This window comes from Manacus vitellinus, unplaced genomic scaffold (assembly GCF_001715985.3).
Source record: "Manacus vitellinus isolate BGI_N305 unplaced genomic scaffold, ASM171598v3 scaffold_6_pilon, whole genome shotgun sequence".
Taxonomy (NCBI): domain Eukaryota; kingdom Metazoa; phylum Chordata; class Aves; order Passeriformes; family Pipridae; genus Manacus; species Manacus vitellinus.
Genome location: NW_021940750.1, coordinates 8,211,646 through 8,338,756, shown reverse-complemented (window position 1 = coordinate 8,338,756; position 127,111 = coordinate 8,211,646). Strand labels below are relative to the sequence as shown.

General features: G+C 41.5%; 1 protein-coding gene across 9 annotated transcripts; it reads left to right on the top strand.

Annotated features, from left to right (window-relative positions):
- Positions 1-9,336: 9,336 nt before the first annotated feature.
- On the top strand, positions 9,337-126,580 carry SMOC1 (SPARC related modular calcium binding 1). 9 transcript variants are annotated; one of them, XM_029964069.1, is made up of 14 exons: positions 9,337-9,384; positions 39,211-39,329; positions 46,761-46,873; positions 56,782-56,881; positions 59,332-59,379; positions 79,691-79,780; positions 85,524-85,604; positions 102,439-102,631; positions 103,534-103,616; positions 107,363-107,468; positions 117,817-118,064; positions 124,135-124,149; positions 124,344-124,394; positions 126,105-126,580. In XM_029964069.1, the coding sequence occupies exons 2-14, from the start codon at positions 39,260-39,262 to the stop codon at positions 126,119-126,121; spliced, it is 1,215 nt and encodes a 404-aa protein (XP_029819929.1). In that variant the 5' UTR covers positions 9,337-9,384; positions 39,211-39,259; the 3' UTR covers positions 126,122-126,580. The 9 variants fall into 9 exon arrangements, with proteins under 9 accessions (XP_029819929.1, XP_029819933.1, XP_029819930.1 ...); XM_029964073.1 differs by lacking the exon at positions 9,337-9,384 and having other exon boundaries at positions 39,184-39,329; positions 79,724-79,780; XM_029964070.1 differs by lacking the exon at positions 9,337-9,384 and having other exon boundaries at positions 39,184-39,329; positions 126,108-126,580.
- Positions 126,581-127,111: the final 531 nt, after the last annotated feature.

Below are 127,111 nucleotides of genomic sequence, written 5' to 3'. Positions count from 1 at the left end.
TCTTCCTGTGTGCCTCTTTCTCTTTGCTGGCATGAGATCTGGAGTTGTGTGGCAAGCCAGGTCTCGCTGTTTCCCCCTCCTTGATTCCAAAGTGATAGATGGGGAGCTTGACTGGGCTGGCTCATGCATCTCCTACTGTGTGGTGCATTTAAGCAGTATTCTTTCACAGCAGATTAAATAGATTGTGCCACTAAGCTCTGTATTCCTCCATCTGGACAATTAATTGTGACCTTTGTTTTTTCTAGTTCAGAGACAGATCTATGTAGGCCTCCTGCTTTTTGAGTATAACTCCTGACTATTATGAACTTGGTTCATTTATGGCAGAAAACTCTTGGTGGCAGTAATGACAAATACTAGCACAGAGAAATGGTGGGTGCTTGCAGAAGGAGCAGAATGTGACTGCAGCAGTCAAAAGCTGTCCTATGAATGGGCTTGGATTTCTGGAAGACTGGGGATCTGTACCCCCTCCAGTGACTGCAGAGGACTAAAAAGTGGGAGGGGAGGACAGGTAGTCACTATAACTTGCTTCCTAGTTTCATGCATGGAAACACGTCATATTGTCCCTTGAAAGGCATGGTGGGTGGGATCTTACAGTTCAGTGCTGTTGCAAAGGGAAGGTGGTAAATAATAAAATTGTGAAGATATCAAAAAATTCCAGTGTATAAATTGGAGTGCCACAGAACAATGGGAATTCCCTGCTGCAGCTGGTTACTAGTTGGAAGTAGTTGGAATACCAAATAAGAAAAAAGTGCTGAAAAGGCTTCTGCAGCTTTGTCATTCCTTGTGGAGGAGCAAGCAGCATTGCAGCTTGTGCCAAGGAGTGGCACAAGGAGTGTGTTCTGGTATGTGTTCACTGCAGCCCCACTTGGAGGGTTCCACAAAGCAGATGTCTTTACACATGCCCTACCAAAATTAAGGAGACTGTATTTTTTATGGTGGGAAGAAGTTATAAAAGCACATATGATAGAAATGTAAAGCAGAGGGCTTCACATCTAGAATAGAAGAGTGAAACTTAGGTTTTCAATGACTGAATTTTGGTTTTGGTTGAGCTTAATCAACACACTGCATTTCAAAGGTCTACATTGATAACAACTGAAGCACTTTAATGTTTTAGATTTCCTTACAGTTGGAGAGATTAATTTAATGAAGAAATAAGTACCCAAAGGCAAGCCTTTAGTAAAGCATCCCCAAATAGGACAGGTTTATTACTCTATGGCAAACAGCTTTTGGGTACAGATACTCTGTTCTGGTCAGGTGAGAGATGTTTTTAACCAAAGGGGAAGCTCTGATTGTATATAGAGCTATACTTTTATTTCTCCCTCTTCTTGCTCCTTTAATGTTAGCTGAATTCCTTGATATGTACCAAAGAAACTAATCTGGCTTGTTTTTTAAAACATTATGCAACTATGTTGAAGAACAAGATTAATTTTTGTGTAGAGAACTATTAAAACATTATGTTCCGATACTTTCATATTGGAACAGCAGGTCCTGTTCTAAACAGAAAAACGCTGTAGGATCTGACTTGTTCTATGTAGTTTTAGAGTTGGTGTTTTAACTGCTTGAGCTTCAGAGTTGGCTACAAGACTATTTCCACTCATGTAAATGAGCTGTGCCATTAATGAAAGATTTCTGGCCACCAAAAGCTTTGGTACAGAAAAAGAAACTGCTCGTGTGTTTTTGCTGGTGGTGGCAGCAAACTCTGTAGCTGGTGGAACACCTACAATGATAACCTCTTGGCCTAGTTTTCCAGTTTTTAGCACTAGTCATGTGCTAAGGTAATCTTCACAGTGAGGAGCAGATGTTGTCTTGGCTTCTTGCATTTCCAGATGGCCTGAAGCAATTGGTAAGATGACTGTAAACTCATTTCAGTAGTATAGTAGCTCTGAAATATTAATACTGCTATTTAAATATCTTAGATGTTCTTATCCTGCCATCTCAAACTAATTGCGACATTACTATGTCAAAAAAACCCCAAACAAATAAAACCCCATTTGTCTCTTACTTGGCTGCTGAATCCCAGTTCTTCTGGGGCTGGCACATCTGACAGTACAGTTAAGTGTTACACAATAAACTTTATGCTCACATTAAAAGCTAAACATGGAAGCAGTACAGGTGAAACTGAAGCTAATCCCTCAAGGCTGCTGTGCTGACTGTCACACTTAGTGTCCTGTGTGACTGTGTGATGGCTTCCCATCAGAGTCCCCCAGCAGCTGCCATGAAGTCTCTGGTGCTAATGCACCATCCAGGGACTTTGTGGCACAGCAAACCTTGAGTCAGGCTTGGTGTGCAGTGGGAGTAGTTTACTGCTTTGGTCTTCAAGTGATGTTCTGGGAGAGTAGCACCTGTTGTGACTTAAACTATGAAGCCTACTTTTTTGTTGTGTTACAAGCTTAAGTATTGACGTTGCATTGGTAGGACTTAAAGCTTCCTATGCTTGTTTGTGAGAAGCTCTTCTGTTTGTGAAGTTCTTGCCCCAACAGCGAAGGCTGCCACTGTTGTGAGTATATTGCCTCCACACTGGACCTTTCTGGATAAGGTGTGAAGTCACTGTGAGCTTTTTGCTTACACAGAGAAACTACCGGGATGTGATGAAAGTGGTATGTAATTGTCTCCCTCTTCTAACTGGCTCATGTGAGCAGTTACAGCTTGTGTTTGGCAGCTTTTGTGTGAGCCACGTGAAGCTTTCTGTGTGTGATGACTTTACTGCTTGTAAGTATGAGGATGAAGTATTCTGGCATCAAAATCCTGACTGAGAATACAACTCTGCCTTCCCCCCCCCTCTTGGGGTTGGGGGGAGCATTGTAGCTATAGGAGAATAAAAACAGGAAAATGTAGCTTAGTTACACCAGGCTGTAAAGTTTTCACTCAGAGCAGTGAGAACCAGATACCCTATAAAGGAGCTCTTTGTATTTGGCTTCATGTAGGCTATCAGCAGCTCTTCAGCCTGAGAGCAGTCAGCTTCCTCAGGATGAAGCCTTACCTTGAAATCAGGCTCCAGCCCCACTTCCTGGATGGTTTTTTCCTTATCACGGTAGCCTTCTGATGCAACTTAGGCTCCTGTTGGATGCTGCAGTAACAATGTATATAGCATTAGCAATGTTCATGAGCGTTAGAGAAGGGTCACCTGTTTGGTAAAGAAAACATTGCCTCCTATAGTGGGCCTGCCTATGCTATCTGACTAAAAGGCCTACATGCCAGAAGTGCAGTCCCTACAGCATCAGGAGTGGTGATGGAACAAACTGGCTTTGGCTTATGAAGGGATTCATTCTAGTCTGTGTGACACTTTCAGAGTAGTCTTAAGACTGGCCTGGGCCTGACTGTATGGTGCTAAGGTGCCAGCAGCAGCCTGGGGTAACACACTTGATGGAATAGTGTCCTGTCTCCCTCACTGGAGATATCCAAGAACTGTCTGGGCGCAATCCTGTGCAATGTGCTCTAGGATAACCCTGCCTGAGCAGAGAGGTTGGGCCAGATGGCCTCACCATCATCCCTTCCACTCTGTGATTCTGTCAGATTTTTCTGCTGTGCTTCTGTCCTCAGAGCAGTGGCCTAGAAGCCCCCATAAGATTCCAACTGCCTGCACTGTCAAACTCTTTGCTGGTGGTCTTCCAGCTGTAGCCTGCTCAGGAGGATATGCCTGCATGTTGGGTTTGTGCATTTTTGCCTCCCACTGGCTTGTGGCTGAGCCAGCTGCTTTTGAGGGCCCACTGACAGGTGTTTTCATTTGGAGTGGCACGTAGCTATGCAGTGGGGAACTGAGTGGTAGGTGCGAAATGAGAGCAAACTTAGGTGTACTTCCCCCCAAGGTCTGTGCCTAGAGATAGGAAAATAACACTAGCTACTGTAGGAACAGAGGCTGCCTCATTAAAGGTTGGCTCAGGGTTTTGGCATGTAGAGTCTGGCAACAAAGCCTAGACAAGCTACCCACCGGTGCTACTGGCAGACTCTTCCATGCAGGTGGAGGAAGTCATACAGAAACTTGTGTGCGTAGGCAGATAACTTGCTCTGCCATGGGCACCCAGACTCCCCTCCTGGGCTGGGGCTGGAGTTCTGAAGGAACAACTGCTGCCTCTGGATGAAGAAGATGGATGAGTGTTAGCAGGACAACAGTACCTGAGTAACTGCCACAGAGTACTTGTAGTACAGTGCTCAGTACTTGAGTATAGACCCAGACCATGTGCCAGTCTGTAAACTGCGTTGCCTTGCCTCATGCACTTTGACTTGGAATAGCTAAGGGAAAAGAAGCAGACTGTTTGCACACACCATTCTTTCTGTGCGAGGTATAGACTATCAAGATTCTATTCTATGAATCTATTGAGATTGGTTCTGTAAGCTACATGACAGCTCTTGTCGGTCTGAAGTTAAATTTGATTCACTGCTGTAAGAGCATTGGTGTAATATAATTTTTCTCTATTCTCAGTCTCATGGCAAAGTGAAAGAATGTAATTTCACCCTGTTCAGAGTGAAAGAAACCTGCTGTTTCCGTGCCACTGAGTTATTGATTAAAGCTGGGGTTGAGGGCTTTCCCATGGGAGAGCCTCTGATAGAAAGAATCTTAGTAAGTAGAAGGGAAGGTGTGTACAGATAAGAAAGATGGAAAAGTAGGACAGAGGAAATAACTTGCTTCTCTAAGGCTTTTCTTGGCCACTGGTCCAGTTAATGATAGTTGGAATTGTATCCAGAGGGAAGTGCTGATCCTCAAATAGGGAGGAGGGGTTCCAAACACTCAGTGGGCAGATTCTGTTTCAGAGTTTCTCTTGGCCACCAGTCCTCTGTTACCACTGCTTGGGTCATAGACTAGAAGGAATGTGGAAAATGTTGTCCATCCTTGTTCTCTTCCATGACAGAGATTAATCACTTAAGTTGCATAAGGAAGCAATACTCTACCTTCTGATTAAGGAAGTCCACTAGCTTAGCTGCTATGCTTAGGATTGTGATGCATGGAATAGTGCTTGTTCTATAATCTCAACCAAGTGTTCTGGAACTCAATGAGAACTTTTTCTTTGGTTGTATAGAGAACCTGAAATCATATGATCCTTCAGTTGTAATTCTAATGCATTAGGGTTTGACATTCCAGCAAATTAAAACAATCCAATACAGCCTTAATGTAAAGGTAACTATCTTGTGTTCTATGGCTTATCTTATGTTCTACCATGGTTTGCAGAAGCAGTAGTGTGACCACCTATGTTATGGAGGGAGAGTGAACCGGGAATCAAATAGATAAGGAAGCACCCTCACATGAAAACACCTGGTAAAGGCATGGTAAAGGTAGTGGCATCCTTTAAAATACAACATATGGGGACAGATGCCTAGGAAAGATGTCCAGATGTACACTATCTCTAAATCTTGCTTCTGTGTGTACCATATACGTTCTAGTCAGAAGCAGATAGAATGATAATCATTTGTTGCAGCATAGACTCCCTTGAGTAGCATGAAGATTAAAGAACCTACTCTAGCTGGTACATCAAACCATTTTCCTTCCCATTTCTTTGAAGAAGATTTACATGCAGTCTACACTTAGGCTTAAACAAATATGTGGTAGAATTAGGTGCAAGTTAAGAACTAAAAAGCCAGAAGCTCTTGGGTGTAATTTCCAAGTGGAGGATATTAAATGAGTCGGAGTTTGTGGATACTAGCCAGATAAAGGGGTTTTTGTCTGAGCCAAGAAGCAGCTTCTGATTTGGGTCTAGTTACCATGCAGAATGGTGATAACTCTCATTGGCTTCTGCCTGGAGTTTTGCATTTGGCTTATTCCTCTGCTCTTAAAAGTGAGCAGACAAGTGTTGCAAAAGTAGATAAGCTATGTACAAAAGTAGCTTTTAAAAATATGTATGCATCTGGAACACTAGAGGATTATCTACTCCAAGCTTATTAGGGAAATGTGAGCTTTAATGTGTACACTTCTCAGGCTTAGTGGAAGGAAAGTACTTCTAACATAGAAATCTGTAAGACTGGTATGTGTAAAATGAACGGAGGTGTTCATGCAATGACTTTTTTGCTACACTGGTTTTTTGCTACACAGTTCTAGAGATTAATTTGACTTATTTCCCTTTCTGTGTTTTAACCTAAAAGTATGTAGATCTAGAAGAACTTGATCCACCCTTTTAACTTAAAAACAATACCAGTATCTACTGCCAAGGCTTTGGAGTTCTGTCTGGTAAGGGATCGGGTGTAAATGCTGCCATGCCTTTCTGTTTCAGCAAACTGTAGCCAATTGGATTATCAATACTGCTGCTGGTGGTGTTATTTGCCCTCAATTAGCTGCAATCATCTGAAATATTCCTGAAAATTACGCAGATGCAGAAATCTGTCCTACTAGAGCTTTAACTTCTGAAAGCAGTTGCCATGGGATAGGATTTCTTAAATGCACTGCACACATGTAGGAGTCCAGGGATTTACTTCTTGACTGTAAGAGAATGGTGCTTCTGGCTGCTGTACCTAAAGGCCTCAGGTTATTCTGCTGTCCTGCAGCTTTGTGGGTAAAAATCCGAAGTGATGACAAAGCAATATTGATTAACTGGATAGGCAATACCTAATGGTGGAATAAGGTATTTCAGTGGTGACTGTGCTACCTGACATGTGTCTTATGCTTTCCATAAAGGGGGCAAACATTGAAGAATTTTGCTATGATTTTTTTTATCAGGGTTGCTACACCAACATTCCTCTGGCTTTGTCAGTGTCTGTGGGCTCTTTCCTTCTTTATTATTGCATAGGTACAGACAGTATTTCTAGGAACAGGAATCATACCCTTAGGTCCAGGGTTGAAAGTCAAAACTCTCTTCTATAGGCTTTAGCTTGTTAGGTGCTCTGTAGAGCCAGTGATGTTCTGCTTCACAGAGACAGGATGTTCTCTCTGTGTCAGTAACTGATCTTGCAACTACTTTACCTTCCCAGTTTAAACCTGAACTGTAGAAGGAGTAGTAGCTGCAATTTCTCATCATCATCATCATGGCTAGGCTTTGAGAATGAAGATTTGGGGAGGGCTCTATCCACATTTGTTACAAGCACGCTGGTGGCTAAAAAGGCCAATATGAGACAGGCACATCTGGTTGCAAAAGGCACAGCAGAAAGACTCCTTAGGTGGTATATTCTGCAAGACACGATTCTTTCTGCATTGTCTTTTCTCCTCGAGAGTGATCCTGCGTGCGTTCTCAAAGGAAGCAGCAGCGTTATAGATGGTGTGTCTCCAGACCTCCCAATTGGAGGCCAGAGTAGACCAGTTATGTTGATCAATATGGCCAAGGCTGAGATGTTGTTTCAGGGAGTCCTTGTATCTTCTCTTCGGGGCTCCTCTCATGCAGCAGCCGGTGGCAAGTTCACCTAAAGCAAGATCTTAGGGAGGCGGTGGTCCTTCATCCTTGAGATGTGCCCTGCCCAGCGCAGCTGTGTTCTCAGCAACATGGCCTCAATGCTAGTGACTGCTGCTTGTTCTAGAACAGATGTATTGGTCACATAATCTGACCAGTGGATGTTTAGGATTGTAGCTGCAGTTTCTACAGATTACAAAATGGACATAAACATACTTTGCTGTGTTAATATATTCATGATTGTTAAACTTGTTGTCTGGAAGTATGGGGAAGTATGTCAGCCCAGATTTTTTGTTTTGGGTGCTTCAGAAACTTCCAGGGTGCTGAGTGTTCTCTTCAGAGCAAACTCCAAAAGTACTTTATGCTCCAACTTGGTGGTGGTTTTCTTTTTCTAAATTAAAGACCTAAACTACTACCCTTCTTAAAACTTGCAGAGTTGTTAAAATCTAACTGTAGGAACTCCCCTTGAACTTCACAGCTCACCTATCTGTTATGTACATTCTGAAAAAAATAGGATTACATTTAATGTGGCTAATGGATCTTTAAATAACTAGGAAAGTTAAACTTCTGCCATATTGTCACTGGAATATGTGTCTCTTGAGGGCAAATAGGATGTAGAGTGAAAAGCAATCAGCGTGATAGTGTGGCTGCTAATGCTTTTCTTGTCTTCAACCTCAGTTGTCAGTGAGGCTATCTAAATTTCAGGATTTTTGCTGTGAACAGTAAGTACCTAAAGGAGTTCCAAACTAGCTGGATTGGGAACAGAAGTTGAGCTTTGCTTTACCACAAAAGTGCTTCTTCACCTGAAGCACTTTGGCAGCAGTATTGGAGCTGAAATTAGCTGTTGCTCATCAACATACTGCAGTGTATGTTTTGCAGATTTCTAATCTGGATATAAAAGCACCCATAGGACAAAGCACCTTAACTCATCTGCACTGTTTTGTAAAATCTGTTGGTGTGTAAACAGGTATAATGTGTAGCTGTTAGCTTTTATCCTAGGAGGATGAAGCTACCCTGGTTCGTATGTGTGGTTCTTGCATGAAAGTAATTTAAAAAAAGATCAGTCCCAACTTCCAAATGGAGTTTTGCCTGTAGAGTGAACTTCAGAAAAATGCAGTATGTCTTCTAGAACACTAGAATTTTTTGATGCTGAAACTGGAACTGAGTTGGAGGAAAAAAAAAAAGTCTACCACACTAAGTAAATTTAGGCATTCTTAAAACCTGTCCTTCAACATTTCTGGATCTGACCCTGTTGTATGACAAGTACACTTTGAGCCCAAAGATTTGAGACTCTGCTCTAGCTTGAATAGCTGGTGTCAGAAGTAAACTAACTTTTAAGTTTCCTGTTGGATCTCTAAGAATTTACCTAAAAATCTTCAAGTTTTACTTTGAGTTCTGCTGGTAAACAAAACCAAAAATGCTTCCACAATTGCTTCATGTAATCCAGGGACTTCTCCCTTTGTCCCCTGTTGAAGACCCAGAACAGACTGGAAGAGTTCAGTAGTAAAATCCCAGGCAATTTGACAAGAGAAGGATTTGATTTTACTTGAAACTTTAAAAAAAACCTCCACGGAACACTATGCTGCTGAGTGAATGATAGTCCCAAATAGAAAGTCTAACTTCAGTTTTCAGGAAGTTTTTCTCTGTAGCAAAGAATATTGAGTTACAAATGCATCTTTCCCCCCCACCATGTTTAAAAAAGGTAGGTATCTCATCACAGTAACTGTTCTTCCTGTTAAACTTGACACCTTCTTGGGTAAACCCATGCTGTGTTTTAGCTCGTTGTTGCTTTTCTTAAGAAAATTTCCACATCTGACCTTAAGTGGGAAGCCTCTACTGTAACTACTTTCAAGTTAACCTGCCCACTAATAGTGCCACCTTCAGAATAGCTATAAATTAAAAGCTTCTGACTAGCTTTTTCTTTATCTCTAGACTCCTGTCAAAATCTGCTTCATTCCCTCCAAGATATATACTCTCTGGGTGTGCCTTTGTTCAGACAGGACAACGGGAGTGGGAGAACAGTTCTGAACTTGGTAGTTTTTGCTGAACCCTGCATGAAGCCTTCCTCCTGGTAAAGGTGTGTCCAGTTTCAGTAATTCATGCTTTTCTTTGGAAATCATCAGGGCAAGTGAATAAAGTAAAACTGCACATATATATTCCGTCTGACATATTTTGCTTCAGTTTGTTCAGCATTGGTAAACATGTGTGGAAATATAACCAGCCTTTCAGGACGATGATTAAGTGCAGCATGTCAGAGCAAAAGCTAAAGATTACTTTCACTTCTCTTTCCTTGTCTTCACCTTGCATGAAACTGTGGAGAATACAGGCACTTGTATTCAGGAAGTGCCAGAAGGCTGATGATAGACATGATGAGGTCACCTCTGATTAAGAGGACAAAACAGGGTGTTATCTTTGGCTTGTCTCTGGTTAGTATTTATTAGAAAGCAAACCTAGGGATTACCACAAACAACCTAAGCCAAGGTTGTCAATTCTTCAGTGTATGGTAGACTGTTCATGCATATCCATGCATTTCCTAAGGCAACCAATTAGGATCAAATGAGAAGACATAATCTTGTTAAATCTCATGCCAGTGTTCAGATGGGTAGAACAATACTTACCTAAAACTGCTTTACTGGGACTTGCTAGTGGCTTTTGTTTCACTAACAGATGCTGATGTAAAAATACAAGATTCTCTTGGCATCTGTTTTGTTGTGAGGTGATTGACACCTTTTGTTTACACAAAGCATCTCAATGAAGTCACTACTGGATTCAACAAGATACTAACTGAAGACAGCATTTATAAATGCTGACACTGATGAAGCTATTTTAGTTAATGCCCTATACTAAATTGAAATCAGGATTTGATGGCTTTGAGTAGAGGAAACCTCTTAAAATCGGCAAGGGCCAAAGTTTGAGGAAGCATTTCTTACCCAGAGAGCAGGGAGTACTTTCTTCTACTTTCCCTAGCTCTGCCTTTTTTTTTTTTTCCCTGATAAAGCAGCTGCTGCAATATCTTTTGAATTGAAACTCCTGTCAAGCTGCTGTCCTGGTTTCTTATTGATCTTGAGCACTTGGCTAAAAACTTCAGATCCCTGAAGTGAAGGGAAAGCACCGAAAGTTTCCCCTTACTTTAGGGAGAGACATGCCTCTATCTTAGGTATTTTTTGGGGAGGAAGCTGGTGGTACCCAGTGTCATCTTGTTCTCAGTTGGTGGTTATTAGAATGTACAGCTGGCTCTTGGGAATCTCTCTAGATATATTATAGGGCAACATCTATGTTATATCTAGTGCTGTATGCAGGCTGCTCAGCTTGAACAGTTTTAGTTGGACCTACTGCTTTCAGACAGTGAGCTTGACTTTGTAGGAAGCTTCCCTTTAAGTGTGATTCCCCTTTGGGGAAAGTTTTTTTGGAAATAGAGTAAGATTATAAAGCCATTCCACTTTAAAGCTCAAATGGTGGTGATTCAACAGACACTACAAGCTATTAAAGAGGCAGTTGTGGAGGGCTGAATGAATATTGGGGAAGTGTCTGTCTCAGTTGAAGCTTGTATTCCACTTTGGTAATTGCAATATAAGCTCTTAGGCTAGAAAAGGGAATTAAAAAAAGCAGATGTTTCTTTATCAGTCCAGAAGGCCAACAGTTCTGGAAAGACAGGAGAGCTCAGAAACTGATTTGGTGTCAGACAATATGACAAAATTAAACAGAATTGTAATTTATCACTTGCATTCACTTAATTCCCTATTCCCTCTCTTGGTTGGTTTATTTGCTGGTTTATTCCCTTACGCCAGGGAAAGCTTCCTTTCTAGATTTCAGGCCATCCCTCTATTTCTTAAGTCTCACTTATGACAAGCAAACTAGCACTAAGTTATCCACAGGACCAAGCAACAAGGGCAGTTCTTGACTGGAGTGTGAGGTTTCTGCCTAGAATTTGCAAACTGCTTTTGTCCTTGCTTGTATGGTTGGTTGACCTTGCCCAGCTGCCAGACCCCTCCTCACTTTTTCCCCTGCTCCAGCATGGGTTTTTCTTATGGACTGCAATCTTCCAGAAAATATCTGTTCCATCATGGGTTCTCCATGGGCTGCAGCTTCCATCAGGAAATGTCCAACAGCTCTGCTGTGGCATCCCCTCCATGGGCTGCAGGGCAATACCTGCTCCTCCACGGTCTCTTTTGTGAGCTGCAGAGGAATCTCTACTTTGGTATCTGGAGCACCTCTTTCACTCATCTTGATCATACTGTGGCTTCTCAAGTCCTGCCCTGCTACCCACATCATGTGACATTTTGACTTCTAAGTATATTTTGGCATGTTTTTGCTCTGCAGTTGCTGTGCTGTGGAACCATGTGTCCAGCACAGGGCAGCCCCTAACTTCTCACAGAGACCGCCTTTGCACCATGCTGCTACCGTGTTTCCTTACTATGTAAGCACAATACAGGTGGTCAGACCGGGTTCTGTACTGTTAGTCAGTATTGCTTCTTCTGCAATGATGGCTTGAGTTGTAAATCTCCCAGCAGAGTCAACAATGGTTTTGCTATGCTTCTGTGGAAGTACCACCAACATGAAGTTCACGTCAGTCAAACTGATTGTACCTTGAAGTCGTTTCAGTACTTTTCAAGGCAGTGTGGATGTCTTACAGAGGTTGTGTATGGCTTTGCTGTGAAAGGTGCCAGTGCACCTCAGCAATATCAGAGAAGATATAGTGCAATATATATCCTGCTCTGTGATTTTAATTTTTTTACAATGTAGCCTCAAATTGACTGAGTACTTTCCAGTTCTGTTCCCATGTGAATGCAGATTTCAGTATTGATTGTGCTACTCTGTTTTTTCCATATGAGTACCCTTACTTTTGGAGTACTGCAGTTCTGTACAGTTTGTAAACAGCTGCTTTGCAGGCATATGTGTGATTTACAGGGAGTAAGCGACTTCCATAGTCAGGAAGGAGAAAGTTCTTTGGCGATTCTAGCTTCTACACACTTCTGGTGCTTCAGATCATGGCATATTGATGCAGGTTCTCTGGCAATGAGTTGAGTGCTAAATCCCACATGCATTCAAGCATCTAGAGGCTATTAATTTCTGTAGGTTCTGGCTCCATGAGGAGCCTCTAAAATTTTTGACATGACACTGCAGGGCTGTCACACCCGAACCTAGGGACTGCCTTTCTTCTTCCCCCTTTGGAAGGGGAAGAGAGCACACAGTTAATGATAAGCCATTACTGGTCTTGGTACTGAATAATTCTGAAAAAGGACTGTCAATTATTGTATCTCCTGGCAAGCTTTGACTCGGGAAACTTATAGGAGCACCTATATAACATCCAGATCTGATGGTCTGCATCCTTGTGTGTGGACAAGGTCCCAGGCTTTCATACCCTGGTGAAAATAAGTTTGGCTTCAGAGAAAAGCTACTGCTCAAATAATGAATTTGTCTACTTAAATATTCTATATGCTGACATATTGTGGAAGTTGAGCAATTTTTACAGTATCTGAGCTCTCATTATAATATTGCAGTTCCTGATAGCTAGCCTGTGCTGATTGTAGGGATGTACCATGCTGAAAATGAGCTGTATGTCAAAGATCAAAACTTGGCTTCTCTTAGGTCTTAAGGTTTTTTTACTGTTGCTTGAGGCTAAAATTTTCTCTGGTGTCTTTTAAATTCTGTCTTTAGCTAGACAGCAAGCGGCTAGTAATTTTGGTCACAAACTATCCCCAAACAGGATAGAAATATATCTTTTTAAGTTTCCAGAATCTGACAACTTCTCTAGCATTTTAATCTGAGGGTTTAGGTCTTTGCTAAATTGTTTCTCAAAGCCTCATGAAGGCTATGCCTCTGTAGCAATTCACAGGCGCTTATTGACCTTACACTTGAAAGCAGTAATAAAACTGTATTACTTTCCTTGCATTGCTTGCTTCCTTTTGGCAGGATTTTGTGGAAAGTACAAGCTTTAAGTAGAACATAGTAATTTTATAAAAAAAAAAAAGTCTATCCTAGCTGTAGAAGAATCACTGCTTGAGTTAAGATTGTTGGCATTTAAGGGCAACAGATGAGCTTAGTTTGGTCCTTGTGAACTATAACAGCCTCCTGTTTTCAGTCAGTTTTTCTGCCCACAAACAATCACTTATGCTGCGTCCATTCTGTGGTCTGTGTTTCCAGGCTCATGTCTGAGCGTGTTTTCTGATCCCTGGCTATGTGTTGATGTGTTGGTTTGGCCTACTGTGAGCCACAGCCAGACAACTCCTGTGGCTGGACTGACAAATTTTGTCTGCCAGTTGTATGGCTGGAACTGGACTTAGTCACTTGTGTTGGTGGTCAAGTCTGGATGAAGGACAGCTACTGAAGGCAGTATAGACAGCTCTAGCCTCCTGGTTGAAGTGCTGACATATTGTGGAAGTTGAACAGCTCTTAGTCTACAGGAGCTCTTATTTTGATACTGCAGTTCCTGATAGCCAGCCTGCCCTGTCTGTAGGGATGGATCATGATGAAAATGGGCTCTGTTTCTGCTAACTTAACACTTCTAGTTATCAGGCAACTTAACACACTTGGAAGTGCTTCAGCCCTTTCTCTTCTGCCACATACCAGTGAATTAAGTGAAGTTAAATTTTGAATTAGCTTCTAAAAGCACAGTAGTTAAAAAATCCATGGCTGCTTGCAACTGTCATCTTTTGGAGACTGGACACTCAGCTTAGTGACAGTAGGTGCATTTCTTCTATTTCAGAAGCCCTGTTGTGAAAGACTAGTTTATTAACTCATCCTACCATCCATATGCTTACATATCACTGGATCAGAGATGTTGGTTCAGTGATAGTGTCTGTTATTTAGCTCTGAGCAAGAGGCAATGGCATGACTTATGAACATTGTGTAGGCACACAATGTGCTGTAAATCCTAGAGCTGTGCTTAAGAGTGCCAGACAAGGTCTGGAAGTGCTACTTATGAACTTTAATGCTGTCCTGTTTTATAACCCCTGTGAAAAAAGGAGTTAAAGCTCTGAGGCTCTGCTGCAAATTAAAGATAAAACACTGCTTTCCTATATACTCGGGAGCTATACTAACTTAGTTATGCTTCCTACTCCCTGTTCAGAACTATCAGGAGTCCCTCCTTTTTTTTTTTTTTTTTTGTACTGTTCATAATGCAAAGTTCTTCATACTGTCTCCTTAGCAAAAGCAGAGCTTGTGTGTACTCACTGTACATTGATGGCTGAAAACAGGAACAAATCTTAATGTCTACTAAAATCACAGGAGACTCCTAGTCCCAGATTTGAGAGTTGCAGTCTTCTGGTATGATGTTCCAGCCAAGTGTTAACATGCATGAGAAATAACTTTACTTCCAAGGGAGTGTAAGACAAACTATTTCTTCAGCCTTTTAGAGTAGGCTAAGGTTTTGCATAGAACTTGGTTTTATTCCCCCCCACCTTGAATAGGGTCTATATCTCAAATCAATATTAGATTATTTCTTTGCTAATGTGAAATGAGGAAGATCAGTTCAATGTCAGACTAATTAAGGGAGTCTGGGCTAACTTTAGTTGAAAGCAAATGTCTCTACTGTTATCACATGCACACTTTGCAGGTGTCCTGTGCTGGCAGAGCTGTCTATCTACTAGACACCTAGTTTAGGTATAATTGAATACTGGATTTTTCTGTGCTATCTGCAAGAGTTCATCTGCTAAAAGAAAACTATACATCTCTCCAGAAGAGATCTGGGATGACTTGTATGTCCCAATCTTGGCATTATAATTAGTTTTCTCTGGCTGCTTGTTTGTAAGTATTCCCAGCACACCTAGTATAGTGGTTGATGGGTAGATCTAAATTGTTTGCATGTACTTTTGAATTCTGCAAGGATGCCTACCTTTGCTGACAACTGTAGAAGACACACCTGTGATCTGATGAGAGTATTGCCTGGACTTCATGGAGTGAGGCTGATGCCCCGCAGATGCTCTAAACTGGCATACCTGGTTGTGTTGTACTTCCACTTATTGAACTGCCCAATTGCAAGATGTGACCTCTGGAATAAAATGATTGTATCACACTGGTTATGACATTTCTGTGTAATGCCCTGGGTAAGCTGCTTTCAAAGCTGGTTTCAAGGGGAGCAGCACTTGAGGGGATGATGTGGCTCCTCAGAACACAGAACAGTTACCTGCACTTCACTAGAAACTGAATTTTCAAGAAGTTTTGGTGGATGGCTTTGACCCTACGTATACCCTGAAAGGTCTTTGTCCAAATAGGGCAAGGAAACTGTGCCCTCAAGTGTGAGTGTGATGAACTAGATTTAGCCTAGCTAGGGCATGCTATTAATTTAGGATTTTAAAATCTAATTCTCTCTGCTATTAAGTCCTATGGCCAAACTGTGCAAAGTGCTTGACAGCTACTTTTTATTCTCCATTATCAAATATTTAAGTACTTGCTTGAAATAGAACAGTGAGATGATTCAGGTGAGTGCAGGGCTTCTCTATTCATCTGTTGCTTGTTAAATCTGAATGCAGGATTGTCAGTTGCCTTTAGTTCTTGTTTAGGTTTGCAGCATATGAAAGTGGAAATCTGCCATGAGTGTCTGTAAGCACAGTATGTTAAAACATTGTCTGCAAGTGTGAACAAGGTACTTGATGGGAACGAGGGAAGTAGGCCTGGAATTAATTTGTAGCAATGTTGAACTTAGCCTGGAAGGGAAGAAGAGAGTACTGCTGTCTGTGGATGGGACAGAGAATGCTCAGAAATCCTTTCAGCTGTCTAAATTACCAAAAAAATTGAAATTAGATGGCAAAAGTTGAATAATGTAAGAAGTGGTGTGCAAGGGTGGAATTATGAGTTGATGTGATTTGTAGCTTGATTTGGTGAATTGGCTGATGTAAGCTAAAGGCTAAAATCTTGCATCGAGGCAGTTATGATAAGCATGGGATACTTTTCATTAGGCTCTAGGCATGAGCATCCAAGTGGTGATGTGATCCCTGTGGAGAGAAGACTTTGAATAGAGCAAGCTTGTACCAAAATCTGGGTTCCCTATAAAATGGAGGGCAAGGCCTGTCCCTTGTGTGGGATCCTGCCCTCTCGTGGCTCTGGCTGCACAGGAATGGCTGCCTTGTTACCTGGGGCACCTGCCTTGGCTGTGCTGCTCCACGGGAAGTGTGTGTGCTGGGCACGCAGCTATGTTCTAACACTGTGAGGAGAAACAGTGGAAAACATCCAGGAAATACTTCCTGACTGGAATTATTTAAATATTATGGAATGCCAAGCATTCCAGAAGTGGCATCTGGTACTTACACTTTTTTAGGCTGAGAATAAACCTTTGTGAGAGGACCCAGCTGTGGAAGAGTTGCAGCATTCCCTTCTGTAAGAGCCTGGGTTTTTGAGCAAAGAGTCAGATACTTGGATGATAAAATGGAAAGCTAACCAAGACAGACTTTCAGAATTGCACAATGCAGAACTGCATCAGCCCTGTGGTAAAACCTATTTTACTTCAAACCATATAGGTAAAATACACACCACTTTATTTACTGTGCAAGAGCCACGGAAGACTGTACATGCTTGGGAACTTGGAGCAGTTGCAGATCTGTATATGCGATTTAGCTACAGGTGCACCTCCTAACAGTTAGGTTAATCTACTAAAGGAATTGCTTAGCTTTGAATGCTGCTGCCTGTGTGTTCTCTAACACTGTTTCTCGTTCTCTTGAGGAGTAAAAACCTAGGATGCTCCGTGTTTGTGTGGCTATAGAAGGTTGAAAGGTGTTTGGTTGCATAATTAGATGTCTATAATTGCTTACTACCAAGAAGGAAAACTGACATATGCCTTGAGTTTCCAAGATCAAAACTGCTTGCAAGACTCTGCCTTTAAATCTAATCTTTACATTTACTGTGGCTTCTAATAACGTTCATTTAGTATGTTGTTGGTGAAAGTTAATTAGATGCTTTAATTCCACTTGAATAATCTGCCTGACCAGCAATATAATTAATTGACCGTTTGTGTCATTTAGAGGTGTATGCATTGCTGTGCAGCCTACTGATAAGGTGTCTCAGAGATGGCTTTCTTGCATGCTTAGTTATGAAGTGGTTTGAACTGGAAATTGAGTAATTACGTCTGGAAACAACTAAAAAGAGCAGTGGAAGCTGTAGTTAGACTATAGTAGTGAATGAACAAAGATTAGGTTATGCATCTGGCTTTTGAAGAGTCTCATCTGAGTGTGCTTGTGGATTGGAGAGTCTGTGTTCTGGTAATTTGTTCAGGTTGTTTTAAGTTGGACAACTCCTAAATAGTTTCAACACAGTAAAAAATTAGCCTAAAATGCAGTAAAACTTGTATTTTCTCTTTAGATTGTGTTCTTTGAAGTGGTGCTCCCCTATTTTGCTAGGGCTTTGTACCAAGAATTGAAAGATTTAAATACACTAGGTTTAATATCTTTACTATTCAATGAAGTAAGTCACAGGCTTGGTAAGAACTTTGTTTTAAGGATACCTTGTCCTATACTAATACAGTGGATGTATATTTGTCAAAATACTTGCCTGATGGCTGTTTTTTCAGTTCAGTGGTTTGTTTGCTTCAGTAGTGAAACAATAAAGCTGCTGGACAAACTCAGTGTGGTGTCTTTTTTTCCTATCAAGCCTGCTGCAGCTTTGTATTTCCTAGTTGCAAAGTATCTAAACTTACCTCGCCATGTAGTACTTCTGCACAGACAGAGTTAAGCAGATGATTACTGCTTCAGTTTGTACAATATGGGCTCGTCCAAATAAGAAATAGGTGAAGATAGAAACTAGTCAGGCTTCTGCTGAAGTTGAGAAACGGAATCATTATTTAGGAGGTAAGAAGACCCTTTAAGGCTCTAAACCACTCTTTCAGCAGATCTTTGCTCTAATAATTAAGTGTTGAATTGGACTCTTCAGTTTCTGATTTTTGTCATGGATATTACACTTGATTACAGTTGTGTTGCTGCGTTTATCCATTCAGTCCTGTTTGATACTGAACTTGGTGGACGTTCCTGTGCTGGGCTGGGAGGAGCAATATTGAGATGGCAAAACAGTTCCTAAAACAGGCATGCAACTCCTGTAGCTCTTTGAGCAGTTGGGTTGGGTGCATCTTCCAAAGCATACAGCTGTTGGTCTCCCACAAAGGTACGTCTGAGATTTGATATTTTTAACTCTGGGCTTGTCAGCATCTGAGTGGGTTTCTCTGTGAAAGGGAATGATGTTAACAGTAGTCCTACTCAATCTTCTCCTATCATAAGTCTACTAAACTGGATTGTCAGCAGCATGTATATTCTGCCACAAATTTGCAGAGTGGGAACAATCCAAAGGAATTGTTCAGAAAATTTTCAGAAAGAATCTATGCAAGCTGTGAGCCATCTTGAGAATTAAAGGCTGCATCAGACTGGGTACTACTTCTGTCTCATCTTGTCTGCTCCTTCTAAACTGAGAATTTGAAAGAGGTATCTGCCTTTTTGCATGTGATTCCCCATTGCTTGTTTTGGAGTGCCTCACCCTATTTCTGTTCCTAGTTAGGTGGATGAGTGTTTATTTTTTCTTTTACAGAGGAACTGTCATGTGTTTCTAGATTTAGAGCTGAGAGGAAGTGCCAATACTGCAACAGAAAACAAACTCATCCTTCACTGCCTCTCCCAGTGCTTTCTATCCCACAGGCTAGTTAGGTGATGAGAAGGGACAGTGCCTGGACCTTCTGTGTTGTGCTAACCGTAAAGGGTACTCCTCCGAGATCCTAAATGGTGCTTGGCTCTGCTGTAGTTGGGTTGGTGCCATGTTTACACTTAGTTTGCACCAAAGGTGGGGAAAGAGAAGGGAGGAATGTCAAGTATCTTCAGCTTGCTACAGGATATGATTAGGTAACTTAAGAGGATTTTCAAGTCTTTCAAACAATGAGTAAACATGTCAAATATGATGGAAAGTTCCAGAGTCTTACACAGATGCTCCAAGTCTTTGTCAAACTTGGAGCATCAGGATGGTGTTGAATTTCTACTGTTTTGACCAGTCTCCTTTGATGGGAAAGGTACCAGGTGGTGTTGGAGGGGGAAGCAGGCTGTTGCAGCACAATGAAACTTGCCCCTTTGCTACTGAGGATTAGTATCTTATGGTTTTGGGTAAGCTACTAATTAACTCATAACTTAGTTTTATAAGAAAATTTGGCATATTATTCTTAAACTGCATGGATCCAAGTCTCAAATTCCACTTAAATCTTGGGCTTAGATTATTATATATGTAAACTCTTTAAAAGCTCAACAGGTCAAGTAACTCCACAATAAGCCTGCATCATGTTCATTCAACTGGACTGACTCTAGCTTTGGTACCACCTTTTGCATGTTTCTACCTAACCTTTCCTTGACACATAAAAAATCTAGGACAGTACATAGTGGTAATCTGTCTTGTTCTTTGGTGCAATAGTCATGCAGTGGTATAAGAGAACAGTGATAGCTTAACTCTCTTCTTTTGATGGGTGTTCACTGTACTGTTTAGGTTAAAGCAGTAGCACTGCTTCATTCACTGCTGTCCAACATTATTCATCCATTTCCTATGCTAAATATTCAGGCTACATCAGCAAGTGCCTCCCTATAGTTCAAGCACTGCATGTAAGTGAAGCCACAGCTGTAATTGTTCAGAGGTAACAGGAAAGAGCTCTGACATATAAGGAGTTAACTGTAAACTACATCTGACCACAGTGATGCATTATTGTACTCTTTTTCTGGGATATGTTTTTAGTGAGTATCTATGAACATGACCAGAGGCTGGGGGACAATAGTTTTCCAGGCATTAAATGCCTGAAGAATGGTGGTAGCTTGTGCTCTCTTTTATCTTCTCTACTGTTTTGTGAATTCGAGTGAGTTACTGTCTCTAAAACTTTTCACCTAGAGTGGGATAATGCCTGCCTTGCAGGTATGTGTCAGAGCCTTTTTCCTAGTAAATATGCTGTAGTCCACAGATAAAAGAAGTCTTAGAAGTGCAAAACCTCTGAAGCTGCACAGCATGCTTATAATATATCCCCATTAAACAGCTGTTTGGCAATGTCTAATGCAATTTCCAGTTAATGAGGGATGTTTTAAACTGATTTTTTTTAACAAGTCTTCTTTATTTTGTACGAAGCAGCCAAGTGTGTATCCTGTTGCATTTGATGGGATCCTGATAATTTCTGTTCTTAAAAAAGACTGCAAATTATTCTTGCTCATGTGTTGCACAGTACCCAAGAGAATTCCTGCATGAAATCTCAAACAAGAGCAAGGAATGTCTGGGATGTTTTTGTGTCTGGCTTGGTAACTGCAGAGAAGAAACTCTTCCAATCTCATTCCTGCAGTCTGGTAAAACTTGGAATTGGATACACTAGATTTGTTTGTCCTCACTTCAAATTTAAGAGCAAGAATGTCATCAATAGGAAAAACTGCTCCTCCACAGAATCACAGAAGCATCTCATGCTTTCTAATACATCCAAACTTGATAAAGATGCTGATGTAAGCATGATCCTTTGTAATTCAGAGAGAAAAAATAAAGATTTTGGCCTGGACAGGCCGGAAACACATGGTGGGAAGGGTGAAGGCCAGTGTCTGTGAGAGAACTGGGGGATTAGTATCTAATGAAGCCACTGGCCATTAGGAAACGGTGTGCATGTCCTCAATCAAGACAGGCTTGAGGATGAGAAGAATGAGGAGGGGAGCATATCTGGTCCATAAGGTTTTGATTGCCTACAGACAGTCCCACCTTGGTGCCTTGAGGCTGCTTTGCAGCCTCTGAAATAGCAATGCCTTGGGATGGAAGCGTAGATGTCTCTGCCCTTTTCTTCTAGAGGGTGTTACTGAGAGCAGTATTTCCATTGCATCAGTATACAGCAATGCTTGTTCACTCAGAGGTGCTGATAACTCAAGGGACAGGCTAATATTGTAGAACTTGCCCTTCCTCTCAACACTGCTTCTGCATCCCAGAGCACCAGTGCAAGGAGTAGGTTTGCTGGGTAGCAAGAGATTACTTGGCTGTCCTGGGGACTGGATGCAGCTGTAGGCTGCCAGCTGAAGTTATCTAAGTTGTCTAAGAATGGCTGAGATGGCAGTAGTCTCTCACTGTTTTCTGTAATCCTCAGTTATTTTGAGCTACATATTTATAGACATTAAGTGCCAGAAATGGAATTCATGCTAATTGCTGTATTGATTTGCTGCAGAAGGACATTCTTGCTATGTTAGAATTCTTGGGAAAGGGAAGAAGGTAAGAGCTAGAAGAGCGATACTATCTGTGAACTGCCTTGGCACTAGATGTACTGTCTTCACTGCTTCTAAAACATCTCAGAAGAAAAAAGGCTTATTTTTGGCATTGTTTCCTCTTTATTGTAAAATGTAAGGAGCTAAAGGTTTAAAGACTATGGAGAAGGGCCTTGGACTGAAAGACTCAAGCAGATAGAGATCATTCTTGATAAACCATATTTGGGCTGGCTAGAGATGAGTTGTTAAAACAACCTTTGTGGCAGACATTGTTTGGAAAAACCTCATATAATCTCTGGAAAGATCTTCACAGTTGAATTCTGTGACTTTTGTGCTGGCCTTCCATTTGGTCCTTTCCTTTGCTATTCTGCCTGCTGTCCTTTAAAGTTCTGTCAGCATCTTTCCTGATGTTCAGTTTGGTTTTGCTGCAGGTTTTCTTTGCAGATGGTCCTGGTGTGCTATGTGGCTTTGCTGTTTGGTTTTTAATATTGCAACAAACCATTTCAGATAATTCTTAAACACATCATAATCTATTGATGCTGAAGTAAATTGAAAATTTCCTGTCGAAACCTGTATTTCGGATGTTTGAGTATTATTTATTTATTGAAAATTTTTGCAGATATCATACTTTCTCCTTAAATGCAGAGTTATAGCTCCTTCCTGACGTAGGGTAGGATACCAAGCTGATGCCTTGTATTATCACCATGTAAAACAATTCTCAGGACAGTAAAAAGTGACAGGATTTCTCAGGTGTTTCTGATTTATTAAAAGTAATTTCATTAAGACTAAATAACTTGTCTTTCTCAGGCAACATTTCTCCATTCACCTTGAGTTCTTACGGAGAGCTTAAGCTTAGTGAGCTGAAGAGATCAGTGGACTTGAACTTTCCTGGGAAAGCAACAGTAATAATCTTCTAACAAAAATTCTGTCTCTAAATTCACATTATACTGAGTTTCTGTGAGGATACTGTTTTCATTCTTTGGTTCAATCTCTTTCTGGTTCAAGCCAAGCCTCTTTTTATGAATACTTAATCACTGAAAGTATTACGCATCCTTTAGAGCATGCTAGTTCAGGGAACTGTCTTCAAGAAAAATGTTTGGGGTGTTATTAGGGTGATGTGATCTGGGGAGACCAGACACTCCAGCTTTGTTTTCTGCTCTTTAGCAATTCATTCAGTAACAGGTTTTTAAGGATCCATACTTATATTCTGGCACTTCCGAAGAAACTTCTTTCCACGCTCAGGAAAAATGCAGGTCCTGCTTCAAGGCTTTTTCATGGAAGTTACCATGTAGAAGTAGTCCGTTTGTTGATTGCAAACCCAGGGTTCATCTAATTTAAAGGACTTTCAGTGATTCTGTTTTTAAGAACAGTGCTGAGATGAAGATCTTTGCAGTAGCAGTCCTCACAGCCTGTAATAGAATCTACTTCTGGGTATGAGCTTGGAGAATGGTGAAATGAACAAGGGATATAAATCAATTGGAGGCAAATGCTGCTGTCAGCCTCTTTGCGTGCAAACTTCAGACTTTCCTCCCTTAAACCTTACTCACAGGTGTTCAGAGTCTGGCTCTGGTTTTACCTACTGAAGTGTTCCCTCCCTTTTACCTAGGGGTTAACAATGACTAAATTTCCTAGCAAACTTCTTAGAAAAAAGTTTGTGTTGGGCTCTGCTTACTAATGAGGAAATTCCAGTGAGGGGAGAGAGAGAGAGGGAAGAAGGAAGCTCCTTGGCAGAGACTTCACAGCCAGACTTGAGAATTGCAGTGAGTCCTAGTCCTGTGTGAGCCTTAACATACTTATGCTTTTAGCAGGCTCTGATGACCCACTGTGAAGGTAGCTGAATGCAGAGAGTGGAGTCTCTGCAGGATAACTTAATATTGTTTTCAAATGGTTTGTATTTTCTTAGGGATAATTTGAGTTTGCAGTTTGTCATGCTCTTCTCTGTTCTGCTTTGATTTTAGGTAATGTTAATGGCTAATGCTTTTTTGGTGCTGTCTTGATATCCAGGTGTAACTGTAGTGTGGTGCTTCTAAAAAGTATTTGCAAGAAACTAAGCTACTGGCTCGCTATCCTGTGGCCAACAACTGTTATCCAGGGGCTTGTTAGTAACAGGAAACTAGGATACACTTATCTTGCTCTGTCACTGAAAACTGATAGGAATAAAACATCAAATTTCAAGATACAAAATTTATCATCTGGCTTGATTGAGCAACAACAGGGCAGCACTAAACTGACTTATTTCTCTGTAGCCTGGAGTCAGAAGTCCTGTGAAGACAAAGGAATATGCTGGTAGTTGAGCTGTAACCAGTAACAGAGGATTGGGAATTGAAATAGCATCTGTTGATATAGCTGAATTACTGAGTATAATTAGGGAGTTTGAGAGTCTGGTTAATAACGTCCTCCTTCTACTTGAATTCTAAATGAGAAGATGGCTAGTGAAATTGTTCAGGTTTGTAACTAACTGGGAAGAGGGAAAAGACCTAGGAAGATGGACAAGTTCAGAATGGATGGGGAGGAGCTGGAACAGTGATGAAGGATGGAAATGAACCAGCAGCCTGGCATGTGAGAAGATGCCTGTTACAGGAGGGGGTAACAATATTTATATATGTAAGATGTTAATGTAATTGCTAGGGGAAAAATGTCAGAGTCAGTTACGGAGTCGTCTTTCTTTGTGAAAGAGCTGGCAAACTTCAGATGGGAGGAACAAAATGGCTCTTCCTGACTTTAATACTTTTCTCAAAGGTTTTAGAGTTTTCCAATTAGGCACTGAAAGAGAACAGATTAAATGTGTAGGACCTGTCTGAATCTTAAAAGGACTGGAATTAAAAAGGAGCAAAGACAAAGAGTGAGCAGGTAAGAATGAAAAAACTGGCAGTGTCTGGTTACAAGGAGACTTTACTGGAGAAATGTGTGGGGCAAACAGTCATGCCAAAATCAGGATTGACAAGGATAAGCAACCTGATTCAGATAGAATTAGGCTGGAATCTTTACTGGTGACCACTGGTGGCTACCGGTCCATGAAACCTCATAGCTAGGCCAGACATGCAGCCATTTATCGTGCACCTACTAAACCAGTTTTAGTTAAACTATCACACCAGTTTCTTGAAAACAGATATTTTCTCTTGGGTCACAGTTGACTTAGACTGACTTAGTATCTGCCTGGAGTCCTATGAGACAACGTGAAATAATTGTTTCCTAACTGTTCCCTCCCTATTTGTAAGACTGAGTTTCCTTAGATGTCTTAAAATAGATTACCCCTCTGATTATCTTTTGCCTCCTGATATAGACCAAAAAGCTTGTAAGAAGCGGGATGATATGTGATTTAGTATGTCAAGATTTTTTTTCAGGTGAAAGTAGGATTTAGCAATGTCTGCTAAGACAGCTAGTGCCTGGGATAACTCTTCAGCCTAGAAAAGGTTGCTGAACTCAGGGAAGGGAAGAGGAGGAAGGGCCTTTTGAACCAGAACAGGCTCCTCCTCAGCCAGAATCCCACTGAGAACTGATTGCCCTGGATGCTGCTGTCACTAGTCTTGCTAATATGATATAATATTATATAGTGCGTTTTTGGGTGTGCATGCCAACCACCATAGTCGAGGCCTTCATTGTTGCTATCTATCTACCTATTTTTAAACAGTCCTCAACTGGGGTCTGCAGCACTTTATAGTAACTAGAGCTCCCCTGAGGTTTACATTTGAGCAGGATGAGAGGGTTTAATTTACTGTTATTGTCTTGTTTGGATGAGGAAAAATGCATGCTGTAATTCTTGCATAGGTGGCTGCAGGTGGATGGGGAGAAGTGATTGGTGATGCTTCATCTGCCTTATTCCCTACCAAAGCATTAGCTTGCCTGCTGTTGCCTCAAGCAGTATAGTATCACATGAGCAGTAAGCAGCCTACTCTTCAGTTATGCTATTCAGTGATAAAAGAAGTCCTGCTTCCTCTGATTCTTTCTAGTGGTGTCACTTCTATCTGGGATCATTTTCTTATTGGCCATAGTCCAGGCTGCTTTAAAGTGGGCAGTATCCTCCAGTGAGAAGAGGAACCTCGATTACTTGGGTCAGAAAATTCCTTCAGATGAAATCAGCCCCAGTAGCCTCTTAAGCTATAGAAGGCATAAAGAAAGAAAACTGCTTAACCCTGAGAAGCTCACTCTGCTCGCTCTTCTAGATATGGTGGTGATATAAGTACTACTTACTCTTCATAGCCTGAATCAGTCACAAAGCTTTATGTGGAAGGTGCTTTCTGTCAACTAAAAATGTTAGTTTAGTCTTTGTCCACTGTGAAAAGTCTGACTAGTGAGCATGAGTATGTTTGTACTGAGGCCAGGTCTTAGACCAAATGGAAAAAGATCCAGAAAATCTGAGGAATCCAGATAAAGCCACAGATGTTTTGCCATATCTTTCTCAATAACATGCCCTGAAAAGGAAGATGAGAGACTGCAGTAGTCTTGCCAATTGTCCGTGTCAAACATTTATTGTGCAAAGGTCTTGTATTTGCTTACATTAAGACATGCCCTGCTCCCTTCAGGGAGGCAGACAGCAAAAATAGACTGATATGTATATTAGAAAGTTTTGAAGTTCTACTAGAGAGACACATAGAAATGGCAGCACAAAACTGACTGATCACTTCTAGAACCCCAGTGAGTGCAATTGGAGGAAAGCTATCCTGGAGATCGCTGTGTGAATTTGGACTAGAGATGGCTACTTGTATGGAAAGCTGTCAGTCCTAGACAGAACAGGTGGTGTATGAAGATACCAAAAAAAAATATCAAAGATAACCAAAGATATCATAGCTTTTAACTACAAGGGTCTTGGTGACAATGAAAGTTAACTTCACTTGTGTTTAAGGTGAAATACCATAGAACTGGGAATACTCTAAAGCTTATTTCCATGGAAAATAAGGAAAGCATGTCTGCTTCTAGCAATAAGAAAGCAGCATAAGTATTCTGCAGCTCCTCACCGAAAGTGTGAAAAATAGTTCAATGTAGCTGGAATTGCCCTTTCTGCAAGTTGAAAATAAACACACTAAAATAAACAGTTCTATAGTACAAAATGTTGTGAAAAAGCTGTCAACCTGAGAGAGTGAACAGCCTATGTGAAGATCAGTCACTAACACCTTTCTGCTTGGATGTGGGGGTTAAGTGTATGTATAACATAGTGGGGAGGAAGGGAAGAACTTTGATGGAAAAGGGATTTTTTTATCTTGCTGGGGAAGCTCATACCAGTAATCTGGGGCAGCATCAAGGTATATCTGTAAATGTTTCTTCTTTCAAAGACATCTCTGTCCTTGCTTCCCATTCTACATATTAAAAGTTGCAGATCTCATAGCAGCAACTTGACAGCTTAGAGATGTTCCCCCTTGTTATAAGAAAGACTTTGAAGAATTGTGTCCAGAGAAGGGCAACGAAGCTGGGGAGGGATCTAGAGCGCAAGTCTTATGAGGAGCAGCTGAGGGAGCTGGGTTTGTTTAGCCTGGAGAAAAGGAGGCTCAGATGAGACCTTATTGCTCTCTACAACTACTTGAAAGGAGGTTGTAGTGAGGTGGGGGTCAACCTCTTCTCCCACATAGCAAGAGACAGGACAAAAGGAAATGGCCTAAAGTTGCACCAGGGGAAGTTTTAGATTGGATATTGGGAAAAATTTATTCTCTGAAAGGGTTGTCAAGCATTGGAACAGGCTGCCCAAGAAAGTGGTTGAGTCACCATCCCTGGAGGCATTTAAAAGGTGCGTCAATGTGGCACTTAGGGACACGGTTTAGTGGTGGACTTGGCAGTGCTGGGTTAATGGTTGGACCTGATCTTAGAGGTCTTTTCCAAACTAAATTATTCTGTTCCATGTTTCCTTGTAGATCTCAGCAGGAGGAATTCTGCTGGGAATGTCATACAAACCACATCTGTTGCTTCAATACTTCTCACCTGTGTGAACAGATTTTCATGCTAAAACAGGTTTTCATGCTAGCGTATAGTAATATTGCTGGATAATTCAGCAACAGTGATAAAATGCAACATCTCACCCCCAAGATATTGGGAGGCACGTGAACTGTACTTGGATAGGCTAGAAAACCTTGCATGCTAACAACTTGCTATCAACTTGCTGGTTTGAAGTGGTGTTGCCTAGTTTGACTCTTTAGTGCAGTAGAGATGCTTGACCTGTTTGTTTTTTTTTTCTTCCAAGTTCAGCAATCAGCAGCTAGGTTACTGCTACAGTTTTGAAGAAAGACAAGTAACTACTGTAAACAAATCCTGTCTGCAGAAATGGAAAGTATATTTACTCTTCTGAATGTTGTGTGACAGCAGATGATGGCATTAGAGCTAACCATGGTGCCGCTAACAAGGACCCTTCGTTCTTGGCTCACACGAACAGCTTATCTTAGAACTGTCTCTGTAGCTATTCCAACTCATGAAGCAACCAATGCATGTGTCTTGTCTGTAATGGAAAGATTTTTGTCATATATTTAGATAGTCATATTAAGTGACTTTTTATGAGGTGGCAGCAGGAAAGAAAGAGTTAGTTTCATGCCAGCAGAACTGAAGTTTCTTTCCTGAGCCTTCTGTTTGCAGCAGCTTCCTTAATTTGTGATCCAGAAAGACTTTGGTGATGGGGAAAGCTTCTCTGCTACTGCCTGTGCTGTCCCTGAAGGCTATAATTGCCTGGCAGTTTAAGAAAGCACTGTCCAGCACTTACTTTGGACAGAGGACTAAACTCTGGAGGGTTACCCCTACAAAATGGAGGGAAGCATTTGTTTTAAATGTAAGTAGAAAGAGGACGTTGATATAAAAAGTTTATTTTTTTTCCGGCTTTTGAGAGTTTCACTTCTATTTTGTACATTCTTTCCTGATTCTTTCCTTCTTGGTCTAAATTCCCGACTGGCACATCTTTCTTGGTTAGAAGGACTGGGTTATTTGCTTCTGGATTTAAACTTTGCCTTGTATTTAATGTGTCTGTTTGGGTCACTGTGCAATCCACCAAGGTGGATTTGGTACTTGAAGCAGTGAGTCTTATGAAGCCAAACCTAGGATCCTTATGATGACAACAGCACCCTAATGGAGGGCTATTCAGAAGAGTCGCTGCTGGTCTGCTAAAGCGAGTGTTAAGATTTCTAAATGGTGTTTATGTATGTTATCATCTGACTTGTATAAAGTTGAGTCTCTGAAACTGTCTGCAGATCAGATGCATGTGATCTTCATGTCAAATAACTGCATGTATTGGTAGGCAGACATCACTACTGAAGTGATTTGTGGGGTACCTCATAGCTATTAACTGAAAAGTTAATATTCTTTTGCTAATGAGAAAGCGTCTTTATTGTTGCCTCTTAATCTATAAATTGGAAGTTCAGGGATAACACAACCTCTATGGTATTAGAAAAAACCCTTTCTTTTTAACAGCACTAGAATAATGTTACTAATAAATGTAAGACAGCTGCTACTTTCATGATATTTGAAACAGGATCTACTCTGTATTTCATGAGAGTACATGTTATGTTTAAACAAGATGAAATTCCAGTCTTTTTTTCAGTTTCACTGTCTCTGACGCTTCAGAGGAGTAACAGTAATAGCAGCAACCTTCCTTATAGCTGCTGGGGCCAGAACCCAACTCTGAACATCTCTCTGGAGATGGCAAGGTAGGCCTATAGAAGGAGACAAGTCAAGAAAGTTGTGTCCCCAGACAGAAGTAATAATAGTGCTTCAGAAACTTTGACACTGAAGTGTTGATGATAGAACATGTAAAGTCAAATTAAATGGGGAGAAGCTCCTGATGCAGCCATCTTCCTGAGAGTTACCTTTGGTTAATCATTATCTTTGGAGCATGTAGGGGTAAAAATATAGTTAAGGAAAGAAGACTGTTGAGTATTCTCAGTACCTCCTTTTTAATATCCCTTCTGCACAATGGAATTTGACTTTGCATTCATATAGTATGCATCTACTGATAGGCAACCAGCCCTTGCTGGGTTTTGAGCTAATGAGTTCAGCTGCTTCTAATATCTACTTCTTGGTTCTGCTGTTGGCCGCAGAAACACCAACCATAATGAAGGCTGGATGCGAGCTTCAGTTTCAATGCCTCTGTCAGCATTTTAGAGGAACTGATCTGAGGACTGAAACTTGCAGAGCTATGGAGTTATAATGTGCTGTATTCTCCATACTGGAAGATCTACAAGGAAAAAACATTTGTGATGTAAGAAGTGCCTTTGTACAATTTTATTTCCGTTTGAGCTAAAGATGTGGTGGCCAAACTGTGTTTGTAAACTATGTTCAATCATGTCTCTTTATGAGACACTCTCCTAGCAGAATAGAGCAGTTCCAGAGATGGTAGTCTTCTTCATGCACCTGCTTTGCTTACAGTAATAATGTCTAATAAAGGTAGCTGTGACCGAAGGGAGACATTGGTGGTGATGTAGACTAGAAAGTGGAGAAATGGTATCTGACTTGAGCTCAGCTGTAACTGTTGTGCTGTGTGTGCTTACATAACATGCTTTGTGTGCATGCTAAAGGGAATGGTACTTACCTAGGAGACAGTGTTCGGCTTACGAAGTTGTCTTTGGTAAGACTTGATACCCACTTGTTGCAGTGGGCAGTCTCTGGCATGTATAGGAAGTTTTGTCTTATTGTGAAGAATGGGTGATGGGGGGAGAAGATGTGGGTTTTATCTTGTCAGTTTGGGGTGTTTGGAAAGCTCGTCAACTGACTTGGAGACTCCATTTAAAGTAGGTGCCCAGCTCTTCAGCATAATGCTGTGGAAGTAAAGGGCAAAGTTCTTTGAGTTCTTGAAAGACAGCATGAGAATGTGCTTAAGAGAAGGAGGTCTGAATGAATTGATGTCAGGCAGTGATGACAAATTTTAGGGGGGTTGGATTTAATAGGAAGCCCTTTATACCTATCAGGCTACTGATGGAAAATCAACAGAATTTGTGCTTCATCAAACAGATTATTCATTTAAGAATGCTCCAGCAAAACTCGGTTGTTATCACACATGCTTGCAGTTTATGTGTATCCCCACAGCACATAGGGAAGACTCTTGTGAGGGCTTATAACAAGACTCTTCTGCCTTTTGGAACAAGGAAGCGTTATGCTGTTCATTACAGCATAGTGAACAGTATTACTGTAATGCTGGCAAACTTGCACTAGTAGAAGTTTTAAGACAAATTCAAGACAGGCTGCAGAAAAGTTCTAGTGGAATTATTAGGAAGAAACTAAATATAGGCAGAGGGGAAACTAAATATAGGTGGAAGGGAGCCTACAAGAAAGATGGAGAGAGACTATTTAAAAGAGCATGTAGAAGAGCCTGACAGGACAAGGGGGAATGCATCCAAACTGAGAACAGGTTTAGATTAGATATTAGGAAGAATTTCTTTACTGTGAGGATGGTGAAGCACTGAAACAGGTTACCCAGAGAAGTTGTGGATGCCCCATTCTGGAAGTGTTTAAGACCAAGTTGGGTGGGGCTTGGAGCAACTTGGTTTAGTGTAAGGTGTCCCTGCCCATGGCAGGGGAATGGGAACTAGAGGTTATTTAAGGTCCCTTTCAACTCAAACCATTCTATGATTACTGTGAATTATGCAGCCAGATCTAATTAGGTAAACTTCCATCTTCTAACACTTCAAAAGCTCAGAAGTGATGGCCCCACAGCTTGCCCATTGTATCTGCAGTACTCCGAGCTCTTGTAAATGGGGAAGAAGGTTTCCTAGGCTGACTGCGTAGCCAGTCCTACTAAAAGTAGTACAAGGGGGGCAATAGGGTCAAGAAAGTGCTATTTCATTGCTACTTTCTGTAAGTGACTAGACTTCCCATATCAGTGCACAGAACTGTACGAGCCCTGGAACTGACTTTTTGTGGTTTATACATTGGAGGGTAGAAAGTATGTATTTCAACCTCCTCCATGATTCAAGAGAATTGGGGCCAATAGTGTGCAATGGGTTAAAATGCAATGGTTTAAAGCATTTAGTGTGCTAGCACTTGTGTAAACACAGGGATGGCTATTTCTGGAAATCCTGCTTGAGATACTGTCCTTTGTTGAAATATACACCTGGTATTACTTCAACCCTTCTGCTTTTCTGAGAGCTTCATTTGAGAAAAACATATCCCATTACAATGGAATAGCTGACTTCTCACCTAATGACAGCACAAAGTTGTAATCCTGCTACATTTGCCAGGGGAGATCCACAGCCTCCACTGAGTAACCATAACCTCCACATACTGAAGTGGGGGTTATGGTTACTCAGAGATTACCTTGGCATAAATTACACAGAAGGATGTTTTTAGTTTGGCTTTTTGAGTTATGCTGAATAAGCACAGGACTCCTTAAACCAGATCATGTTATTAAACAATACAATTGACTTATGCCAAGATTCCACATTTTATATTGCATTGGGTCTGGCTGAGCTGGAGTTCATTTCCCCATATAACCCTCACAGTGCTGTGCTTTGCATTGGTAGCTAGAAGGGTGTTGATAACACACTGGTGTTTTGGCTCCTGCTGGGCACAGCATCAGCACTGCAACATTCCTTCCTCAATCGAGGGCAAGATCCTGGGAGGGGACACAGGTAAGCCAGCTGACCCAAACTGACCAAAGGGATATTCCATACCATATGATGTCAGCTTGGATATAAAAGCTAAGGCAAGGAGCAGGAAGGCAGGCATTCCTTGTCTCCAATGGCTGCCTGCTAAGGAACCAATATGTGTGCTGAAGCCTTGCTTCTCGGGAGTGGCTGTCTTGAATTCAACTAATGCAAATGAATCTAGAGTTTGCTGACTCTGCAGTGTGATCCCATATATTTGCCCAGCCTTTACCATCCTCAAGCACAGGCTGTGTACTTCAAACCCATTCTTACTTGCACAGCTGTGAGCCTGGGGTTGAAACATAAGTGGTGCTTTAACTTAGGCTAGACTCCTCACTTTGCAGGAGGGATGAATGGAGGAATAAAAGTATTATAATACCATTCTTGTAAGTACCTTCTGTCTGAGGAAAGTGCTGTGCCCATCTAAAATCTGTTGGGAATACCTTAAGTCTCAGTATAAAACTGTAGGATGCTAGAAAAACCCACACAAGGACTGGAACTTAAGATGCAGGACTTTGAGAAACTTTGGTTTAAGAATGTGATTTTAAGACAAGGTAATCCAGATGCCAGTGAAGTACAAACTTGTGAGCATTTCCAAAAAAGGGTATATTAAATAGATTGATCTCTTCTTCCCCCTTCCCCAAAACACATGACAGACTTCCCAGGAAGCTCACTTCAAAAGCCTTTTTTCACTTGATAGGTTCTGAGGCTGTGTGGGCACTTCCAGGATAGAGGCTGGACAGCCTGGTCAGATGTTCAAGTTGTGGTGACTCTGGCCGGTTGATATCTTTCTGCACATGTGAGACTGCAAGCCCTGACAGTCCTTTCTCCGGCAGAGTTTTTAAGGATTTCAAAGTGTCTTCTTTGTGTCCCTAGAAGCCAGGTGTTCGGGGTCTCTAGCTCAGAACAGGATCTTTGACCCTGTGAGGCATGCTAGACTTATGGTTCTGTGGCAGGAAACTTGGCTGAAGTCCAAAACCAGTGGTCAGAGTTGAAGTCCTTGTGCCCTGTGGGCAACCCGCCGTGGGGCTGAGAATCTAGCCATGATTAAAACCGGGACTTGTTTCCAGCTCTGCCTCCAGAATGACTGGTTGCACCAGTTTGGAGCCTGAATCTAAGGCAAAAAATGTGAAATGCTTCTTTCCGACAGCAAAAGAATGCCCAGAAGTTTATACTTTCCATTAATGTATAAAGTGGTATGGTATTCCTGGGAAATTCTCCCTGGGAAGGACTTGCTCATTTGCACTTAAGTCAGGCTGGTCTGAGTGCTTAGAGTCAGAGTAGGTGATCTGATTATACCTAGGTCAATCACTCTTTCCCAAAATGTATTCTAAGGGTCTGCAAACTTGAAGTCTGCCAAAACAGGAGTAAAATGTGCTGTTTTCTCCATTTCAGTTTTGTTAGGCAGCAGCACTCTTCAGTGCTAATTGGAAGCAAAGCTGCTAAATAGCAGAGGCACCTCTGTTTTGATCTGTAGTGAACTCTTTTCTTCTAGATTTGTTTCTCAATAGACTTCCACTTTCTCACGTTCATGTCATTTGTGTCCCTTCTTCCCTCTTTTCCCTGAAGCCATGCTAAAGCATGTTACCGTGGTACTACAATGCCTTGGCCCTTTCTCTTCCCTCTGTCACAAAGGGCTGTGCTGTTCTGTTTGTTCTTATAATGTACCCAGATGGTGAACAGAATGAGTGACCACCAAGCTCATTTTCACTTGTGGGGTCAGACCTTTCTCTGCTAAATAACCCAAGTGTTCCCAGCTGCTGTGCAGCTGCAGGGAGTCTGCTTTCCTTCACAGGCATTAAAAACCCTTTAATCAGTGTTTGTTGTTTGTCAGCAGTGGTGTTGAGGTGTGGAGAAAAAGAACAGATATGCTTTGTTGGCGAAGTTAACTTCATTCTGACCTCTTATCTTTCCGTTTTCTTTTCAAGTCTGAAGAAGCAGAAAGTAGTTTAGAAAGTGGTTACTGCAAGCACCTGTGTAAATGTATTTGCTAAAGGAGGAGGTTTGTGTCCTTATACAGATAGAACACTTGACATTAAAAAGATGCTCTGAGAGCTGCATTGAACTGGAAGCTTTTTAGGGCAGGGACTCAAACTGACTGGTATAGGAGCTGTGCAGATTCCCTTAGTGTAAACAAATGCTACAAGAATACAAATACTGTTGCTTAATACTAGTGTTACTTAGGCTTTATTTTACTATTGAGTCTACATTCGGGGGACCCCATTTGCAATCTGGTCAGTTTTAACTTTTTCCTGTTTTTAAAATAGATCAGTCCTTCTAGGTTTTGTGGGGGTTTGTGTTTGTGGGTTGGTTTTTTGTGGTGGTGGCTTGTTTGTTTGGTTCTTCTTTCTAGATGAAGCTTGGAAACCTACTGGTGCTGCACATATTTGCAGAGTTACTTTTTCCCCTGAGTCCCGTGTCTGCTCATGTTGTGTGTCTGTTGTGTAGAGCACCAAGCACTGCTCTGTGAGTGGTGATTCTGTTATTTGCAAAGCCTGTCTGTGTGTGTGTCCTGAAGCTGTTAGGACATCAAGCTCTGATTTGAGCTTCAAGGGTCACCATAGGACATCTGGTGTTAAAGGCAGAATATGTACCTTGCCAGTCTTCCCCTGAAGGGACCAGAGACTCATGTTACTGCTTGAGCTTTGTCTGGGGAGGGTGGGTAGCCAGGCATTAGAGTAACTTGTGCACAATTGCTCACAGCCCTCAGCCTGGCTCAGCAGTACCTCCTGCAGTGATGAAGGTGCTTTTCTGGAGCAGGGCTGCGTTCTTTGAAAAGCAATGACTGCTTGCTTGAAGTAGGAATAAAGAGCTGGGGAGAAGTAATGTAAAGATTGTAGTCCTAGCTGTTGAAATTATAGATCCAAGTAGTTTCCCCGTGGCAGATACATTTTGACATTCATCCTAGGTTTTTCTTCACATAGCTGAGGTTGCCTATGAGGGAGGGCAGATGTCATGCTCTCAAACAGGCAAAATGCTAGAAGGAAGACTTTCTGTGCTGGACGGGAGGGGATGTACATTCAAAATAGCTAGTATATTAAATGTCTCTGGATAGTCTGTATTGATCATCACTTCTGTAGCATCAACTCTTACCAGCTAGAAATGGGACAAAGAAACACCATTTCACTATCTGAAAGGTGGCAGGGCTGGTGAGCAAAGACATGGGCTGTGAGCTACAGTGAAGCAGGTGTCCTACTGTAAGGGTGAGTTTTTGAAGCCCTTCGGATCTCCTGGAGGTATTGCTGGCCTTTCTGGCAGGGCTGTTTGCTTGCATGAGAAGAACCCCAATCAGACAGGCATGATCCTGGATTGGTCTTGAAATTAATGCAGACTTATACAGTTACAATTTCCCTGAACAAAACAAGCACCATCTTGTGCAACTACGTAAACCATAAACTTTTTGGCAAGGCAGGTGTGGCATCTTCAGTGTCTGGAAAGCACCTAACATGCTGTGTGGGCTCCCTACTGTAATCCAAATTACAAATGCTAAAAAGGCTTTGATTTTTTTTTTTGCTTTGTTTTTTTTTTTTTTTTTTTTTTTTGTAATAACATGATTCTTGGCTGAATTTGGGCAGGCAAGAACTTCATGGCCTGCACTGGGGTGCTCTACATGTTTCCTCAGGCCCTCATAATTAATCAATGTCGAGCTGTTTCTCTATCTGCAGGGAGGCACCTGAGGAAAGCTTTTCCACAGCCTTAGGTTTAACTTGTTTGTCAGCCCCGAGAATAACCCTCTGTTCTTCAGAGATGCCCCTTCTGGAAGAAGGGGTGTTCCTGGTGCCCAAGGTCCCTCTATACTAAGTACTTTTGTACAGGCTGTGGAAAGCTTAAGTGAGTTTTCTTGGTACAAGATGACTTTCAATAAGTTGATAATATGGTTTAATGCTGAAAACCAGTGTTCTAGCTTTTTCATTGCACCTCTGGATAACTCGGATCTGTGGAACTCAGCTTCTGACACAAGGAGTTTGTGAAAAGTTTCATGCCAGTAGCTCAAGCCCTCAGCTTAGAAGATATGTGTGTTCCTTCTAAACCAGAATGGCTTCTGTGTTAAATTGAATATTTAATTGTTGCATGTGCACCATACTATCCTACCAGGCAGCTCTGCTCTTAAGTCTGTTTATTCATACAGACAGCTGAAAAGCCTTGAGTCTTTCAGGATCCCTGACATCACATGCTGGGAAAAAGCTTCAGCATCTTCAATCTGCTGCTCTTTGCTGTATGTTTACAGTCACTGGTGATCATTGCATTTTGGGGGCTACAGAAAGACATTACTGTAGCCAGAGCAATTCCAAGCTAACTTGTGATAATCCAGCCCTTAAAAAGAAAAAAATCTGGTCCCGCTTTACAGTGTTTTTTATAGTCTAGTCCAGGTCTCTATAAACCATATAAAATTGCCTTTTTAAAGGGTTAAATTTTCCAATTTCCCATTTGGAACAGGTGTTGCCAGGTTATAGAAAGTGTTGCAGAAAAGGAACAAAAACATTTTAAAAACACTATACCGCTACAAATTTTGGTGAGTCTCTGACAGATGAGATTTTTAAAAAAGTTTGCCCCACCAAAAGTAAAAAAAAAAAAAAAAAAAAAAAAAAAAAAAAAGAAAAAAAAAGAAAAAAAGGCAAACCTTGTTTACTTTTCCCAGGTGTCATGTTTTTAATAATGCATCAGTCTTCAAAAGATCGAGCAGTATGAAACTTCTCAATTGCTTTTCATTTAACTGGGGGGGAGAAAGGGGTGAAGAATTTTTTTTTTTAATATAAAAAAACCAAAGCAACAACCAAATTTCAGAGATGCATGTTCTCAGAGTGGTTAAAAACCAACCCAAACTAGACTTCAGGCAGTGTTTTTTCAACAGCTTTAACCTCCAAGCATTGAGTAGACAGCTTTGCAGGAAACTGTAACACCAAGGTGATTATGGCAATGACTCACACTTCCCTGTAAGGCATCCAGCTATCAACACACTTGGGGAGCTGTGGCTTTGTGCATGCAGGCAGGGTGTCAGTCAATGCCCACTTGCCAGCCAGCTCTGAGCTGCTGAGCTCATAACTGCTTTGACAGCAAACTGGGATATCAGTGTGTTAGAGAGCAGTTCTGGTGCCCCCAGACTTGTGAGAGGTTTTAGAAATGGAAGCTAGAGAAAAGGAAATGCAAGGCAGGTTTAATTTCCCTTTTCTTGGCTTAATCCTCGTGTAACTTCTTTGAAGAGTCCCCTGAAATCCCCTGAGCAGGTGTTTGGGTCGGGCTAATAGTTAAACCACTAAGAGAAGTAACATGGGAAGTGAAAAGGGCTGTCTCAGTTTGAGACAATTTGGAGGGATGGAGACCTCGGACAGAAGTCTTCTTCCTCGGATTCAATACCCCTGGTTTCTCCAACAGAGAGAGAGAGAAAAAGAGAGCAATTAACTCTTTATGAAAAAGAATGCTAATAACAATACTGTTAAAACTGGGTTAAACCAACTGATGAGGAGAAACTTCCCAAGCCCTGCCCACCGGACCAAACTGAGATGGTGGCCGGCTTCCCCCACCTGGAAAAAACACTTCTGACCACAGGATAGACAGGATGGCCGTCCTTCTATGTGGTTCACTCATCTCAAGCCTGGAAAACCTGGCAGGAACAGGGAGTCAGTGCTAGCAGGAAATGGCAGATAGCTAGGAGTTGGTACCTGCAGATGCTTGTGTGGGGCTGGAGCGAGGCTGCAGTGCTGGTACAGGCAGTCAGAGAAGGGCTGCGGACCCCCCAGGCAACTGGAAGGACCTGAAAGACACTAATTGCATCCAGCAATTAGACTTGGTTGTTGCAATTTCGATGTTTGTCAGTCGAAGTGGTGGTTGTCAGAGTGGAAGTTGCTGCTGATTGAGCCACGAGCACCAATAGTCCAGTCTCTGACAGCACCTGGGCCGTCACTGCAGGTGGTAGAATGTTTGAGTCATTAATCACAGCAGTTCAGTCTCTTTGAAGATGGCAAAACACCAAAAAGCCAAAAAGGCATATTTGGAGAAAAAAAGAAAAGGAAAGATGGATACCAGAATTTTTGTGTAACCCAGGACAGGCTGCTACTATCATGTCTTGCCAAAACTTTGTACTGGTGTTTATGGAAAGAAGGCTGTCAGTTGGGATCCTCAGGAAGACAGTAAACACTTGGGAAAGAGACCGGGATGTCCCTATAGGCAGCTCAGAGTAGAGCTGAGGGTACAGCAGATGAGATGTTGGGATTTGCAGGAAACAAGCAGACAGAAGAGGGGGACCCATTCATGTGCATTGTGGGTTTCCCTATTTCCAAAAATGAGGCAGAAGCCAAGCTGTCTTCAGAGAATGAAGGCAATAGTGATCGTGATATGGAGGAAGTGATCTGGGTGAGAAATTGGGAGGTTGGGATTGTTCAAATTAGGAGACTGACAAGGAGTGCCACGTTTATACAAAATGGGATGCACCCTAATAGGATTTTCAGGAAGAAGTAGTATTCAAAAAGATAACAAATTTAAATTTCTGAAAGGACATAGGTTTTCATGTAGTGTGTAATTAAATTGTGGGATGCATGGAATGCAGCTGTCAACTGTGCTGGATGTCATCAGGAAGGAACAAAAGGTGGCTTTGGGAATGTGCAGGTATGCCCTTGTATGTGATATCCACAGTTGATATAAGCAATGCTTTAAAAACCAAATATCTGGTGATATAAAGCTGGCCACATGTGTGGCTCAACTACTGAGGCCAATCTTGATAGGTTATTTGGGTTTCTCTGTCCTTGATGATAAGTTTCTTGTGTCTCAGACTAAAATTATCTAATACCAGATACTGTTTGTGGCAGGGCACTGGGCAAGTTGGGCTGTTATGACTCAGTATTGCCTTTCCCGTTTTGGTTGTGTTTGGCTTTGCACATCTTATGTTTTTAGAGGTGAGACAGAGTGAGTAATGTTTTAGTTTTATTAAAGAAAATGGAATGGCAAAGACCCTTAATTTTTTTAAAAGATGTACGTGTTTCATTTAAAGTTCCCTTCAGGCAAAGTCAGCTTTGGTAGGCAGCTTAAAATGCATTATAGACCATATTGTTATTGTCATCAAAAAAAATAGACCATGCTCTGTTCTGGGAAACCAAACAAAACAACTATTTTTTTTTCTCCCTCCTTTTTTCACTTCCTTCAGTTTTTAATAAGCGACCGCGACAGAGACCCTCAGTGTAACCTGCATTGCTCCAGGTCCCAGTCCAAACCCCTGTGTGCCTCTGACGGCAGAACATACGAGTCCATGTGCGACTACCAGAGGGCCAAATGCCGTGAGTCAAGTCTGAGCGTGACACATCGTGGCCGCTGCAAAGGTAGGTGGATTTCAAATGCCTCTGAGAGGAGGACTGGGAAACCTATCTTGTAAGAAACTGAATTCTTAGAGCCTTGAGTAGTTTAGTACTATGCTCTGTGAGTAATCTGATTTGAAACTGTGCTTTCATGTGAGGATGGGTATCCGAGTCTGAATTTAGGCAGCAGAGTAAGAGCTGGCTGAATTATCAATGAAAGAAGGCAAAGGAGACATGGACATCACTGAAAAAGGGCTGAAATATGTATCTGCAGACAGAAGCAACTGGATGAATGGAAGTGCAAAATCAAATCCTGAAAGCAGACTTCTTCCTTGTTACCTATGCTGGTGAGGAACCAGGATACCTTCGACTGATAGGAATATGGAGTGGGGAAGAATGTGTGATGCACACTAAGTGTTTAATCCCTTTTCGGACATACACAGCCTTTCTGTGCTGAGCTAATTAAGACAGTGCATGCAAGGCTTTACGAGGCTTTGTTTTGCCTGTTGGCTGTTGTACATCTACTTAAAAGTGCCAATACTGTCCCTCAGTTCAGCTCTTCAGCATAATCTAAAGATGAAGTTGAAACTTTTTAAAGGAATATTGGTGTCTCATCACACAAATGGTTTGCTTCTACAGTGAAGTGAAAAATCAAGTAGAGTCCATCTGAGAGCACAATTGACTCACAGGGCAGATGACACAGATGTTTTTAGCACTTGATTAAAGTGACAGAAGAAATTAATTAAAATCCATGTGAAAAGATAAATAGGCATGCATTTAAGCCTGGGTTTTGTTTATTTTTTACTGTTGTAAAAATGTATCTTTGAAATTCCTTGATCTAAAATACAAATCCCTTTTCAATATATTGACAGACTTCAGGTGAATTATGAGCATGATGTCAAATACTCTTATAAACAGTTTCTCATTGGAAAAAAGCTTACTTGTATGATTTTTTTTTTTTTTGGTCACAGCTGCTGGATTGGTTTATGGCAACTTCTCACATAGCATAGATAAAGGCCTTTGAATTAGGCTGCTTTCTGAGTACTGGAAACTCAGAAGCTTTCTTCCCAGTGCACAAGAAGCAGTTGGACTGTTCTTGCAAGCGATGCCTTTTTGAGTATCACAGTAAGAAGCTGTTCAGTAGGAGTCCTGTTTTTGCTTTCATCCCTTGAACAGAGTGGCTTAGATAAGCAACTCTATGGCTGATATTGGTATATGAACTGACACTGTTCAGTTGCTTGAAACATGAGATCTGAAATGTGGTATGTCCATGCTAAAGGAAGGTATCACTTACAGGGTTCAAGCACCTTGTACTATAGTAGGGCACCACATTTACCCTGAGCAGCCTTTATTCCTCCTGGATGACAGAGATGCTCTACAGGAGAACTCCCACAGAACTGTAAGGGATCCCATGAGCCATTGAGCTCAGTCACATGAAATTGTGATAGATACTGTACCCGAGAACTTACCCTTATGAAATGAACATTTATAACTTGTGCTTCCCTCTCTAAGGGGGGAAAACAATAGGTAGCTGAAATAAGTAAAAGAAAAAGTATATTGCAGACAGAAAGGCATGGTTCTGCACCCCAGATTACCATAGGCTTCCAATGTCATATACTAATGACTTGAACTGTGCTTGTGCCAAGGAAAATAGAATGGTTTCCATAGTAAGAACAGAACTTTTTTGATTCAACTTGATGCTCTGCTCTCTCTCAAGAAATTAAGGACCTTTAAAGATGAAATCTTGCCAGCTCTTTGGGAACTATAACCCTTATCTAGCCCTCATCCCTTGCTACGTTTCTCACTTGCTTTTCAGTGAAATTCCTTCAGTGCTAAATTATCTGAACTCCTTCCAAACCCTCACTCACACATCACAAAGGGTTAGAAGTTAGGAGTAGCTTAAAGTGATCAAACTGTGGCATCCATGACAAATGGAGCCTCATTGATGAGACCGTATAGAATATTCCAGATGGCATAGCTGTGTGTAAAATACACAGACAAGCAATCCTACCTGCATCTTTTGTCAGGAGGCATCATAAGATCTGATGTCAAATAAGAGTTATACCTCTAAACTTTGCAAGGATGAAGGATGAATACTTGTTAAGCATGACAATTGACCAAGACTCATTTATGCAGTGATTGTTATATTGGTATATTGGATATCTGTGACTTAGAACACATTTAAGTTCTGTGTTAACTGGTTGGTTTCTAGGAACTTGTTTGACTTATTTAATTACAAAAAAACCCAGTGTAGGAGTGGTCTAAAACCTTCCCTTTAGATTTATAGTGTTTGATTTGGAAAGTCTGCTGGTACAGAGCTTGTTCTTAAATCACAAGTCACTGCGTAGAGTAAACCTATCTGTAAATTAGTGGTGGAAATTTTAACAGGTCTTGAGCTTTTGTCCTGGGACACAGGAGATGAATGCAACTTCTGGCTAATGTTCTGGAAAGACAGGTCTCCTCCTGACTGATGGGTTGTTTGAAGATAATCTTTCTCCTCTACCTACTATTTCTGTTGGATGGGAGATGACATTTTGAAATCACTTAGTCTGCTTGCTAGATCCATATATTTTGTCTTTGAACTTACTTTATTCTCCCTTGACTATGAATAAGTGTGTCCCTCCTTGGCAGCAGTTAGTCAGTAAAATCTAAAATGTCACTTGCAATCACTTGGTAAATTTAGGCATGTTTTTATGCATGCTCCAAATAAATTAGGGAGCTCTGGAGTAGAAATGGTATATGGGTATCAAAGAAGGAGCAAAGAACATCAGCATGAAAGGTAGAAAAGGTGATGATCAGAAGTAGTCAGCGTGGATGGGAAAGTCATGGTTAACCAACCAGGTTGCCTTCTATGGTTGGACAACAGGCTGGATAGATGAGGGAAGAGTAGTGGATGTCATCTACCTGGACTTCAGCAAGGCTTTTGACACTTAGGAAGTGTGGACTGGATGTATGGACAGTGAGGTGGTTTGAGAACTGGCTGAACAACAGATCCCAGAGGGTCATAATCAGTGGTACAGAGTCCACTGGAGGCCTGTCACTAGTGGTGTCCCCCAGGGATCAATACTGGCCTCAGTATTGTTTAATCTATTCATCAGTGAATTGGATGAAGGGGCAGAGTGCCTCCAGCAAGTTTGCTGATGACACAAAGCTGGGAGGAGTGGCCTCAGAGTGCTGTGCAGCTCTTCAGAACCATCTCGACTTGTTGGAGGTTGAAGGGATGGGAAGAGTGGAACCTTTTGAAATTCAACAAAGTGTGGAGTCCTGCACCTGGGGAAGAATAACCCCATGCACCAGTACAGGCTGAGGGCTGACCTGCTGGAAAGCAGCTCTGCAGAGAAGGACCTGGAGGGTCCTGGTAAACAACAAGCTGTCCATGATCCAGCGGTGTGCCCTTGTGGCCAAGAAGGCCAACGGTATCCTGAGATGCATTAGGAAGAGCACTGCTAGCAGGTCAAGGGAGGTGATCCTGCCTCTCTACTCAGCCCTACTGAGGCCACATATCGAGTGCTGTGTCCAGTTCTGAGCTCCCCAGTTTAAGAAAGATGTAGAGCTCCTAGAATGAGTCCAGAGAAGGGCTGTGAAAATGATTAGGTGACTGAAGCATCTCACTTGTGAGGAAAGGCTGAGGGAGCTGGGCCTGTTTATCCTGGAGAAGATATGAGTGAGAGGGATCTCAACAATGTCAATACTGCTTCTGCCTGTTGAAGAGAGGATGCTGGAATTCTTGGGGCCTATTCAGGAGTGCACTGTGTGTATTAGGAGGGACACGGTAGTTGTGTCTGAATAAACTGTTCACGGATAAGATCAACTATGGTAACTAGCCAACTTCATTGCAAAACCCAAAATTATGTGCACCTGTGTTCTGCAGACTAGGCCAGGCATATCAAAAACATCACTTGTAGTTAATCTCCTAGTTGCCAGCTGTCAGCTTGAGAATTAGTTTTCTTTAAAAGGCAGCTTTCTTAGCTACAGTAAATCTGTCCCAAGACTGAAGATAAAGTAAAATTAAGCAGGTCTGCTTTCAAAGGAAGTCATCCTGTTTTGGTTTTTCACCTAATGTAATGGGGGGGGAAGAATGTCCAATTTAGTCTGTCTGGGCTGTGAAACTGGAATGCATTAATGCCACTCTGTTTTATAGGCATGGTGTTTGATATTCCAGAGAACATTTTTAAAAAGAGAGAAGTAAAAAATGCTGAAACACTTGAAGTAAGCCATCAAAATGCAGAGTAGGGTATATGAACCTACCATCATAAATCAGGCTTTAGTAAAATTTGTTACGCATCTTATTTGGGGTGATCTATTTGGCAGCTACTTTTTAACACTGGCGCTTATGCATTATTTTACATTTTCTAATTAACAAAGCAAAAATAGCAAGGTGAAATCATCCCACTGAAATCACATGTTGATGCAAACAGTATAAAAGTACTAGCCCATAAAGTGAGGAAGAGAAGGATTGACAGTCCTTCTAAAAACAAACTGGTAAATGTTGATATTAAAGGCGCTGTTTTTACTGGAACTGAACTGTGGAAGATGGATGAAAAAGATAGCCATATGCACACACCTCTCCACTCAGCATGGCATATAGGTGATTGCTCCAAATCAAAGCTGTAAAAGGACTGGCACAACCTTTGGAAATCTATGAGGGGGGGATGGAAAACATAATCAGTCCCGAGTGCTCATGTACAGGAGAAAAATTGTCTGTCTTTGTACTTCAGCAGCAATTTCTGAAGTCATCACTTGAGCCAAGGGTTGAATTGCAAAAGAGCAACGATAAGCTTTTAAACGCTGTGGTGTAGTGGTGTGTTATGAAGTATGGTCTGCTGGGTGGTGGTAGAGGGTTTAAACTATAAATGTCAGTTAAAATTGCCAGGAGAGCCACAGTCACATGTTTTATTATCTTCTTTTTACAGTCAGGGCTTGATCATATGCATGTTTCTCTGTTCATTAGAGAAACTGGTCAAAGATCTTGGTTAGTCTCCCTTCTGCCTGGACTCCTAATGTATTTGTACTACAGGGGATATCACAAAATGTTTGTTTTCACCAGCTCTGTGCTGAAGCATCCAGTTTCAGTCATGTAGTTGTGAGTGTGCCAGCACTAAAGTAGATGCTATGTGAAAGTGCTTTATGCTTATGTTTTATGTTTAGGAGAGGAGTGAGGTATACCTGTCTGCAGTCTTGTATCCTCAGATGAAGAAACTACAAAACATTTTCATTTGGGAACTTGTGCTTTGGTTGTCATGTAAGAAATTCATGTTTTTTTCCTTACAAGTGCACATCTGCATAATCTATGCTGATTTTTTTTTTTTTTTAGTGCTACTTAGTTGTCTCCTGTGAAGCAGAAGTTGAAAGTGTTTTCAGTAGAGCAGCTAGCTATGAAACAGAAAGTGCAATCACACCATTTGGTTTTGTAATAATGTCCTCTGTAATGCCAAGATAGATTACTCTTAAGCTTGAATGGGAGATCTGCAGGTGATAGGTGTTACAATTGACAGCATTGCCAGTGCTTCCTTTTCAGCTAAAAGAAAGAGCACATAGTTGCCCCTTTGACAAAGGGTCAGTTTGCAGGACTGTCCTCCACTGGAGATGTGCAAACAAGGTCTGATCATCTGGTCACTTTGGCAAGCAGTGGAAAAGGAAATTCCACATCACAGCTTATATCATGGAGAACTAGAAAAATAAATACTACTTCTCTAAATACAGTGTAAATTCTATTCAAGTTTCTTCATTCTGTAACAGCCTTGCTCTTAGTACAGGTACTTAATAGGTCCACCTGAGATCAAAGCTCCACGTGCTAAGGGTATTTTGCAAACACGCCCCAAACAAATTAGTCCAAAGATGAGTGACGTAGGATGAGAAGTGACATGAGGTCACAAGGAGGTGAAATGACCAACTTGTAGTCACTCAGTAGTCAGTGGCAGAGTTGATATAGGCACTATTGCTTTCTAACCCAGTCCCTAAGTGACCGGCATCTATGGGACTATTGCTATGAATCCTTACTTTTTTCAGAGAGAAGGGTTTGACTTTCATAATTTTGTAAACATTGTGAAATCCTTCATAGGAAGTAATGTGATATGTTTAAAATGAAACTCTGTTGGCAAACTGGAAACTTAGTCTCTGAGTCATCAGTAAACAAAGTATGTAGCTTGAAAGCTTTGGTCTATGCGTTTATCAAAACTATTTACAACATTGTAATTGATTTCTATATCTAGTTATACTTAGATGAAAGTTGCTTCTATAGCCATGCAGTATGAACTCAGTTATCTAAGAACCCAGAGTGACTTTCTAGTTAAGTGCTGGTACTAGTGATGCTGTTGTTGAGGTTCATGTGATCTGTGAAGCAGAATATGTGAACTTCAGGGATCCAGTGGAATTTTTTGCTAACCAATATGATTTCCATGCTTGGAATGGGGATTCAGTCTTGGTCACTCTTTATGGTGCTGCTGAAAGATTCTGGTGATCAAATTTTGCAGTTTCTGCACTGAAAGTCTTTAGTCAGTGGATTCATAGGATAAGGAAGAAGGTACCTAGTCCCTGTGTTAGAGTGCCATGGAAACAGATGTTTGCTCTTTTCCTTCTCTTTCTAGACTGAACAGCAGTACTGTTAGACCTCATGTTTTTAAATGTAAACACTGAGTCAATCTGTATCCTCTACAGGGCAGAACTCTCCTCTTTGACCCATCAGTCATCAGTGTAAGACTTACCTGGGTGTACTCTAACAGTGAGCTAGCCCTGGAAGGGTTTAAGGTCATCATGCTACACGCTGCCATCATCTGAAGTAAGAGCTGAGATCTTAACCCCTTCAAACTCTGCTTGCAGAGCAATGTTTTTTTCTTGGCATCAAAGTGAGTAACTGATATGAGAAAGTTATAATGAACACCTGGCTTTAAGCATTGGGACTGGAGGCACAAGCTGAGTTTCAGGAAAGCACAGGAAACTGCATGTCTGCCTTACCTGAACAACACAAAGGTGGAAGTCCAAATGGGTGACTGGCTATTTTAGCATCTTATTGGGAGAGTTGCTCAGAGAAGAATTTTTGGTAGGGTCATCCCTTCTTCCACACTGCTCACTGCTGAGCCTAAATTCTTGCTTTATACTCAGCCATCCAGTTTCAGGCTGTTAATGCTAACACAAACACAACTCCCTGCATGGACATGGTGCTCCAGCACTTGTTGAAAGAAGCTTCCAGAGTCCTTAGATGACCATAAAAACTATTGACTAGGAAATTAGGCAGCTTTTCATTACTTGGATTGTAGTATGATTGTCTAGGTTCATATTTGAGATTATGAGTGCTAACTTGATATCTACTTTGTGAACATGCAGCTAATGATCCTTTATGCTTTATATTTATTTGTTTGGAGTTTTTTCCCCCACAGCTGCTAGGTGCATCTGGTAGCTTTTGGAGGAGCCAAATGATGTTTGCAATGTAAGTGGGTTTTGTGTTTCTCATCATAGATGCTGGCCAAAGCAAGTGTCGATTAGAGAGAGCTCAAGCACTGGAACAGGCAAAGAAGCCCCAGGAAGCAGTCTTCATCCCAGAATGCAATGAGGATGGATCATTCACTCAGGTAAAATTTCTATTTGCTTCTTTCAGCCAGGCTTCAGGTGTCTGTGGGAGATCCACTGAGTGGATGAGTTGATATAGGCCATGAGCCGAGTGATGATAGCAGCATGGGTTCACACCCTGACTCAGTTACTCAGGTGAAAATGTTGAAAGCTGGACACTTCTTTAACCAAATGGAAGGTTTGATTCAGTCACAATACCTTAAAGACAAATAGAAATGCAGTAGCATACAGCTCAGATGTAGTACAGAAACAAATGGCATTAACCTTCAGCATTGTGTAGAAACAAAAACAGTTGCAGGGGAGGTAAATTTTTCCATGAAGAGGAGCTGTAAAGGGAGCTGTGGCTTACAACAGGGTGGATCCAGCTGATTCTGCTGTTACCTGTACTTCATCTATCCCAGCAAAAAAGTAATCTCTTCAGCTTCTTCCTTTTGCAGGATACTTTTTGTACTGTGCCCTTTTGTAGTTTGAACATCTGGCAGAGAGATGATGAAACTTCTTTGTTTGGGTTTTTGACTCTTTACTGTTCACTTGCTGAAGTTTGCCAAAGCAGGGTAGAAATGAAGAATGATACTTGCTTCTGTTACCACTGGCATATTGGGTAGTGTCCCAGGGCTAACTGAACTGCCTGTTAAAATGGCTCATGCAGAGTTTCCTGACAGGTAGGAGGGGTATGCTGTTTGCTCAGTTTTGCACACATTTCAAAAGCCAAAATCCTGCAACCCTATGACCTCTCCTTTGTGAATCTAGGTAGATCACAGAACTTTTTTTTGCCTTAGCTTCCATGTATCTAGCCCTGCTCTAGACATCTTGTTCCTTAGAGAAATTTTAGGATACAGAAGTTATTGTTTGCAAAGTCTTTTGAAGGTAGAAGATATCCCAAAATGGAATCAATATTGGCTTAAAAAAGATGAGAAAGGCAAAGAGCTTTGGGTTTGGTTCAAACATTTTGTGATGCCTAGGGGAATAGGAGAGGAAAGATTTTTTTTTTTTTTTTTTTTTTTTTTTGATAACCCACCAAAAATTTTTATTCCCTTCCTCAGCCTTACCCTCACATTACCTGATGTGTGGGAGTGTTTTGTTTTAGTTTTTACTGGTGAAGTGGGAAAAATTTTATCCATCCTGCCAACTTTGCGTGCTACTTTGGAACAGCATCATATTTGTGTGCTGTGGACCATCATAGGAAGGTGGGGGTAAGAGAAGATGGCTGCAGTTTCTTCCAGTTTAAGTACAATTTCAGTTGTTGAAATTTGATTTTGTGTAGAGCTGCTCAGGTTGTGTTGGCACTGGAGGGAAATACTTATAAAACCTAGCACTGTGGGCCAGCAAAGTGTTCCATGTTAAACTTCATAGTTGAAGAAAAAAGGAGGAAGGAAAACTGACTTTCAAATGTCTATTAACTGTCTATCAACCTCTTGGAGAGTTAAGTAGGGGTGCAGGTGAAATTTTTATCCTAATAAGCTGGACTGATAGTGTAGTTGATAAAGCTGTTTCAGACAGATTTATTTTGGAGGTTGGTACCAATGTCTGGATTGTGAGCAGTTGCTGGACTTCTTTCCTGTACATTCTTTGGCTATTGTTGGTTGCCAGTTGAGGGGCAGCAGGAAACTGCTTAAAAAAATTGTGTTTTCATTTGGCAGTCAAGCAATATTTCACATTCTTCCTCCATTCAGTTCTATCTGTGAACACTGAAGTGCTTTTGTTTTACCTGCCAGGATGAAGGAAGCCTCTGATCTCTTTGTAGCTGGAATTAACTGAAATTCATATCGTTCCTTGGATTGTGAAAATACCCTACATTGCACATACCTCATGAACCAGCTTCATCAGTTATATTGCAACATTTAAGGTCATTTTCCCTGCATAATATTTAAATGAAAAAATAATGTCCAAGAATGCTAACTAGTTTCAACCTGCATTTGAGGCAAATATTTCCTTTAGCTCCTGGTCCAAATTAATTAAACTTTGATTTTTAAAAGGATGTATAAAATTTAGAATTTTGGTGAACAGTCTAAACAGTTTTACTTCCAGCAATTCATGAATAGCTCTCATCTGGTGGAGGTGGTTTGGATACTGCATCTCTTGTGCAGGGAAGTGATGCTCCTGGGTTCTGCTCTACAGGGAGGCTGTGTTCTTGAAGTCCCTCAGGCCTTATGATGAAGTCAGCTCTGGGCTGTTAGTTTATTCTAGTTCATTACTCAGTGTTGCTCCATCCAGACTCCAAAATCTTGGTTGGGAAGTCCACAACAGAGCAGTATCTCTCAACAAGGTTTCTAGGAGAAATACCCACCCTACTCTTCAACATGAGCTTAAGCAGAGGCACATGCTTCAGCATAAACCCTGTATGTAGAGCAGGTTGGGGAAATTTCTTCAACAACTTGCCCTCATCTTTTCTGTGTAACTGAGTTTGAAAAAGTGTTTTGTGTAAAAGAAAAATTCTGATTGGAGGGGAAAAAAAGATGCATGCATATATTTAGAATATCAAATGTCTAAATTGTTACAGTGCTCACTCAAGATGTGGATGACTTGCTTTCAGGTCTTGCAGAGCCTACTGAACATAGTAGGTGTTCAGGCCCACATTATTGTCCTTGCCATCAGAGTTAAAAAGATCGGAATTTCTATCTAATTAATTAATTGTTGTCAATCCTTGAAATTTTTGTAGGAGTGAAAAGCATGAGCTTTGTGGAAGCATTTGGTAGTAGTGGTAACTACATTCAGAAAACCTGCTTAGCCTTAACCAGATTGTACTGTTACTTTTGTAGTTTGTCATCATTCTCTTTATTAGAAACTGAATTGCAATCTCTACGGGTAAACACTGAAAGCAGCTCTAGGTGAGGGCTGTTCCTCTGAGAGCAGCTCAAGTCTGCCCTTTCCAGCTCTTGGCATTGCAGATAGTTCAAAACTAAATTTGGGGCTGGATCCACTGCAAATTGGCTGGGGCCATAGGGTGGTGATGAGAACATAGCTGCTCTGCTGTCTTGTGAGCAACAGCATGTCCTACATGGGGCAGCAACTACAGAGGGAAGACCGTGCTCACCTTATCTGCTCCTGGTTCCCTGCAGGGCAGCTGGCTCTGAGACCCAACACTTAGATTGGTAACAAGGGTGAAAGGGAGGGGGGACTGAAGGCAAAGACCTAGCTTTGGCATTTAAACCCTCCCTTAGAGAAACATGTGTTGTAAACACTTGTATAATCTGTCTTTTTTTTCGTTGTCTGTGAAATCTAGACCAAAATGAGTATTGCCATCAATTCTGTTGCTTGTCTGGCCAGTTTTCCTGTGCATGACTAGTTATAATGTGTTTTGTGTACTACATTAAGAGGAGCAGACAACTTGTCAATTCACTGTAACTCCTATGCACCATGTGTGCTGCTTCCCTTATTTTTGAGTTTGTTATTGCAAAGATCTTATCAAATCCCTTTTTAGTGCTGCTTAAACATCTAAAAATGTGACATGGATTTCCAGCATGAGGTAGAGGTGGCATTACAGGCACGAAGAGATGACTGTAAATGGCAGCAGACCTCATTAATTGCTCTGGAATTGCTATTTCTTTATATTTCAGTCTGTATGGAGAATATTACTTCCTACAACAAAAACTCTCTGCACTTAGCCCACAGTAATATAAGCAGGCAGATAGAATTTGAGTTATTCACAACATAAGAATGTTTGTTAGATATGAGTAATTTGATTAATTGTAAAACTGAGGTCACATAATGTTGTGCGAAATTGGACATGACTAAAACCAGTTTCTGTTCCCAAGACTTTTGCCTTTTTGCTGTTATGCTGTATTTTGCATAAATGCCATTCCCTTTCCATGCTGCACTTAACCTGCTGTGATCTGTTCTTCATAAACAACAGGCTCTAGTGGGTAATCTGCACACTTTCTTTTGCTGCCTAGTGCCATTGGGCTTGTTGCCATGGGTTGAGAGAGACTTGCATTCCTCATAGTTTTCCCCCAAGCAGTTTTTTAGAAAAGGTTGCTGAGGTTTTAAATGGGATCCATTTCAGACAGATTAATATGAACATGAATAGTGCTAATCCTGCCTTGGGGGTGTAGTTTTGTGGGACTTTGTGGTATGTCTTGCTATTTGCTACCACCTTCCACAGTCTAGCTGTGGTTTCTTTTTCTCACAAGTCATCATACAAGTGACTGAGAGCAAATCTCCTTGGAGAGTTTCTTTGAGTTTAGGGTTCCCAAAATGCAGCTGCTGGGGCAGTTATGATGCAGTACTGCGATTTCTTTTAAAGCGGGTGCATCAGTCAAACCTGTCACCTTATGGCAGGGTCATTGAGTGGGCTATCAGAGCAGTTCTCCATTATCAGATAGCTTCAAGAGCACTCCCACATCTGGTAATAAAGTCTGTTTGGAAAGAGTGATCTATATTATAGTCCATAGCAATAGTTTAATTCTGCACTATGCTAATGCACATACAAAGTTCTGTTTTCTCCTGAGTTCCACAAACAACCCCTTTCTAAAGATTGGGGGAACCCTTTCAGTCTTCAGACTTCATGATGCAAGTCTGTTCCTCTGCATTGTCTAGTGGAGCATGATGCTGGGCAGAACTACAAAAACTAATTTCTTAATGCAGCAAGGCGCTGTGTAGACATGTCCCACATTCCCTGGATGCTGTGTGTTATTCCATTATTCAGTGCTTATATTCTAGCAATACTAAGCTCTTAAGGATTTAACCTCTGCTTTCAGAAGGCAAGAACACAGTCTATCTTGCTAAATTGAAGAAACTGTTCATGAAGTATCTGGGCATTAATTGATAAATGGTCCTGGCTTTTTTTTAATGAAGACATCCCTTCTATAAAAGACTGTAGCTGTAGCTTTCAGTGAGTACTGCTCTGCAGGTTTGTCTGCTACTTAAACACTTGCTTTCTTCCTGCAGCTTTCGTTGTGTTTCTCATTTGTATGTTGTGCTAAAGACAGCCCATGAATGGGTAAGGAGGTAAGAACTTTGGTTATATATGGTATTTCTTCAAAGTACCAGTTGAGAGAACAAAGGAACAGTCTTAAAGCAGGAGTGGACATACTTAGGGAAAGTGACAATATAAGATCATTCTTAACTTCCAAACGTCTCATTCTATGTCAGAAGCAGAAAGCCTCTCTTAGGTACACTTCTCCTGAACTAAAAATAGTATATGTGTTATTGTGTCTGATGGGAATGCCCTTGACTATGGTTAAGATTTTTTTGCTTCATATCACTTCTGTCCCTGATTATATGAATAGTGAAATTCCTGTGGAGCAAGCATTTTTTGAATGGTGCATAGACTTGAGGGAGATAGGTGCTGCATAAAGCCTTGGTGGAAATATTTGCACAGCACCATTTGTAAAGGATCAAATATGAGCAGAGATCAGAAAAAGTGACGAAAATTATTTAAAGGGTTGCAGTTGCAAAGAAGCTCAAACATAAGATGCAGACTGATTCATAGCTCCCAGAAGTTGTCTATAAAGGTAAGGTAGGCTTCTGATAATAGTCAGCGGACTCTTAATCAGATGTAGGGTCTAAGCATTACAGCAAGATACGTAAACCAGAACAGAGGCATCACTATTTAGAGTTAAGATAAATAGCCGTCGGACCAGTGTGCTGGTTGTGTTAAATTGGGTTCAGAGGACTTGCTAGCTGAGCCTCATAGCTTGAGCAAAGAAAAGGCTTGATTGAAGAATGGCTGTGTGACACTGGCTGCTGCTCCATGGGTTCAGACTAGATGACCTGCTGGCTTGGAGCTATTTATTTAGCTGTTTTTACAGTGTTTACAAGGAGCACCTTGGAGCAGTCAGGATTTGGAGCCTTGCCTCGTGTTGTGAGTGCAGGCAGTAGCTCTACTGCCTGCCCATACCCTCAGCAGTACCATTAAAAAACTGAATGTTTTTTCTTCTCTCACAGAAGTATTGCTTTGAATGCAGGAGTAATGTTTTTCTTTCCTTCTCTTCTCTGCCCTCTGTTATGGAAGGAGCCAGGAAATATTTGTTTGGATCTGTGATGGGATAGGAGTCAGTTACTAAGCTTTTCATCTGAACAGCAGTGAGAGGCTAGTCTGAGTGTTGCTGTTCCTGTGCTAAGCCCAGTGCTTGTCCAAGGTGCTTTCAAACCTCTCACAACAAATTACTTCTTTCTGTAACTTTTTAGAAACTGGTTTCAGACATTACTGAATTGCTGCTTTGCCTCTGTTCTCTGTCATATATGTGCATGCAATTTCTCTCTCACTTCCATTTTATCTTTCAGTAACAACCCCTTGATCCTCCTTTGTCAAATAGCTGTAAAGGGATGCTGCTTGCTGCTTACTTGTTTAAAGTCTTGGAAATCTGCTTGGGAATCTGATTCTGGTGCAGTAAGGTACTGAAAAAACCCAAACAATGGCCTCTCTTTCCCCTTAGGAACTTAAGAGGCAGAATCACCTATAATTCATCTGTCATCTGTACATTCATATTGTAATGATTTTTGATGAGAGCAGGTATTTAATTGTATGTCTAGTATATTAGCTGCTGTTTGATTTCACACATGGTAATGGCAGGGTAGAGTAGAGGAGCTGCTGCTACACTTTTAATTTGGGCAGTGGCGGTAGAGCAATCTTTCTTGAGTTTGTCCCTCACGCTTTTCATCCTTCAGTTGAGACACAGGTGAAATGTCGTATCTCTCCATGAAAAATAGGAACAGTGTCCTCCTGTACAATCAGGGATTTGGCTGCTTACAGTGCTTAAAACTGCAATCAGATGTTTTTTTTTTAAGTGTAGAGATTAATGGGGAATCTGTTGAAGACCTCAAATGATCGACAAGTTTTATTTGACTGATTGCCTATTATGTAAATTAATGTTCAGCTGTTGGACAGGTGTATGCTAATTTGAGACGTCAAATTCTGTCATGTGCCTTTCCAGCAGTAATGGGCATTCTATACCTGCAACTTGGTTAACAATCAAGTGTATTTAGTATATAAGATTGTCTTACCTCTGACACAATGCTTAGCTTTAGGAGACTGAGAGTCAAAAAGTCAAACACATTTTTCTCTAACATGTATTTTAATAGTCAAAATTAACTCAATAACTGAAGATTTGATCTGTGCAGTAAACATGTGTCATCCTTACATAGTTATTCTTCTGGTTATAACACTATTTAAAAATATATAATCCCACTACTGTTGGAGTGGGATTAAAATAAGGTTGAATTTTGGGTTGAAGATTTAAATTTTCTTTGGAAACAAAAGCTCAAGCCTAACATAATTGGGAAAATTTAAAGTAAAACCCCACACTTTCAAGATTCCTTACTATAGGTGCTCTGAAATAGTTGACATTTAAAATTTGTTTAAATACAGTGTTTAGAAACGGTACTGGATTACCTATTGCCTTTACATTTCTTCAATGTCATACCAGTCCTATATAACTGATGAAAAGTACACCTTTCCCCCCAGCTTTTAAACTGCAAACCCTAGGCTGTAGGCCACTGTTACGACACCTAAATATACTGAGACTTGGTCAGGTATTATGGTAAAAGATAGCATCTCTCAACATGAAGACATTCAGAAAAAGCAACTGCAGTGATTTTTGAGGTTTCTGAAGTGTCCATTCTTCATGGGTAGCTGTCTGACCTTTAGGATAAGGATAAGATTTAATTGCAGCTGTTATCTGTAGTAGGGAAGTCCTTTGGTACTGCAGTAGAACATGTGCTTGTGGTTGTTGTGAAAGTGCTATCAATTTCAGATGTTTTTTTCCTTTTTTGTTTTAATGGCAGCATGGGGGAGAAAGGGTCATGGGATACCAGTCCAAGGAAGACCAGCATTCCTAAGCCCAGTTATTTACAAAATTACTTCACTTTTATGGATGTTATGTGCTTGGCTTGCATAAATGAGTGTATGTAATTGGTTGCTCTGCATTGAGATGCATTGTATAACATACTCTTAGCACATCTATCCTAAATTTATGTCAATACAGTTTTTTGCCATGTACTCTGTAATTTTTCTGAAGGCTTGGTTGAAGGACTGTCTAGTCACTAATACTTGAATTTTTTAAATGCTGGGTACACTGGATTTTGTTATATAATGTAATATGGAGTGATCTTGCCTTAAGAATTCAAGACCCTATCCTGGAATTTAGCTTTATCCCGGGATACGATTTTTACAATTAATGCTCATATGTAAAGGCAGCTTCTTGTGCTATTGGGAATGCAATGTTGTCTATGCGATCAGCAAAGATGAATACAAACATAAACCAAAGCAGTTCTATCACATTTTTTGGAATGTTCAGCGATAAGATTGACCAATAAGAAATACTTTCTAACTTGATTATTGCTAATTATAGTCACATTACTTTTGAGTAATTTGCAATCAATTTTGTGATATATTGCAAGAATAAAGATGAAACTGCAGATAGTAGTGATAGTGTAGTAACATGGGTACATGAGATTACTGTTGATTTTGGCTGCTAAAAGTGAATGCTTGAGGTAAAATTATTGATTTGTGCTTTAGTGAAACCCAAGATAAATACCACGTACCGTGTTATAATTGCTCTTAGATCATGTTTTATGTGATATTCAAAGCCTTTTAAAAAAACTGTCATTAAGTCTCTGAACAAACTTTGCTACCTTAGGGCATTGAAGCCAGCTGTCAGCAAGGGGGAATGACTGATTTAGCTCTGAAGGATCCCTAATGAAGGGAACTGTACAAATACCCCATCACTCTTCTATGTGAAGAGAACTGGAATGGGAAATTGGCTTCAGTGAACTTCTTTGGAAAAAGAGAGAGTGGACAGAATTAATTTTACAAGTAAAATAAAAGGCTGTTTCTGAAGTGGTCTCATTTCATGGCTTTTTTCAGAAATGTATTGAAGGAACCTCTCTATCTTTTAAAGTAACAGGCATTTCTATACCATTTGAAGGTACTGATGTACACACTCAGCCATGGCTGAAAGTGTGTTTGCTAGAAAGGATTTTGGAATCTGTTAGTACTTACACAGATGCCTGTATGATGATAATTTACTTTTGTCTCAAGGGATGTCAAAGGCATCCTGAATTTCATCCAAATGCTGACCACTCTGAAAGCTAAGGTAAAGGTTGTTTGTTATTGGATTTATTAAGCTAAATGAAACTATATGAAACTATAGTGCTGCTGAACTAATACCCACATAGATGTTAATAAGATCAGTCTGCTAGATCAGAAGTTATTTGTTCTCACTTTAGGAGTTCCATGTCTGAACTAGTAATTCTGGTGTCTATCTGTGTTAAAGGAAGGAAGTGGGCAACTCTAGATATCTAGAGCTTTAAAGTTAAGCAAGATGAATCTTATATTGTGTACCTTTTGACTCACTAGAACCTTCATCAAACATTCTTAAGACCTTGTCAATGTATCAAGACCAAGCATGTTGTATCTTGCTCCTACCGTGTAGTTTGACCTAGTAACAGAATAGGGCTTCAATCTATCTGGAGAAGGTTTGTTAACATAACAAGTCAGTATTGAATTTTTTTCAGCCGTGTTTGCAGAACAAAATGCTCTTGAAATACCCACAGATGCTGCTCTCTAGCAACGCCTATGGAATTTGGGACCAGGTGGCCTTTCCATAACCCAGCTGGGATACAGTGGACAACTATGTAATAGTAAACAGTGAATGGAATTTAGCAGAGGGTGGAATGAGCTGAGACACAACTAAAGTGCTCTCAGATGACTACTTGTAACTTCTTTTGCTGCCTGAATTTCAGCTAAAGGAGTTGGAGTACGAGAAATAACGTTTCTTTGGGGTGGGGTGGAGGTGAGGGGAGAAAAGATAACAATATCAAATATAGTCTTCTGTGAGACCTCCTTGCTCTGAAGGATACATTTGTGATGCATCTGGGTTGGGACTTCCAATGGGATGCTGAATTATAAAAAAAAAAGTGGTTGGTGATAGTGAGAAATGAAATGCCTGCTCTTTGTTTTATTAAACAGGTGCAGTGCCATACCTACACTGGATACTGCTGGTGTGTGACACCTGATGGCAAGCCTATTAGCGGCTCTTCTGTACAGAACAAAACTCCTGTATGTTCAGGTACTGTGGGAGTGGCTTCAACAAATGCTAATTCTATAACTGAAGAGGGCTGAGGTAAATGCATCCTGTTGAGAGAGCTAAGTCTTTTCAGGTGACTTGTCCAGTTTACCCCATTTAACACTGCAGTTTGGACTCTGACATGTCCACCTGTGGTTAGCATACAGACACTTCTGCAAGGCTCAGTGAGAAAAACTACTGAGGTAACAACCTGTGGTAACCAAGGCAAGAGTCAGTGTTGCCATGTATACCAAAACCAAAGATTCACGTAACAGATGCGATAACTTTTTTCCATGAGCTGTATTTTAAAGAAATGGTATTTTGGGGGACATGGAGTAATTTTTTGTACAGAGTGATTTCAGTTAATTTGGTTTTGTGAGAAATCGGTAGTTTCTGAGGTTCTGCTGTTCTAATGAATTTGGGTCTATTGATCATGTTGCTTACTTTAGAATGCCTTTGTGTCATGAGGGTGGATAGCACTGGGCTTGCACCACAGGTCACAAGAGGGAAGTCCAGACCTGGGCTGTTACTCATGTGTGTATTAAGTGATGTGCTTCTGGGCACTTAGGGTGACATAGTAATGTCACACTGTGGTTTACTGAGACCAAATCCATAATTTTCTTTAAAACAGAGTAATGCTGTTTTTCTTTTTTCTCCCCACAATTCATTAGGGCAGCCCATGGCTCAAATGGAATGGGATTGGTCCCTAGATTTTCATATGGCCCTGATCAGTAGTGTACAGTCTAGCTTTGTGAGCTGTGGTGAACAGTGCTGCTGTGGCAACACCCAACTAGACATGGGCAAGGGTGGGAAGCTGTTCTGTGCTGTTTGGGAGAATTTGAGGGCAACACTAGAATTAGGCTGCCCTCCTCACTTCCCCCTCTCTCCCCCTCCCTACCCCCCAAAAAAATAAGAGAAGAAAGAAAAGGCAGTAAGCATAGGAGTGTTCTAACATGTTCAGTGATGCCATTTGGGCACTGCTGCTGCATCTGGCTCCATGCTTTGCAATCTGCAATTCATGGATTTTTAACGTATATCTCCTCTCACACCTTGCAGTTTTTGCTCTTTAGGTGGGAGCATGACAGCAGTCAAACCTTTGGGTTTTTTAATTTTTCTCCCCTTATTCAGTGTCCTCTTGGCTGGAAGGTATTTTGTGATAATAAGCAAATATAAGTGACTTGCATAAGGGTTTGAGTTGAGTGGGAGAGCTGTCTGAGAACTAGTGAGTCCATGTGCTTGAGGAAGTGCTTGGTTTTTCACAGGCATGTAAAAATAAAAGAAGATTAATATCCTAATTTAGTGTAAGGTCAAATGCTACAGTAATTTGTCTTAAACCTTAGAATATGACTTTGACACCATTTTCAGTACATCATTTTGGTAAGGCATGTTTTAGAGTTTTGCTGATCTGTTTGTTTAGCCTTGTGCTGTTTATAAAATTGTGTTACAGGAAAGTAAAGTCATGTTGTATTGTAGGACACAGATGTTAGGCCTGTGATGACTAATATTGTGTTCGTGCTTACTATTTGTAATTCAGCAGTAGATCTGTGATTAACTGATCTGCAAGTGAAAGTGCCTGGGGAATAGTTTACCTTTAGAGTTTGTCTTGACCAGATTCTTGGGCCTGTCAGAGCTGTCTTCTTTAGAGGTGACTTTTGATCCATGTTTCCTGAAGGTTAAATAATCACTGGAACTGTTTAATAATGGTGTGTGGAAGAATCAGTTTCCTGGGAATAAAGCTATTAAAAAAAAGAATCTTGTCATAGATTTTTATACACTTTGATAATGAATTTGTTTGAAAAGCTTTTATTACCTGTTCAAGTTTTAGCAGAAAACTGGGATGAAGCACTGAAGCAGACTGCAGAAACAAACATAGAATCATATATTTTCTGTGAAGACCTAAGTTATAGTAAACAACTCAAGATGTGTTCTATTCAAGTACATGCTGGATCTTATTCACTGTCCCCTTTAAAACAGCTGGGGATGTTCAGGGGTTGGTTGAAATCCATTTTCTGCAAATTGTCCCACTTAGTCCCTTTCCTTTAGAATACTGTACTTGCATTCCCTGCACATTCTCCCCATCTGTTTTTTATTTGTTCTTCCTGACATTTGCAAATAAAAGAAGTGATTCTTACTGATCTTTCCTTCTTGCCTTTGAATTTATTTCAGGTTTCTTACTAGCACAATGCTCTGTTGAACTCTTTCAGATCACTGCATCCAGCTACTAAAGATTTCTTATTTACCCTCAGCCCAATGTAACATCTTAATGCATAAAACTTATGGGTTTTGCATTGGTTGAAGCCATGGGCTTTCTGACTCCTAAATGGAGCTGTTGATAAGTAAAATAGATGCTTTATGTGTTGAGATGTTGACTGTATTAATGTGACATCACATGCTCTGTGTGATCATGCAGCATCTAAATGGATGTCTTTTTTTTTTTTTTCCCTCCCCTTTAGGTTCTGTAACTGATAAACCATCAAGCCAGGGTAATTCAGGAAGGAAAGGTGAGTGAAGTCCTGTGCTTCAGCAACTTGTTTTGTAATAGCAGCTGCCCAGCCACATCCCTTAAAATAGCTCAGAACCTGGGTTCCTAATCAGTCAGTGCATGGGAGGCATATGTACCATTAGACCTCCTCTTCAGGAGGAATTAATGGAATTAAATGACTGTTCTACTCCCTGAAGAGTAGAAAAGGATGTGCTCTGCTCTGTGCTTGCCAACTGAGTTGTAGTGCAAGACAGCTGAGCTTCCCAAGGGGTGGGTGGCTGGTCCAGAATAGCCTCTGCTTGTTCACTTTGAAGTAACATACTGAGCATTTCTCAGTAAAATCCCTAGAGATTAGGAAGGCTGTCAATATGACTGGTATTCTGGGAGTTACAAGTGCCAATATTATGGTTGTGGCTCTGTATGCATTGGAAAATGGAGTTTTTCTAGTAGCACATAAAACCCTCTGGCAAGTTGGAGCAGCACTGGATTAAACCTTAGCTGTTCTTGAAAACCTCACTCTTTTGTGCATTAGGCATTGGTCCTTCTTCGCTATTGTCTTCAGTCCTTGCTTTTCCTGTGCAAGGCATGGGGTAGTTCCTTGTTCTTTTCCTGTGAGTATTTTAACTCTTCTCTGTGTCCTCTGGTTTGCATTCACTCTAATAGTCTTGGGAGGGTTGACCACTGAAGTGTCTATGTGTGTGTGTGTGTGTGTGTGTGTATATATATATACATGTACACACACACTCACTGAGGAGCAGGGAAATTTGTCTTTAGGCCTTCTCCCCACCCTGATATCCAACATTTCTTTCCTCTCTCCTGATTCAGAACTTTTGAATTTGTCTCCTTACTACAGGAAAACAGTGCTGAATGCATCCTCATTCCTGCTGGTGAGGATGAATGCTATTTCTTGGGAGAAGTTCCTGTTTTGATAACTGAAGCAAGATTTTTAGTGCTAACTGTCTAAACCTGTTCTTCCTGACACTTCAAGCCTAGGAAAATACCAATACTTTAATTCAAGGAACATCTTCCATGCTGGGAATGTCAGTCCAGTCCTGAAGACGCTGACGAGGGATTAGCTTGCTATGTTCAGAGCAGTGATGCATATCTGCTCTCCAGTCTATTGTTTGTGTATATTAGTTTAGGAAAAGGTAGGGAGAAGAAAGATGCAAGGAAAACTACTTAGTTAAGACTGAATGCTGAAGTTTCTTTCTCGCTTTTGATACATGTTAATGTATAATTGGCACCTGAATCCATTGTTATTCTGCTAATGCAATCATTGCTAGACTAGCCTGAAGTATAAGCAAATCCAGTAGCTCTTGAAATCTGCATTATTTTTGAGTGGAGGCTCTTTGTAGGGTTTTTACCTGAGTAGTCCTGGTCTATTGTTCTAGATTTGGAAGCAGCTGAGATTGGATTTCATAAGAAACAGGAGCAAAAGGGGAAAACATTTGAACTTGTTTTTCCTCATCACTCCCTTTATTTAGGGCTTGGAACATGCAAAAAGAGAACTGTAAATGGTATAAATTGATCTAAAATTTGTAATATAAATTGATTCTCCTTAGTGCAGCCTTGTAGCATCCTATTTCAAGGATATGCTTGGTCATGTGGCTGCAGAAATGCCCTATGCAGTAGCTGTCAAACAGAAAATGCTTCCCCTTGGGCCAGCATGCTTCAAGCAATCATGTCAGTTTTCTGTCCCCTCTAGTTCTGAATTCATTCGTGGCTGTTGGAAGCCCACACAGAAGCAAGTTTGGCCCTTTTCCATCATGTTAGAAAAATACTTATGAGCAGTTATTAAACAGGTCTTTTAAAATCAAGAGGGCTTTTAGAAGCTGTGATAATTTGGTTTAAAATTTGATGGACTTAGCATTACATTTTCAACTAGTGATGAATGACTAATCTAAAAATGAATTTGGCTTTCTTGTCAGCACTTTTTCTTGACTTAAGTTACTTTGATTTAAAATTCCAGTATCAGGTCCTGTTCTACAGAAGTCAGAATCAAGAACAGCCTGGCTTCCTTGAAGCAAGGTGGTTGCTGCAGGTCCAGCTTCTCTGAAGACTGGTGGCTAGCCAGTATGCACATCTGTTCTAGCTGAGTGTTCAAACAGTTTTTGTAAAGACAACCCTTTGCAAAATGACAAAAAGGGCAGGACGAGGAGGGGTCCAGCAGGAACTGGGTCAGTGATGACCTTTGTGTTTTAGAGGCACAACTTTGAAGCTTCTGATATCTCTTTGGGCAACTGCCAGCTGACTTGGGAGCTTTTGGAATTTTCCCACTGCACAGTAGACTCCTCTCTCCATTTCTGGATGAGGGTCTCTTAGAGTGTTATCTGGCACAGAATAAGTACTCTGAAGAGGAAAAGTAATAGCTAAGACTCTCAGAAGTGATTTCTTTTGTCTCATTCATACAGAAATGTAAAATGTGGAGCTAATAAACTTTGTGATGCTGGTGCCTTTCAAGTCTTCAGGGCAAAAATAGTTTTCTGGATAGAGTCTGCTCTGCATTAGAAATAGTGCAGATGGATGGGCTTAAGCTCTTGGGTAATAAGTGAAGACTTTACTAGCCTGTTAGCACTCCTTTAGAAGAGGGAAATTAATGTTGGAAGGAGGAAAAGGCTGGTTATTGGTAATAAGTCTTTCTCCAAATGTTTTGGCCTCTTTTCCATCCTGTTTAGCTGTAATTTCTGGAGTACCAGGGGATGTGAGATAGCATGCAATTCCACTCACAGGCTTTCTCACTCCTGATGAAAAGAAAATTCAATTGCTCTATGGGGATGTGGCTTGGCATGTAGGTCCAGAAGTGGCTCTGTGGAGCTTTCTGCAGAGAACAAGCAAGCATGCTGGCAAGAGATACTTTTTAAATTCCATGCTCTGGTTATTGATATCGCTACTGCTGTATGATGCAGTGCCAGTTACTCATACAAGATGTATTTTACTCATACAATTTTTCATACAATTTGCACCGAAGTTAAAATTTTAAAATAGGAGATATTGATTTGTTCTATTTTGAGAAGTGCTCTGTTGCTGAAAGGCAGAGCAGACGTGGGAAGATGGAGACATGTTTGCATGAGGTGGAATAGAAACCCAGGCTCTCGAGAACATGCTTGTTGTGTGGACTTTGCAGCTCAGACACTTACCACCATTCTTTCTATGCTGAATGCAGCCTGCAAGTGAAGAACAAGCTCCCAGGACCTTTGTCAGGGAATACAATTACTCTTGTATGGGATTAGGATATCCAAAACCTGCAGATTTCTGTTGTTCTTTTTTATTCCAACTTGTTCCTTGTACAGTCCTTTCTCATAAGGAGCTTCTTGCATTAATTTGCTCCAGTTGTTGCTTAGATTGAAAAGCCTGAGACTCTTGGAAAATGCATGCTGTCCTCTAGAGGTCTGGATCTCCCCAGTCTCTCCCACTAGGATGTTGTTAATGTTTTAAGAAGCAGTGAAAGGCATCCTTGGAGCCAACGTGACTGGATTTTTTCCTTGCCTAAAGAATGCAGAATGTTGCTTTCCAGCCAAAGGGAAATTGTGCCACCCTTTTGAAACAAAAAAAAACAAACGTGAAACGAAGAAAATTTAAAACTTTATTTTATTTGAGGAGTTCTAGGGCTTTAGCTCAAAGCTACAGATTTAGCATATTGCAGTCATGAGTGGTATCTTTTATAGTCACCAAGAAGGTTTTAAAAAGTAGACTGGTCAGGAATCAGAGGGAGGTAAAAAACAGCCATGCAATTGCTTATCTCGATAAAGTCACTTGGTCTTCCTTCTGGAAGAAGAAATATATTCCCGTGAGGATACTGGTTTGTTAGTGATTAACTCTTCTGGACACTATCTTGACTTATCTTGTTTTCCTATTGCAAAAGCTGGCAATAGCATCTGCAATTCCCTGTACAGTTGGTGAAACGTAAGCTTTGATGGACCCACAGAAAGCAAAGCCCAGGTTGAACTTGTTGTACAGTTACTATCTTACATGTAGACAAGACTCTTGTATGGAGTTGCAAAAATCTTTCCTCAATATGTTTGCAGCCTACCCTGAGATTAGCTCAGTTGGTTAGAGCATGGTGCTAATAATGCCAAAGTTCTATCACAGTATGGGCTATTTGCTTAAGAGTTGGACTTGATGACCCTTGTGGGTCCTCCACCTCAGGTTATTCTGTGATTCAAAACTGAAGCAGTCTGAGAAACCTAAGATGAACAACTTGAAATTCTGGCCAACTGAACATGTAGAATTGGGTTCCTTTTTATGGGTTTGACTGTCAGAAATTAGTTTTAAGGCAGGCTTTTTTGGCAGAGAAATTCTGGACTGCAGCTGTGGGCAAGTTGGCCCATTCTGTGGCTCTCTTCCTGCTGTTTTTCAAGAGTCTTACCTTTAGAAAATGTTATTGGCCTAGTTGTGCAGCCAGTAGACTGAGCAGTCTGAATCAGTAATGAGCCATTAGTCTGAGTCAATAATTAGGCTGAGCAGTAAAGGGCGAACACTTTCCTCAGGCAAACCCAAGTGAAGGATGGCTTGTGCTAGTGTAAACAAATGGAACTGCTTGTACCTGGGGACCTGGAGGCTTTATCTGCTGGTGTTAAGAAGTCAAGTGCAGCTGGCACTAATTCACCTGCCATCACCTCGCAGGGAGGGGAGCACACTGCCTCCACAGTGGTTAGCATGTCTCACACAAGACAGATAATATCTTGACAAAAATATCATATTGAAATGTGACTAAACCCTGAGACTGGGACTTTGGTCTTTACCTTCTCCAGATCTTTCTGGATTCAACTAAAATTTGTAATATAAATTGATTCTCCTTAGTGCAGCCTGTAGCATCCTATTTCAAGGATAGGTACCTGAAATGCAACTGTGCTATCACACAAACCAAGTTTCAAATGCTCCTGCCTCTCTGACCTCATGTATCCTTAGAAAATGCTCTGATGTCTTTAGCAGTTTGTGGAGAATACAGAAAAGACAGAGAAATATAGCATGGCCTTCATCAGTAAGATGAAAGAAATACAAGTTTACTGGGGCAGTTTGAAGTGAAGTGATGGTTCTGGCAGGTGAACACCATCTTATGATTAATTTTTTTCAGAACATAAGCAGGTAACAAGTTTGCAGTGCAACTCAAACAATTCTTCTGGATCCCTTATGTTACATATTTGTTTTTAAATGAACTATATATTATCTTAATGAATGGAGGAGAAGGAGAATTTTCATGCAAATATTGTTTTCTGAACTGTTTAACTTTGTCATGTAATATTCCTAGACTAGGGCTGATGTGTTTGTCAGGTCTTGTATGGGTAAAATATACATGTGTACTCAAAATGTGCATAAACAGTTTGCTTTTGGACAGAGTCGTGTGTATAGTGTAGCTGTGTGGAAGGTCACTATGCTATGCGTACATAATAAGTTCGCTTCCTGAAAGCAGCAGATTTGCTCTGTGTGTGCTATGTGAGTGCCCCAAGTCCTTCAGATGTGCAAAAGCTTGCTCTGTCCTGCCACACACTGATGGTGACGGTTTCTCAGCGTATACTGTTAAAATTTAAGGGGGTTAGGAAATAATCTATGGGAGAAATCGAATGTGTACTATGAAACTGGAATAAAAACTCAGGCGACTAGAGAAGTTACAGGGAGAGATTAGTGTAACAAAACCTGTCCTGTAGCAGCCCAAGTGGGCTGTGAGTAAAAATTTCTGTGGATAGAATTTGTAACACATAAGATTTTGGTTAGCTCTTATTTGTATTTCCAAGCAAACTTAGCAGTGGATTTGAAGTTTGATTCTCTATTATAAAAACAGTTCTGTAAAAATTTCTGTTAACTTAATCAGTAGGTTTGCCAGCTTGTAGATACTCAGAATTCTCTCTGGTTCCCATTGCTATCTCTATATGGTATAAAATCTACAAAATTGTTTATTAAATTCCAGTTAAATGTAACTATAGAAAGCAAGTCCATTTCGCATGTGTGGCAGATCGTAGTCTGCCAATATTACAGATTTTATGAGGTAGAGAGAATCCAGCTTTTAACTGGGAATTGTGATCAATTTCTGTGAGAACAGAGGAATGTAATTTTGTAATGCTGTGTATACTGGATCACTTTTCCAGAGTAGAACAGTGTTCTAAGCAAACAGATTTTTGAAATATTAAAGTCCGGAAGAAAAATTCAACCTCAAATTTGCTGCATAAACAGTAAAACTAAACACAATCCTTTTGTGTCCCCACATCACTGACTTGTCTGAAATTGTTTAGTTTTCATCAAGACTTCTTTGTGGGCCTCAGAACACATGTATCAAATTTGAGGCTGAAGAAAGTTTCATTGGCAAGCGTGAACAGAAGGCAAATTCTGTTTTAAACTATATTTTGTTTGATACAATGCAAGAATTCTGCTTTCATCTATAAAGCAACAGTTCCAATCGGTAGCTTAGTCTATATAATATGACTTAATAAAATTGTAGTTTACAAGTGTTATTATAGCAATCCACAGACGACTCATGTCTGTAATGTCTTAAGGACAGCTGTAAAGGTTTTTAAATGATTAAGTCATAGTATTGGGCAGCCTGGTGAGTAGATCTAATAAGTAGACTAACAATTGATTAAGCAACATCTGTTAAGGTATTATTAACTGTTTATGTGCTATACATGGATTTCTGGTGTCTGATCAATTACAGCTTGCAGAGAAATGGAATAGATTTGGGATCTGTGAGCTGTTTTTATTGTTTGAATACTCTATATCTATGTGACCTTAACACCTTTTTTTTTTTTTTTTAACAGTTGTTGAAATTATTTTTCCCATGCTGTATAGAACCTAGACATCTGAATGCTAGTGTTTTCTTTCAAATCAGTGTAATGCACCAGGAAATGTTTTGTCATGGTGCAGGTGTTTAGTTGAGGGGCTGAAAGTACTTTTCTTTCAACTCCTTTGCCCTATGAGCCTCAAAGTTTCTCTGTAAGAGAGATAAACTATGAAACTGTAATGGGAAAGCTTGAATGCATGCAGGCCATGTGTGCTTGTAAATAAGGTAGGAGGAAACTGGAGAGGCAACCCTAATGTTTGTTCAAGTTCCTGAGACAGCACCTAGGGGAATTAAAGCTTCTCAGAACAGATCTAGCTGGAATAATAGCTTCCCTCTGTGTGGGGTTTTGTTCTATGTTGACAGCAAGGGATATGTACTGCAAAATGCTTTGATAAACGCTAAGGATGGGAGAAGTCTTCCTCACAGATTGAATTTTTCTGGACCATGTCTTATTTCATGTCACTATGCTCAGCTTGGTGTTCAGTTTCTGATGAGACCTTTAGGTGCTCTGGCAAAGCAATTTGTGTAAGGACTTGACTGTTCAGCTGCTCACAAATATACCTTTAAATGATGATGGTTCTTAAATTCAGTTGTGTCTGGTTCATTTTGAACAGTCAATCTGTAGATGTCTGGCAGTCTGTAACTTGGAGTAATGACCTTCATCTTAAAATATTATAATGCTGAGAATGTGTTGTCACTTATACCCTGTGTACATTATTGACATACTTTGTTCTGTATGTACAGACTTCCTTCTGAAGCATATTAGATTCTTTGGAGATCCTTCTAGCACGATTCAGTTACTCTGTCTGTCTGCTTCCTTCTGTTCTCCTTTCCTTCCCTCATATAGGAAAACTATTCCTTTCATAATCAAATACAAACCGTCCTGTCATGGTTTGAGATAGCCCCAAAATCCAATTCCCTAGCTCCATTCCCCTCCCACATCTCAACCTAATGTGAGATGTTTTTTTTTTTTTTTCAGACAAAACACACCAGACTCAAAGTGGGGGAAAGGGAATATATTACAATGACTGTACAAATAAATACCATATCACACTATACACATGATCACAACTATCTCTACCATGACATATAGTATTTACAGTGGATCAGATCTCTTCTCCCCTCCAAATAAAAGTCCAGGAGGGAAAGAAGGACAGATCCCTTCCAGTCTCTGAACAGCAGCATCTTCTGAGGCAGCAGTCTGTCTGTCTTCTCCACATGCAGCAGCTGATAGCTGGATTTCTGCCAGCACTCACGAGGGAGGTATCCAAGCCTCTCTCGGCCCCATCGCCTCCAACCGAGGGGTCTTCCGTGGGCTTCGTAACCCCAGACAAGGTCATATCACCACGTCATATCACGAAGACACAGGGGGGTCTTCGTGACGGTCTGGTATCTCCAGGAGACTCAGCTCCTTGCAGGGCCTCTGTGCCCTGTCTCTCAGGCTGCCACCGTGGCAGCAGTGCAAGGGGGGGAGCCAAGGTCAACTCCCCCCGCATTCCTCTGGCCGTCCCGGTCCAGCTCCGGGACGCTCTGAGCTTCTCAGCTCCTCTCTCTCTCTGGTGCTGCATACTCCAAGGCTCCTCTAAAATAGGAGTCCATCTCCCTCTTTTCTCAGAGGGATCTCAAAGGAGTTTTGGGGGGCTGGTACAGTCTTACCCCCAGAACTCTGTCTCTCAGGCTGCTGGCTCTCTCTTCTTCCCGGCTCTCCTTCCAGGAGTCCTTTCTCTGGTGCTGCATGTTGCTTCTGCTGCTCCTTAGTTCAGGTGTTATCTGCTCTGGCTCTCTGCCACCGTTTCTCTGGTCAGTGCCGGCTGCTGCTCTGTGCCCATGGAGAAAAACATCTCCCGACATAACTACAGGCACCTAGCCCAGCTTTATGCTGTTCCAGGTCCCTGCAGCCCCCCAGCCAGGGGCTGGGAGGGCCCAGAGGGCCCAAGAGGGCTCAGAGCCCCTTCCTCGTGGCTCTACGACATGGCCACCTCTCCTCCACCACCAAAACTACAACTCATCTCTTCCGGTGAGCTTGTGATATGTTTACATTTTTGCAGGAGCGCCCATTGGGCAGAACTTCAAAACTTCCAGGGGTTTCCACCCCTTGGGGTCTACCACTTAATTTAGCCTCTGGGGGAAAACAAGATTCAAACCACGACACGTCCTTTAGACAGAATTCAGATGCTGAGGTGAACTAGCTCAGGCAATGCAGTTAGAGAGCAAAGTTGTGCTCGCTCACTAAAGCTCTGAACCTCTTCTCTTTAATGATCAGGGTTGGGGGCAAACCTGTGGAAAAAGCGAGTTTTTTTTCCCCCCCTATTTTAATTCATTTGCGCACATGCAATACAGATATAGCAGCGAGGTATCCATTCTCTTTGCCTGCAAGGAAATGAAAAGGCGTATTGTAAGCGCAAGGCTAGTCTGGTTGTCAGCCAGGAGTTAGTCCTCTAAGGGAGAGGGGCCGGCAAGAGAAGAGGCTGGGAATGAGGAGCTAGAAGGGGGAAAGTACACTTTGAAATATGTTGAATGCACACGGCTAGAGGTGGAAGGGGTCTTGTGCTTCCTCAGTATGCAGGTGTTGGGAGAAAGGAAGGCAGCTTATGTTCTTACACACAGGCATGTGTCTGGGAGAGCAGGGTCAAAAATTTAGACTATTTACTTAATCCCTCAGAAAGGCTTTTTCCCCCTCTTCTGTTTTCTTTTTGTGTCTAACAGGCTGCTTTACAGGGGACACGTGTGGTAATTAACACATGCAGCTGTAGGGCTTCAACCATATGTCTGAATTTCAAATGGCCATTGATCTAGGAAATTTGCTGCCGTCTCCATCCCCCACTTATAGGCCTTGAAGATGTGGGGGAATTTATAGAGTCTTTACCTTCAAGAGACCAGAGCTGGAAGGAAAGGAGTGAAAGGGAGTGCGTGATACTGGGGAGAGATGGAAGAGAGACTGATATTCTAATAATATGTTCATGCCCCTTGCCCCAGGTCACTGTATATTTTCAGGTAACTTCTAAAATGTTCCTACAGCTAGGGATCTGGTTATTACTATATAAAGCTTGAATAACAATAGTTAATATTTTTCCCTTGTTCCGTAAAGCAGTCTAAGATCAGAGTCACAATGTCCTTGTGGGCATTTTAGATGTGCTCCTTTTTCCACAAGTATATGGGCTCTTACACAATCTAGAAGTGACAAGGTGGTAGTTGATTGTGGACTCTGAGCAGCCTTTTAGAAGAGGTAGTTGAGGAGAGGGTGTCTTGGGTGGGAGGCTGTGCAGAAACAGAGAATACTTCACATCAAAGCAGAGGGTCCTGAAAAAAGATGTGATATATTGTAGGTAGAATAAAACTGGAGAAGCTAAACTAAACAATCATGTGGTGGTTGTTGCTTTTGCCAGGGGTGATCAGGCAGCTGTTGACAGTGCTGTAGAGCTTTTTGCAGACTTCTCTCCAAGTTTGGGGCAATGTCAAGTGCTAAAAATCTTGCTATGAGATATGGTGCCTTAAGCAAAATATTTCTTTGTGCGGAAACTTTTTTACTCCCTGTTTTATGTCAAATATCACTCAAGGCAGTGAGCCAAACAGAAGATGGTTCAAAATTAAGGTACTGTAGCTTAAAATCCTGGAGTATCTATAATACTTGTAGTGTTTACAGGGTGAGATAAAAATGTATTCTTCTACCAAGTAGGAAGTCATAAAAAGGTAAGCATCTCTTCCTGTACTTTTCCTTCATCATTCTGTTTTTAAACATTCTCAGTGCTGGGTATTGCTGATTCCTTGATTTCATCACTCACTCTGCAGTGTAAGTAATGCTAACACTTTGGAGGTGTTTCTACTTCGGATTAAAAGAAAAAAACCAACAACAAAACACACCAACAAACATTCCTAATAGCGTATGCTCCGACTCTTGCCAAAGGGGGATTGTGATTTACCTTATAATATTGCTACTCTGTTTTCCTGTGTTCTACTTCTTCTCTCCAGTTTCTCTGTGAAGCTTAGTGCCAGGACTGTCTGGAGCAGCCATGTATCACAATGCCTCTTCTAAATTACCTCCCTTTCCTCATTTTTTTTTTTTTTTAACTACAGACAGTACTCCCTCTTGGGACAAAATGGCCCAACATCTCTTCTATGGATTGGCATGATCTTTTAGAAATAATTTGTTTGTAGCCTATATTGATATGCATTTGGATACAGTTTTTGTTACACAGATACAGGGCCTAATTCTTCTTTATTCACTGTTTATTACTGCTATTTTATTTCCTTTCGGTTGTTTATCTTCCTGAAAAATAGAGTTATTCCAATTCTTCCTCTCATCTTCATTATCTTGATCCTTCTCTGTAGAGAAAAAAGACAGTACTGGATTTACAACTCTCTGGGTTGTATTTACCACAGCAAAGCTTTTCTATGCCATTTGACCCGTGAAGGTGTCTGCTGGTCCAAATGAGTCTTGGAGACTCAGTTTTGAAACTGAGTGCCATCTCTACAGCCAGCTGCCAATGTCAACTTGTAAATGTCATAATTTTTCAGCAAGCATTAAGTAGTCATGGTTTTTGGTAGCAGGTAGTTTTTGGTGCTATATGTTATGGCCAGTCCAAAAACCCATCTAGTCCCCCTGATTCTTTTAGCTGTGTCTCCATTTCTCCTTGGGTATGTGTATCAGTAGGGGGATGGCATTAGACTTTCAAAGGACAGCTTAAGTACACAGCTGAATGAAAAATATTCTTTACTCCCCTCAGGAGCCTCTTTCTGCAGACTGTATGTGTTCTTTAGTTTGCAGCATTCCAATAGCCTTCCCATGTGTTGTTGTAGCTGATCTTTTTACGCCACTGAAATTGTGGCTGGTACATAAGGAGAAGAGCCACACTCCATGGTGTTACAGATTCATCTCTTTAGCCGTGGAGAACATTGCTAGCAGCTGTGAAACATCGGTCTGCTACGACAGGCAAACCGTGATCCTGTCTGAAAAACTTACCAGATGACCCAAGCAGAATCTGGAGACTTCACCAATGAAATTGCTGCAGGGAGTGCTGGGGGAGGGTGAGAATAACAAGTCTCTGAAAATGGGGGGAGGACATGGGGGGTCATTGTCTTCACAGATTGATAGTGATTCCATGTTGATCAAAAATATTGTTGCGTGACTCTAGACTGGAAATGGTCTTAAGGTAACCTAACCTTTATTACTGCTTCACCTTTTTAACAGATAAGGTTCAAATCTGGCCTTAGGCATTTATTTTTCTTATTACTTCCAAATCTACAAAGAGACTTGTTTTGCCCTTTTTGAAGGAATTTGGCTGTGAAGTCTGCAAACTGTAAAACTCTGCATAAGGTAAACCTATGCACAGTGACAGGTCTTCTCCATTCAGGCTTCCTTGCATTTGACCTCAAAAATGCTGTATTAAACAAACTAAAATCTGATCCTCTGCTTCTCTAACCCATGTCTTTTGTATAAATTGCTTTGATAGAGATCATCTCTGTGTTGGACTTGGGCCCAAAAATGAACTGAGAATTGTAGTTCCAAACAACAGGACTCTGTGCAGGTTCCTTGTTCTGAATTAATCTGTATTCAGTCTAGGTGGAGATACTGCTGCTTCTTGTCCAGAACTCCAAGCCTGCAAAATTGGTTAAGACTGTGGTTTACTGTTTACGATTTGGAGCGAAACTGGCTGCAAACCAAGAAATCTTATTTCACAGGTTTTGAGGTTTTGAATCCCTCATATATTACTCACTAGAACAAAAGAGAGATCACACAAACTTGTGGCTCCCTGCTGTCCTCTTAAATTAGTCAATCGTACTATAGTTGGGATCTTTGCTTGAAAAAGGGGAGAACAAAGGGTGAGTCTCAAGTTTGAATTAGGTGAGTGCTCTAAAATAATGGCTTTAATAATTTTAAGGTGCTTTGTCTTCCACTTGGAAGCATGCCCATATACCTGAGGAAAAATGTTATTTGGAGTTCTACATTTCTGAGTGTGTTAAAAGAACAACTTTTCACAAGTAGTGAAGCAAATTTGCATCACCAGAAAGTTCACAAACAGCTCAGCTTAATTCTTTGAGCTTTATGGGTGCTGCTTGTTCCTGTAACATATGCATCTCTGCTACCATTGAAGTGGTAAACTGTAATGGCTCAGTTTTCAACTGCCTTGTCTTCTATGCAGCAGTACTAGGAAGATCTTTTTCTCCAGAAAGGTTTGCATAACTTATAGAAGTGAGTCAGGTATTTTAAGTGGTAATTACCATAGGGCTTGGTTCAACCTGCAAAGTTCAAATCTGAATCTGGATCTAAACTTTCCCAGAGGCAGGAGGTGTGTTTGGACATTGTGTTGGTTTGACCTATTATGGTGCAAGCTCTGTGGATTGGGATTCTGCATCTTTCCAAATATGAGACATTCAGGACCACGTTTAAATTATGTGTAATTGAAATAATATAAAACTGGATCTCATGTTGAGGAAGGTGTCTACAGCATTATGTCTGAAGGGTAATAACTTACTTTATTTTTCAAAAGAAGCTGTTTAAAAGCTGCAAAGAATTAGAGGTTAGAAGGCAGGTTTGTTTTGGCTAATTACTGAAGTACCTTAAGAACTTCACACAGTAAGTAAGGACTTTGGATTTCAGAGAGATTCTATCTGAATCTTAAGATTCAACACTTTTAAAGCCGCTGAATCCCAGAGACTAGAGCATTATATTAACAGAGTGCTGCTCCAGAGCCCTTTTGACACATTTTCTTTTGAAGGACCAGGCCCAGGAAGAGGGAGCTCTTTGTTTGTGGGCAGAATAAACTCATTGTACACCCAAACAATTAACTCCTCAATCGACTCGCCAGCCTCTGTAAAGCACTCCACTCCCCTCTGTCTACCTCCAGTTCTATTCAGGCACTTAAGCACACCAATGTTTTTTGTTTATTATTCTGAAAAAATCCTTCACAAGAATAGTTGGAGCAGATCAACATTGTCCTCCCAGCAGCATTTATCTCCGCCTGGCAGTGAATGTGTCAATCAGGAATCAAAAAGCCAAACAGAGGAGGCTTTGAATTGTGTCACAGGGGTCAGAGTTACTTCCAGCTGTCTGTGCATGGGATAGGCTTTCTTGCAGGGTGAAGAATTGTGCTGCCAAACAAACACACTGACTACATTGGACCACAAAGTCCTTGGGGCTTGAGTGGCTTTTTTCATGTTGATGCACCTGCAAGGGAGATGTGAGAAGGAAGTGGGGGGAACTAATGCCTTCCAGAAGGCACAGGGGAAGGCTACTCATCCTATCTGGAATGCAATGCTAATTTAAAGGCTGCCTGTATCCATATGGCTTACAGAATAGTTGATGTAAGAAGAGAAAAATTGCTGCAATGACAGTGCAAGTCAACCTTTACAGTTAGGAAATCATTAAGCCATAGAGAGAATGTTTAGCACTTAGGCATATTTTCACCTTTTTAAGCAAAACTTTACTCTATTTTGGTCCATGTCCAAGTGTTTGGGGGTGGTTATATCCAAAGGCAGCACATTATTGCTGTTTCTTAAAATGAAGGCAATAAAGAGTGAGAACTTGCTTTTGCTCATTTGGTTTAAAAAATTGAGGTTTTCTTAACAGCTGTGGGATCTCCATACATAGAAGTGGTTGGACTTGATGATCTTAAAGGTCATTTTTAACCTAAATAATTTTATGGAAAGGAGTGTGAAAACTTGGTGGAGAAGTCTATCTGCACTGGTGTGTTTCCATTTCAGTTGCTTGGCAAGAAATTATCTTGATTGGCTGGATTGTAAGAGTTTCATAATTTTTTTGCATGAATGCTAACTTTCTGCACTTTTATTGGCAGTATAAGTCTCTGCATAAAAGTTGCATAGACTATTAAATTAATTATGAATTTATTTTCTTTTGATGTAGGGAAGGATTGTGATTAAGGCAACAACTTGCTCCTCCCCTACAATACTGGAAGGAACATGTATTTTTGCATAAGACCCCATGTAGTGCAAACACAAGTTCTGTTGGTTTTTTTTTAATCCTTAAAAAAACCACCCCCAGACCCAGGGGTAATACATAGATATGTCAAAGTTGTAAAACTGCATCTTTGAGATTCAGGAACTGCACAGACACAGGGAGCCTAGTTGGCCTGGAGGATCTTTGCTCTTCTGACCAGAGTTACTAAAGCTGCAGAAATGAATATGTATTCAGGGGTACTGAGGCCTAGGAAAGCTCTTCTTCCTTTGTGTTGGCTTGACAGGTTTGTTGAAGGTGGACTTTGCTGCACTGAACAGGACATCCTAAGAATTTGCTTGCTGTCCTTGCTCTCTGTGCTCTACCTATTTAGCTTCAGCTGTACTCTCTAATAGCTCAGCCAAAACCAGGTGGTAAGTGAAGGAACTACTTGACCCTGGAAAAAGGCTGCCTCCTCCCAGCAGAGCCATGCACTTAAAATTTTCATCTGCTTATTCTGTCAGGCTGACTCAAGTCTGGGAGCTATTGATGTGCAAGCTGTAGACTTACAAAAAAGACCAAATTTTGTATAAGGCCTGGATGGTTGACTCTGTAAGCACCTGTGCTCTTCAAAATGGAAGAAATGTTTACAGACTATCTCGTGGATTCCACTGAGAACACAAAATTAAATTCCTATATCACATCTCCTAACCAGGAAGATACACCCACTGCAAAAGTCATCTGTGTACTTGCATCATCACATTAATAGACTAAGACCTATATGCTTCCTAAGCAACCTCAACCTTCTGTACATCACTTTTATCTCCTAACTTTTCCCCTTTATCTGTTTTCCATTAGGTGGCTTGAGGTAAGAAAGTTGATTCACAGCAGCTGGCAGTTACTTCACATTTTTTCATAGTAATTACTCCTTTTTTTATGTCAGGGAGTTTAGTTTCCTCCTGACATTAAGAGCTGCTCTTGGCCTCAGAGCTTGTCATTCAGAGCAAAAAGATCACTTTGACAGTTGTCTTTTGCATGAACTGAATCTCCTTGTCCCTCAACCCCAGTGTATGTATGCTACAGTCATTTCAGATGTGGATCCTTGCTAGTTATTCTGCAAGGATAAGGCTAAGGGAGGGGAATCCTGGTGAGAGTATGAAGTTCTTGCCCAGCACTAGCAGTAGATCAGGACATGCAGGTAATTGTCCCTGTTTTGAGTTATCGTTATGCCAATGCAATAAAAACTGTTCTTGCTTATGAGCTTCTGACAGCAGTAGTGCAAGTGGGCTTCTGGTTTATAGCCATGGTGTCTTAATGTGCAAATGACTTACGGAATCTCATTTTGACCTGCCTATTTTACTCTTATCCTGTGGCAAGATAAAAGTACCATTTTAAAGTTGACAGCAATTGAGCCAGAAAAATTTGTTTAACTCTTACAAGTTTCCTAGGAAAAGGAAACTCACTGGAGAGGAGTTTTGTAGCTTTAAAATGTTGTTCCAAGAAGAGATACTCTGTATAGTGTTTGTTTGTTCAAAATTTTCAGGTATGTAAAATAGAACTTATTCCTTGTTTATGAGGAGCCAACAGGCCAGTGGAACAAATGTTCAGTGTGACGAACAGAGTACTGAATGAGAGGAAAAATCAAATAAGAGTAGACAAGTGTTGGGGTGGTTTTTCTACCCAATGGGAACAGCAGTGAAATTTTTTGCCATAAGCTGGCTTGAAACACTGAGACCTATTGAGAATTCTCCAGTTTAAGAAAAAGATTTGGTAATTTCAGAGTAAGAAGCTGGCACCTGGGAAGTGAGCATGGTGTTTTTAATCAAGTGCAATTTTTGTCTTTTGTGTGACTATTTCATGACCTTTAAAAAATAATCAGAAATATCCTTGGCTTTTGATTTTTGAAAAATGGTGAATGTAATTACAGGGCTCTTGTCTATTGCATTTTTTTCTTGTATGTGTGATGAAAGAACTGTACTTGCTTAAACAACAGGGGAGTAATTATACTTCCCTATATTTGCAAAACCCTTAATACTGTACTGGGCACTGCTACACTGTGGACTTAGTGACAATTTGGTCTTAGTAGCCCAGTAAGGAAATGATTGTGTAATTCACTGAGCCATTTTACCGAGATTATCTTAAACAGTAGCTTTTAACTTAGGGGTTTATTTAATACAGTTCAGTAGCTTAATGCCTAGCTTCGTACCTGAGCTGCTGCAAAATTCTCTTTCTTTAAGAAGAATGTATGTCACAAATTGTAATTGCTGCTGTGTTCTTCTCACATACATAAATCTAAAAGAACCCCCCTGAACCCAAAGTGTCCTTAGTTCTGCCAAAGTTCACATAATGGTTTGGATAAAGTGCTGTGGCTCAAATCCACTTCTAATTTTTTCCCACTGTTGGCTTCTGGGTTGCTACTTTAAATCTGAAAAGCAATTCTGTAATTACTTGGTGCAGAAGCATTCATGAGAACAATAAGAAGAAACTTATTATCATAGTGGTCTTTTTTTATGTCAGGTCTCTTCCTTTTTTGTATAACTTAAGAATTATTCACTTTACAGTTGTTCTATGAGTGTCTTCAGCAGTTTTGGGTTGGTTTCTCAATCTGTAAAACCAGTCATGCTAATTACATACTTTTCACTGCTTTTTTACAGTGTAAAGTGTCATCCTAAATAAATAACAAGCCATAGTTGTGGCTTCTGGAATCTTGCAGAAGCAGAGCAGCCTACTCTAACAAAAAAGTCAAGATCAGCTATTTACTTTTATCCAAAGATTTTTTTAAAGGGCAGAATCTTTCTCCTTGTAATTTAAACAATATTCAGGGTTTTTTTCCAAATCAATTGCTCAAACTTAAAAAAAAAATACTGCCTATCCATGTAACTGACAATGCCCAATAACAGGAAAGCTCAGAACAAGAGCTGACTGAGGAATGGTAAGAATTTTTCCTCCAAGTATTTTTTGTTATGTTTGCAGTTAAGCATAAAACCAAATACAATGATGAAGAGGGGAAATAACAACAGGGTGTCTCTTGCTCATTTCTGTCAACCTCCTTTACTTCAGTGTATCTCTGAGGTTGAAATGGAATTATCAGCATGTTTTTGCTTTCTGTGAATCAGATTACTTTATGTGGAAATGCATAAAATTAAGGAAAAGTGGAAGAAGTGTTCAGACTTTTGCTCACTTTATAAAATTGCAAATACAGATATGGGTAAAAAAAGTCTACAAGCTTCTGTTTTCCACCTCTGCCCTTTCTTTCCTGTTCCAATGGTCTCTTACTTTTGTGAATGGAACTGATACAAGGGAAGGCTAAGGGCAGTTACTGCTACCTCTGTCCCATGTACCTTTCCTCCAAATATTGTTTGCCTTGTGCATCTGTTGGCCCTGGAGATGGAGGCAAGCCTAACTTTTCTGGCATGGACTCCTCCTTCCAACAGATTTTCACTGTGTAAGTTTACATTTTGGATTACTGCCCACTTTGATGCCTAGTGTCATTTTTGCCCATAACACGTGCAAAAAATAGTTACTAGAAATTGCAAGTTTTACGTCCCTATATTTCAAAAGGAAAAAAAAAACCCAACAATTCCAGGTGAAGTAGGTTGACCCTGGCTGGGTACCAGGCACCCACTAAAACTGCCCTCTCCCCTCTACAACTGGACAGGGGAGAAAATATAACAAAGGGTTCATGAGTTGAGATAAGGTCTGGAAGAGATCACTCACCGATCACCATCACGGGCAAAACAGACTCAGCTTGGGGATATTAACTGAATTTTTTACTAACAAAATCAGAGCAGGATAATGAGAAATAAAATAAATCTTAAAAACACCTTCCCCCACCCCTCCTTCCTTTTGAGCTCTGCCTCCTGCCCCCAAGCAGCACAGGTAGACCAGGAATGGGTGTTATGGTCAGTTCATCACAAGTTTCTGCTGCTGCTCAGGGAGAAGACTCCTTCCCCTGCTCCAGTGTGGGGTCCCTCCTATGGGAGACAGTTCTCCATGAAGTTCTCCAACATGAGTCCCTCCCATGGGCAACAGTTCTTCACAAATGGCTGCAACATGGGTCACTTTTCCATGGGGTGCAGTCCTTTAGGCACAGGCTGCTCCAGTGTGGATTCCCCACAGGCCCACAATCCTACCAGGAAAGCCTGCTCCAGCATGGGCTCTGCTCTCCATGGGTCAGCAGGTCCTTGCCAGGACTATGCTCCAGCATGGGTTTCCCACAGGTTCATAGCCTCCTTCAGGCATCCACCTACTACAGCACGGGTCTCCTCCAGGGGCTGTAGGTGGATCTCTGCATCCCTGTGATCCCCCATGGGCTGCAGGGGCACAGCTGCTTCACCATGGTCTGCACCACGGGCTGCAGGGGAACCTCAGCTCCGGTGCCTGGAGCCTCCTGCCCCTCCTTCTCCACTGACCTTGCTCTCTGCACAGTTGTTCCTCTTACATATTCTCACTCTGCTGTTCTCTGGCTGCAATTATATCTGCACAACAACTTAGTTTTCCTTCTTAAATATGTTATCATAGAGGCATTACCACCATTTCTGATTGGCTTGGCGTTGGCCAGTGGCATGTCCATCTTGGAGCCAGCTGGCATTGGCTCTGCTGGACATGGAGGAAGCTTCTAGCAGCTTCTCCCAGAAGCCACCCTGGTAGCCCCCACCCCACTACCAAAAGCTGGCCACACAAACCTAATACACTAGGCTATTCTCATTTTTAGTTTAACTACCAACAACATTCTATTTTCTAATCTTGCATTGTAATAAGAGACTTTGCTCTGCAGCTTTTTCCAGTTAAACTTGCTCACAGTCAAAAATTTTGCCTCAGTAAAAGCTATGCCAATATTCTAGTGCTGTGTAAAGATGCTCCAAGCTGGGACTTGAAATCTGGGTCCTTCTGTGCCCTGAGGAAATTAGACTCAGCCTAAATCCAGGCTGGACCTGTAGATATGATGGATAGGTGTACTAAGCCAAAGAAATTGTAAACTGAACACTTTTCTCTGTCGTCAATCTCTAAATATCAAGATTTATGTTTCCTGTGGAACATTTTTTTGGTTGAAGCTTTTAATTATGAAAGAATTGTGGTCAGAAGACATGGAGCATTCTTGCACATGAGAAACCTAATGTAAGAGAAGTAATTTTCCCACAATTTTGCAATTAGAAGATATTGTCACTACATTACAATGAGAGAACACCTTGATGCAGTCATTTTAAGAAAAAAGATTTGCTATTGACCATCCCTTTCTAACAGCTCTGCAGTGAATACTGGTTCCAGGTTCTACACAGGTAAGTTTCAGATGAAGAGTTTTTCTTTTGAACAAAAGGAATGAGGAGAAAGACACAATGAGACAGCAGTCTCCAGACCTCTACTGTCTCAGGAAATGGCCTGTGTGAAACTAAATTGACTTGAAACTAAAAAGCTGATTGCTTGATCAGTGCAACAAGGGGAAACTACCAGGTGACAAATACCAATGGTTTGTGGAGGGAGGGGGGAGGCTTTTAAAGTCTAAGGATAGTGCTTGATGCATGCTTTATGTAAACTGTTATTGCTGTTAGCATAAAATTATTTCATTCTGTCTGTCTTCTTTCCCTTCTGGACTTGGCCGGGCCATGTACAAATCCCAATCATTCAACTGTACTGGAGAGTAGATAGTATTTACCTCAATAATGGTAGTTTCTTTTCGGTTCTTTTTAACCCTCAATTCAGATGATGGTTCGAAGCCAACGCCTACCATGGAAACCCAGCCTATTTTCGATGGAGAAGGTAAGAACATCCCTTAAAATAACAACAAAAAAAGCTACTTCCCTCTCCCTTTTCTCTAGGGTTTATGGCTTAAATGCTTTCTTATCCTGCAAAGCAGAAAAGCCAGTGAATCTCATAAGTTATCCAAATTTCACAGTGCCCTTGGGACCTCAGGCATTTTCCCTAATCCTTTTACATCCTCCCTACTCTTCTGGAATCCAACAATAACACCAGTTGACCAGATTCTTGGCATCATCTTCAAGTAAAAAGTGTCAGGGTAAATAAGAAAAGGTGCATCAAGTCAGAAATGGCAACTTCCTTTAGACTGTCCTTACCCCTTTACTATCTCCACCTTCATGATACTAATGCTGGGAGTTTCATAACCTCTGCAGTGTGTTACAGCTTCACAAAAGGAAGGGTAATGCTAAACCACAGCTTGTGAATGTTGACTTGGATGAAAATTGCTGGGAGGTTTCTTTATTTAGCAATTGCTTTCATTGACGCACACACTATTTAAGCAAATGAAGTCATTGTCCTAGGCCCACTTAATTCATGGCCCACCCAGGCAGTTTCCTTCTCAAACGGGCAATCTTGCAATTGTATTATTTTGGATAGGGAATTTCAGACCTCAGTCTACCGAAAGCCTTTATACAAGGATAAAATGGCTGTCATCACAGAGGGTTCAAGCCTTTTACACGTACAAACATAAATACCCGTGGGGATAGTGGTCCTTTGGTAATGAATGGGCCTAGTAGCAACTGCTTATATCTTGCATATTGCTTAGAAGTAGTGCATGTTTTCTGCAGGTTTAAACCCACAGCCATTATAGTAAAGCTATGGGCCAAAGTATGAACCACTCTGTGACATATCTGAAACTGTGGATCATAAGGCAGTGAGGGAAAGCCTATGTGTTTCATAGTGGTCTGCTGTACTTCACTTTTTTTTTTTAAACTGGATCAAAGTCAGAAATGGAGACTACTGAGCAAAAGTAGGTGGTACTGTACTGTTGATAGTTTATGCTTTCTTGTAAGAATAGGTGATGGGGTGGGGTTTTATTGTTGCTAAAATAATCTTATTTAATGGCAAGATGCTGTGGTCCTATCACTTCCATTTAGTGATCATAGGTTTGTAAGAATCTTCTTGTGAGCTTTAAGAAACAGCAAAACCCTCAGAGCAAAAAGCATTCTCAAATAAACAAAGGAGACTGAAGCCATGCTGACTATCTCTTGTTTATATCAAAAGAAAGTTCCTCCTGGCAGCAAGCTGATACTGTATTAAATTACTGTTTGTAATCACAAACTTCTGACCTTTAAGTCTTCCCCTCAGAGGGTGCTCATAGATATTCAAAGGAAAGAATGTGCTAGTAGAATGCAGGAATGAGATTGTGATTAATACAGCCTATTCAGAAACTCCTTCTGGGAGAGGCTCAACATTTTGGTCAATGAACTGGGCAAAGTTCTTGAAGTGGTATGGTGAACAGACCTTTTCTGGTCCTTCTGGGGATAGGCAGAGTCTGAAAAAAGTGTTCTCTTCTATGAAAAACATTTTCAATCAAAAACCTTTACATTGATTTGTAAGTGGACTCAAGTCTGATAAATGGGCTTGGACTGTGTGATGAAAGATTGCCTCTCACAAATGTTACAATATATTATGCAAGACCTTATCTACTAGACTTTGAGTGAGAATGACTAATGCAATGGCTTCCTATTGTATTAGTGATGTCCCTTATGACTAGGGAGAAAAGACTGACAGGCAGATTAATCAAGCTATGCATCGATGAATAACCTCTTCTAAGTTTGTCACTCTATATTTTTGTCATCTCTACCAGTAAAATAGGACTAACTAGATTTCACTGATGGTTGTAACAATAAGCACAAGAAAACCCATTCTGTGCCTGACCAAAGGTTTGTGTAATCCACTATGTTTTGAGCATGCTGCCTCCAACAGTTCGCTAAAGTGGGTAGACAGGGAAGAGTAAGAAGCATTTGACTTTAAAGGTGACCTAATAGCAACCTTCCAGTATCTCCAGGGAAGTTTTTCAAGAAGATGGAGCCAGGCTCTTTGTATTAATGCATGATGAGAGACAACAGTCACAAATTGAAACATAATGGTTGGACTGAATATAAGGAAAAACTTTGTCACCCTGAGGACAATGAGGTAGTGGAACAGATGGCCCAGAGAAGTGATATTCTGTGCTTCCTTTCTGAGCCAGCTGGATAAAGCACAGGGGCAGGTTGGCTCTGGCAACTGAGTCCTGGGGTGCCTCAGTCAAAGCATCACCAACCAGTCCAGGTGATTGTCCTGCTCTGCTCTGCACTGGTGTGGCCTCACCTTGAATATTGTGGCAGTTTTGGGCACCACATTATAAGAAAGACAGTAGGCTCTTAGCATCTAAAGGAGGGCAACAAAGATGGTGAAGGGCCTTGAGGGGAAGCCATATGAGGAGTGGCTGTGGTCACTTGGTCTGTTCAGCCTGGAGAAGAGAAGACTGAGGGGAGACCTCATTGCAGTCTACAACTTCTGCAGGAGGGAAAGAGAAGGGGTGGGGTCTGATCTCTTCTCTGTGGTGACGAGTGATGGGACCAGAGGGAACAAGATGAAACTGTCAGGGCAGGATTAGGTTGGATATTAGAAAAAAGTTCTCCACCCAGAGGGTGGTTGGGCACTGGAACAGGCTCCACAGGCAAGTGGTCACAGCACCAGCCTGCCAGAGTTCAAGAAGCATTTGGACAATGACAATGCTCTTAGGAGCATTGGAGCTGTACTGTGTGGGGCCAGGAGTTGGACTTGATTTGTGTGGGTCCCATCCAGCTCAGGATATTCTATGATTCTAAAATCCTAAGCAACTTGATCTGTTCTTTTAGCTGACCCTATCTGGATCAGAAAGTTGGACTAGACACCTCAGGATGTCATCCTGAACAATCCCTTGATTCTGTGTGAGCAAACATGTCGCGATACTTCACTAGAATACTCTCCCAATGCCCTGGCTAGGTCTTCCTCAGGAATAGCTTGTACTTCATGTCTGACACAAATGGCAGATGACAGAAAAGGGCAAAAGAGTTATCAGTTCACCTGTCAGGTCTAGAATCTTCACAGATGTTCAAAGGAGTTGAAGTCCAGATCCTGTTCCATTTCATTGGGTTTGAGAACTGATGGGTTCCTGTAAACCTGTATATTCAAAGTCAGGCAGTCAGGGTAGAGCTGATAGCAACATGAATGGACAATAAAAATGTGAATTTTTTTTCATGTTTTGCCTTTGGTTGCCCACCTTCAATACACAAGGGGCTGACTTTTTTCAAAGGGCATTAAATACACTCAGCTTCCCCTGAAATGTGTGATACCTCTTGGACCTCAACATCTCCAAGATGAAGGTTCACCTTTCTCATCTTTTCACCTACATTAGAGGATAATGAAAATTCACATTTCAGGCATAAGTTCTCCTCCCACTCCATATCATCCTTCCTGAGGGCATAAGAGAGCAGTGCCAGAGATAATGTAAATCAGATCAGTTAAATTCTGCCATCCAAGGTTTAAATCATAAATCAGCCATCTCTTTAAAATTATTTCATATCATTACAATGCAGGTCTTAGAGGTGTTTATAGTGAATCTTAGGACAAGATTCTCCTCTGCTGAAGACTGTTTCATTAATACCCCTGCTATAGCTTTAAAAAATTGTATTCCCTCTTGCACTTCTAGGTTCTGTTTATTTTGCATTCACCCTCTATTTAGTTTCAATATGCAAGGTGTAGTAATTTCCTAGAGATATCTTCTTTAAGCACCTTTTCTTTCTCTTAATTCAGTGGTAATCTACTCTGTCCACATATCTGTTGTTCAGACGAGTCTGTGTTGCTTGCCTGTATTCAAAAATAATGTCCAAGTTAACTGGATTAAAAATACATTTTTATGCTAGATTCCAAAGGAATAATTTCTTTTTCTTTTTCTTTCTCCTCTTTTCCCAGAATTCCTTTTTATGCACCTTTCAACCTTACTGAAAGATGTGCACCATTGTGTTTCTAAAGGCCTTTATTCATTCTTCAGCATCTATTGACTTTGGTTGTCCCTCCTTTTTCAGCTATAGACATATCCAGTCCATATGGTGCAGAGTCAGTGCTAAATTTCATCCCAGATTTTGGCCCTTTATTGGGAGAACTACTTCAAATTAAACACTGGGTAAGAGCTAGGAAGGAGAGAAGCATAAAAATAGAAATAATCCATAAATCCATTCATTAAAATAGTGTAGTGAAACCTGCAGATAGGACAATTTTTGATATTCCAGCAGTAACAAAAGTTTGCTTAACAGTATTCAACTAATATTTCCTTGTGGAAAAAAATGCCCTGAACACAATTACCATAATGCCTACAATAACCATAGCTGAAAATATTTAGGAAGGAGAAATTTCTTTTTTTCCCCCTTCATGCTCTTGTAATGTATAATCAGTTTCTCTTGTAGTCAGCTAGCTTCTCCCTTTGCTGAGCAGATCCATGTAAGTGTCAACAAGGGAGTAGGAAAAACTTTTGCAAAATCTTCTTAGAGGAACTATTTAAGGTGTGTTCTTGTGGGAACTAAAATTTTTTTCAAAAAGTATCAGTTTTGAAAATGCCACTTGAGGTGTTCTAGCCAATGGTATCGAGTATTGCTTTGTTCAATTCTAGTCAAATGCTGAGGTTGTATCTTTTCTGTGGATTAGGGCAGGTTCCGATGTGTTTTAAAGTTGATTATAACACACCTCAGAGGAGGTGCTCTAAGCACTTTTTCCCCACAAATTTATGTTTAGATGTCTTGGTTAGTGCATCAGACATGCTTTTCTAACCAGGACTTGTTTCTTTAATAGATTGACTTTCAAGTCTTTCCAGAAATATCTTCATGTCTCTGCCTATTTATTTCGGATTTTGTTGTTGCTTGTTTCAGGGAACTGACTGTGGCCAGCTTTTCTTGGGCTGTTAGAGCAATATTTAAGGTCTGGATTGACTTATTTTAAAATAGGGGTTTCATATGTACTTTCAGGAGAAACAAAATATACTATAGCACACAATATAATCTTTGAGATCTCTAAGTCCTGAAGAGGAAGGCTTTAGACTTGAGAAATTAGGAAGTGGGGGATAGAGAGATTTAATAAAAATGTTTTACCAGCAGAGAGGTACTCCCTGGAATGGGAAGATAATGAGATAGCCTTGTGGAAGATTTACAAGTGGTGGTTCATAAAAGGTGGAAGATCTCACCAGGAGATGAGCCTGTCTCTACAAAGATGATGGATCAGTTAAGGCATGATTGTAGCAAATGTTTTGTCTTCTGTGAAGACAGATTGAAAGAGCAGAGATTGTCAAGCTTGGAGAAGAGAAGGCTCTGAGGAAACCTTGATAGCACCTTCTAGTCCCTGAAGTAAACCTACAGGAAAGCTGGAGAGAGATTTTTAACAAGGGCATGTAGTTGACAGGACGAGAGCTAATGGCTTCAAACTAACAGGGTAGGTTTGGATTAGATATAAGGAAAAAATTCTTTACTGTGAATGTGGTGAGGCACTGAAACAGGTTGCCCAGAGAAGTTGTGGATACCCCATCCCTGTAATTGTTCAAGGTTGGGTTGGATGAGGCTTGGAGCAATCTGGTCTAGTGGAAGGTGTTCCTGCATATGGCAGGGGGGTAGAAACTAAATGATCTTTAAGGTCCCTTCCAACCCAAACCATTATATGAGTCGGATTAACAACTATGTGTATTTACTAGTTGCTGTAGTTTCTCTAAGGATGTTATATTTTTCTCTTTCAGAAATCACAGCTCCAACCCTTTGGATTAAGCACTTGGTCATCAAAGATTCCAAATTGAACAGCTCCAGTATAAGAAATTCAGGTAACGTTCCATCTAAAAAAAATTTATTTTAACTAGTCTGCAGTTTCTTACCATCTGTTCTTGTTTCGTTCTTTCTTCATGGTAGCCATCATGGTGCTTGTGGGACTTGAAGTCCGATTATAAAATAATTTCAGATAACATCCTTATTTGTGTCCAGACGACCATAGTCAATATGTGATGAAGGGTGTTTGTTTCCACAGACCATAACTGGGGAATCTCTACTTTCTTGATCTGTTAGTTCACCCCAGCCATCTGCCATCTTTATTCTGTTTGCTGTTCAGCATGGATATACAAACTGATGTATTCGGCTCAAAGATCTGGGCTGTGGCTTTAGTCTAAGCAGTTGCAAAAATATAGAAAAGGGCTTCTTTTCTAGAAAATTCAAGATTCTTCTCTGCAGGGGATATTTTTTGATAGAGAAATGATTGGATAATTTCACAACTGAAAGTAGGTTACTTATGTCTGGGCCTAAGAAAATGTTGAGATTATTTTGTGGGTAATGGAGTGGATGAGGGAAAACCATAGCATAAAAAATAGCAAAAAAGAGATCCTGAACATAAGTGGGAAAATGGGAAGCAGGAAGATGTGAAGTTAGGGTGTAAAACTTGAGACTGGAGAGCAGGGTGAAATGGTGGTATAGAGTCATTGAAATCACAAGAAACTGGAGACTCTGATGAGGAAAGTTATGGATTCTTAGTAAGAATGGTTTCTGTCTGATATATATTAACTGAAGTGGGAGAAATTAAGAAATTAAAGGGAATAAGAGAAAGAAATTGCCATAAGAAGCCATGAGTTTACTTTAATGTTTGAATAGGAGATGCTACTATTTTCCATATCTTATGAAACAAATATGCCTAGAACTGGCTGCTGGGAATAATTCCAGTTGCCTGAACAGGTAGATTGTGATATCTTGAAGTGTCTCATCACCTGGTATTTCTGGATTAGCTAGAGAGCATTCACGACAGTTCCTTTAGCCTTCCTATGCCACTTCCCAGCTGCAGGGTGAACTTGGTCCTAGGTTGGGTGAAATTCTCTTGCTGCAGAGTGGAGAAGATCTCTTAACAGGCAGATGTCCATCATTGTCCAGACCACAGTTTTAACAAGTGTCTTGTGCCTCACCTCCAAACTGGTTTTGTAGCAGGGTGGTCTGTGTAAGATCTGCCAGTGGGAATCATCCAGAAGCTTCAGATGATATATGAGTATCAGCATCCTTCTTTAAGGATGTCTTTCAGGGGAAAGCAAATGCAGCTTCTGTTCTGTGAGCTTCTGGCACAACCAGCAGCTCACAGGGCAATTGAAAGCGACAGTTTAATATTAAAATCCTGTGTAATGGGTCCTACCTATTTTGGTGACCAACTTTTCTACTAATGCAGCAATCCTGGTAGCTGCAATGGAAAGAAGAGTCGGTGCTAAGAGGTTACAAAAAGACTTGGAAGCAGGAGGGTTTTTTATTGGAGACCCTTTCTTGGCCTGACAGAGCCAAAATAGGCTGCCTTTCATGTTGTAAAGGCAATCATTGAGTGTTTAGTCAGGGAGCTGCCTGATATGAACTGGAATTTTGTCCATGGGAGAGTTCCTTTTGTGAGTTTGCTTTTGTCCACTTTTTTCAATTGTTTCTGATATCAATTCTGTTATTCAAACAAAATTATTGTGTTCTGTTATTCAAACAAAATTATTGTGGATGCATGTTACAAATGAAAAACAAATGATCTTCTGAAAAATTCAAGAGTTCTGTGAGAGGCGGTTTATATAGCAAGCTAAAAGGAGATGTGTGGTTCATCTGACCCAGACTTACTGATTGCTCTGACACTCATTTACTGTAGGTTCTCATTAAGAGACTAGATTGCCAATTTTTATGCCCAAATTTCCATGTTAGGCCATACAAATACCCAAGCATCTCAGTTTCTTGCAAATTATTGATATTAAGAAATGCTGCCTAGAGCTGTTGTTTAGCTGGCATTAAGTGTGGGCTACTTCAGACTGTTTCTTTCAACTAGTGAAGCCTAGTCCCCTTGTTTGATATCTCATTCTTTTCATCCCTTGTCATATATATTAAAAGGCAATATATGGTAGGTGGGATCAAACAGTAGAGAGCTGGGGGGGGATGATTATAATTTAGAATCACATTTCTTCAAATGTCTTCAAGTCTGTCTTGGCTGTAGATGATGAAACAGCTGTCATGAGATGGGCATGCAAAGTTGGGGGATGTTTTTAATTGCTTTTGGCCCTTATCATCTTGAAATATTAATACTTGGCACATTTCTGATTTTTCATTTATTTTTAAAGGGCTAAGGTAAGTTTTACTGGCATAAGATTTGGATTTTTGGGTTTGGTGTTGCCTCAGCTATATTGTCTATCTGGGTTTACACTTACAGTCTTGAAGCAGATATAGCCTGGTATCCTCTTGCAGTAGTTTAAAGGGATCACTGAAACTGGAGGTGAGAAAAGATCTAGTAGGTCATCTAATCTACTGCCTTAGAGCTAATGAATGTTATACTGTACAAAGAGCACCATTTTCTAGTGTAGCATAAATTAAGTGTAACCTTAGATAATAAAGATTTTACTTCTTCCCACAGGAAGCTGCTCTGTTCTCTGAACTCAATTTCAGGTTTTGTCTTTTTGTAATATTCAACCTAACTTTTGCTTCTATTTCTTGGAGTTTGTATAGTGAAATGCTTAACCCTGATGTAACTCCTCCCTGCCCTAGTTAAATAGCACTGTCCTTTGCAGTGAAGAGAAGTCCATGTACTACTGTCAGAGGACCTGTTCTGCTCTCTAATTAGCACTGATATTGGACAGCTTGGAAAGCAAGCACCGTCACTGTATCAACCACGAGGAGAATTTAAGAATTACTGTATGGAGTCAAATAGACTCTTTAGTTTGCTCTCATTGTCTCTGGTCAATGTTAGGTGAACCACTCACGAGGCAGCTGAGCATTGCAGAGCTGGTAAATACCCCATGTTGCATATGCAACCTCTGTCTCAAGAACTGCATATGAAATCTGAGTGTTCCACCTTCTGTTTAGTGCTGACAAACAGAGGAGATTCTCCTGAAACTGATCTCTTTTTTTGGAGCATTTACATTTTACTTGGCATGTGTAAATCCTAATTAAACTAGGGATCGGAAAAAGGAGAATGACTCTAGTCCAGTGATTCTTAGAGCACTTGACTGAGAATCTGTATGTGTCCAGTGAGTTTTTCTGCTCTCACTAAAACCACATTGCTAGGAGGCATTGCTAGTGCTGTTACCCCAGCCCACTTTAAAGAATGAAATGACAACTAGATACCTTTCTCAGTAGGGTAAGATGTAGATTCAGATCTTCTCAGCCAGAGGCAGGAACCAAAATATGAACATATGAACTATTGAACAGCAGAAAAGTTGGGTTTTTTACACTTACAAACTGTGTCATCTATCTGTCAGGGTTTTGGGATTTTTTGCACCAAAGTCAGTTTTTTGTTTGGGGGCAAGTGAAAGGTCTAGATCAACACAATATTACGGTGGCAAGATGACAAAAACATTTTTTTGATGTTTGCTTTTAATTCCTTTTCCTGTTTCCCAAACATGCACATCCACATATGCATACACATGGATATCCTGAGCCAACTAAGCCAGTCATTTAGCACTCTCCTCTGTGGTGTGTCATTTTTAACACTGCCAGAGCAGGAGGTGATGGCCATTCTCTAATCAGCATGGCTGGGAACTGTCTTTTCATTCTTTTCATTCTGCTTTTACTGTTTCAACCCCTCCCCTCCCCCCCATTCCAGACTGCAATAGTCCAAATTATTTTTTTTACAGTTCTTAATCTAGGAAAACACTTGATAATGTTTCCTACTTTCAAGAAATGTAATGGCTGCTTGTTTAGGAGCACGCCATCTCCACTGAGGAATCCAGGGGTTTTCCTCACTTCCGGAGTTGGGTTATCTCCAAATCATTTGTGCTACTTAGTGATTTGGTTTTAGTTAGCAAGAATTTCCAGCCTGTATCCAGCTTACCGTGACAACCTTTAAGAAAACCACAGAGTGATGTAATGAGTGCATGCATGGAAAAATAAACAGCTCTGGAGAAACCAGCAGTAGCAGCCTCAAGTAAATATTCTGCAGTCACTGGGGTTTTGATAATGACGTTATTTGAAAGGAAGAATGAGTAATATATTAAGGTTAGCAGCTGAAGACAGGTTTGTGTGTGTGCCTAGTTTTTTTTTTTAAAAAAAAAGAAAAAACCCACAGCTGTTTATTTCACAATCTTGCTTGGAGAATGGGGGCCAATTCCATGTGGCCTGTTCTGTTCAGCTCTGGCGACCCAAGCATTGTACAGGCATCTCATGATGGCATTCCAGTGATAGCACTTTCTCCTCTCAGGAGCTCTTAGTGGACAGAGTAAAATTGTGAATGAGCTTTGAAAACAAGAATCGTGGTATTCACATTTCTTTTTCTTGAGTCCACTTGGAGTCAAAGCTTAAGGGCTTTTCAAAGGGAGAAAAAACTTGAAAACTGCATGTCTGTGTATACCCTACCATCCACCCTGAAGGGAGGCTCTGTATTGTTGGGTGCAGTTTGTCTCCAGAGATTTGCACAGTGAGGTGGGATGTGATTGCATCAAGTGTACTAATAGGATTTGGGTTCTCTGGTTTGTCTGTGTTCCTTTAAGTTTTTTCTCACTTGCAGGAAAAAAAGAAAAGGCAAGAAAACACCCATGGGCACTCCAAAAAAACCCCTCTCTAGTACTCAGCTAGGACCATTTTTGCTGCATGCCTTTCTTAACGATCAGGGATAGTGATTGCTTCTAGGGGGAATATACTCATGGCTATGTTGCCTTAGCCAAATGGAGGCTTTCTAGGATTCCATACATTAAAAAGGAGTCTGTTTTTGGCTATATTGAGTATCAGTGTAGTTCCTCTTGAGTCAGGTGAGCCCAACCAACATACAGCAGGATATATACATATAGAGCATGCTGATAAGCATATATGTATATACATATAGAGCATGCTGATTTGCCCTGGAAAAGGAATATGGCAGGAATATTGGTGGGATACCCCAAAAATAGCCAAGTTTGGACAAAAGCTTAATATGTTATTAGGACTTTCCTTTTCAGAAGTGAGGATAAACCCAAGGAGCTTGAATGCCTATATTATTTTCCAGAATGGGGAGACATTGCACCTATTTGCATTGAATGTATAGTTATTTGAAGTTGGACCAAATCTCCTCATGCCTTGAAAATGTGAAACACAGCAGAGAATAAGGAGCCACAGGTAGATTCAGATGGCTCCTGAAAAGCAAAGTAGTGTTTTGAATGGGGGCAGTTTCTCACCTGTCTTTATTGCTTTATCTCCAACCTTATTGTTTAGCTGTCTTGTCCTACTGTGGTGCACGGCTCTCTCCACCTTAGTATTTGAAGATATGTGAGGCCATGGACTTCTGCTTGTCCTGCTGACAAGCTCCAGCTTTCTGCTACTACTAAACTAGTTGTGTTAGTTCCAAATTTACTGTCTCTCCATGCCAGTTGTTTTAATGTTACTGTTCAAATGTCTCATACAGGATTGTAGGCTCTTCCCCAAAGTCTGTGGCTGGTTAGTGTTAATCAGGATACCAAGTGGAGGAGGTGGCTATCACTTTGGCAGGAAAGCCGGTTGGTCGAAAGGGGGATGTAGTCAGGCATAATTGTGCTTTAACAACATCTGAAAAAGACGTTATGGCAGAATTTGAACTGGAAAATGTTGGTGCCTGTGAATGATACTCTAATGTTGACTGCAGTCCTTCTTGATAAATGTTTTGGTGCTTCTGTATCCTCTGGGCATAACGCCTGGGATTAGTTAGTGGCTTTTGAATTTCTCCATAGCTTAGGAGGAAAAAAGTGTCAATGATGGTGTCAAGAACAGGAGCTCATGGGAGGGAAAGAAAGAGTGTTAGAAAGCTTTTGCCTTTTCTACTATCCTCTCTTAATGTGTCCTGTCTGGCTCTTGTCCTGCATATTGAGTCTATGCCTCCCAACAGAGTGCTGGTCTGACCTGTCAAAACTCTTGGGCTAAAAATCTATGACTTCATTGTCCTACCTGCCACAACTATTTATCTTCAGACTTTTGTATTACTCCTCCCACCCTTTCTTTTTGTGAGTGTTTGTTTTGGTTTTTTTTTTTTTGAATTAATTTTAATTTAGATTTTGGCTTGATATCAAATGAAGCAATCTCAAGAGAAACTTGCTCCTGTTGAGTATGAAATGAAAACTTACTAATTCCATTACATTTTCACAACAAATATCTATGCTCTTATCTGCTGAGTTCCTGCTTCATTGCAAGCCAAAATGTGATGTTTCTTCCTTACTTTTTATCCTGCCCTTCCCTCCGGCTCCAGCTGTGGTTCGGGCATCCTTTCCTGTCTTGGCTGCTGCCTGGGAGGCCTCTGTCTCTGTCTTCCTCCTGGAAGTTCTGAGAAGGTATGATATGTGTGATGCCTAAGTGTGATTCTCCCATGTCTCAGTGTGACAGGTGTGTGTGGTGAAGAAGGGAGTATGTAGGGAAGAACAGAGGCAGGGGGAATGGAAGAATCTAGACCAGGGCCCTTCTCAGACAGCCAGCAAACAAAGTCATAAATAACATGCCATTGGGGACCAGTTAATCTGCTCTATGAAAAGGTGCAAAGTATACAAGTGGGAAAAATAACATTGTATAATAATCGGCATGCAACCATAGGTGTTAAACCATATGCAGCTAGGCAAATAAATGAAGCTCTCCCTGAGTGCTGTGCAATAAATCATTCCCAAAGAATTCAGTCCCTCCCCCTTCCTTATCCCCCAAAGAAAGAAAACAAATTGCTTTAGACGTGGAGTCAACACTGCTACTCTGCAGCTGCCAGTTAAGGCAAGTGGACGGGGAGCAGTAGGAAAGGGGCAAAGATATAAGAATCTGGGGTAAAAGGGGAAATAAAAAACAACCCTGCATTTAAAACCACTGACGATTAGGTGGGGAAGGGAAAGGAAATAAAGTCCAGCACCAGGTATTACCTGGACATACAGGGACAAACTGAGTGTGGTCAACTTTGTGGAGTTTGTTTTGCTTTTTAGCAGAAGTTGGTTCATATTGAAGGGGCTGCATTGATTTGCTTAAATATTTTTATAGCAACTCCTTGTTGTATGTAATAGCAGCATTCAGCATAGGCTTGTTGGTGGATCTGCAGTTCAGACATCCATTTGAATCCAGTTGATGCCTGCAGATAAACTGCACGTGATCACTCACCTTCATGCCTCTCTTGAAATGTTCCTGTCAACTTCACAACATTTCTGAGATACTACAATTAAGGAGGAGATGTTTCAAAGTAACTGTCATTACTAGCTCCTAGATAACCTCTGGAAAATGTTTAGACCTAGGCTTCTCCTGAAACCAAAAGCCCTGGTGGGGCTTGCGAGTGATTTGCAAGGAGACAACTGAAGGAAAAAAAGGCTTCAGAACACAGATCAGTATATCCTTAGGAGTGTCTGTTGCCCCCAGCTTTGTCCAAGAAGGCCATGGATATTGCCTAGTACAGCATAAGACTGTGAAGCAGTAGAGCTGCATTCCAGAACTTTGGAAAACCTTATTCCTCCCACGAAGGTGTCTTTTGGTGCCAAGCTTAGGGTGAAGAGGTTCTCAGCTTTGGTGGGTCTTGGAGATGGAGTGAGTAGATAAGAGAAATGTGTGAGGCCCCGCAGGAATATCAGCAGGGCTTGTGGAGCAGCAGCATGGGAATATATCATAGAATCATCTAGACTGGAAAAGACCCTTCAGATCAAGTCCAACTATTAGCCCAGCACTGCCAAGTTCGCCACTAAACAATGTCCCTAATTGTCATATCTATGTATCTCTTAAATGCCTCCAGGGATGGTGACTCAACCACTTCCCTGGACAACCTGTTCCAGTGCTTGATAACTTTTCTGATGAAGAATTTTTTTTCTAATATCCAATCTAAACCTCTCCTTGTGCCACTTGAGGCTGTTTCCTTTCATGCTTTCACTTGATACTTGGGAAAAGAGATCAACACCCGCCTTACTACAACCTCTTTGTATGTTGACTGTGTTCTCTTTACTTTCAAACTGATGTCATCAGTGCTGTGAACCGTGTTGTTAGAATCCTGTGTATATTTTGGAGAGAGGGTGGGACTGCCATCCTCATGTTCCATTTTTCTTGGTGGTTATCTCATTTTTGCATTTTGCCAGACCACCAAAATAAGGAAGTGGTCAATGGGAACTCCCACAGATGGAGTGGCTATTGCCTATGTAAGGCTGCAATTCAGAGAAATCCTGCTGGGAGCATTAACTTCAGCTATAGTATCACTCTGTAGTACTTCCTTTGCCTTTTAAGCCAGAGCATGGAAGAGGGCTATACCCGTCTCGTGACACTGATGAAGTGAGAACTCATCATGGCTAATGTCTGAATTCCATGTTATCATGAACTTCCAAAGCCTGAATATTCTGCCCAGAGACAGCTGATTCAAGCTAAATATCCAGAAGTAAGTGCTAGCACTACTGTCAGAGACAATTCCCTCTGCCTCCTTGTAAAGTGCTAAATATTATCAGAAAAAGCTGGTCTATCACTCCATGAAAAGGCCCATCACACTATAAACCTATCTCTTTTGCCTTCTTTTACTCACTGTAGTATCATAAAAAAAGAACGTTGCTGTAGGTAGGAAGACCAGTCTGAACTGCTTTTTACCTGACTGTGACAGTTTCCAAAAGCTTTCTATTTGGTGTCCTATAATTGCACACTTACAATACTGTAAAAATAGCATGCTTGTATACTCTAGCCAGCAGAGGTAGTCAAGTTCTCCAATAATTGCTGTGCTAGTTGTTCCAAGCACTATTAAAAACAGGTGTGGAAGTGAAAATAGTTTCCCAGTAAAGCTAAGGCTCCAGTGGAAACACCTATTGCTTCTTGTTTTATTGAACAGTATTCCTCAGTGTGGAAAGAGTGCAGTGGAAAAGGAGTATAAGGAAAATAAATGTGTTCAGAGACAGGTGGCTTATCTCAAAACTCAGTATGCCTCAAGCTCACAGTGCTTAGAAACTGTGTGAAATGGAAAAGAGGTATTAAGGAACAAAAAACACAGACTCTGTGTAGTTTTGCATCAAAATGACAAGGACAGTGTCTAAGGTTGAAAGCTTTTCTACTGCTGAGGAACCATCCTGATGTCAAGAACTGAAGAGGCTGCATTTTGATGCCAAACTTTCTCTCCTTAGACTGTGGAAACTGTTGTCAGTGTGAAGGTACTGCACAGCTACAGCTGTCATATAGAATCCAGGTGCTTATGGGGGGGATCAGAACCCAAAATCTGGAAACTTAAACCAGATCAAATATCTTCAAGATTTTAGTCTGTGTTAGCAAAGAGGTTGCTTCACTCATTGAGGATCTGCTGGAGCTTCTCAGCCTGTGTGAGGAGAATGGAAAAGACCTGAAGGGATCATGTATTTTTTTTTTCTCTCAGTTTTAACCTGGGGTCACATCCGGTTAATAGCAGCTCTGACACATGTAACCTGCTTCTAATGTGGCAACAGAGATCCCACTGCCTCTTCCAGTTAGTGAACAGTTAATCACCAGGACTTTTTTATATCAAACATAAATCTCCTTTCTCCAAGTAAGCTGTCTGCTACTTGAACTATGCATGGAAGAAAAAAAAATTCTATGACTATCTTTTTTTTTTTTTATAGAACAGCTTTTATGTCTCAGAAGACTGAATGTCATCCCTAGACTAAACAAAGTGAATTCTTTCGGCCTTTTCTCATAGATCAAGTTTCCTAGACCTTTGCCTGTTCCCTTTGCTCATTCATGCCCTTTTGCCAAATGGTCCACCTCTCCCTCAAAGTGCAATGCCCAGAGCTTGTACACAGGGCTGACATAAAGGCTTACCAGTCCTTAGTGCCCCTTTCTTATGTGAAGCCCCTGTCATTACATCCCACAGCTAGACTCTCTTGTTTTGACTTTTTTGTTGTTGTTTGTAATGTCAGGAAGTTGCAGGCTTTTTTTGTGGTCTACCTAAGCTCCTGACCATTTTTTTCCAAGTCTTGCTGTCTCGCCAGTAATTTTCTCTCAATGCACTGGATTTCTCCTTGCTGGTTGTTATAGTTTGTACTTGTAAGTTGTGATCACACTGACTTAAAACCATTTATCAAGGTGACTTTGAATTCTTTCCTGAAGTTCAGTCTGTAAATTGGGTGCTCTCTTCCACTAGCCAAATTGGTCATTTAATTTGATACAAGTCTCATGATAGCTTTCTAAACTGGACTGTTTCAAAGAGAACTTTTGACATCTCGTCTCGAAGAGTGTATTTTTCTTAACCTGCAGTGTTAGACATCTCATGGTAACTGTATACAGTCTGGATTTTCCTTGTTTGCTTGTGAGAATGACACAACTTATAATATGCTCTAATGAACTAGAATTTAAGCAGAGCTCTGTTTAATGCATTGTGTGTTTGCAGGTTTTTTCCTAGGATGATGTACTATAGCCATAAAAAAGGCATTGGTCTCTTTCTGCCATCCTTCACCTGGTCTGGCTACAGCTCTACGAGGGCTAGGGCTAACTAGCCTGTGTGACTAACTGCTTGAGATGGGATGGTAAAAAGAGTCCACGGCCTGCCTTGGCAGTTGAGTTAGAATTGCAAGGACAGGTAGCTTTCAACTGACAGGTTTCAAGATGAGTGGGTGTGGATCTTTATTCCTGTGTGGTTTGGAAACCCCGTGGAGCAGACTCCTTTCTTAACTGGGCAGCACCACAGGTTCTGCTAAGTGAGCACAAACTGAGCATCAGAAAGTCCCTCTAATCCCTGAAACAGTGCTTTCTTCAGCCAGTCCTCCTTATTTCAAGCTAGAGGTTAGATATTGAATAGACTTCTCATCATGTAACACTGGTGGGAATGCAGTGCAGCTTTATCTGAGCAGGAATAAAATGGCAGGGGAGGGATGTGTTCCTGGATAGCTGAAGTTTAATGAGCCACTTGGAATAATGCCTTTTTTAAAATTATACCCCACCTGTTAAACCTTTGCGTTGTACTTGTTCAGCACTTGAACATGTAGCATCTGCTTCCTCTGTAGCCTATGCCTTGAGAAATGAAATGGAGTGAGTACCAAGGTAAAGCAAGGACTGCTCAATTGGTACAGTGTGGGAGCACCTGCAAGCTTTATTTTTCTTTCTACCTTTATATTAGCCAGAATACTCTGGAGGGACTATGATTCCAGACAGAACAGGGTGGAGTGGGTATCAGCACTGATGACTAACAGAGGTGTGGAGAGATTTATGCTATCCCCATGAGCCATATTTGCTCAGCTGTTATTGTGCTCCTAGTAAACACAGAAGGGGTTGTTTCTCTCCCTCCACCCACAGCCCTGCTCAGGGAACAGGCAGCTAGTGCCTATTCACTGTGTTGCTTTGCTAGTCCTGCTAACACTTGTGCATGTGCATACCCAAGGCTTTTCAAATTCTCTTTCCCCTCTGAGGTGTAAAGGATGCAGATTTAGACTGCTGATATAACCTGTGCTGAACTTCCTTTGTGGAATGAGGCTGTACTTTCTGGCCACAGCTTTTGTAATTTCTGTACAGGGATGAGGCACTTTTTCTCCTGGAGTGGACCTGGATCCTGTTCACATTAAAGCTCCATTACACGATGTAAAAGCACCTTTAAACTGGCATACATGCTATGATAAAATAACCAGTTCAAGGCTCCTGTTCTTTTCTACAGCAGTGTAAAGATGCTAAGTAAAAATGAGAAATCAACCCTGTCTGAATTAAGCTCCCCTGAGAGACAGGCAAACACTTTTTTCTCACCGAGAGGAAAACTGAGGCACAAAGACACTTAGTCCACATGTTTGGGTTGGCACAGGATGTCAATAGGAACTTGGCACTAGATATCTGTGCTGCTGCCCTTTGTTCTCTGCTGCACTAATTGCTCACTGAGGGGAAAGTTGGGAGTTGAACAAAAAAAATTTGGGGAAGATGTGCTCTATTTTTTTGAAATAGTATTTTGAAGTCAGGTTCCTGTTGCAGCACTAACAATGGTTGATTGGTCAAGAATTTTTCAGTAAAAGACCTTTTCCTCCCCTTGTGATGAATGCTTGTTCACTAAAACTGAAGCTTTTTGTGGGAACTCCATGGGAAAAGTTTCTCTGGTCCAGACAGAATTTCTGGTCAAAAGAAATGAGAGAGGGAAAGAGAAGGGAATCTGCCCTGCCTGGCAGGGCCTGTAGCTTTGGGGTTAGGCTATTTATATAGGTTCATTGGGGCTGGGCAGAAGCACAGAGGAAGGCTAGATCCTCTCTTTTGCCCAGTTTGGAAGAAGAAATCCTGTCTCAAGGGTGTAGGGAACTTTCACGGGTGTTTGATTTTGGTGTAACAGTGTTTCCTTCTTTTAGTTAAAAAAAAAATTGTGGGTGCAAAAGAACAATATTGAAAAAATAATCTGCTGTGGTTGGATGGCAGATCTTCCTTATGTCCCATCCTAATCATCCACAGCATCCTCACAGCCCCAGTGAATCATGCTTAGTCCTTTGGCTCTGATAGCAATGAGAGTTAATGTGTCAGGAGAGCAGCTGGAGGAGGCTGCCTTGTCCCCAGAGCAGCATGTTGGCTGCATCTAGCCCTGCAAGCTGAGCATGAGAATTGTTAAGCATAAGCCTTTGGCTAGATGCTGCTAGACACCCTCTCTTCTCAGCTTTGTAGAGTAAACAAACACCCCATCATATAGTTTATTAGACAGTCAGATGAGTCCTTTACCTCATCCATCACTTTTATTTTTATTGTGCAGGCACTAGATATATGTTTGAATGTGTGTACTTAAGGGACCAGGAATGAGAGACCTTTTTATGAATCTGACCATGTATTTCTCGGAAGGCCATTACTAAGGGGAAAATTGTTGCAGAAATAATGTGCAACTGCAGATGTCCAAGCGATGTTTTCCTGCAATACCTCATGGCTTCAGAGGTAGTACTTTAAAAATATATTTTAATAAGTGTTAGGAGCAGCCAGGAGTAAGAAGGAACAAACAATTAGCATTTTAGAGCTGAGCAGTTAAGGTAAAATGGATTTCTGCCAGCAATTCTCTTCTTTGTGTGTGTGTATACATTCCCTATTTTTTTTTGCTGTTATTGGATTTTTTGTAATCTAGATTTGCTGATTTACAAAGGTTTTGCTCCCCAGCAACAGCAAGCTGGCAAGTGTTACTTAGTTTCTTTGCTGATGGTTGTCTTCAGACAAGCAGAGATGGCAGAAAACAGCAGAATGTGGCAGTGCCTTTAGAATAAAGAAATAAATGGGTGTAATATTATTTTTTGTCCTAGGAAGACTGTGTCCACCTTGCTGTTTTAAATGTTCTTTCTCTAAATGTTTAGTTTAGGGAAAGAAGAAAAACCTTTCTTTATCTTTCTGTGCCTGCAACTCCCATTAACAGGGAATAGGCTTTTAAATACCCTGCGAGTATAATAAATATATGCTACTTTCTAAGATGACAGCCTAATTTCATACCTGGCATTAAGCTTTCTAGCTTGGCCATAGGCTTTCACTGTTCTCCATGAATGTGGCCTTGGCAACAACAGCAAAGTTTCCAGTAAGCAGTTTGACTGGAACAGGCAGTCTTCAGTGTCCTGAAGCTGGGATAGCATTTGATGGTCCCTTCATTACTCAGGAGACCATCTTTCAGGGTGACAGTGCATGCAGTTCATGCCAAGTCCCATTCTAGGGAAGCTGATGGTATGGATTTCCCAGCTGATTTTGCTGGCTTTTGAATACCCCAACTGTTAATACTCATGTTTATTTTTAAGGGAATTAAATGCTGTTAGAGTAGTAGCCTGGAGGAAAGAGCTTCTCCAGGGGCTAGTACTAGTTAATACATTCTGCTTACTAGACAGATGTCACTGAAGGAACTTTCCACAAGGCTGTTGTCAGAGTCAATGTGTTTGTTATTCTGATCTCCTCTAACTCAGGGAAGGTATGGTGGATCTGGAAAGGGTTCAGAGAAGAACTACCAGCTGGGACACTTCAGCATGTAAAAGAGATGAAGTAGAAATCTGTAATGCAGGGAGGAACTTTCATAGCAGCTGCTTCTAGATGTATACTAGAAATGAGAAAACTGTGATCTCCCTGCTATTTCAATTGTACTGCATCATTACTAATGATGGGCCACTGAATTCTGGTGACGATGGCAGAGTTTGCACCATGATATCTATTTGATATCAACTGAACAAAGGCTTTAAGATTTGTTTCACTCAGCCTTTAAACACCATTCAAACAGGAAACAACTACCAGTTAGTTATGTATTCTGGTAGTAAATGTTGTGACTACTCAGTTCCCACAAATTTCTGTTAATACTTGCAGAGTGTTTTTTCTCTTTTTTTATGGCATAGCACAAATGTGTGTATATGTACATTTATTCTGTGTAATTTGCATACCTAGCTGCAAATATATGTAAAATAAGATACTAATTCATTAAAGACATTTTTTTCTTGATTTTAATAAAAGTAGCATATTTCTCTGTTCTGACAAAGAAAACCCACTTTATTTTGTTTCAGAGTAGTTTTACTGCTAGTTTTGCAAGACTCAAAGGACTTGAGAAATCTTGTTTTGACTTTGTGCACTCAGGAAGCTTTGGGGATTTAGATAGAAAAATTCCTGGAATGTAGTTCTTTTTAGTAGTTTTTTTCTTTTGCTTATAATATAAAGATGATACGGAATTTTGCCCCTGCTTTTTTGCTTACCCAAGCTGCATGAATGATTTGCCTCACCTGATGGCCAAGGTGTGAATTGCTGTTGGCAGACTGTGGGTAAGAGGGGGCCTCTCTGATGTAAGTGGTTTGTTAGAGAGCCTGCAAGCCTCTCACTCAATGCCTTCTCTGTCCATGTACAGCTTGGGAACAGTTGCGGCGTCTTTTTTTTTTTTTTTTTCAGATGTGAAGTCTGTCAGCAGAGTGAAGTCAGCTTAAATATCAGCTGAGGCTTGAGCTCCCTTTCAGTTTTTGTTGACTTTATCCCCTTCTGCTCCTTCCTGGTCAAGTTTTTCTCTGCTTGAGTCAGACTTGCCGCACTTCAAAGTTTTTGTTCTGTGTTTTGAATAACACAGTTTTGGGTTTGTGTGTGGCAAAGTTTTGGTGCCCTTCACATTCCCAGCCTTGACAGTGATCTGAAATGCTGAGGAGAGCTGAGGCCATTTTGGGTTTTAAGACTCGTTCAGCTACAGTTCAATTTCAACCAGTAAAAGTTCTTCTGGTACCCAAGCGTGCTGTACTCAGGTGATGCTGCATGGAACTGCTGGAGTTTTTTGTTGCACCTGCTGCCACCAAGCTGAGGAATTCTAGCTGTGAATTGGCACCCCTTCTACTCCCCAAATACGGAACAAAAATTACTCTCAACATCATAGTTTATCACCAAAATAAAAGACACAATGGTGTGCAGACAGGCAGGCAAAATACAAGCAAACAGTGAGTGTGTGTTAGTTGTATGCTGAGCCAGACCTGGGAGCAGGATGCTGAGGTCATGCCATGTCTGCTGGCTGCTGGTGCAAACATCTAAAGATTTGGGTTGAATCTGTGGTGTCATTGCTGGTCCATGTTGAAGAATATTCCGTATTTAAAACTTGAAGGAGTTCTTGCCTGTGGCAAGGAGTTACGGGTCTTGTGCCTTATGTGTAAAAAAAAAAAGAAAAAACACAGTAAACTGCAAGGGAGAGGAAGGCTAGGGAAGAAGAGGACAACTGTTCCTGCTTCTGTTTTTCATCACTCTCCTAAGGATAAAAGTTAGATTGTTGTCTTTTGTTACCCTAGACTTAGACATGCATTAAATCAGGTGATCAGCTGCCTTGACTGCTTTTTTTTCACTGTGATACCTTCAGTAGTGAAATAATTTTCCTACTCATTAAAGGGCAGAATGCTTGAATACTTGAGAACTTCTGGTTGTTGAGCCAAATTGATCTTAGCGTTCCACATTTATTCTGTACTTATTTTTCCCCTTAAATGGCTGGTCCATGTAAGAGGCAGCAGCCTAGCACTCTCCATGCATCCATCAGTGCTCTGCAGGTGGTGGTTGAAGAGGTGACCTTGGGGCCCTATGTGCCAGGCTGGCTGCAGAAGCCCCTTCTGGGCTTCTTCTGTTCTTGGGTTCCTGCCAAAGAACTACCTCTGTACTCTGTTTTCTGTTTGATGATAACCTATTAAACCTTTTCTGTTTAATAGGTTATTAAGGGATTGGGCCTTACCTACCCCTCGGTAGGAAGCAGTGTTGGGTGCCCTTTGTTTTCCAGGGTGGAGAGGTGCTGGCAGTGTGGGTAGAACTGTTCCTATTCTGTTCCCTGCTGAGGTGTGTGCAGGTGCTCTCTGCACTGGATAAGGAGGTGTTAAAACATAATAGCATCTCTCCAACATGATCCCAAGAGGAGCAGGTTGAGAGGGAAGAGTGTGGGGTAGGGTAGGGTGTTTGCCTCCTTTTGTTTAACTGGAAAATACAAGTCATAATTTAGGATCCATCAGTTTGCGAAAACATAATCTGGGAAATGCTCGCCTCGTGGCTGCAATAATAGTGAATTATTGTTATCTGTTAGTTCAGTTCCAGAACTCAAGTGATCAGGAAGAGTGTTTCCTGCTATTTCTGACATGCTGGGCACTTGACAGTCAATGTCTATAATCCATAATCTTGTGTCACAGCTAAATGTAGGAGAAAGCTCTCAATGTAGAAGGCTCTGAGTTCCTGGGGATGTAGACATACTGGTGTTTGATGAGAGGGAAACAGCCACAAAGGGCTCCTGATGTGAAGGATACCTATATCCTGCTGAGCATAGAAAAGTGATCTCGATTTGGGTTTTTTCCCATTCCCTTCAACCTCCTCTCTGTCTTTCAGAGAAAGTTCACTCCTGCGACCAGGAAAGGCAGAGTGCCCTGGAGGAGGCCAGGCAGAATCCCCGCGAGGGTATTGTCATCCCCGAGTGTGCTCCTGGAGGACTCTACAAACCAGTGCAATGCCACCAGTCTACTGGGTACTGCTGGTGTGTCCTGGTGGACACAGGACGTCCTCTGCCTGGTACTTCCACTCGGTAAGAGCTATAGGCAGGCCTGGTGAGGTGCTGGAAAGAAAAGATATAAAAAAAAATGCTAGTGCAATATCAAATCAGTTTCTCACTCTAGAGCAGTCAGCTCTGCACTACCTTCCTTAGAGTGAGCGATGCCATATGTGATGTTCCCTGTTGAGTGTTACTATGCATCTCCCTCTCCATAGGATTTGGATAGAAACTACTGTCCTTACTTTTTCTCTGCGTTAAGTACTCATTCAAAACAACCTTTTTTGTTTTGTGGCTTGAAGCTTTTGGGTGGTATCAGGAACTGATGCTTTGCTTCAGTACAGGTTATGGGCATGAGCAGTGAAAAGACAAGTGGCTTTGCATTATCATCTGCTTTATAATTCCATGCTGTAGCCACTTGAATCCTGATCAGTATGGATTTAGAAGACTGCTTGGTTGTGCATTAGCAGATTTTAACAAGTGATTATTTTTTTTTCCCCAGTTACTCTCTATCTTAAAACTATCTGGGGACTCTTTTCTCACTTGGGGTTTGGAAACAAACTGTGGGTCTGGCAAGCTGTAAAAACAGCCCATTAGGAGCTGGGACCTAAACTCCGATAGGTACAGTGATTCTGCAGAGCATGGACAGCTTTGAAAAAATTATCAGCCTATGCCCACGAGGAATGGAAGAGGGCCTTGTGCCTCTTAGTGGGTTTCAGTTGGTAGCTGGTACTGGACTTCATAGTGTGTTCTTCCTTCTCTTTCCACTTCTGCTGCTGTTGCTGACTGTCCATAAACAGATGCTTGAGAATGGTATTTCTTCTGCAGGTTTATTGGTTTCCCCTGCAGTAAGCAGATAAGGCACAAACCACTGGTGATCATGTGATGTCACTAAAGCTGTGCCACACAGTTCAGCTTCTGAACTTTTCCTTTTTCAGCTATGAGACTCCAGTGTGTGAAAGTGATGCCAGATCGAAGAGCACAGAGGTTGATGATCCATTCAAGGACAGAGAACTTCCAGGTCAGAGGAACAAGATACTGTCTCTCCCTTCTTACCTTGTCTCACCTTGGGACTCTTTAAGAGGTCAAGAATATTGTTGAGGAGATGAGAGATTTTCCTCATGCATGCTTTACCGTGGGGTTTGTTCTGTATTATTTTGGATTATCTCTGGTTTCAGCAGTGAGCTGGAAAAGGCTGGGAGTGTCCTGGGGGACCTGTTTATTGCCTGTCTGCCCTTTGAAAACATATCTGGAATTGGAATTTTCAGGAAAGAAACCTGGATGCCAAAAAATACCCTGGGGGGAGAATGGGCTCAGCATTGAATGTTCTTCAAATTCTGACCAGGACAGGACCCTTTCCATTCAGTAGGGCTTTTCAGCAACTTGGTGCCCCTTGAGTTATGAAAGAGGACACAACTGGCAATTGTTAGTTGACTGACTTTGCTCCCTGACACTGCATGGACCAGGTAGGACAGCATTCCTGGTGTATTAAAATCCCTTAGCTAATGATGACTTCTCGCTTAGCTGAACTTTATCCCTTGTTTTCTGCCTGGGTTGCACTTTATTTCCCAGTGCTGCTTGTCTTCTATTCTGCTTTTCCCTGACAAGCCATAATTTACTGTTTGCCCACCTTTTTTCTGCTAGGAACATTTGCTGGGCATAGCTGTCTGTGTGGCTCTTAAAAATGCTATCCCATCTGCCTGTGTTTTGGTTTTTCCTTCCTACTGCCTTTCTAAGGAGCAGAGTGAGGAGGTCTTCACTGACATTGAGTCAACCATTGCTCTCCTGGGTGGGGACTGCTTGAAAACAGAAGCTACAGGGGGTCCCTCTCCATCATGAGGGAGTGGTAGAGACCAATAACTCCGCAGAAAGAGCTGTTAGCTCTGGATCTGCTTTACTTTCTGCTGGTCCTCTCTATGGCTAGCATAAAATGAGTTGTTCCTGAGCATGTTCACAAAGAAAATGAGATTTGTACCAGATCTGCCTTCTGTGTCTTCTAATTCTCTTCCTGCTGGCTCCTGACCTCAGACCCCAGAGCTTTCCGCTTAGCAACTCTGCCATCAGCAGGGCTCTCTCCTGTGCAGCTCCTCATTTTCACAAGTCATGTAGAAAATTCTATCTGCCTTTTTCCCACATTCAAAGGAACTTGACCAATGGGTTCAAGTTGGATGATAGGTGGAGGGAAACCAGCTAAATGATTGCATTAAGGCTCATTTCCTTAGGAAATCACACTAAAATAGAATAACCTTACTTCCTTGATTTCCCCATCCCCTTCTCCCATTCCTTTACTGCCTGTCCTTGCACTTCACCCCTACCTCTCCAGAGCTCCTCTGTGAAAATCCTTTGCTTATGGGCTTTTTCTTTGAGACTCTATTGATGATCTCAGACAGAATGGTTTAATTTCCCTTCTCCTTTCCCTTCTTCACTGAAGCCAGACAAGGGGACAGGAACTGCTTGATGCAGAAGAAGACACAGGATGCTCTGTAGCTTAGTGGTCTGGTCCCAATATTAGACTGCAGGAGAGTTGCCCTCAGTTCAAGCCACTTTTCCGTGCCCAAGTAAACTTTAAGTTCTGCATTTGGCTGCACTGGTTGGCATGATTGTTGCCCAGAGAAGTTTTAGATGTTCCAGCCCTGGAAGTGTTCAAGGCCAGATTGAATGGGGTCCTGATCTGGTAAATGGCATCCCTGTCCATGGCAGGGGGGTTGGAACTAGATGATCTTTGAGGTCCCTTGCAACCCTAACCACATGCTGTGATTCTGTGGTGATTCCTGTCACTGAAAATACCCATCTATGGAGAGATGAGGAGATGGGGGATCTAATGCTAATTTGTCTACCTGAGATGCTGTGCTGCATGATCTTTTTAATGCAGTCTTGAGGTTTGTTTGATTAACTGCTCTTGTATGCAAAAATTCAGAAGTGCAGGGGATGAGAATGTTTCTTTTGGGTTTTTTCTGCTCTTATTTCTTAGCAGAACTGAATTTTAAGAAAAACCCCTGCTTTAATTTGAGATTGATTGTTCCATTTGCACTCAGTTCTGTCAGGGGGCCCCTTACTTTATGCCTCTTCTGGAGGTTTGACCATTCTTAAGACTCTCAGTGCTGCAGGCAGTGTGCTCCTTGGCCTGTGTGGAGAGACCCTGCAGAGGCCAAGGTGAAGGAGACATAAGTTCAGATCCTTGCACACGTACACATACCCTCTTCAGAAACTGTCATGACTATGGCTAGAAGAAAAAAAGAAAGAAGGAAGGAAAGTGTTGCTTGTGCATAGCAAATGACAAGCTGCTAATTCCTGCAGACTGTGAGATGCTGTGACCCCAGGGAAATGCCTTCTAGCAAGCAGTTTTTCATCCTTTTCATTACCTCAACAAAAAGCTCCTTTAAGTGAGTGGTCTACTCTGTCTGCAATAGCAGCTTACCCATTCAATGCTGACATTTTCTGGACCACGTGCCAAACAAGTGCTGAGGGGTGTGCGTGTGTGTAATGTACGTAATACGGAGACAGGCAAAGAACTGTTGGTTAGCTATTGCAGAGAACAGAGCCTGTAACACTGCAAAGGAGAGAGTTTTGTCAGATCAGTTTGCAAGCTGCTTTCAGCTGTCAAGGGATGACAGTAAGTTTCTGGTGCTCTCTTTGGGGTACATGGGCTTCTCTCTTGTTCAAGAAAAGCAGAAAGTGTTGACAGTGCTATATGTTGCTGTGGGAGGCTGTTTTCTGATGTCTACTGCCTTAATCAGCTGAGTAATTGGTGTAGTGCATGGTGGTTTGGAGAAAGAGGTGAGGGATGTAGTGATGGCTTCTCTGTCACATCAAGGGAAGACAATAGGATGGGAGGGTGATGGGGTTTTGACAATAGTTTCGAAGGTGGTGGGTTGAAGTTAAGCATGCTTGTTCTGTGGTAGGCTAGAGCAATTGTTACAGTATTCATGTGGTAATAAGTGAAGCATGCTTTAAGAATGCAAGGAAACAGCACAGACTGCCTTTTAAAGGTAAGGAGATGGAGAGTTTCATCATAACAGGATGGTGCTGTTTAGGATAGGAGGCTCTGTCAGTCTGTGGTTATGATGGTGGGGAACTAGGTGGCCTCCTCACTAAGTAATGGAAATGGTTACCAAGCTCATCTTCAACCTGCTTTATCCTGTTTAAGCCAGCAGTGACTGGGGGTGACTGCCACATATTGACTCAGATTAACATATTTCCTATGAATGTGATCATGCAAAGAACTGAATTATTGTGGTAGGTGCTGGTAGGCAGTGCTCTCTGTGCCTGAAGAGGAGAGTGCAAGTGGCAGACCTTGCTTTGTGCTCTGTGAAGCTTTAAGCATGTATGTTTAAAGTACTCTTATCAGACTTTTAACATGTCAGTTAGGACCTCAGAACAACCATGTTTGCATTGCAAGATGACCCAGGAGGTAATGAGTTGTTTTGTAAACTTCTCTGCAAGTGTCACCATGGGAACTCCTGTCTGTCAGGTGCTTCCAGCACATCCCTTCGGTTTTGCTGGTAGAGAACTGGATGAGACCATAAAGCTAACCACACAGTCTTCCTGCCAGATATTGGTGATGACCCTGCATGTGCCTAGACAAAAGCTGCAGGACAAATTGCCACGCAGAGAATCCCACTGAGGGATTCTTCTGCCTTTCCTTAGGGACTGTGTTGATGGCTGTCGTCTTAAAAACAAAGGAGGTTCTGACTGATCCTTGCTGAATTGGGGTAGGAGACCAAGCCTATGTGTTCTTGCATTAAACCTCCTCTTTTCTTTTTGCAGGCTGCCCAGAAGGGAAGAAAGTTGAATTTATTACCAGCTTACTTGATGCTCTGACAACAGACATGGTACAGGCTATTAACTCAGCAGCACCTACTGGGGGTGGGAGGTGAGTCCAGAAAGCACTCTGACTGAACGCCACTCAGGTGGTTGCAGAGGTCTGAGTGTCCCTGAGGTGGGGGCAAGAGGGTAAGGTGTTGCTCTGACTGATTTGGGTTCCTCTGGGTTGCTGGGAGAGGATCTGAGGCTGCATCTTCAGAGACTGCTTTGTCCAGTCATCTTAGCACTGCCTGCCTTCTCCCACCCCTCCTCCCTGGCAGCTGCTTCACCATAAAGGTTAGTAGAGACCATTTGAAGTGTGAAATGAGAGCTCAGTGGGAGGAAGTGGCTTGTTCTTTTGTCCCTTGGTGCATGAAAAAACCTAATAAAATGCAAATGCATTGAAGGAGACCGTGTGGCCTAGTGGCTACCACAGGGATTGAAGAATGTGAACTGAATTCTTGGCAGTACCAGTGCTGTGGTTTTGCTGTGAGGCTGCAGCCAGCCGCCGATGAGGAGAGGAGCTGGTTTTTATGGCCCTCCCCTCTGACCAGCTGCCTGTCCACCCCTTTTGGAAAGAGCAACAGGTCAGGCCTGTTGAAAAAACTCTGGTTTTGGGAAACTGATGGAAAGCTGAGACTGTGTCTCCCCCTCCTGCTTGATAACAGCAGATCTTCTCAGCTCAGCAGCTGCAGTGCTGTATTGGGACAGGCCACTGAGAATGAACTGTGATGGATTTAAGAAGTGCTACATTGGCTAGGCAAGGCTTCTATGGTTCTGGATTTGCCTGACTATAAAAGGAGTCAGTATTAGTGTAGCATTCAGGGATGCCACAATGACTAATGTGCTTATGTTCATAGGAGTCTAGAGATGGAGGTGCCTCTGTGCATATGTTACTTCTTTGGGTATTGCTCTAACATGTTGAGAGTAATGTTGATCCCCTGCTTTCCTCTTTCATAATGGAAAAGGAATCAGTGCCATTTTGAACTATTCGAGGTCTTGGGTGGTACCTCTTTGTCCCTTGGCTTCATTAAGAACTGCTTGTGAACTCATATGGGTTTAACTTTGCCTTTGGACCTTACAAATCAGGCCAGTGACTGAGTACCTGCATGCTGAATATTCTGTAACCCGTCTAATGAGCAGTATATGCCCGGCATGTCTGTATTCATATAAACAGGATGAAAAATGCCCCTAGGATGGGAAATCCATCGTTCTCTCCCAGACTTAAGCATTCCAATGTCAATTCTATCTAATTTGCATGGTTAAAATGCAGTGGGGAAGGGTGGTGGAAAGCCCTGGAGAGTATATGATATTTATTTGGCATCTTTGGCACTGGGACTGAAACACAGCTAATGTAAATCATTACTCTTAAAATAAAGCTTAATATAAACCAGTGTTGTAGAGACCAGAGATGTATGCCCCTTCTGCACTTCTATAAACCAGCAGGCTTGATTCCTAATGTTCCTTAAGCTTTATGTAATTCTCAGCTTTCAATAGAGGCCTTTCTGGTGGAATTTTTCGCTGCCCAGGTCTTTACATAGTTGTCACATCGATTTATTTTCCACTCCGATGTCAGCAGCCCAGTTGTGAGGGAAAATTAAATCTTCGAGCAGGTTATCCTTGGTAAGGTGAAAGACTGCCACCACCCAAATACTCTGCATGCCCACCACCATGATTAAATTCAGATAACTGCTCTGATGTAACTTTCCGTGTGCATCAGCTAAGCTAAGCATGTACACATGTCAAGCTTTTCCAACCCAACATGCCATGATGGGACCATTTCTTTTTTAAAGGTAACTTCAAGGATTTTTTTGTCCTTGTATAAAAATTTAATCAATACATATTTCATTTCATATGGCTTTGCAGAGTTGGAAAGCTGCCTTTCTGCAGTGAGTCCTGCTTTCCAAGGGTCCCAAGGGAAGGAATATCCTGAGTCCTCACTTCAGGAATTGGCTTCTGGTGTACTCTTTGCTGGGTAAAAACTGGCTGGATGGCCAGGCCCAGAGAGTGGCTGGTGGCCAGTGACAAGTGGTGTTCCTCAGGGCTCAGTATTGGATAAAAATTAATTAAAAAATTAAACCCTAGTTAATATCTTCATCAACAACCTGGATAAGGGGATCGAGTCCTCCCTCAGCAAGTTGACAGATAACACCATGCTGAGTGGGGGGGTAGGAAGGCTCTGCAGAGGTATCTGGACAGCCTGGATCAATGGGCTGAGGCCAGTTGTGTGAGGTGCAGTAAGGTGAAGTGTCACATCCCGCACTTTGGTCACAACAACCCCATGCAGTGCTACAGGCTTGGGAAAGAGTGGCTAGAAAACTGCCCAGAGGAAAAGGACCTGTGGGTGCTGTTTGACAGCCAGCTGAACATGAGCCAGCAGTGTGCCCAGGTGGCCAAGAAGGCCAATGGCATCCTGGCTTGTATCAGCAATACTGTGGCCAGCAGAACCAGGAAAGTGATTGTCTTCCTGTACTTGGCACTGGTGAGGCTGCACCTTGAGTACTGTGTTCAGTTTTGGGCCCCTCTCTATGAGAAAGACATTGAGATTCTGGAGTGTGTCCAGAGAAAGGTAATGAAGCTGGTGAAGGGTCTGGAGAGTAAGTCATATGAGAGGCAGCTGAGGGAGCTGGCGATGTTTAGCCTGGAAAAAAGGAGGCTGAGGGGAGACCTTACTTCTCCATGTAACTACCTTACAGGAGGTTGTAGGGAGCTGTGGGTTGGTCTCTCCTCCCAAGTAACAGGTGACAGGATGAGAGGATGAGGCCTCAAGTTGTGTCAGGGGAGGTTTAGATTAGATATTAGGAAAAACTTTTTCACAGAAATGGTTGCAAAGCATTGGAACAGGCTGCCCAGGGAAGTGGTGGAGTCACCATCCCCAGAAGTGTTAAAAAACCATGTGGATATGGAACTGAAAGACGTGGTTTCGTGGTAAACATGGTGGTGATGCTAGGTTGATGGTTGGACTTGATTATCTTGGAGGTCCTTTCCAACCCTAACAATTCTATGATTCTATGTATATCTGAAATTGCCTAGGTGACCTAACCTGACTGAAAGCTGTTTTCCAAGCTGAAGGGATATCAGTGTTAATCGTATGTTTAATTAATTTCCAGCCTTAACAACTAACCAAATACTGTATTTATGACAATGCTTATCCTGTATCTCCCTGGCCCATGTTTACTGACCAGTTCTTGTTGAAAAGAAAAGCTAAAGATGTCACTATCTGATTTTTCTTAATATCAGTCATGTCAGTTTTAATGTCTTAATGTAATTTTCCTTATTCATGAGGCAAGCTTCACTTTTGCAGTCTCTTCTCCATCTTCGCTATAATGATGGCAGAACAGGTTCTGTATTTAAACATGCACTGGTTCCCTCTGTAGCTTCCCTCTTTCTGCTCCTTAATAGAGCTCAGCTTTTTATTCTCCTGGGCCTTTTTTAGGTTTTGAACAAGTGCATCTAATTATCCAAGGTAAATTTTTAACATATCAGCAGCAAACCTTGTGCTTGATACAGGGGGCAGACCAGGCAAACAGCAAGCTATACCCCCATGTCAACTGGGCCTATGTATTTTAGTCAGAGAAGCTGCATGTACGAGTTCTAGGGTAGGTGGGGGAGTATTCCTGTTTCTACGTGGCAGCAGGAAGATGATACAAACATACAATATGCATCTTTATGCATCAGTGTTAAAATATAGGACCAAACACAGAGAACAGCCTTTCCAAAGTGTCAAGGACTGAAAAAGCTTAACAGTGAGAGTCTTAAGGAGCTCAGCCTTCCTCAGGGTATTAAGAGAAACAAAAAAAAAGATTGAAAGATTTTTTATAATCTGAGTATCTCCACAGGGACAAAGACTCTGCAGGCTCTTTAATCTATCAGGGAAGAACATGATTAACTGAATATAAACAAACTCATGATCAAAATTTCTTTAAAGTGAGGGCAAATCTAAGGCAGAATGAAGTCATGAGGGAGGTGACTAATTCCCTCTCTCTAAGGCTTTCATCTTAGGCCTGTTGTGTTTCAGAAAGACTTGCTTTAGTCAAACCCGAGTTATGGTCCTAAGAATAATTTGATTCACATTTTATGAGTATGATATACAGGAAATCAGATTAGATTACCCTGCTGCCTTCAGTCTGGATCTGGATATGTGAGTGAAAACTTCCTGTGTTTGCTGTCTTCAAGACTTTACCTATTTATAATGTAAAGCTGTCTGTGGCTTTGCAATTAATATTAGCTTTTTTATTTTTTTGCAGGGATGGTGGGGAGGGAGTGAGGGCAGAGCATGAGGAGAAATTAGAGATCTGCTTTTAAAATACTACATAGAGCTGTGCTAAATTGCACCCAAAAACAATCTAGTAGCAGCAAAGTGAGGCAGTACCACTTGAATTCCTGCAGGCCATGTAAATAAAACCTGATAAGACTCTTTTTTTTTCTAACTGGGCATGCTTAAAACAACCTTGTAATCCCTTATAGGTCCTGTCTTGTTTAAGAAAGTTCAAAGCTATTGACTTTAATTGAGTTACTCTTGCTTTACAATAATGTAAATGAGATGAGAACTTCCCTTCCTCGTGGCCCAGGTTTATATTACAGCATAATAGCCACGTAGACTTCATTTAGAGTTTTGAAACAGAAAATCTCTGGTAAAATTCATTCTTGATTTTAAGTTTATGTAATAATTCCAAGGCACATCTTGTTACTGTATGCTTTCAAAGTAATTAAGGGAGCACTTGTAGGAAATTGGTTTATTAGCCAGTGTTTGGTATCCGTATTGAAAAGAAGCATTGTTGAAATTGTTCACATGTAAATAGCATATAATAGGAGCAGCACTTAAAAAATTTTTACTTTGCTTTAGTACATTTTAGTTTATTTTCTAATTCTGATATATTCATATTACACAGGGCCTAAACTAAACTAGATCAAAGGGAATCCCAGCTTGGGTTTCCCTGATCTGAGAAACTCTCTTTGGTCCCTGCTGATTCAGAAATGAGTTTTAGTTGCCAAAATGTGTGCACTATGGCTTGATACATTATCAGCAAAAATATTACTGCCCTGTGGAATTTAGGGTAAAAGGGCAGCTTAGAACAGCCACCCTTATTATGTAACACAGCAGCTATGTCCCTTCATTTAAAGTTGCCACTTGTTCCCCATGTAATACCCCCAAAACATACTTCAGAAAATGCCTGTGAGGTTCCCTTTTATGCTGTAGTTCAGCAGTTTGAAGCAGGCAAGCACAGCTCAGCACATCTCCGGGGCATTCTGAAGTCAATCCATGTTTTAATAAAGATTGACACTTTCAAACAGCACAGGGAAGTTAATGCTCAATTCATGTTGTGTTTCAATTGAAGTTGGATACCAACTTCTCTTTGTCCTCTTATTGAAATTCTAGCCTAATTAAAGATACAGGAGAGCTCATGTGAGAGGAGGGTCTTTGAGCTGTCAGTGATGAGTGAAGGGAGGTTATTTTTTAACTTTCTAAATTATTTATCCCACAATGTTCAGAAAAGTTGAGAATAATGTTTCATGTACAACTTAGCCAGAGGAGAGGAAGAAACTGTAATAGGGAGATAACTGAAGTTTTAAGTGTAGAGGAATTATGCATTTCCCCTAATGAATTTGGACTGCCTAGTACCCTTTTGTTTAGTCTGAACACAGCTTAGTTTTTTGTTGGCTTCTTGATTCTTTGGCTACAGGAAAGGGAGAATAGGAAAACAAACACAGGATCCTTTTGCAATTCCATTAGAGTAATCCTCTTTGATTCAAAGTGTTCCACCGTTACAGCCTTTAACTTTAGAACAGGCAACTGCAAAGAACAACAAAAGTGGAGTAAGAAGTGGAAGCAGAGAAAGAACAATTATGGATTTTACCTCAATTTTTTAAACTTGTTGCTTTCCACTGCTCCCTGCTGGCACTTTGGTGGACATCATCAATGCAGTCATGGGTGTTGACTGGCAGGGTCAGTCACTTTCCATCTTGCAAAATATTGTCAAGTCATAGAAACTTACAACTTAAACTCCTGTAAACATCCTGACCACAAATGTGCCTTGTATGTTAGGAATGAAAACTGGACTTGATTTTTTTTTTTAACACTGTTGCATGTGCTAACAGTTTCTTGTCCTTTGTTCTTTCATCCTGGAATGATGAAATCCTGTGGTCTGTAGTCTCTGCAGTCCATCTAGGTGATGTTAGGCTGGTCTTACTGCCCTTCCCTCCTTCTGCCTCAGCTGCTACATAAAGTTTGTGTTACAGAAGAATAAATTTTCTAAAAGTTTTCAAACAGGTGATCATCTGGTGGGTACTTCAGAGATTGCAAGCTTGCTTTCTGTCAAAGCAGTAGTTTGTATTAGGATTTTTTGTCACTGCAACAGTACTGTGGGTCCATGCAGCCTGTGCAGTGGGATGCAATGGGGCTGCAAGTGTTCAGGGAGCAAAGGATCACCTTTGGCAGGAATGGACTTCAATTTATGTGGTAAAATTTAGGCAGTCATATTACCCTTTGACAGCACAGTTCTATGGAGGATGTGATTGCACACCATATTTATCTCCCCTTCTTCCCTGGTCCTTCCTGCTAGTTAACTCCTCCTTTCTTGCAAGGAGCCTCGAGGACTGGAAAGCATTACAGATGGCATGCAAAGTGCATATTCAAGCTGCCTATTTGATATTTTAGCAGTCTTCTCTCTGATTCAGAATTCAGCACAGCTTACAAAAGTGTTATATCCATGTTTTTTCACAGCCTCTGTGTGTTCTACCTGTATCCCAATTACACTAGATGATGCGAAGTATTCTGTTGAAGTGTGCCTCAGCTGGAAGATAGTGTTGTTAAAAGTCACAGTACCTTAACTCACATATCTCCAAGCATAAGCCACCTAAGAACTAAGTATTCTTCTGCTATGACAGAGCTCTTAGCACATTATACACAAGGAGGAGCAAAAGCCTACTTAGAGACAACTATACACTTGATGCTAATAAATTTGTAAGACAACTGAGAAAGCAGTTTTGCTGTCCTAGGCTGTTACTGACAGACCATGCTTCTCCTCACTGTTGGAATGTTGGTGGGCTTATGCTGCTAACTGAGCTAAACCTGCTGGATTGTGTACAAAAGCAGTCCAGCAGGTAACATTTGGAAAAGCAGCTTGCACAGAGTTCCTTGCTACCCTAGTACTCATTCTTTGGGGTTGATTGTTTTGCTACAGAGTGCTAAAGAGGAACAATTAGGAAAAAAAGTAAGTACAGCTGCAATGCAGTCAACCTGAGAAGACCATCTATATTTTGGTAATGTCTGCCTTTACGAGGTCTTACAAAACTGCTACAGCACTGAAGCGAGGTACTGGAATTCAGTGGATTTTAGTGTGACTGGTGTTAAAGCAAGAGATGTTGGAAATTGAGAATGTACAAGGCAGCTTTGTTCTGTCTTGGTGTTTATGATTCCTTTATGGTCTGAATGAGTAGAAAGGCAGCCCAAGATGAAGTTTGCATCTGAGAGCTGATTTATTTCTCTTGCAACAGTAAGGGGGGGGGGCAAATAGAAGGAAATTCCCTTGGAATACTCTTGCAAGTCTGTGCTTGCAGGGGAATTAGAGCCCCAGATTTATTTCAGCTGACCCAGCAGGTATGGTTGGTGTCATGCATATTATCAAAGCTAGGTGGCCTAGCAGTGCTACAAAGTTGCATGAATTCATGTTTCATGGTGTTGCCTAAGTGCCTTGCAGGGGCAGTTGTCAAAGTGTGGTAACCTCAGCCTTCATTAATGTATCATATGATTTCATGAGCCAGGGAGGTATGGCTGAACTGAGATGATGTGCCAGGATTCTGGATGATAATCAGAGAGAGCAGGCAAACATCTTAGGAATTCCAGTCCTGCTAAGGCAGCTTACAGGAAGTGGTATAAACTCAGAAATGGCTGTATCTTCCTTCCTCCTAAAGTCACAGACGTTAAACTAATTCCCTTTAGTTGTATTAGCATGCTGCAGTTTTCAGCATGAGCTCTCAGCATGTTTGTAATGGCAAAGATCGATTTATCATCACCTCATGAGTCAATGTATTTGTATTAACTTGTAGATTTCCTTGATTTTCTGTATGGAAGTGCTGAAGAGAGCTATGTTGCTTCTCTTGGTAACTCATAAGAACTCTTCCTTGGTGTTCCTCATGAAAAGAGGTACTTTAAGTCCTGCTTCTGAGTGTCTCTTCAGCAGGTAGTAAGAAGCTTATGTTCCTATCTGTTGTCTTTCTGATGTTAGTTCTAAGATGCTCTGCTAGTTTTTCCATTTCTGCTTCTCCAGTTGTGGGCCTTCAGGAAACAAAGCACAAGCCAAGGTGTGGACAAGGGAATCTTACATGTAAAAGTTCATGTTTTATTCTTCTATCTCAGCAAAAGCAGAATATTGCTCCTGGCAATACAGAACTTCCTTGAGGCTGTTGGAAACATGCTAGTCTTCAAATGATAGCCAGCTCTTTTCCAAAAGGGAGAGAGGCCAATAGTTATGTTAATAAATGTCATAAAAACCAGGCAGAGGGTTAGGGTTAGGGTTCTCTCCTGTCATCCTGGTCAACGTATACAGTTTTGAAAATCTGGGCACTCCCTTAACTTCCTGGGGAGATTTTTGTAATTTCTGCTTGTCCACAGGTGAATCTATGGGCTTGCCTGGTATTTTGGCTAGAAAAAAAACCCCAGACTTATTCCTAACCTGTTCTTTCTCCTGCACAGTGTTTATTCTGCTGTTCACTGACCAGCTTCTGTGACTGCCAACCTGCCTCTCAGCTAAGAATTAAATGATAGAGATAGCTTCAAGGAAAACCTTGGGAAAATTGTTGTGCAGCTTATTTGCCTCTCCCTTCTGTGAGTGTTTACATGTTGTAAGGATTCATGGATTTCTGGATAGGGGCCATCTTTCTATATTCTAAGGTAATTTGTAGAAGCTATCAGAGAAAGTTAATTAGGATCTCTGTTCTCCATCTAAGTGCCAGTTCTTGCTTTCTGCATGTTCTAGATTCCTCATCACTAATGATTTAATCTACCATGGTGGGAGGGTGGGGGGGTTACTTTTCAGGCTCTGTAGATGTGTTTTAAAGGCAAAACTGGTCATACCAGAAAGTGAAAAGAATTTTCTCCCTTCTAGTTACCAACAAATAATTTTTTAGTGACCATTTAAATATAGATCCTACTAGTTTCTGAAACAAGGTTGGTGACAGTCTTAGAGTACATTTTATAAGGTGCTGGGGTTTGTATTTCCCCATCAGCTAGAATACTCCAAATTCACACAGAGAATCTGGCTGCCTGCAGCATGAAACTGTTCCTCTTTCCTTCCTGGGGAAGGAATTTAGGCAGCAGCTGGGTATGTCTCCTGGAACAAGTCAGAGCAACCAGTGCCAGTGTACCATGTCTGACTACCTATCCACTAATTTCCATGCACTGAAATGCTTTATTCTTGGAAGCAAAAAGGCTTAAGTCTCAAGCCTCATTTCAGCATCTTTTCAGCTTTCTCTGTTGGCATGCTCATCATATGGAGAAAAGACAGGCTAGCTTAGAAAGAGTTTCTTCCCTGGTTCTCAGTATCACTGAGGAAAAACCCCTTTCCTACTGCTGCTGCAGAGCACTAGACATAACGGTGCCTATTCAGTGATGGCTTGATGTTGAAAGTCAGTGTTCTCCATTTGTGCATCTATAGCTGTTGCTGTTCCTCCTCTTTTTCTTCTCTTCCTCTCTGATATTGTTGTTTTGCATAGAAATAAAATAAGTCAAACAGCATCAAGCTTGTAATATCACAATGAGTAAGAAGTGAAGCAAACTGAAGTTGCCAAATCTGTAGTGTTGCCTTTAATGGATTTGTGGTGTTTGTCTGCTGTGGAACTCTTATGTGTAAATCAGCCACGTGAAAAGCATTAAAAAGGCTGAAAATACAGCACAGGAGTACAGATACAGGGAGATGTTGTATCTTGCCAAGGACATTTCCAAATAACGAATGTCTCTTGCATTAAATTAATTTGTCCCCTTTCTGAAGTCTAGATGTCGCTGTCACAAAAACTATCATGACAGCTGACACTCATGGCTCTCCTGCTGGTAACTTGAATGGGAACCCAAGGGTCAGAAGGACCAAGGATATTGCTTCTTACCCTCTAAAGGGTATTGTTCCAGGTTTAGACAGAGTTTCAGCAACTGGTGTGAGGAGAACCAGAGCTACTGAGGGTATCAGAGTCCAAGATTCTCTTGGCATCACTTGTTAATGCTAAAGGACTTTTTCAGAAAAAGTTTCTCTCTCTCAATAGAGCCCAGCTAAAAGGAGGAGGTTGGAAGACCTGTGTTTTTTGCCTTCTTTAAATATGGCATAACACTTGCCGGATTTGATGAGCAGCTCTTGCTCCTCAGCATATGCTTGACAGTGTTGGTGAGAGCACCCATTTTTCGGGGGCCTGTGCTTCCTCTGTTCCAGGTTCTCTGAGCCAGACCCCAGCCACACACTAGAGGAGCGAGTGGTACACTGGTATTTCAGCCAGCTGGACAACAACAGCAGTGATGATATCAACAAGCGGGAGCTAAAGCCTTTCAAACGTTATGTAAAGAAGAAAGCCAAGCCCAAGAAATGTGCCCGACGTTTCACTGACTACTGTGATCTCAACAAGGACAAGTCGATCTCGCTTCAGGAACTGAAAGGGTGTTTGGGAGTCAGCAAGGAAGGAGGTGAGTGCCTTTTCTTCCCCATTGCATGACAATAAAAACTGACACGGAGTTATGACAAACTCAGGAATCTGTTTTCTCCCAGCTGTTTCAAAAGTGCCACAGTTTGTGTGAGAAAATGACTGGGATTAATACCTTGCCATGCAAATGTAGTTCATTATTTGTGTTATTACTCCATCTTATACCCCTTATCACAGACCTTTGTGCTAAGACTATACAGAAACAGGGCAACAGATGAGCCTTGACCAGAACTCTGCTTTGTACTGTAGAAGTCCTTGGAAACTGTAGTTCAGATCAGATCAAGACCCTTCTGAGTAATACCCTGCTAACAGTATTGGGTTGTCTCAGCCATGAAGGTTGGATGATGTATGAGTCAGCATAGACCCAGCCTTCTCTGGAGAGTCTGTTGACTAACAGATATAATACTTACTTTCATTGCTAAATTCAGCATGCAGGAAAGTGGATGATGGGGAGAGAACAACTTAGAAAGAAAGCACAGGGATATACTGTTTTCCTTTTTCAGAGTTAAATTGTACTTCAAGATTGGGGGAGAAATAAGGCATGTGAACAATCTATTTTCCTTTCTGTTTAGTGCCTGAGCAATCAACCCACCCTCCTGCCTTTTCTTGCTTTTTCATCTTCACCTCATCATCTGTTGGGACCTGAACCAAATGGGTATTTTTGGAAATTTTATGAATTGAAACTGTTCAACCCAAATTCAATAATTATCAGTCATTCTTGACTGTGGGCAGACTTACTTGGCAGGAGAAGGCAAACAGGGAGATTCCAGGGGACTAATATCCTGTGCAGGTGTTTTGTCTGTGCAGACAGCTCTTGTTATAACTGTCATGCTAGTTGGGAAGGGTGGGTAGCTTTCTTTGTCCCATCTTAACATTTCCTTAGGTCTTTTCTCAGGTTTAGCACAAGTGGGAAGGGAGTCAGTACATTTTGGTGTTGGGAAGTTGCATTTTCTAGGTGCTTTATAAACATCTTAGTTACCATAATAGGCATGTTGCATTACTTGTCAGCTGTAAGAAGCATTCAGCTTCCGTAGCCCAGTGGAAGTTTTTTTATAGTCATAAGTACCTTACTGAGGAATGACATACCAAAATAGCAATCCTTAATTTTATTACCTTCCCAATAAGATGGATATGCCAAATGAGTTTTATTGCTATTTGGCCTGGAATAAGACTCTCTGGAATCTGCTGCCTTGGCCAACTAACTGTTCAAAATTTAGTTTATGGAAGGGGGAAAAATCAAATGTAGAGAAGAAAGAAAATGTGAAACTTTGAGCCCATATTAAGGGGAAAGAAAGCAGAGAGACATTGTGAGTGCCTAATTGTCCAACTGTTTGTTAGGAACGCAGCTTTGACCTTTCATGTTTTCTTCTGTTGTATGAGGACAGGACTGTGGTCAGAAAGGGGCTCTGATCTTGTTTTGTCATACAGCTCCACATACCTTCTACAGGCCTGATAAGCCTTGAGGATCAAAGATAAATGGGTAAGTTAAAGGACGATGAGGACTAAAAAGCAGTGGAGGGGGCAGTGCAGGGAGCAGGTACTACTGTGTAGGAAAGAACTGAGGGAAATGCTCTAGAGGTTCAGTAAGCATGTTTGTGATGGATCTTTTTTAAGAAATCATGAAGTTTTCTATGCTTTCCATTCATAAGAACTTCTAAATTTAGAAACAGTCGGCATCTTTGACATGGTCTCCCACAAATCCTTCTCTCTAAATTGGAGAGAAGTGGATTTGATGGGTGGACTGTTTGGTGGATAAGGAATTGGTTGCATGGTCACATCCAGAGGGTAGTGGTCAACGGGTCAGAGTCTGATGGGCATCAGTGACCAGTGGTGTTGCTCAAGGGTCTGTATTGGGACCAGTGTTATTTAATATCTTCGTTAGTGACACAGACAAAGGGATCAAGTGCACCCTCAGCAGATTTGCAGACAACACCAAGATGAGTGGTGTGGTTGACACACCTAAGAACAGGATGGCATCAAGAAGTGGGCCCATGGGAATCTCACAAGGTTTAATAAGACCAAGTGCAAGGTGCTGCACCTGGGTCAGGGCAACCCCCAGTATCAGTACAGGCTGGGAGATGAACAGATGGAGAGCAGCCCTGTCGAGAAGACTTGGGAGTGCTGGTGGATGAGAGGCTGGACATGAGCTGTCAATCTGCACTTGCAGCCCAGAAAGCCAATCGTGTCCTGGGCTGCATCAAAAGCAGCGTGGCCAGCAGGGTGACGGAGGGAATTCTGCTCTTCCACTCTGCTCTGGTGAGACTCCACCTGGAGTACTGCATCCAGGTTTGGAGTCTCCAGGACAAGAAGGATGCAGACCTGTTGGATGAGGAAGGGTTGGAAGGAGGCAAGGAAAGTCATAATTTCCCCTTGATATACATCATTACAAATGAACTTAGCTCAGATGTTCCAAATTGTGGTTGGGTATTCAGTAGCATAAGGACTAAAATTAAGTGGGTCATCATTCCAGGTGAGTATGCCTCCTGCTCGGCAAATTGAGCACTTATAATGATTTTGAAAATAAAACATAATACAAATTTTGTAGCATTTGGGATGCTGAGGAATAGAGATATTAAGTGTTATGCATTTTTGTCAGTGTTTCACCATTTTTTTGTGGCCAATTCCATCCAAATGTGGAAATAGTGTTGCTTAAAGGAAGCATAGGGCATAGATAAATCACTACTTTTATACACCTCTCAGGGACTAAAGAGTCTAAATAAATAAGATTTATGTGTGAGGATTCAGCTGGGGTATTCATAAGGACAAACCTGAATCTGAGCTCTTTCCAGCTTAGGATCAAATCTGTGCGAGGTGAGTAGTTCTCTCTTCCCTTCTTCAACAGGTTCTTAATGCCTGTGGTAACTTAATATGTGGGTACTACCAGCCAGTGGTTCTTCAGTGAGGAAAGTAGTTGTCCAGTCTGTCAGAAACCCTTCATATTCCATCCTTATGGTGATCTAGAAAGCTGCTGGAAAATCTGCTAGGTCTGGTTGCCACTTTGCACAGCTCTTGTCCCTCTGTTTAAACCTGTCTTGTTTCTGTCAAGGGCCATTCTCATGGAAAAATGCCATTTCTAAATCTCAGAATGGAGCAACCACATAGAGTCAGCCTTTGAGGGTCTGCAGAAGCCTGCAAATAGTTTCTTAAACTGGGGCAGAACAGGCAGGGAGGGCTTTTAGCTTCGAGTATGCCAGAAACGGTCTTTACCATCATTAGATCTAGGATTGTCTGTTTGAGGAATTGTGGAAGGAAAACAGACTGTTAAAAGTTAGCATTCTTCAGTGCAGTCTGCACAGCCTGAGTTAAGGGAGGAACCATCTGTGATCAAAGAACAAATTTAGCTCTCTGCATTAGTCAAAAGGCAGGGTCCTTCAGAGGAGATAGACACACACTGCAAAGCTTTGCTGGAAAGTTACTGGACCCGAGATAAATTGGAGTCCAGTCATGTTGGAGAGGAGGGCTGTACATCTGAGTAAGGCTTATGCTAGTTGTGCTGGCTGCAAAATGCTGGAGTTGAGTTTTGCCTCTGTGTTCTTCCAAATTCAGAAGAACAAGTCAGCATTTTGTGCCTGCCTAAAGAGGAGCTAAGGGAATAGGCAGGGAAGAAATATCCCTCTGCCAGCTGATGGGAAGTTCCCTTCTGCCAGCTCAGATCCCGTGATTGCTTTGCTGTCCAAGAGCTTGTCAGATGGTAGGTGTTGGGCGTGCTTCACAGGCCATGAGGACTTCTGAGGTGGAACCCAGCCACCAAGACTGCAGTCCAGAAACAGGATCTAAATATCTTCATTAAAAGTGTGTGTGTGTAATTAAACAGCATGTCACTTTCTACTGGATCTGAGGAAATATTACAGAAAGAAGGAAAAGTAACAGGCAATCTGAACAGCAGATTTCATTCAATGATGCTTGGGACCTTTCTTATTGGTATCTTCAGAAGTAATTGATTCTCTGTATGCTTGGGAGGCTGGGACTGATGTCACTCTATATCACTACTGTGCAAGCAGCTGTGTGGGAGAAGGTAGGAAAGAGCAGTCACCTAGGAAATGCCTCTGGACCAATGATGGTAGAAAACAACAGTCTGAGCAGCCATGAGAAAACTATAACTAGGTAATGACCGAATTAAAAAGGAAATTTAAAGTGCATCTAGTTACAATTAGATTAGAATGCAAAGGAGCTCCACTGGTTCAGTGCCTGGTTTTATTTTTCTTGTTTGGATATCCCCCTTTGGAGCTTTGTAGCGGTGCTGTAGTTTGCCTTTAATCTTAACAAAAGTTAGTGATGAATCAGGACATCAGTAATGTATTGAGAATACAAAGCTGGTGGTGGCAAGGTTCTCTCTCCAAAAGGTGAGAGATTTGCTCAGTAAGTCTGAGGAATCATTTCTTCATGTAAAAAGCTGCTGGAGTTTCCTTGGAGCTTTTTCTTTTGAAAGACACCTGGCCTAAACCAGTGTGGCTAGAATTGTTTCTCAAAACAGTGTACTTGTGAGGCTGAGCAAATACTCTCCATTATGAAACTTGACGAGTGATGGGATGTTACTTTGTAATGCCCAAGGGCTTCCCAAGTATCTATTAGTAACCCACTGTCGCCACCTGCCGTATTCCTTCCTCGTGCAGCGTAGTTGTGGCAGGGTTTTGCCTTCCGTAGGTATACATGGCTGGCCTGGCTTTATATGGCAGGCAGTTGGCTGAAGGCGATGCTCTCTGAGTGCCTCAGTGTGGCCTCCCCATGGAGGTGCACGGGGTCGTGCTCCACTCCGAGGGATCCTCCTGCCTTCTGCACACACCGACCTGGAGCTCCCGCCTCTTTCCAAAGATAGTGCTCATTCACCTCTTTCTGAAGTCAGATAGTGCTCGTTCCCAACACCGTGCTGTAGGCTTACCTGCTCTGGGTGCTGAAGGGAGGTGAGGGTTCTTTGGGATGCCCTCTGGCTTACCCAGGCTGCTGGGCGGGATGGCGATGCGTGGCCTGGCAGCGTCTTCCAGGGCCCTGGCGGCAGCCTGTAAAGGGCCCAACTTGTAGTTGCCATCCCCAGGCTGTGAGTGCTGGTCAGCCCGGGATGAGCCTCTGCCCCGGCAGTGGAGCCTCTGGTGTTTTATGCGCACGTGGGCACCTGGGCACAGGTATCATCGAGTTGTGGTTCCGCTGATCATGCCAGGGCAGGTGGCTGGTACCAGACTGCTGTTCGGAGGCCTTTGAATAACTTAGTGTGCTTACACAGTTTCTCGTATTAATGCTCTCTGAAGCCAAGAGGCTGTGCTTTGTGACCCATTTCAATCTTGGCCAGCACCAGCTTTCTCTCCCCCTCTCTTGTCCTTCCCAGCAGCTCTGTTCCATCCTGCAGCCCAGCCTCCTCACCCCCGGGGCTTCCCCCACCTCACCCTGCCCTCTGAACTTCTGCCCACCTCCTCTCTCCACAGAGCAAAGTGTGCTGTGGCTGCTGGCATGCAGAGTACCTGAATGTGCAGAGCAAGTTGTGCAGTCAACTCATGTGCATGCACAAATCAAAGTCTTCAGCTGGGCAGAGTGGAGGGTGGCAATAGGCTTACTGCTGCTGGCTGGGAGCTGGAGTTCCCATTTTCAGCTAATCCCTCTCTGAAATCAGACCAAGCAGCTAGGAGGAAACGTGACATGCTTTTGAGACCTCCTGTAATCCCTGAGCTCTCTGTACTCAACACATGGTAGGAACAGGTTTATCGTTGAGGTAAGAGGCCCTTGCCATTAGCTCCAGCTGGTATAGGGTGCGTGTGCCTGTTATCTCATAACACAATCACAGTTCTGCCTTTCCGCCAGTTATGAGTTCAGGTCTTTGATTTTAGGCACCTGTTTGATTGTTTGGTTCAAGTGAAAGATTTAATAAACTTGGGCTATCTGTATTGCCTGCACCTTCGCTATTTCTGACTGCCCTCTTTCTACATGGCATTATTTTGCTTGCTTGGGGAAACCTCATGACAGTACTTGTATCCTTCCTTTCTTCTTTCTCCCTCCACAGTTCAGTTTAACTTTGTAATTGTTGTTTCTTGCCCCACCAAACCTCTGGATTTCATGACATTCAGCTACTACAACACCAGGTATTTAACATCTGTCGTCTCAAGCATATTAGTCAAACTCTTGCATGTGAATCTTAAGAGAGTGTTGGCAGGACTTGCTGTGAGCATGCTCAGAGGGGCTCCTTTGAACCTGCCCTCTGGCAACAGACAACAAGGAGCCCCCTTTGTCATGCCACAGCATTTATTGCCTTTAATGTGGTTCTTGGATTTTACAGGTAGCCTGAGCAGTTTGCCCAATGGAAAAAGACAAGGCCTTAACCCTTTCAGTGAGTATCTTGTCAAAATGGTTCCTTTTTTTCTGTGATACCCATGTATTTCAGAATTAATTTTCCCCTGCTCTCCCATGTTCACAAACAGCAATATAGAAACAGATGGAAACCAAAGTTGTTTGTAAGAGGTGTGAATATACCAACATGCAGCTCCGCTGCATCATCTCCAAGTCCAGCTCTGTGTCTTTAGCTGGAGCAGACAGTACATTGCTGAAGAATTAGATAGGATACAGCAGCTATGGGATGAATACTCTCCTCTTCTATTCTCCCTTCTAGCAAGCAATAATTTAGATGATTTGTTGTGTTTACATTATATTACTCCATGGACAAGTTTCCATGAAGACACTATACTCTTCATGGTGCAGATCTGCTTTCTTCTGTATTTTCTGGCAGCAAATTGCACCCTTTTGTCAGGCATGAACAACATTATTTGCTTTGCTTTTAGACTTGCTGCCTCATGGTTTCATTGTGTGCTTCTCATTTTGGACTGTAAGAAGCAGTGAACAGTTCTCCCCTGCCTACTCCCCCACTTGTTCTATAGCCATCCAACATATATCTGGTTAGGCTCCTTTCTGTGTTGAAAAGACCTAGGCTATGTATTTGCTTAAGGACAGAAGTCTTCCCATACCTCTTGCTGTCCTCCTTACCTTTCTGGGGACCGTATGTGGTCCTGGTTGAGATGGGCTGAATGGAGAACTGAAGATAAAGATCGACTAAACCTTATACACTGATGTAGTCATGTTTCTTGGTGTGTCCTCAGTTCTGAGCATGTATCTGATTTTTGTCTGCTGCTAAAAGCTGAGCAGAGGCATTCAAGCAAGTGCGTACTGTGGCTTCAGACTCTTTCCTAGTCACTCAGAGCGCTCAGTGTAGGACAAGTCATCCCCACTCACACTCTGCATTGCATTTATGGACATTGAAGATAATCTACTGTTTTTATGAGCTGCTCACTGAGCGCTGCAATTGCTGTTTGCAGAGCTGTGCAGTCAATTTCAAATATGACTATCTGGAGTAATTTTGCATTTGACAGTATTTGCCCCCTGTGGCAGGGCATGTTGATCCCAGTGAGGCCTTTTTTCCCAGTGATGTAACCCTTCTAATTTCTGAAAATCAAGTCCATACTTTTGCTTTCTCTATAGTGTGTTTTCACCTGTAATTAATCCACAGAGCTCTTGCTCTGATCCTGTAAGAGCTTTGATTCTTTAAGAATCTTTGATGAGGGACTTAACAAAAGCTTTCTGAAGAAAGGCCTCCTTCGAGACCTGCTTGTCTTCTAGGGGAGGAGACAGCTGGCTGTGGCCGTTTAGGGAGATGGTGGCAGGGCAGCCTGGCAGCAGTGGGCTTCTGCATCAGCTGTGGCAGGCAGAGGGAGCAGAGCAGAGGGAGACCAGTCGTTTCCCTAGCTGCATGCCCATTTCCAAGGAGGGGGAGGAAAGTGGTGGGTTATGTTTAAAAATATGGCAGTCCTTAAGGCTCAGTGTGAATCATTCAGTGTTTTTTTCAGCAAGGCTGTCTCATTAGCCCCTAGTTGTTTTCAGCCTCACAGCTTACTCTGGGATCTCAGCCTTCTAGGGCCATGGCTTCAGCAGAAGCTATTCTGTATCTTTATCAGTCAGGTGTCTTTTCGTTTTAATTTGCCTTTTTTCCTCACTTGTCCTGTTTCTGTTCTGTTTGTCTTTTTCCTCCTTGCCCACCCCACCCTTTCAGTAGGTCGCCTGGTGTAGCAGCAGAAGACGGGAAGGGAAGGCAGGAGCTGACCCAAAGGAAGGAAAGATCCAGTGACAGATGGACAGACACCTTGCTGCTTGTGAGCAAGCATGCAGCATCAGCAACATCCACCGTAGCAGAAGTGGCACCCAGAATTTTTGCACTTTTTAATAATTGGTTTGGGTTTGGTTTTAATTGCTTTTCAATGCCATAATCTAATACTTTGGAGAGTGGAGAGAAGCAGGATCATGACTTTTTAAAATTGGAACAGCTACTGATGATGTAAAATTGAGTTCACTGGGACTCAAAGACTTTTATATACTGTATATAAATATATATGTAAATTGTACAGTTGTCTTGTACAGGGTTGGAGTCACTGTTCTATTCCTCCCTTTGCTTTTGAAGGCTGTTACGGCTAGAGAGACAGTTTGCCTTCACTGGATTACAGTAATGCATTTATTTCTGCCACCAAACCATCATTCAGTGGCAAACCTTAACACCCCCATGCGGAAAGGAGCCAGTGTATCAACACGACTTGTTCTTGCAGATGTGCACACAGTGTGCCAGATACCAAATGCTTCTTGAGAGCATCTGAACCCCCTTTCTTACTGTAAAGCCTGTGCAACTCACAGGCAATTGGGCTTTTGAGAGCACAGATTTCATGTAAATATTGGTGCACTGCAAAGCTGCCTAAAGTAGGGATAGAAAAAGGTTGTATTAAGGACATATAAAAGTAGTTTCTGCACCTGTTGCAAGTTGGACAGAAATGAATTACAATTGCATTGCTATCCAGGCTCAGGTGCTATACTTAAGAAAGATGTGCCATGCCTCTGGAATCTAATGCTGTAGGAATGATGTGGGAGCTGTAGGTCTAGCAGTCATTGGAAGGAAGCTGTACATCCTCCTCTCTGACGAAGTGTTCATCTATATGTCATACAAGAATAAAAATACTAAGAATCCTGCTAAAAGCAGCTTAGCCTGCCTGTTGCTTGCCTGAAGAGCAAAGA

What these genes read in the sequence shown, in the direction of transcription:
- SMOC1 (XM_029964069.1), top strand. Translation starts at nt 39,260, where the DNA reads ATGTGCGACTACCAGAGGGCCAAATGCCGTGAGTCAAGTCTGAGCGTG. An exon ending in AGGATGGATCATTCACTCAG is followed by an intron (nt 46,874 to 56,781) that starts GTAAAATTTCTA and finishes TTTATTAAACAG; the next exon opens with GTGCAGTGCCATACCTACAC. An exon ending in GCACCTACTGGGGGTGGGAG is followed by an intron (nt 107,469 to 117,816) that starts GTGAGTCCAGAA and finishes CCTCTGTTCCAG; the next exon opens with GTTCTCTGAGCCAGACCCCA.